Raw genomic sequence first — 144179 nt, 5'->3', positions numbered from 1 at the left:
ACTAGTGATGTAAATAAGCGCTTTACTAATTTAGGTTGCACCACTCTAATACAAGGAATGCTGTAGCTAGTAAAGCCTCACTAGTGCAGCACTACTGCTGTGCAAATTGGAAATGCACAGCAGCCTCAGAAGCGGATAACGGTGTTGCACCAAATTCTGCAACCATTGAAAATTGTGACCGTGATTCCGCACATGCTTGATTATTGCTCTCTCTCTCCACTTTCCTGTCTAAGAAAGCCGGAATTGCCCCTTGCCTGAAAGAGAAAGAAAGGAAGAGAGAGAGACAGAGACAGACGGGGAGAGAGACAGAGACAGACAGAGAGAGAGAACATTTACGCTGCCTAGTCCGAGTCACTGTCTCTCTCCTTACAGTAGAACTTTTGTCATGGTGAAGGTAGGGATTCCTCTCTTGGTGTGGTTGTAGACATGGATGCATGCAGGCCTATTCCTCCTCATTCACATCATTTATCACTTCATTTTACCCATCACAGCCCCTAGCTTGCAGTTCCCCATCACAAAATTTCTGGGAAAAATCTGTTTGTATTTCATATTTTGTACTCTTGCTTTTCTTTCAGTCACTGTTGCATTGCAGCTAAAGATATTATTTTCTAATAAATCTGTATTTTTAATAACATTTTTTTATGAAAGTAGCAAGCACTTTGTTTACAAAAGCAGATAACTTGAAACTCACACCAGTAATTAACAAGCAAAGAGAGATGAGGGGGGAGAGAGAAAGCGAGACAGAGAGAGAGCAAATGAGAGGGAAAAAATAAGAGGCAGAGAAAATGACCGAGGCTGAGAAGTTTTAATTGGAACATCTCACACTTATACAGAGGTGTCGTACCCAACTCAAACAGATCCCCCGTACCGTGTCCTTGCCTCCTTCTGTTCCTCCTCTTCCCCCCTCCCTCCCTCTCTCATTGCTCTTGTGTTTTCAATTAGCCTCGATCAGCCAATCAGTGGTCCAGTTTAGCATTTCTGTGCTTCCTGCTGATGAGTTTCCAGCCATCTCACAATTAAAAGGACATTAATTAGGAGTAACAAACAAGGGGGGTTGCCATCCGCACTCTCATCTGCATGTACAGTCTTTGAAACTATGCATGCGTGAACATAAATATAAAAGAAAAGGCCAGTGATTCACAAACATAAGTGATCATGTAGCCCTGTTAGGGTCCATTTAGAAACACACACACACACACACACACACACACACACACTACATGCCATGTGCAAACATGACGCGTGTCAAAATGATGACTCTTGATGACTCAAAGATTTCTCAGGTATCTCTCTTAGCCAATCAAAACCCCCGAAACCGTCACCACCACCACCACCCTTTATTTATTTATTTTTACTTCGCCTTCTGTCTGGTGTGTTCCCTCGCCACAAGCAGTCAAAGTATAAGCAATGAGTCAAAGCGGCCATGCGTGGCTCCTGTGTGTGTGGCTTTGTGAGCTTTGTTTGAGCTGGAGGATGCTCAATGAGACGCAGCGAGTGTCATCTCTCAGCTCTGTCCCACAGGCCCGCTAAGAGGGGTGGAGAGGGGAAAATGGAATGCAACAAACAGACTGTTCAATTAGAGGCGGAATGGTGTGAAATTGCCTCCAAATGATAAGCCTCTATTATGGCCGCAGAGGCTGTATACTTGCCTGGTAGGTGAGTAGTCATGTATCCCGGCAAAAAATAAATAAATAAAGACGAAAAACACACATTTCCCAGACAGTGCCCATGCATGCATCTTTATGATTGTGACAAAACAAACACTGTGGCTATAATGTGTTGTGCACGTCATGAAATGTACCAGACACAGGCATCATCTAGCCAGGGAGGGGGTGTTTTTATGGTACAAGAAGCTGTAATGTATCAGAATGTTAAAGTGCACTATTGCAAAGGGAGCAAGTGTTGTACTACACATTTTCTATGGTGATACAACCTTATGCAATTTAAACACCTTATCAAGTCCACCCATACTGTGTAGAGGTCTTTTTTTTTTTAAAGTGAAATGTTTTGATATATGCAGTACATACATATCTGGTAGTATATTTGGTGCATGTTTATATAAATATAAAGTGACAGCTGGTGCTGATATTGGATAGGTGGGCTAACAAATGCATTATGCTCATCAACAGTTCATGCTGCAGCAGCAGAAGCATCACATCCAAGATACCAAGTTACGGCAACAAAACTATATCTCTTGTTATAGCATGTGCTCTGCAACAACATTCTAGAGGAGTACCCACAAGAATGCCTGATGCCAAAATACTCTCTTTGTATATGCCCCCCCCCACACACACACACACACAAATCAGCATCGACAGTCACTTGGGGTCAAGTATGACTGTCCTCCTTCTAGGTCCTTGTGGGTCTTCAGGTGGGCATAGAAGCTGATCCTGGAGTTGCATATTTTGGGGCAATGTGGGCAAGGGTGTGAAGAAGTGGTTGAGGATGTGGTTTGGACCTTTCTGGTAACTCGCTCCTTTCTGAGTCTGTGCTTGTTTTCAGCAGCATGGTGGAGGTCATGGTTGTAACACCCAGCACCCTCATGGACAGCCAGTCTCCAGACCTCCCTGTTTTTTGCTGCTTGTTTTGAGGCGTTAAGGTCGATGCCAAACCTTTTGAGGTGGGCCTTGATGTTATCTGTTATCTGGTATCTAGCTTCTTTTGTTTTGCTGGGGCACAGCATCCTGTCATGAACTGAGAGTGAAGGATTTTTTTTACCCAGCCCTACTACAGTGTGATCTGTAGTTCCTCTTCTGCAAGGGACACTAAGGCGCTGTCATTGGTATACTGCAGATCAATGATGGATGTGGTGGTGGTTTTACCTTTAGCCCAAATCTGTTAATATTCAGAAGATTCCCATCAGTTCTGTACATGATTTTGACTCCCTGGGGCAGATTGGGACCCGTGAGGTTGAGGATGGTGGCAATGAAGACAAAGAACAGGGTTGGGGAAATGACACAGCCTTGTTTAACTCCTGTGTGGAACTTGAAGGACTCTGTCTCATCTCCATAACTGCTGAGTACTCTAGCTGACATATTGTCATGTAGTAGTCGTAGTACTCTGATGTATTTGTCAGGGCAGCCTATTTTTGACAGAACTACCCAGAGGGCCTGGTCGTTTACACACACACACACACCTTTCCTAATTCTGTCACATAAATATTTTAAATCCACAATTCTTTGTTGGGTCTAAGGTGTGTCTCCCCCAAAATCAAGCATGGGAAACAGAAAAGTTAATTCTTAGCTACACTTGCCATTAGCCAGTCCTTTCGTCGAAACTAAGTCACACAAATTTATTATTTTGTCATTTGTCCTTTTATTTTATTTGGATGGTGTGTCCCCAGTCTCTTCACTTCCAATTTTTCCTGCAAGGCATCGAAGAAAATGAATGATATAATGAATAATCCACCTCATTTATCCTAACACCCATGCTCACCTTCCCCTCCTCACTCTTGCACAAGTAGCACCTCAGGTATGTCTGCTGGGATTGGTCAAAAGTCAAAAGGCCTGAAGGCTGAATGAATTTGGCCCAAATGATCAGCAAATCAAGGGGGTGTGCCACGACGCCTGTCACACACTTAATACAAATGGAAGCTAATGCTAATGTGTTTGGGCTGTAAAAAATAACCCCATTTAGATATAGCCAGTGTTTTTCTAGTGACTATTTGGTGCTGTTGCTGCTCTAGGTTCCACCAAAATGTAAAACAATCTATTCTAAGTTTTTATTGTAAAAGTTAAGGGTTTAACCCTATTAGCCCATTTATACCAGCCATTCCTGAGTGTGTGTGTGTGTGTGTGTGTGTGTGTGTGTGTGTGTGTGTGTGTGTGTGTCAGTAGCTGGTAGTGTACGCCAGAGGATGAGCTGCACATAAAACACTTATGTCATGGGTCATGGCAGCAGCAGGAATTGAGGACCCAAATGCAGACGTTGTAATAGGTGAAACAAAAGGTTTACTGGTAGGAACACATATGACGAGTACATGTTAGAGACATTATAAAGACATGGTGACATGGTGGTAACATGTTGGTGACATGGTAGAGACATGGAACACTGACAATGAACAAACTAAACAGCCAAACTTAAATACACTGAAACCTAATTGAATAATCACAAACAGCTTTGGGGCAAATGGATAATGGGAAAACTGGACAGGACCCAGGACTAGGATGGTGTTGCCAGAACTGGACAAGACAGGAGACAACAAAACCAGAGCTGGAACAGCTGGAATCAGGAGTGACCATGACAGATCAGAATCAGATTTGTTGCCAAGTACAAGAACATACAAGGAATTTGTCTTGGTATGTTGGTGCAAGAAGAAACAACAGTAAATAGTAAAAAGTTGAAATAAATAAAATATATATAAAAGATAAAAATGAATGTAAGTTGCAATCAACACTGGTTCAGATCTGTATATGACCACATGGCAGCCCTTGATGCCTGGCACTGGGTGGCAGGCGCTGTATTTGCAAAAAGTTAAATTAGAATTTTAAGACATTATTTACACGATAGGAGTTAAATTTACAAGGTAGTTCAGGTTTTATGCAGGGTGGCCATATACGGAAAGGGTAGTAAGGAAGATAAAAGGGGGTGGGGGAGGGTGGATGACAATGGCAACATCTGTGGGTGTCTGGGGGCTTGTTACAAAGGCCTAATGCTGTAGGGAAGAAGTTGTTTCTGTGGTGTGAGGTTCTGGTTTGTATAGACCTTAGCCTCTTGCCAGAGGGCAGTGTTTTGAAGAGACCATGGTCTGGGTGGGAAGGGTCAGCCATGATCTTTCCTGCTCGCCTCAGTGTCCTGGAGGCATACAGGTCATGGAGGGACGGCACGTTGTAACTAATCACCCTCTCAGCAGGGTGAATGATATGCTGCAGTCTGCCCTTGTCCTTGGCAGCAACATACCAGATAGTGATAGAGGAGGTGAGGATGGACTCAAGGATGGCAATGTAAAAGTGCGCCGTCATTGGCTTTGGTAGGTTGAACTTTTTCAGCTGCCGCAGGCAGTACATATTCTTCTGTGCCTTCTTGGTGAGGGAACTGATGTTCACTTCCCACTTGAGGTCCTGGGTGATGATGGTGCCCAGGAAGCAGAATGATTCCACAGTGTCAACTAGGGCTGTGTATTGGTGAGAATCTGGTGATACAATACATATCACGATACAGGGGTTACAATTCAATATATCGTGATATATTGTGAGACTGTAAGAAAGGTGATATATTGCAATTTCATAGGCCCGAGTTCTTTGTGCTTATGCTTCTTCCTGTCTTAGTTTACGTTGTTGGGTTGGAGTGGATGAGTCAAATGGCTGAAGATAGATTACAACACTTATCTTGCGGGCATGGGGTTACACACAACACAAAATATTTGTCACGAACCTTTACATGTAAGCAATTAAAATCGATATAGTAGTTTTGAGAATTGATACAGTATCACGAAAGATAATATCGCGATATTCGAGTGTATTGATATTTTCCTACACCCCTAGTGTCAACTGGGGAGCCACACAGGGTGATGGGAGTGGGTGGGGCTGGGTACATTCTTAAGTCCACAACCATCTCAACTGTCTTTAGAGCATTCAGCTCCAAGTTGTTTGGCTGCACCAGGACACCAGATGGTCAGTCTCCCACCTGGAGGTGGACTCATCCTTACCAGAGATGAGCCTAATAAGGGTGGTGTCGTCAGCAAAATCCAGGAGCTTGACTGCCTTTAGTGATTGGCCTGTCATTTATGATGGCCTCCACTTCACAGAAAAGCGTGGTGAGCCCTTCCTCGCCAAGCCTTTGTTGCTGTATTAAGGTACTGAGAATACATTGGATGGTTCTTATTTGTCTTTCAACCCAGCCACTGAGGATGCACAAGCCAGTGCATCCTTAGTGCCGGTGCCAAGCCCGGACAAATGGGGAGGGTTGCGTCAGGAAGGGCATCCGGCGTACAATCTTTGCCAAATCAAATATGCGGATCATAAATAAGACTTACATACCGGATCGGTCGAGGCCCGGGTTACCAACGACCGCCACCGGTACTGTTAACCAGCAGGGTGTCGGTGGAAACTATGCTACTGTTGGGCGAAGGAGAAGGAGAGGGGGAAAGCATGTCCAGAGGCAGCTAGAGAGGAGGAAGGGTAGGCATGTGGAGGTGAGAGTTGGAACTTTGAATGTTGGCACTATGACTGGTAAAGGGAGAGAGCTGGCTGACATGATGGAAAGAAGAAAGGTAGGCATACTGTGTGTGCAAGAGACCAGGTGGAAGGGGAGTAAGGCCAGGAGTATCGGAGGTGGCTTCAAACTCTTCTACCATGGTGTGAATGGGAGGAGTAATGGGGTAGGGGTAATTCTGAAGGAAGAGTATGTCAAGAGCGTGTTGGAGGTGAAGAGAGTGTCAGACAGAGTGATGAGTATGAAGCTGGAAATTGAAGGTTTATTGCTGAATGTTATCAGTGCATATGCCCCGCAAGTTGGGTGTGAGATGGATGAAAAAGAAGAATTCTGGAGTGAGTTTGACGACATGGTGGAGAGGGTACCCAAGGAGGAGAGAGTGGTGATTGGAGCCGACTTCAATGGACATGTTGGTGAAGGGAACAGAGGTGATGAGGAGGTGATGGGAAGGTATGGAGTCAAGAAGAGAAATGTGGAAGGACAGATGGTGGTGGATTTTGCGAAAAGGATGGAAATGGCTGTGGTGAATACATATTTCAAGAAGAGGGAGGAACACAGGGTGACATACAAGAGTGGAGGAAAGTGCACACAGGTGGACTATATCTTATGTGGAAGGCGCCATCTAAAAGGGATTGGAGACTGCAAGGTGGTGACAGGGGAGAACGTAGCTAGGCAGCATCGGATGGTGGTCTGTAGGATGACTTTGGAGACCAAGAAGAGGAAGCGAGTGAAGACACAGCCGAAGATCAAATGGTGGAAGTTGAAAAAGGAAGACTGTTGTGTGGAGTTCAGGCAGGAGTTAAGACAGGCACTGGGTGGTAGTGAAGAGTTGCCAGATGGCTGGACAACCACTGCAGAAATAGTGAGGGAGACAGCTAGTCATCTTCTCCAATACTGGAAGATATGCTGGAGCTGGATACAGAAGTCTGTTGATGTTGAGATCTTGTATTTTGTGGTATGGATTGGATGCCATTTGTGGTAGTGGCAGCATTGGTAATACCGCTAACAGTTGGATTAACAGTTTGGGAGCTACATTCCTTTGAAGCAACAGCCTTAGCAGCATCTCTAGACAAATCTGCAGCAGGCTTATTCACCTTGATGTTTGGTCTTGGTTTTTGAAGTCCATCTTTGGATGAGAGTAATCAGGTTCCAGGGTTGTGCTCACAAGCAGTGCCTTTACCTGGGTGTACAGCTCGCTCATTTCATTATATGGGTCCCCAATTGATCCATTTTCAAAATATTCATTCATCCCATCTCTGGAATGGGGCAGGACAACATCTAGTTGTTCATATTCTTTAATGATGCTCAGTTTTGCAGTGTTAGCCGCCATTTCTGTTTCCAGCTCAAGCTGTTCCTTTTTAGCTTTAAGGATAGCATCTTCCTTTTCCAGAGCTTGTTTCCATGTCAACCTGGCCACTCGTGCCAACAATTCAGCCTTTTGACCTTCTAGCTTGAGCTTTGTGGATACAATAGAGGACCGTTAGGACCTCCTTGAACCTTGTGAATAAACACTTTATATTTAAGCACTATCTTGAGGCGTAACAATTTTTGATTTAACAACATTTTCTGCTCTGACACATTGTACACAGGAGCCTCAGCAATCCATTTTGACACTTCATCCGCAAATTCTTTTAAAGCAGCCAGTTTGGGGTTATACCAATCGACTTGATCAATTTTCCCCTTTTCATCCTCAGTGCACATTAAATCTTGAACAAAATAATTTAACTCTTCCATTTCTTTGTGTAGTTAAAGAAACTAAGTTTCCATTTTGGACTTCACAACTTCAACATTGCAAACATTTTCCATTAATTGTGTGATTTCATTCTTTCTTGATAATGCACCCAATTTTGCACTCCTTGATGCTTTCAGTTGCTTGAGCCTTTCCACAAACACATTCTCAATATTACTTCCCATACTCTCCAAGCCCTCCGTTTTGTCATTTGATTCCATTTTGTCTCTTGAGTCCATGGCACAAACACACATCCAGTCGATCGATGCTCAAAAGAAACGGGGTTTTTTCACGAATAAAAGGCACAACTTTCAAACAATGTGTTTGCTCCCTTCTGGTCCTTTTGCTTTGCGCCTTGGTCGATGTGCTTAAACCACTCTCAGAGTCCACAATTTCTTTCTTTTGTCATTTATTTTCCCGTTCTCATTCAGACACCACTGTGCTACATTTTTCTTCCTTTCCAAAAACAAATGTATTGCTCTTACCAGATGATGTAAAGAAGGGCAGACATCAAGACATCAACAAAACGACCTCAAAAAATGTACTGTATTTCAGCGGTCAAAAAACCGTGTGGCTACAAAACCAAAAGAGCACCACTTAACTGCCAGCTCTGCCCTTGTATGCCAGCTGATACCACCTGCAATTAGCTACCACATTAATCAGCTGGCTGATTGTCAAAGGGAGTGTCAGCCTCAATCACCTGATTGTCAAAGTGGCTGTCAAACGGGGAGTGTCCACCCTACACTTCACAACAGCAATTAACCACAACCCAACGAGTTTGTGAGTCCCCATATTTCGTTTTTTTTTTTTAATATGATACATCAAATTATCAAAATCATAAATTTGGCTCCAACAGTTCAGGAGTCAGAGACATGCTTCCCCAGCTGACACAGCTGATCAGCACAGTGCCCCAGAGTGGCGAGAGACAGAGTCAGGTCCAGCAGCTTTGCAGGGATTCTGTCTCTTGTACAGCCTGTTAATGTCCCTCTTCAGGTAGAGTCATCTTTGTGGTAGGGGAGGAGAGGGCCTCTAAGGTGGACAGTTGTGGAGAGGCCTGTGCCCCTTCTAAGGAGAGGGAGGAGGAGCTTGTGGTCAGGAACTGGTGGATGGTGTCACTGTGGATGATGACAGAACTGTCCCATTGTCTTTCAAGTTGGCAATAGAACTCATTCAGATCGTTGGCCAGGTGCAAATCATTTGTGGGGTGGGGGGCTTTCGGTTTGTAGTTGATGATCTGTCTGAGGCCCTTCCAGATAGAGGCTGAGTTGTTTTCTGAGAACTGCTGTTGAAGTCTCTGAGTACAGTCATTAAGCATCTCTCACTGCCTCACTAAACCAGTATTTAGACTCTGTTAAACTGGACCTTGTCCCCACTGCAATCACCAGAGACTGGACTCAACATTGAGGGTGTCATGTGTAATTCTACCCAAATCCTGACCTCTGGCATTCAGTGATATAAATAGAAACAAATTAAAGCAAGCAAGATGAACAGACGGCATTAGAAAGGTAGTGGATAACAACATGTTTGCCAACATCTTCCATTTTGGAACTCCCTCAGTAGATAACATCTGCTGCAAAACCTGTAGTTTCCTATGAGACCAACATCTTGTTTCAAGCGCCATCCAGCAACACTTGATGACATTTACTAGTCATATTTTGCTTCAGGAAATCCATACTATTACACACAGCTCCTTTATACTCTCTGATAGTTTTCAAGAACAAATATGGCAGTAAAAGCTTGTTCTTGAGTGGAGACACCCCGTGTTGCAGAGCAGTTTAGAATAATAGCACACTTACGTACAAACCCCAATTCCAATGAAGTTGGGACGTTGTAAAAAATGGGAATAAAAACAGAATACAATGATTTGAAATCCTTTTCGACCTATATTCAATTGAATACACTACAAAGACAAGTTATGTAATGTTCAAACTGATAAACTTTATTGTTTTTTGCAAATATTCACTCACTTTGAATTTGATGCCTACAACACGTTCCAAAAAAGCTGGGACAGGGGCAACAAAAGACTGGGAAAGTTGAGGAATGCTCAAAAAACCACCTGTTTGGAACATTTCACAGGTGAACAGGTTAACTGAAAACAGGTGAGTGTCATGATTGGGTATAAAAGGAGCATCCCAGAAAGGCTCAGTTGTTCACAAGCAAGGACGGGGTGAGGTTGACCACTTTGTGAATAACTGCGTGAGCAAATAGTCCAACAGTTTAAGAACAACATTTCTCAATGTACAATAGCAAGGAATTTAGGGATCATCTACAGTCCATAATATCATCAAAAGATTCAGAGAATCCGGAGAAATCTCTGCATGTAGGTGGCAAGGCCGAAAACCAACATTGAATGCCCATGACCTTCGATCCTTCAGGCGGCACTGCAGTAAAAACCGACATCATTCTGTAAAGGATATTACCACGTGGGCTCAGGAACACTTCGGAAAACCATCGTCAGTTAACACGGTTCGTCGCTACATCTACAAGTGCAAGTTAAAACTCTACCATGCAAAGCAAAAGCTATATATCAACAACACCCAGAAACACCGCCGGCTTCTCTGGGCCCGAGCTCATCTGAGATGGACTGACGCAAAGTGGAAAAGTGTGCTGTGGGCTGACGAGTCCACATTTCAAATTGTCTTTGGAAATCATGGATGTCATTTCCTCCGGGCTAAAGAGGAAAAGGACCATCGAGATTGTTATCAGCACAAAGTTCAAAAGCCAGCATCTGTGATGGTATGGGGGTGTGTTATTGCCCATGGCATGGGTAACTTGCACATCTGTGAAGGCACCATTAATGCTGAAAGGTACATGCAGGTTTTGGAGCAACATACGCTGCCATCCAAGCAACGTCTTTTTCAGGGACGTCCCTGTTTATTTCAGCAAGACAATGCCAAGCCACATTCTGCACATGTTACAACAGCTGGGCGTCGTAGTAAAAGAGTGCGGGGACTAGACTGGCCTGCCTGCAGTCCAGACCTGTCTCCCACTGAAAATGTGTGGCCCATTATGAAGCTCAAAATATGACAACAGACACCCCGGACTGTTGAGCAACTGAAGTCGTACATCAAGCAAGAATGGGAAAGAATTCCACCTACAAAAGCTTCAACAATTAGTGTCCTCAGTTCCCAAACGCTTATTGAGTGTTGTTAAAAGGAAAGGTGATGTAACACAGTGGTGAACATGCCCCTGTCCCAGCTTTTTTGGAACGTGTTGCAGGCATCAAATTCAAAATGAGTGAATATTTGCAAAAAAACAATAAAGTTTATCAGTTTGAACATTAAATATCTTGTCTTTGTAGTGTATTCAATTGAATATAAGTCGAAAAGGATTTGCAAATCATTGTATTCTGTTTTTATTTACGTTTTACACAACATCCCAAATTCATTGGAATTGGAGTTTGTAGTATGACTGTCAAATTCATCTCAACTCCCCTTCTCTATGACATTATGGATGTATGGTGCTGCAACCACTCCATCAGCTCCATATATGACTGCATAAAAGTTAATAAAGAAAACCCTGTTGACAATTGGCCCAGAGAAAGGGTACATGTAAGTACTGTAACATGCACAGATAAGTAGACTCGCTAGCCCTTGGCTAAGGGTCGGACCCCTTACTCGATTGGTTAACGTCATCTGTGGTGTGAGCAATCCGGGTTCACGTCCTGGTAGCGGCGGTTACCGACTACCCCCTGAGTTCATGACAGTATCAGAAGTGGGACAGTGAGACTGTGAGGCCATCAGAAGCTTGTGCGCCCAGAGGTGTGAGGTAGCTGATATGCTGAAGAGCGGGGACACGCTTCCCGAAGGAAGGGGGCAGTGTAACGATCACGGATGAAAACACTTGCTAGCCCTAGCCGTTGGCTAACGGGTCAGACCCTTTAGTCTACTGGTTAACGTTGTCGCCCGTGGAGCGGGAGATCCGGGCTCGCATCCCGGCTGCAGTGGTTCCCAGCTGCCCCCCAAATTCACTATATCGGTGTCAGAAGTGGGATGGTAAGACCGTGAGGCCATCGGAAGTGCGTGCGCGAGTTGATACGCTGAAGTGAGGGGACGCGCTTCCCGAAGGACGGGGGCTAGTGTAACGTGCATGGATGAGTAGACTCGCTAGCCCTTGGCTAAGGGTCCGACCCTTCAGGCGACTGGTTAATGTAGTCGCCCGTGGTGTGGGAGATCCGGGTTCACGTCCTTGATGCGACAGTTCTTGGACTGCCCCCCGAATTTGCTACATTGGTGTCGGAAGTGGGTTAGTGAGATCGTGCAGCCATCGGAAGCACATGCATCCAGAGGCGTGAGGGCGCTGATATGCTGAAGCACGGGGACACGCTTCCCGAAGGAGGGGGGGGGGGGGGGGTAGTGTAATGAGCAGACTCGCGAGCCCTTGTCTAAAGGTACTTTTGCAACATCTTTTCTTCACAAAAGGATACAAAACGGAACCATTTGTCAAGCTGTGTAGAAGTCAGCTCTTGATGGAATGATGAAAACTTATTGTATTTTTATTTTGAGAAGTAAAATTACAGATTACTGGGCACAAAATCATTGTTACGACCCTCGGTCTGGAGAGGGTGCAACACTGAGACAAACGTTTAAATTAGTGGTGGGACTTCATTAAAAAAAAATTAATCGCATAGCGATATTTGACACCAGAAGCAACATTTTTTCAATTCAAACAGGTCTTGGTAGATGACTAAATCAATGAATAGACACATACATAAGTTTAAACAACAAAATACTGTTTATTTTGTTACCCCTGAAAGTGGTTTACAGTCCACAGCAATCCATTTCGCCAGTGAGTTTATCAGACGTGGACTTATCTTGGCTTTGAAACCCGTCATCTGGTGGAGAGTCGGTTGGCGACTCTGCTTGGTTGTACTAGCAGCGCTAGCGTTAGCTCCGGTGTTCGTACTAGCTGCAACGTGTTTCGCATTTAGGTGGTACCGGAGGCTTGAGTAACTGCGGTGGAACGCAAACTCTTTGTTGCAGAGTATGCACACAACAGTGCTCTTATCTAGGCTTCCATCCGACCGTTTTTTAAACGTAAGTTTCCCATCCACAGAGCTAAGCAACGCTGTGTCTTCCATCACATCTGTTGTTAGCATACCAACTTGCTTGACTGACGTCACTCGGTGCATCGGTATAATCCGTATGCCAGAAACGAGTGCACTGAGAAGCGTTCCGTGTTGACTGGAGGGTAAAAATAAAATGCGTTAATTTTTTTTAACGCCGTTATTTTTCCTATAATTATCGAATTAACGCGTTAAAGTATAATAAAATATCAATATTTATTAACACAATGACAGGACAAGGGAACCGAACGGTTGCCAAAACAAAACTATTAACAAAAGTAACCCACCCTTGACAGTGCTGAAAAGCACCAAACCTAAAGACAAAAAGTGGCAACCGCTAATAACCTAGTGTGTCTAACAAAGGTAAGCTACGTGATGGGGTGTTTGCCCATAGGCATCTTACCTTGATCCCCTTGCCCAAAAGAGCTAAACAACTGAATATAACTCAAAATGCAAACTAACCAAAAATGGGCCAGACATTACAAACACAAAGTAGCTACAACACACAAACTAAACTAGCTGGCCGGTGAACTGAAGACATGTGGGGGTTTAAATGGGAGACTGCACAGCTGATGAAGATTGGATTCGTTGACCGGTTGATTAGGTGATGAGGAGCACCTGGCAGATACCTGAATGTAGAGTCAGAGTTAAATACAGGAGGCAACAAAAAACTATACGGACACACCCGTGGCCGTAACAATCATCGATGACCCTTGACTGGTTCTTCTGGCCTTTTCTTCAATACCATCTTGTGAGGGAGTGCTGTTTCTGTGTAACATTAATAACACTAGAATGTAGTCCTTTTCAGATTTCTGTATGATTACTAGCTCCTATAATTTTCAACATTCTTCAATAACATCTTAAATCACAGAATTGCAGATTTCTGGGGGTCTGAAAAAAGTCACCCCTTGTGGTGCTCCAAACATTAAAAAAAACGCTCAGAATTATTTGGTAAACTCTATCCGACTCTAGTCTTGATGCCAGACTAAGCTCACAATTCATTCATTTTGATCTCTCTTTGGCAAAAGGTTTTGCCCTCCTTTTCACTAACAGTCATTTCTAAGAATTGAACCATCCAATCATAGATTTGGAAAGCAATCCAGTTGAGACATGAATGAGAAAATTATACACAACAATGGCCACGGTGGTGAATGGTAGAGTTAATTGTGTCCGAGAAAACATGCCGTCACAAAAAGTCACATGACGCAGGCAAATATATATGAGTGTGTCAGCTGTTGTGGTGAAACTCTCTGCATTGTCAGATATATGGCAGATTTTTTTTCTAAATGTATTTCTTATTTTTTCCCTTTTTCGTGGCAAATCGCTCCCTATTTTAATTCAAACACCCACCCTCGTACTGCAGAGACACATTCATGTTGTGAACACAAGCTGACTCCGCCCCCCTCCTGAAGACAGCTTGCCAATAATTACTGCTTCATCGAGTCCGGCTATAGTCGGATCTGACGAGACCGAGGCGCGAACCCCGGTCACCAGTGGGCAATTTCATCGGCACAAAGCCGATGCTTAGGCCGCTACACCACCACGGACTAGATTTATGACAGTTTTAACTGCCATCTTTTTCTCACAACTCTGCTGGTATATGTCTCAACTACTTGGCCCGACTAGATCAGTGTCCCACAACTTTGATTGGACTGTTGCCCTTTCAGATGGGCCCACCTTTGACCGATTTTAACAAAAGAAAAAATTTATCAATTGCAATCGATGTGTTGGCGAGGCTAGTTTGACCCCGAGCAGATTTACACAAGTAAAAAGAGCAACATGCTCTCCCAACAGTCAGTTACAGCAGCTGGGGGGGTTATACTTCCTAATCCTATATTTTCACTGCTTCAATATTATGACAAGTACACCCCAGTAAAAGAACAATGATCACATTTTGGAAGATGACATTATCAAGCAAGATAAAGAATGTCTGGCTGGTAAAAATGCCATGCATGTAAGGTATTATCGTTTCCCTGCTGAGTCAGCACACCTCACATTGATGTTTCTTTACTGGGGCACATTCCTGACAATGAAAAATGTCCATATTCTCAGAGCCAGGGCTGAGAGAGAGAATGTGAAAGAGAGTAGGTGAGACAGAAAATGAAGAGGAGGTAGAGATGATAATGGATGAGGAGTGAGTCAGCCCAGAAAAAAGATACACGATTTGCAAATACACTGGGTTGTTTCATGATAATACATATATAAAATAAATAAAGTATTTCTTTTAACTGTGCTGTCGGCAGGCTTGGCATACAACACAGGGAATTTGCATGCCAATGTGTCCTAGACAGAGTTAATCTGCAAGGGGAGTTCAGGTTCTCCACATGCAAAGGCAGTCTTTATTAATTATCAAGAATCGCTTACAATAACTTTGTTCTTTGGATGATGTCTGGGATGACAAGGGCACAGGATTTTTTTTGTTTTGTTTTGTTTTGTTATAGATTTATAGCCACTGCCAGTCCCCTTCTTCCACATGTTTGATCAGCTAAACAGCCAATCAGCATCACTTTTCCAAGAAGAGAACAATATCATCACAAGTGAAACAAGGAAAATCAGAAACAAAAAAATGCAACATGTATCAGATAAGACATAGACATAGGAACAGACACTGGCATGAGTTTGACAAAACATAATTCAATCGAGCTTATCAATATTAGTTTAGGATAGCAGTTACAGCAAAAAAAGAGAAGACAGGGAAAAAAAGGACTAAGAATGATGTAACCCAGAGAATGTTCCAGGGAATATTCGAGGCAGATGCTGGTAGTGTGTATGTGCATGTGAAGTATCCACATGTGAGTGCATGGGATTAATCCCAATAAATTCTGATGTTTGATATCCATGAGTTATTGTAGTGCTTTGGTCAGACAGGCTCTGCAGCCACCCACGGGCCCCGCAGTCGTGCAGACAGCTAGGCATCTGTTACCCTGCATCCATTGTGCCCATCACAGAAAAGCAACGCACTAGGAACAAGTCTGACAGCCACCCCCCCGCTCTGCAGCCCACACCCACAATGACAAGCCCCCACCCAGGGGCCTCAGAAAGCACATGGCAGTACTCACCACAGCCCTGCCAGAACGTAGCAGGAAGAACACCACCCAGCACCGAAGACAGAGCAATCCACCTAGGCAAGGGGTCCTCCCGACCACCCCCCAGCCAATCACCCACCCATGCCGTCCTGCCGACTACCCACCCATCCCATTAGTCCCAGTGCTTATTATGCACTTGTGTCATGTATGGAGTTAAAATGTGGGGGTATGAGTTCTCAGGTCTGAACCAACCACACTCCTCTTGCCTAGCTGACACTGTTCTGGAAGTGGGTGTTATTTGGTATATGGTTTGTGTAAATGTGTGTGTGTGTGTGTGTGTGTGTGTACGAAGATGGTGTGATTGGGATTAAAATTTCAGGGCATTGTCAAGGTGCAAGCAGAGGTAGGAGCATTGCGGGAAAGATCTCAACCACCCACCTCACCTCCACCCAATGACTCGCACCTCACCTGTCCTGCAACCCCTAGGCCATTCATTTGGTGTGTGTCCTGCATATGCATTCGAGATCTGGCAGAGAAAGGCGTGGCAAAACAAGACCAATGCAGTACATGCAGTAGTGCAGCAGGCTGAAGAGCAGCCAAGCAGACGCCCTCCCCCCAGGACCAGCCCACGGCTCAGCCCTGGTACTGGAGGGCAAACCCACCTGCAGTGACCAGTCAGGGGCACTCGGCATCCCACCATGCACCTCCAGCATTGCAGGCTGTCCTGTGCCTCCAGCAGGCCCCTGACCAGGACCCTACTGCCACACATGCAGGCCACAGACATTGATTCTTTCAACATCCCCCCAACCGCCACCTGATCCCCAAGCGAGAAGCACCCCATGCACCAACAGCAGTGAGGAGACCACACCCAGGTGGCCCAGGATGACAACAGCCCCACCTCCCCCAAGGTCGAGCACCACCTGGGTAAACCCGCCCCAGGCACACCCAGCTAGGATCAAGTGCCCGCCCAGAGCCCACAACCAGATGGCACATCCCAGCAGCCCCGGCACGACCCTCCTCTGCCCCTCACAGTACACAGGCAGACATAAGAGCCCCTCACCCACCGCCAGGGTGGGCAGTCCCAGCGGTGTACCTGTCCACCAACCACAGAGCCCAACTCAGACCCAGTGATCCCTGCACTTCACCCTAAACCAATGAACGCACCCCATACACCCACCCTGGCTACAGGCGCACTCCGAAACCACAGATCCTTCTGCGCCGGGTTGGCCCAGCCACCGCCCTCCGCCCATAGGCCCAGGATACCCCTGTAGCCGAAGCACTGAGGACAACGCTGATAGCTGCAGGATACCCATCCAACCATAGGGACCTGGCATGGCCCGGAAGCCGTCCACATGCCCTAGACCAGGGGTCGGGAACCTTTTTGACTGGGAGAGCCATAAAAGCCAAATATTTCTAAATATATTTCATTGAGAGCCATATAGTATTTTTAACGTATAATAAATTAAATATGTCTTACTTTTAATGCGACTTCTGGTGCTGCATGGTTTTGCTGATGGCCTTGTAGTCTGGTTCATACGTGGTGAGGTTGAGCTTCATGCAGGCGTTGAGGCTTCCATCAGTTAAACGTGAGCGTAGGTTGGTCTTAATGTTCCTCATATGCGAGAAAGACTGTTCACATGCATATGTAGAGCCAAACATGGTCAATATGGCAATACTCACACGCTGCATTGTGTGGTATGTCACAGGAAGCTCGTTCCAAGTTTTAAGAATCAGCTGGTCTTCAGGTTGAAGATTTTTAATTTCTGTCCACTTGTGTTCCCTCGCCAGCTCTGCTCGCTGTCGCGCAAGACTTTCCAACTCTCCATTAAGTGACTTGAACTTACTCATCCACATGTCTGATGCCTTCAGGTCAGCAACTTCCAGCTCAAAGTCTCCGATAGAGACCCCGGGGATGCATGTCAGGTCGATTTTGTCCACTGCACACTCATGTGGATGAGTGATGAACTTGAAAAGACCAGTGCGCGCACGAAATTCTCCAAAACGTGCTTTGAATGACTGCAGGAGATTGAACGTAAAGCCAGCTAGCTGCTGGAGATCCAGATGTTGAGTGGAGTCACTTGCTAAGCATGCATCTCTAAATTGTTGCAGTCTTTCAAAGTGCAGAAGACGACCTGTTTCAATGTCCCTGAGAAAGACTTCCAGCTTGCTTTCAAATGCAAACACTGCTTGTTGAAGGGATGAGATTGTATTTCCAATACCTTGCATTTTCACATTGAGCTGGTTCAGATGGCCAGTTATGTCCACGAGATAGTGAAACTGCAGGAGCCAGTCAGTGTTGTCTTGCTCAGGATGCTTGACGCCTTTCATTTCAAGAAAAGTCCGGATTTCACTCAGGCAAGCTGCAAAACGGCTGAGCACCTTCCCCCTTGACAACCAACGCACGTTGCTGTGTAAAAGCAGACCGGGATAATGATTCCCAACTTCTTCTAACAGAGCTTTAAACTGGCGATCATTTAAAGCTCGGGCAACAATAAAGTTGACCACTCGAATGACCAGAGACATCACCTCGCCAAGCTCCTGGCCACACGTCTGAGCGCAAAGCGCCTCCTGGTGCAGGATGCAATGAAAACTTAGGATGGCTCTCTTTTCATGTTCACGGAGAAGCGCTACAAATCCTTTGTTCTTCCCCAACATACAGGGTGCGCCATCAGTACTGACAGAAATAAGTTTATCCATCGGTAGTTTTTTTTCTTTAGCAAACTCCATTAAAGACATGAATAAATCCTCTCCTCTTGTTGTCCCTTTCATTGGCAAAACAGCCAAGCTTTCCTCACGCAGTGTGTCACCTGCAGCATACCTGGCAATGATACTGCACTGAGATAGATGGCTAACGTCTGTTGACTCATCTAACGCGAGAGAAAAGTATGTCCCGGCGTTTATGTCCTTCATTTGTGTTTCCTCGACTTGATTTGCCATCATGATGCTACGATCGTGCACAGTTCTTGCTGACAGGGGCATGTCTTTTATTCGTTTGATTATCTTGTCTTTATTTGGGAAGTCATCAAACAGTTCATTGGCCACATCAAGCATGAATGTTTTGGCATACTCGCCATCTGTGAATGACTTTCCATTCCTTACTATTGCCAAAGCCCCCGCAAAGCTAGCGGAATTCCCGTCACCTTGCTTGGTCCACACACGTAGTTACTGCTGACTCGTCTGCACTCTCCGCTGTAGCTCCTTGCATGCCCTTTTCCTGCTGTCTGTCCCCCGCTGGATATTTCGATGCAAATGAAGCATGGTGCGTATCGAAGTGCCGCTTTATATTTGACCGTTTCATCGATGCAATTTTATCATTGCATATTAGACATACCGCAGATCCTGCTCTCTCCACAAATGCAAATTCCTCTGTCCACGCAGCCTGGAATGCACGGTAATCATCGTCTTTTTTTCTTTTCGCCATCTTTTCCGTTACAAGGGTTGAAGCGGATAAACTAGTTGGCTATCTGATAAAATTGATTTCTTCACCTTTACAATGACCCGGACATGCTCGCGAGCCATTGGTTCCCGACCCGACCCACGGGTGACCCGTGACCCGTGAAATTTATCTTCAAAACTAATTTCTGTTTACTTTAAAATGACACAGTATTATTAAGAAATATCACAAGTATTTTAAAATCAGTTCCAAACTGATTTTTTTGAAAAAAAAATAATTTTCAACTCAAAATTGTCTGGGAGCCATATGCCGTCACCGGAAGAGCCATATATGGCTCGCGAGCCATAGGTTCCCGACCGCTGCCCTAGACCCACACTATTGTCTTGGACCAGAAATACTTGTGTGTCAATGCATAGTACTAAGACATTGATAAAAGTAGCCCATATTTCATTAAATGAATCAACTTCATTTTTGGATAATACCACTGATCTTTTAATTGAGATACTATGTGTAACTATCATACAGGTCTTTGTATTCCTATACCTCTGGTGCTTCTTGTTGTTGGGTGTGGATGTTATGAGTCCCATGGCAACACTGTCTTGCAGTCACATCCCTATTGACCGCATGAAATTTGAACTGTCCCTGCAAACAGTGTAGTATTGCTGTGCCCTCTGTGTTAGTTGTCTCACCCCCATAGGCCACAAGACTGACTTTTTCATCTGCATTCACAGGGATTGTGCAGTTAACTGCATGCAACATGCGTTTGGACATCACATTGCATTTGGCACCAGTGTCCACTTTTACCTTCAGTTGCCCCTTTCCACTTTTCAGTTTCAGTGTTGTGAAGATTTCTCCTTTCTGAGTGGGTGAATCAACTGGGTCACAATAAAAAAGTATCATCCAAAGCACTGTCTGGTTGCATGGTCAGTTCGTTCACTCTATCTGGCTGTCTTTTTCTGTATTGACTGGGAGCTTTGCCTTCAACTATGGGCCATGCTGGTGTGGATCTGCAGCATTTAGCAAAATGATTGAGTTTGCCACAATTGTTGCATTGTTTATTGAATGCATAACATTTACTACGGTCAGGAGCATGTTGTCTATTGCAGTTGCCACAGTGAGTTTTCTGAATAGACACGGTGACATTTCTGGAGGGTCATTCAGATCAATGAAGGAAGTGTATCCTCTGCAAAAGAACTTGTTAAATGCTTTGTCTTTAAGAAGTGAGGTGGTAAACCGCCACCTACCAGGGGTTTTTGGGCTAGTTTCATTAATCAAGCTGAATCTAATCAGCCCATTTCACGATACTTTAAAGTTTTTTTTTCAAATTATTTTATTCCAACTGACAGTGTTGGTGCCTACACTGTAGGCAAGGCAAGACAATTTTATATGTACAGCACATTTCATACACGAGGGCAATTCAAAGTGCTTTACAGAGTGACAAAATTACAAAGGTAAAAGGTATACATTTTTTACAATTAAAAATCTTAATAAAGTTCAAAAGTACAGGCAAAAAATACAAAGGATAAATGACTTAAAATTAAACTAGTTAAGCTAAAGGCTATTTAGCTAAAAAGATGTTACAGGGCAAGGTAAGCAGTACAAAATAGGAACGTTTTTGTTAGAAGACTAGACTAATACTTTCATGTCTAGCTCTGCGCAGATGAAGTGGATTATTAAACCGTTATAAAGAATCGTACTGACTACCGAACTTTTGCTGGAGGGAAAACTGCAGCCTCCGTTTATTCGGTTGTTTTGGGAGAAGAAAAATGAACAGCGTCTCAGTGACGTAATCAATCCGCGCATGCAAGCGCAACACCGCCCACTTGTGGACAAATAAAGTCATCACTGACTGTAAACAAAATAATAGTACACAGTAACACAGTCATACAAATACATTGGTGTCATATTTCAACAGGTTTTGTACATTGTACCATGCTCACATGGTGCCATGTATGTCTGTTACTCCAACAGACGACATCATTTTAAATAGTATCATTGCCCTAACCATACAATTGTGTGTGCAGTTGAGTTGATTTTTTTCGATTATCTTTAATAGCAATGTTGCACCTTTGATACTTTGCCCCTGAACAATACAATATTTCCCAGCAATAAATTCAGTTTATCTCATCTTATCTCATAATTATCTCATGAGTCTGACCCCACTTACACAGTAAAACACTACTTTTTAATTTGCATCTTGTGTAAACAATTTTCTTTGGGAATATGTTAAGGTAATGTTATCTTATGCTATTTTATCTTTTCCTAGCTTATCTTATGCCATCTTATTTTAGCTTGTCTTCATCTCTTATCTGACCCTGCTCACAAAGTGAACTGCTATTTCCTGTATCTAACTGAATACTGTGATATGAGTGCCTCGCAGTGCATGTGTACAGTTAGTCTGCCTCCTGTCTCTGTTATCCTTAATCCATTGCATTAGGTGACAGGACGGGTCCCTGCACAGTGTGTTCGGGGGCCGGCTCACGTCCCTTAACCAGCTGGCTCTGGACAGATTGACACACACACGTACACACGTGCACATACACACACACACCTACCCACCAATGCAGGTTCAAATATGTACAGACTTACTCTTTCAAACAAACACACACTGCCACCCACACCCTTCCTCTCCACTATCTGAGACAGACTGCCAACAGATGGAGAGAAAAGGGTAAGGCCCCCTATACGCCGCTCGGCGATGACTTGAGTGGGAGACATGTAAGATTTATGGTAGACAGTCTCTTAGTCGGGGTTTTATGCATTTTTTCCTCTGCCCTTACCCTTGTCGTCCCCCGCCTCATTCGCTATATCTATGGTCTTGTGTGCTGACATAAGCTGAAAGGCCTCACTTTTTTTTCTGTTTATTTTCCTTCAATTTCTGTCGGTCAGCATGGAGTATCCTGATTAAACTCTCACCATAAGGAACTTGTGACCTTTACCAAAACCGCAACAGGAAGGATCTGGCTGCACTTGTTTTTTTGTTTTTTTTTTGAGTGGTTCCCCCAGGCATGTTGGTTATTAGATTGGAATTAAAATGGAAAAAAAAGGTCTGATGATTATCAATAATCTGCCCTCACATGTGTGTCTCATATGTTTGATGGGGAAAAACTGGTTTTGATAAATATGAGCTTGCTTTTGTTGTGTGTGTGTGTGTGTGTGTGTGTGTGTGTGTGTGTGTGTGTGTGTGTGTGTGTGTGTGTGTGTGTGTGTGTGTGTTCCTGCCGTCTATTCTTGGTTTGTGGTAATACTGTAGCACGCACCCAGGCATTTTCAAACTCTCAGTGGTGTGCACAGTTGGTGTGCTGGGTGGGAAAATCAACTCCTGTATGTTTACATTGCAAGACAACATGGGAAATGCAGGCCTTTGGTCATGAACAAATCATTGGTACGGGGAATGGGAAGTAAATCGGGTATGCTTTTTTAATCTTTTTCTTTTTTTCATTTCATTTGTGGAACCCTTTGACTTTTATCTTGATTTTGACAGTGAAGAAGAACGGTAAATGAAACAGATTTTGTAGCATTTTGTGGCATACAATGCCAACTTCTGAGTTATCGCCGATGTCCATGCAGAGCAAGCTTGGAAAAGTGTTATTTGAAGAACAACATGGCCAACAAATAATTTCAGAATCAGCGTGGGTGGTCTGTGAGGCAAGGCAGGTTTTGTTTCCTGGGAATAAACGGAAACAAATCCATTCTTCTCATGTCCACCCTTCCCTTTTTCTTTTTTTTTTTTAGAAAATTAACAAACTGGCCATTGACAGGAACCATCTTTTATATCTTTTTTTTTCTCCGACTCCTTATCTTCATCTGGCCTGTATTAAACCTATTTAATGGGGTGGGACAAAGTTGAAAAAAAAGTCAGCAAAATTAATTCTTGTTGTAAAAGTACTGTCATTTGACTAATGCAGAAGCAGTCTTTTGAATTGGCTTAATGGCTTGGTTGTAAATCATGCCTACAGCACTGCTAGGTTTAAGAGTGGTAATAGAGTCGCTCTGGGAGGATACATGTGCGACTCTTGTATCATTAATGGCTGAGCCCTAGGTTCATTAATTTACCTGCTTTTGTACAAGCAGCAAGGCCTTAAGTTCTTGTAAATACACCATGGATAGATTCAGGGTCAACGGACACACTTGATGATGTAATTTGTCACTGCTACGATTCTAGAGAGTGTATCATGTTGAGGTGCAACCTCAGTGAACGAGAATCAACTAAGAGCGAGTGAGACTACTGATTAATTAGAAATTAAGATAATTATTGGGGGGCCCATATTTCTTGGACAGATTAAGTCTAATTTGTATTGGTTTCATATCTAAAAGGTGAGCTGTTTTCGAAGTATAACGGCGATTGCTCTAATCCAATTAACTTTGAACCACTCAAGTACAGAAGGACCATTGTTTTGGAAAAAACATACTCTGTTAATTTATTAAAGAGGTGAAATGTCTCACATGAAACAAAATTATTGAGGGATCTAATAACTAAAAAAGTAAAAGTAAGAAAAAATATAAATGGATGAAAGCAATGGTTAGAAGGATGAACCAATGCAATGTCTAAACAAAGACGACATTAAGGCATATGATCAATATGTGACCAAAATTATAGACGTGGTAATTATTACTGAAGAATAATCTTTAGAACACTAATACGGTGTATGGAAGTATGATAGAAATAAGCACATTTGGCCAAAGCAGCAGCTGTGTATTTGCAGTCAATAAAGACAACCAACTTACATACCTTGAATGGAATTGGGAAGGTGGAAAAGAGAGAAGAACATATTTAGCTCACTTACAATCACTTACAATTATCTCCAGGCCATGGTCAAGCCCTACACCCTTGCCCGACCACTTCGCTCTGCTGCCTCGGGACGCCTGGTTGCCCCGTCGCTCAGAGGCCCCTGCTGCCGATTGGCTCGGTCATGGCTCTTTTCTGTCCTGGCCCCACAGTGGTGGAAGGAACTCCCCACTGATGTCAGGACAGCGGAGTCGCTGCCCATCTTTCGGCACAGGTTGAAAACTCACCTCTTCAAGAACTACTACCCTGTTACTTGCTCTTAGCATTTATTGTGTTCACTCATTTAAAAAAAAGAAATCTCTTTCTTGCGCCTTTACTTTAGCACTGGTTTTGCTCTTAGATGTTTGTTTAGAGAGAAGTTGCACTTATGTCCTCTGATGACTAGTAGTTCTCCTGATTTCCTACGTTAAATGCACTCATTGTAAGTCGCTTTGGATAAAAGCATCGGCTAAATGACTGTAATGTAAATGTAATGTAATCAAAACTTGAATGAAGTTTCAATGCCAGTTGCACATTCAGCAAGATTGCAATTAGTCATGTGTCCATTGGTTAGAACAGTTGCTCTCAATCTGGTCCTCGGGTACGACCCGGACTGCTGGTTTATTATTCTGCCAGGAAGTTAATTACATTCATCTGTTGTGATTACATGGCTCTAACAAAGGTACTTTAGCCTGAACGAAAGGTACGCCAATCTGAAAATGACCACTAGGAGCGCCTGAAGTGCAAAATTAATGAGGTTCAATGGGGAACTTCAACAGTTCACAAACCAAAGGAATTATCTTTATTATATTTACTAATTACTATAAAGGCTATCTTTACTAGAACATTACAACTGATATTGCTTACATTTTTAGAAAGTTGAGCTTTATTCTATGAGTGAGGTCATAGCATCATGCATGTACATGTTGATTGTTTTTGCATCCTGTTCAATCATCAGCATTGTTTAGCCCAACGGCTATAGTTGCTATAGTAGTGGCTATAGTAGTGGCTGTGGTAGTGAAGGAATAATGGAAGAGATAGTGAGTGACAAATCTCATACGGGTAAAAACATATTGGCTGGAATGCTTGACACAACAGGTGAACTTAATTAATCACTTGACATAATAGAAAACCAGCTGTACCGGGGGTCCTTGAGGACAGGATTGAACCACTGGGTTAAAAGGACATGATCTGGCAGCGGTGAGCTGACATCATTGTCGTTGTCCTGGACCGGTCATCTTACGGTGTTGATTGCTGCGGGGTTCTCTGTGATGGTCAGGGACAGTGTTTGGTCATGAACAGCTGGTGCAGATGGACATCTGATCCTGACAGCCAGGCAGCACTGGTGTCATTGAGGTCTAGTTGGGCTTTCTGTAGGAATGGAACCTGGAACAACAGCTGAATGCAATTAACTACATGGAGCAATAGAAAATCAGCTGTACTGGTGGTACTTGAGGACCTGATTGAGAACTACGTGCCCAGCCTAGCCTAGTTAAGGCATAAGTTTAAAATTGTACTTGTTAAGCTCGGGGGTGACTTTGACTTGAGAAAGAGAACCGGAGGCAGGAAGTGCCAGTGCAGGTTGGTCCTCTAGGGTGGTTCTTTGCTAACTTAATGCTGTTAGCTCTAAGCAAGTATCGGAGTGGCAAATTGTTCAAATTCTCAAAGCAGAAAACTGCCCTTTTTTAATTATTATTATTATTATTATTATTATTGTATTTTAGTGAGAATAGAATAAGGTGGATGGAATATAGTTATCAGATGAAGAAAGTTGGATAAGTGCTTTAGTTAAGAAGTGTTGGATAAGAGAGAGAGGCAGTTCTTGGACTTGCCAATTATACAGTTTTGGTCATTCTTTTTGGGTGGTGAGTTGTTCCAGCCCTAGGAAGATAAGATCACGCTGGAATTTCATTTCCATTATGGTGTAATGGATTTATTTTTTTGATTTAAGCTTTTAGCCTTATATCATCCCATTACTTGGTGGCACACTAACATTTTGTACAGTTGTACTTCACTAAATATCATTTCATGAAGTCTTATCATAGCTAGAATAGCGTTTTAAATGTCGTGGTAACAAAAACCACTTAATATTAGACCGTCACAGGATAAGTTAGAGGACTACATGCTATATATAACACATTGAACAGTATGCAGTACAACATTTAGACATTGGAAATAACAAAGAATTCATGATTTTGCACAATATTGCTTCGAGTATTTGAGTCACATTGTTCTTGTGTATTTATTGGGGGGGGGTGAATGATTTCTGTTCTTTTAGGCTAGATGAGAATGCTTATTATCTAAAGTTTATCTAGCTAATGCAGTTGATATTTGGCCAAGGCCAAGCTGAACTATAACTCCTTTGTGAAGTTTCAGTTCCCTTATCTGCAGGTATTCAGAGTAATTTCCTCAGCATGGAATACACACTGTGCATGTTCACAACACTGTTGGAGTGGTCACAGCTACAGAGAAACTAGATAAAGGGGTGAATGGAAATGGATGCAGATGTGGTTAGCACCTAAGCTGGTGAATAAAGATACCAATTTGACAACTCTTTTGTTTAAGTAGAAAAAAACATTCCCTCTCCAAACTCAGATTAACTCTTTTCTGAAGATTTTAAAATCTCAGATGTTAATATGAAAGAGCGAGAAGACAGATTCAGTCGAGATTACGTGTGCTGTCTTTTTATCAACCTCTGTTGAGTAAGATGAGGGTATACAGTATCATGGGTCCACGCTCTCCAGAACTGGAAGGGACAGAGGTGACTGAGCACTCCTATCTATCAATACCTACCTATTACTGCTGTTTCTGATTCACCTTGCAGGCCTCTCGTTTTCTCTCAGCCTCTGCTATGGCTGTAATAATGCCTCGGGCTCTACCAGGCAGCTTCCAGTATGCATACTCAAGCTAAGACAGAAAGACAGACGAACAGATGGGCAGACAAACAGAAAACACACACACACACACACACACACACACACACACACACACACACACACACACACACACACACACACACACACACACACACAGACATGCACACACACATTGAGAAGTAATATCTTCAGCACACATACACACACAAAACATAACAGCATCCCCAGAGCTGCACACTATCTCATGCAAAATGCAAGTCATTTGAATGGAACACAGGAACTGTCAGCGAAGGTCCCAAGGTTGCAGAATTTCACCGGTCTGCCAGTCATTTAGACATTGTCTGCAATCTACAGCCCCCCAGAATATAAAATGCTATTATAGCTGCTGTCTGTCTGCTTAACTCCCCATTACAACCCCTCCCGGGATGTATACATTGTACATATGTGTCTCGGTTCATATGGATCATTAACCGGGGAACAGGGATCATGTACTAGCAGTGTGTGTGATGGGCATTGTACATGGAACACAAAATCAACACAGCTGTGTGTTATGTAATAAATATTAGATAGCGGATAGAGAAATATCAAATCCCTGACTGACAAGCCGAGGGAAGCGTACACTGCACGGCTGCATTATAACACACACATACTACATATACACACGAACATACACATGACCCCCCCCCACACACACACACACAATACCCCCTCAGTCATATTTAGCTTCTGTTCCTACCACCTTCGGACCCAATCATTACCTATTCGAGGCCTCCTCCATCCAACTGTCATGGGACTCATTATTCCATCACTTTTTGAGACTGCAGACAGTCGCACGGCCGTGCTGTGGGTAAGGAGAGAAGAGGCACGCTGACCTGGTGCACGATAAGCTGCAATGGAGTGTCCATCAACACATGGTACGGGGGGGCTTGACAGCACTGAGGGAGGTATAGAGGTTATGTCGACCCACAGACTGTCCACCAAACTTTTGAGGGGGTCTGCTTGCATGTGTTTGAGTCCACCTGCTTGTAGTGATGATGTTAAATTGTAAGGGGAACAGAGAGGTTTTATGTTAAACATGTGTGACGGCGATTACAAATGGACCCCCTGTGGATAAACATGTAAGATAGACAAGTACCTTGTGTTAATGTGTGGGCCCAACACGTAACTCTATGTGTGCGCGTGTGTGTTTGTTTGTTTGTTTGTTTGTTTGTGTCTGTCTCTCCTTCTGTCTGTATGTGCTAAATGGTCTCTCTGTGTATAAACCAGAGGTACTGTGCCATGAAAACGTAAAAAGGACTAGGTCAAGAGCTAGTATATGACTGGACTGTGCATGATCAATATTTGAAGTTGTGGCTAGTTTGTTAGCAGGATAGTCAGTGGTAATGTCTGTAATGTGAATTCCTGGGTATTAAATGTTCATCTGCAATTTTCTGTAGTGGTCCCAATAATATTTGTTGTTAAAATGTACTGAAGTAGCATATCACATGACATGGTTAAGCTACATTCTTAGCACTTCAGTAGTATCCACGAGTAGCAATATATTCTGTTCGTTAGTGTGCAATAAATGTGGAATGAGCTGGAACAGCTGCGCTGATTCATTTGAAAGAACAACGGTGGTCAGCTGATCCAGCGGTCCAATCATGTAACTTGTTCACTCAGTCACTCTAACATGATCACTCACAGACATCCGCAGTTGTAGGGCTGGCCCCACTTGATGGTCCAGTCAAACAGATTCTCTTAAGGGGATAGTTGAGTTTCCAGAGTTTTTACTATGTTTGCTACTTTAATAGAGTTTAAAAAAAAAACAGCTCATGGATGTCTTCTTATGTCTAATGCAAGGCTTTACGTTAACTTTTTTTTTGTTTTGCACATAAGAACTGGTGCTATTGAGCTTGATCGTTTTGTCGTACAGGCCACAAAATTGTAGCACGCATGTAAAACGTCTGTTACCGTCTCTAAAAACATCCACAATTAGTGTAGTTCATCACTTAAATAGGTATGAGACTGCCGAATGACAATTATGTTGAAACAGGGCACACAAAATCCAAACCTTAACAAGAAATATTTTCAGACAAACATTTTCTTTATTTGCCCATTCCAGGGACATATAATAATTGTACACAAAACATCAATATTAAGCTTCAAATGAGTAGTGCAAATCTCAGTAAATGTATATCATCATACATCATCATACATATATATATAATATTTATAGCTATATATTTTCCCTTTTGTTTCGCCCTTAATTTCATTTGGCAATGTTTCTTCTTTCTTTTTTACCCTTCATTGGACAGTGACAGTGAGAGGCAGACAGGAAGTGGGGGAGAGAGACAGTGGTATGACATGCAACAAAGGTCAGCGGCTGGAATCTAACCAGCGACGGTTGCAAACATGTGGCCATGCGGTATGCACTGTAACCATTCGGCTACAGAGACATCCCTCCTCTTTCCCTTGACCTTGATGCAGCTGCACAGCCTCATGAATTCATTTTCATTGATGAAAAACTCCCCACTGTCAGGTCAAATTCCTCACGGGCTCATTTGGAGTTTTGGTTGAGCACTTGAAAATACCACTTCATTTCCTCTTGTCATCTAACTAGCTCGGCTCGCTGAGGAAATGGCATTGAGGCAACCACATAGGAATTATGGGATTGATCCCTAGGAATTGTGGGAATTGGGTTGAATGTACGCTACCGAGGACATATTATTATTATTATTATTATTATTATTCCCTTTTTCTCCCCAATTGTACCCGTCCAATTACCCCACTCTTCCAAGCCATCCTGGTTGCAGCTCCATCCCCTCTGCCGATTTGGTGAGGACTGCAAACTACAACATGCCTCCTCTGATGCATGTGGAGTCTCCAGCTGATTCTTTTCACCTGACAGTGGGGCATTTTGCCAGGGGGATGTATCGTGTCCCCCTCCCGCTAACAGGCGCCTGACTGACCTGACCAACCAGAGAAGGCAATAGTGCAGCGACCAGGACACATACCCACATCCAGCTTCCCACCCACAGACACGGTGTCTGTAGGGACGCCAAGCCGGAGGTAACACGGGGATTAAAACTGGCGATCCCCGTTTTGGTAGCCAATGGAATAGACTGCTACAGTACCCGGTCGCCAAGGACATGATTTTTAATCGTACGAGAGCCTACAACTGCCAAGTAGAATAGCGATGCACCATCGAGTCACCTCACACACAAACAAGTACACAAACTCTCACTTCACTCAAACAAGCGGCTCTGTCACACACACAAATGCAAAACTATCACATGGATGCTACTGCGGTAAATTCATTGATCGCACACACCAATTTTTTTTTTCATAGCACGTGCGACTATACAGCCAGCCCTGTAGTGTGCAATTTGAAGGTGTATTTAGCCTATCTTAGCTCGATTGCTGGATTCTACTGGGATCATTAGCAGCTCCTCTCACAAGAAGGAAACACACCTTCTCCAAAGCTGATTATCAATATTTTTGACTCATTAACCTATAGTGTCAATAATTTGTCTTAAAACCTTTACACAAGTACATGCAAAATCCTAAAAATTAGACAATAGTTTGAAATATTTTTACGTAATATGCATATCCATCGTCTTACTGGTCCATCTCCCTCAGCCATGAATAGGCTCGGCTCAGTCCAAATTGTGACACCCTCTCGACCTCCTTGTTGTTACTCACTATTTCTTGAAGAATTTGGAGAATTTGTCTCAGGTCTTGTTACTCACTCTGATGAGATTCTAATTCTTGGTGATTTCAATATTCATCTGAATATGGCTGTTGATCCTCTAAGTAATGCCTTTCTGGCACTAGTTGATATTTTTGGGTTCGCTCAGTTTGTTCAAGGGTCGACTCATTGCAGTGGTAACACCCTTGATTTGGTTTTAACTAAAGGGATAGCTGTTTCTGATATGAATGTCTTGCCAGCCACATCTGCTGTGTCAGATAATTTTCTCATCAAATTTGAAGCATTATTGCCTGTCCAGTTAATGTCAGCACAGATGTAACTTCCACTCACCACATTGGTCCCTCCACTGTAGCTGCATTTGGCCAGCAGCTGCCTGAAGTCTTGGCTCTTTTCACTGAAGAGACTGACTCTTTTGAAAATCTCAATAGTGACTTAAATGTGGCCCTCTCTAGTCTCCTCGATTCAGTTGCACCTCTCACTACCAGAGCTAGGCAACTAAAGAGGCCTACACCCTTGTTTAATGATGAGACACGTGCTCTTAAGAGGGCCTGCAGGAGACTGGAACGTAAATGGTGAAAATCAAAATTGGAACTTTATTGAAATACAAATGTGCTTTATCTGCTGCAAAGTAGCGTATCTCTCTCACTTAATTAATTTTAATAAACATAACCCCAGATTTCTTTTTGACACTGTATCTAAACTTACTAAAAAGCAGCTGTGTATTAGCTGCTCACCATTCATGACCCATGAGTTTCTAGACTTTTTCTGCAATAAGATAAACAAAATTAGTTCTTCAACTCCAGCTACTCCTTCAGATCCTGTCTTACCAAATTCATATCTATACAATGAGTCACTGATCTATCTCTGTTATTGCAGCTTTTGAAACTGTCTCTCGATACTTTGACTAAGCTCGTGTCAGCTTCTAAACCAACTACTTGCCTACTTGACCCCTTACCAGCAAAACTTTTTAAAGACCTCTGGCCTTTCCTGGGACCTACAACGCTAGACACTGTTAATTTGTCACTAACTACTAGCACTGTTTCCAGCAGTTTTAAGACATCCATCCATCCATTATCCAAATCGCTTATCCTGCTCTCAGGGTCACAGGGATGCTGGAGCCTATCCCAGCAGTCATTGTACGGCAGGTGTGGAGACACCCTGGACAGGCTTCCAGGCCATCACAGGGCCAGCTGTGGTTAAAACTCTACTTTTAAAAAAACCCCACCTCGATCCAGGGTCTCTTAATAACTATCGACCAGTCTCTAATCTTCCTTTCTTTTCTAAAGTACTAGAGAGAGTTGTATATCAACAACTTTCAATCCATATAGAAGAAAACCATCTATATGAACTTTTTCAATCGGCTTTCAGGGTGTCACTCCACTGAAAATGCTCTGACCAGAGTGGTGAACAATCTTTTACTATCTATGGATTGATTCAACTTCTCTGCTTCTACTTCTAGACTGGTGCAGCCTTTGACACCATCGATCACTGTATACTATAAAACAGATTAAATTGTAATTTTGGTGTCTCTGGCTTAGCTCTGTCTTGGCTTAAGTCCTACTTATCTGGAAGAACACATTGTGTCTGCTATAGTAATATTACATCAAAATTCTCTGTTGTTAAATATGGTGTACCTCAGGACTTAGTTCTTGACCCTCTACTTTTCTATATATATTTTACCTGTTGGCCAAATTATACGCAGTTATGGAATAAATTTCCATTGCTATGCTGATGACACTCAGCTGTATGTGCCTATAAGAGCTGATGATCATACTCAAATGATTAATTTAAAGGCCTGCTTGGCTGCTGTGAAAAACTGGATGTCACTAAAGTTTCTGCTTTTAAATTCAGATAAAACCCAAGATGCTGATCAGTGGCCCTGCTAGACAAAGACACCAATTTGATCAAGTAATGACAATCGACAACTCTGCAATTTCACAAAGTGTGGCAGACAAAAATCTTGGTGTTACGTTTGATCCCAGCCTTTCCTTTGATTAAGCACATTAAAGAAATCACCAAGACTGCCTTCTTTTCACTTACATAACATAGCTAAAATTCAGTCTTTCCTGTCCATTGCTGACACAGAGACTCTAATACATGCATTAGTTTCATCCAGTCTTGATTACTGTAATGTTCTGTTTTCAGGTCTGCCGCATGCTAGTGCTAAAAGTCTTCAGATGGTTCAGAATGCTGCAGCTAGAATCCTAACTAAATCTAGGAAATTTGACCATATTATACCAATTCTTGCCTCCCTTCATTGACTTCCTACCCATGTTAGATCAGACTTCACGGTGCTTCTGCTGACTTATAAAATCCTAAATGGGCTTGCCCCATCTTACCTGTCTGATTCCATTAAACTGTACATTCCATCTCAAGCTCTTTGCTCTCAGAATACAGGGCTCCTGTGCCTAACCAAATGTAAAAAGAAGTCAGCTGGTGGTGGGGCCTTTTCCTATCGGACCCCGTTCTTGTGGAATAACCTGCCTGCTGCCATCAGACAATCGGAGTCTGTTGAGTCCTTTAAATCCAAACTTAAAACTCATCTTTTTGGCTTAGCCTACAATTAGTTGCCTTTAAGTTGAGTGTTTCACAACTTGTACTGCATGGCAGGATGGTTTCTGTCTCAATGAATTTGCCAAGCACTCTTCTGCCGATGAGATTATAGTGTATAGATTATTGGCTATTGCAAACTGTTCTCTTCTCTCACATGTCTTTTCTCTCTCTGAATGATGTCTTCTCCTTTCTCTTTTTCTGTGTGTGAAAGGTGTGATGTGAGTCTCCCTTGTGTGCACGTCTCCATGGTGATGGTGGTCACCACCTGGACACTGCTTGGCATCCCCCTCATCACTTTTTCTTTATATATCAATACAGATGCAGGAAAAAAAGTTTAATACACAGCAGTAAAAGCCTGTTTCATGCATCGTGCACTCATCAGCTGCTAATGATGAGTTAGCAGCTGATGAGTGCGCGACACTGTTGTGTTGCTGGAAAGTCTCTTGAGACAAATTTGTAATTTGTGATATTGGGCTATAGAAATAAAATTTACTTGACTTGACTTACTAGGTAGAAGACTGATATGCATATTATGTGGGCTTCTCCATAGTTCAAAATCATGATGCAATTTCTAGGATTTCGCATGTAATTGAGAAAATGTTGGTGAAGAAAGATTCTTAACACTAGACTAACAAGTAAAATGTATTACCAATCGGCTTAAGGGAAGTCGTATTTCCCTTCTTTTGAGAGGAGGTGCTAATGATCCCGGTGAACATCCAGCAGTTGATGTAAGCTAGGCTAAACGCACTGTTCAACGTAGCATAACCTTCAAACTGCACATTAAGACAAAAAAAATAAATAAATAAAATAAAAGGTATTCACCAGCTTGTCTGACTATGTAAGTAGGACACTGTAAAAACCCTGGAAACTGAACTAGTATCCTTTCAATCTTCTTTTTAGCCCCCCGTCGCTGTTATCCTCTTCTCTCCTTCCCTCTTACCCTTTTAAAGACACTCGGGACATAGGCTGCTGTAACAAATTGATATTAAACATCTGCTTGTCATCGGCACCTGTCAGTGGAGCAAAGCAAATATTAACAGTAATAAAAACAAAACCGGAGGAGAGGATGACAGAAGGGGGTTGGACTGCAGGTGGACTTGATGAGATGGATACAAACACTGCTGTCTTTGTTCACATGTACACACACACACACACACACACACACACACACACACACACACACACACAGAGCCCTATGCTAGATGATCCAGAAACTGAAGGGTAATGGAAAAGCCTGAGGGTGTGAGAGGATTGTGTCTACAACTCTCCACTGTCCACTTCCTTCCATTGCTTCAGTCCACTGCACTGACATGTTTAAAGAAAAGCTTCAAAACACTTCACATTACCATAATGTTGCCATTTATCTGTGCAGCCATTCTCCCAAATCCCAAATATCCTCTTTGCTTAATCTCTTTTATATCAAACAAATTACTGCTCAGTAGAACATTACTGTAATCATTCTGGGGCAATGTCTGGCGCTGAATCAGAATGTCAAAGACATGATTGGGCATTTCATTCTGAATGACATATTTCTACATGTAAGTATCAAGATCTCAGAGAAGCTAAGGGGACGGTGCTATGGATGCACTTGTGTTTTTGATTTATTCAGAGCACTGATAATGGGGGGCAATCATAGGATATCCGCTTGATCCAACTGCATTTGCGTCTCATGGATCCAATTCTTTCAGTGCTGTATATTTAGAGTGCACAATAATATGAAATTATCCCACTTCAATTAGCATCACCATTAGTGCCTCATTAAACAGGTGCTCCTTCCTCTCTGCAGAGTCCACTTGGAGATGTCAGGGTATGTACACACAGACAGGAGATTGCACAATGCCCACACACACACTGTACACGCACACACACACAGATGGATACTTTATTATTGCCACACAACAATGTTGATGGTAATTGTTTTGGTACAGTATGGTAGCTCAGTTCCAGCGCAAAGACAAAGAGAAAAACAAGCAGCACCATAAACCATTACAGCAGCACACAAAAAGGAAACACGTGAATCTGGGAATATGTAGTGAATACATGTGATATGTACAGATCAGGTCCTCAGCATATCAAGTAGCCCAATAGGCAGAAAGTACAATGATTGATGTATATGTGTATACAAGTCCAGTCTGATTTTAGTCGACATTTTCCTTTTCCAATCTTAATGGCTTAATTTCCACTCTTAATTTCTAAATTGCATTAAAAATCTCTCTTAACCATTTCTCGCTTCTCCCATACTGTTCATTGTCTTTAATCCAAAATTTAACCTCAGTGAAGGACTCATGTTCAGAAATTACCGTCACACTAAGGCCAAGACGTTTGTTAATCAACTTCAATTGTTAATGCTAGTAGTGTTCATATATTATTGTTAACTGAGTAAATCAAACAAATGATCTGCAACATTGTTTTGAAGTGCCCTGCATGGTACAAAACCTTATGAGAATACAATGACCTAGATAACATTAAAGGAAAACGCCTGTATTTTTTAACCTAAGCCCTAGCTTCCTATCATTGGATAGCAATGGTGATATGAATCTTTAAAATGGATGAAGTATCAAGCAAGCTAGTGTTAGCCGACTGCTGGGCACAAAACTGCAGTGAATTTCTTCAGGGCAGTAGCACTCACAAAATAACATCCACTAAAAGAGCTGTTTATTGGCACTATCAGGCTGAGGATATAGTGAGAGGAGTCGAAAGAGCCTTGGCCACAATATCAGTGATGAACTGATATAGATATCAATTCGTGTCTAACCCGGAGCAGAAGTCTCACTCTTTAATTCTCTAAAGAGAGTTGTTGCAAGCGGGAAAACAGTGGACGCATGAGAGAGTTTGAGAGAAGCGCCAAAAAGAAAAGGTTTATCACTGTGCTTACTGAGTGTACTGGGATTGTCTTTTCATAATGAAAGGTATTTTACAATACTTTTCATAACAGATTTGTCAAAATTACTCCTTTAAACTTTCAAAAATATTATCCATGTAATTGTATTTTAGTTTTTTTTTCTTTGGTTGACCACCAGATGGTGATGAATTGGTACTGAATTCATGAGATTTGGTTTGCGTTTCTGTGATTGTTTGTGTTCCAAAATTTGATTATTTTTTTTCTGGGTAAGGGGTGGGGTCATTGCAAAGCTTTTCACTATTGTAGCTCTGCTACTTTTCTATATTTCAGATCACAGAGTGATTAATGTGCGAGTACAACTGGAAGTGTTTAGGTCATTCAGTGTGAGTGGCATGCACTGAAGTCCTGGCATCACAACCACTGCAGAGGAGATTCAGAAATCAGAAAATCAGAATGAGAATCAGAAACAATTTATTGTCCTCTCAGTCATGTACTTTCATACACAAAAGAGACGAAATTTCATTTCTCCCAGCCCACAGCAGTGCAAGACAAAAGACAAAAAACAAATATCCAAAAGAAAATGACACCACCAAAAACATACAAAAATGGAGAGAACAAAGCAAAAAAAAAAACCAGTCAACAACAAAGTCTATTCAGTACATTTGCAACACAGTCCAAAAATGTCACTGTCCAGAGCCGGTTAGATTAGTCATATAACAAAAGGATTACTCATTTGATTTACATGACCAGTATGTTCAGATGGTGAACTATATGTCAGAGCTGTTCTCTGTCAAACATTCATCTCAGTGTCTCACAACGATGAATGCTGTTTGCGTTATCCTCAGAAAATTCTACATCATTACCCCAGCCAGGATTGATGGGCAGTTGTGAGGCTTGCGATTGGGTGGTACTACTTGCCCCTACTTTAAAAGGGGCATCGCAGCATCCCTCATCATTCACTTTAATCAGAAAGCTACAACTCTCTCACTGCTGCCACAACCGTCACAAAAGCATGTTATGACGACAGTTACAGCTTTCAAAATTCAAGTTCCATAGTATAAACCTTGGCATATGAAGTTAATGGATAATGTGGCTGTCCACATCAGCTATAATGCTGTGTCGCTAAACAGCACAACTCTTTGGGGCTCAAAGGGGTGCTTGACAGGGATCAAGTCATATCAAATGTCTGGACTTTCTAGTGTTTAAGTGTGTTGGAGGAGGCTAGGGTGTGCTGGGTTTCACACACAGCACACCATGGTTTTCTTTATAGGGCAACATGGATGGATTAAATTATGCAAGTGGCTTGTGGCTTGACATATGCACTTTCATTAGTTAACTCTCTCCTATCTCCTCTCACTCATCACTCCCCTTCTCTTTCCTATTATTTTCCCTCCCTGTCTCTCTACTTGTACTCTTTATCACCCATTTTCCCTCATTGGTTTTCTCCTGAAACCCACTTACTACAATTTTTGCCGATTGCTTACACACTGAAAGTGAATCTTAAGACAAAAGCGTCGAAACCTTGACTTTTGTAATCCTGCCTTAAACAAAGGCACCAAAAGTACAAACACATTTTCTGCTTTGAACTTCGTTTGCAATTCTGCAGCACACTTCTTGCAAAACACTACCCACTATTTCTTACATTAGACACTCAGTTCAAGAATGAAATCCCTTGCAATCATTGGGAAAACACTTCTATTCAAAATGAAAAACATACCTGAAATTGGAAACACACACACACACACACACACACACACACACACACACACACACACACACACACACACACACACACACACACAGATGAACACATTTATACACTAATATAACACCAATCAGTCTGAGCCTTAGCAAAACAGATAGAGCTCAGGTAAGCTCACCTCTTTTTTGAGAACTTTGCAAACATGGAGGCAGTGAGAGCAAAAGGAAGCGGAAGAGAGAGAGGAGTAGGAGAATACAAACAAAGAAGGGAACCAGGCAATAGACGGAGATATATGTATTTCTGATGACATTCGGGCTACTTGTGGACCATGTTATAAATCATGACCTGACGATGAGGGAGGCTGGGCAGAGACTCCAGCCCAACCCGAGTCGCAACATTTAAACTGAAGAACAGGTATGTCTTCTACTTTCTACACTAGGCTGTACTTATGTAATTATTGCACATCACTCTGCATCACAGTACAATACAAAGAAGTCCTACAATATTAAGGCAAGGCAAATTCATTTGTATAGCACATCTTAGCATCTAGGCAATTCAAAATGATTAACATAAAATATAAAAGGCATTAAGAAAAACAACATAAGGCAAGAAAAAGACATTCAAAAACAAACAAAAAGAGTAAAAGTTACAGTGCAGTGAGAGATGGTAATCAAAATCTTCAGCCCAGATTTAAAAGAACTGAGAGCTGCAGCAGACCTGCAGTTTTCCGGGAGTTTGTTCCAGATATCTGGCGCATAAAATCTGAAAGCTGCCTCTCCATGTTTAGTTTTGACTTTGGGGACAGAAAGCAGACCTGTCCCAGATGATCTGAGAAGTCTGGATGGTTCATAGTGTAGCAGTAGATCAGAAATGTATTTTGGAGCATCCTGGTGGCGTGATGGTCTATTCCGTTGCCTACTAAATGGGGATCGCTGGTTCGAATCCCCGTGTTACCGCCAGCTTGGCCAGGTGTCCCTGCAGACACAACCAATTGTGTCTGCGGGTGGAAAGCCGGAAGTGGGTATGTGTCCTGGTCGTTGCACTAGCGCCTCCTCTGGTCAGTCAGGGCGCCTGTTTGGGGGGGGGGTGGGGACTGGAGGGAATAGTGTGATTCTCCCACGTGCTATGTCCCCCTGGCAAAACTCCCCACTATCCAGTGAAAAGAAACGGCTGGCGATTCCACATGGATGAGAGGAGCCATGAGGTAGTCTGCAGCCCTCCTTGGATCGGCAGAGGGGGTGGAGCAGTGACTGGGACAGCTTGGAAGAGTGTGATAGTTGGCCGGATGCAGTTGGGGAGAAAACGGGGGGGGGGGTGTATTTGGCCCAAACTATTCAATACTTTATAAACTAAGAGCAGAGTTTTAAAATCAATTATTTGATGCACAGGAAGCCAGTTTAATAACGTCAAAACTGGAGTGACGTGATCCACTTTTTTGGTCTTAGTAAGGACTCGAGCAGCAGCATTCTGAATCAGCTGCAGTTGATATTAAGTCTAAGCTCCTCAGTGAAGAAAAAAATAGGTATAGTGCTATGAAGTACATGTAATACAGTTTTGATGTTACTGTGTGCAGTATGACAGTACAGTATGTAAAAAAAGAACCTAACCAATGACATCATGTTCCAGCATTTTCTACAGAACTGCCAGACAACCTCCTAGGGGTGGAAGGCAGCATCTGTTCACCCATGAACAGGAACTGGCCATTGTCAATATAGTGTTGGCAAACATCACCTTCCGCCTACACCAACTACGAGAGCAAAGCCTTGCAGATCTCACAACATGCCATAATATCAACCGTGTCAGTGTATCGACCCTCTGCCGCATCTTACATCAACATCAACTTATACTGAAGCAGCTGCACAGGTTTCCATTGGAGAGGAACAGTGTTAGAGTCAAAGACCTTCAGTATGACTGTGCAAGTGTCACTGTACTATACTGTAATACAGTAATGGCAGTAGATTGTGTCCTATAGATTGTGTCCTATTGGCACTGCCTAGATACATTCAGACAAAGGAGTATGTGACCTAGGCAGGGGCCCCCATTCTGGGGGTGGGTGGTGGGTAGAGGGTTGTCTGTGGGAGCACCTGCCCTGCCTGTAGCTTGTAGTTTTGACTGAATGTGTCTGACCCGACCCACCCCCCACCCCTATCCTTGTGTGAAAATGTAGACATTTTAGTCATGTGTTTTGCGTTACACCATATTCACAGAACAGTGTATGCATTTTCTGTTACAGAGAGTCCCTGGACCTTGATGCAGCTGCACAGCCTCATGAATTCATTTTCATTGATGAAGCTGGATTCAGTCTAGCTAAAACCAGTCGTCGGGGGCGAAATGTTATAGGACAAATAGCTGTTGTGAATGTTCCTGGGCAGCGTGGGGGAAATATCACCTTTTGTGCTGCCATTAGTCTGCAAGGAATCCTCCATCACCATGCTACCCTAGGTCCCTACAATACTGCACACATAATCACATTTCTGGTTGCGCTACATAATGCAGTTTGTACAGGATGGACCAGAGGAGCCTAGGTTTGTTGTCATAGTCAATAATGTTAGTTTCCACTGTGCTGCTCTGGTCTGGGACTGGTTCACCAACCATAATAATTTCACAGTTGTATACTTGCCCCCTTACTCCCCATTGCGCAATCCGATTGAGGAATTCTTTTCAGCGTGCCGTTGGAAAGTGTATGACTGCCAACCACATGCCCGCTGGCCTCTTCTGCAAGCAATGGAAGAGGCATGCAGAGAAAGTGAGGTGGGGTCAGTCCAGGGTTGGATATGGCATGCAAGGTGATGTTTTCCCCGTTGCCTTGCCAGGGATGACATTGCTTGTGATGTGCATGAGGTGCTTTGGCCAGACCCTAACAGAAGGCAGGATCCATAAACCCAATCCCTTACAATACCTTTGTTTTGTTTTTTTTACCATTGCACTGTAATTGTACTTTTTTTTTGTAAAAATGTGCAATGGCAAAAAAAAGTAAACTATATACTTTTTCCCCCAAAGCTTTTCTATTTGTTTTTTTTTTTTGAGTTCATTGACATGTGACTACATGTACTGCACTGGAACAATCTTTCACAAAAGCCTGCGAGAAATTTAAAACTGTATACAAAGTACTAAAAAAGCAGTGTTTTTGTATAAAGTACATCGGTGGGCTGTTGCTGCTTTGAAAGAGTAAATCAGATGGTGCGTGTGTGTATCGTTTTGTTGCAAAAATGGCATTTTGAAAAAAAGGATTGTTAGGTTTTGATTGCAGTTTCATTTTGACATAGAAGAGCGATGCTTATCTCCAAGTGTCATGTATATTTGATTTGTGTGTAAGAGGTTTGACACAATGAGCCAAATTCCTTTCTTCACATTTGCATAGCTCTGTCTCTTGATGGCTGCCCCTTTCATCGTTCTCTCTCTCCTTTTCTTTGTCTCTTTTGTATCTTGCTTTCTGTCCTGTCTTGTGTTCAGACTTTTCATTCCTTCTGCCCCCCCCATCTCTTACCTTTCATGCTGTCTCGTAAGGATGCATGCAGTTAGTCTCTCTCTCTCACACACACACACACACACACACACACACACACACACACACACACACACACACACACACTTCTGGATGCCATTCAGCATTCACTCTTCTCTCCTCAATGTCATTCTGATCACTCTTCCTAAACCAGTCAGTCCCATGAATCCTCTCCCCCAGGGGATCCCACCACCACCATCATCACCATCATTTCACTCCGGGGAAATCTGAATAGACAAAAATGGGCGAATAACAAGCAATAGGGATGGATAGGTGGAGACTGAGTAGATAGGGGCTTAGGCATTGACATTGGTGTAGCTTTAGGTAGGCACAGTGAGGATATGAACCCACAAGTTGTTAAGATCCTGTCCCTGTACTGCCCACATACGCAACCAAATACATATGAGAACATGTAATGACGCACCCTAACCAGGGTTTGTATTTATCTTCATTATTCACCCTTTCTCCTCCAGACAGACGCCTTGCTTGACCCCTACTGCAAGGGGGTCCAGGGGCTCTGTTGTGCATTGTGTGTGTGTGTGGGGGGGCATTTTCTTGGCATGGTTTGGGTCCACTTGTCCCCTTAGAGGGAAGGGTCACTGCAAATCAGTACAGAGTTATTCTGAGTGATCACCTTTATCCTATGATGAAACATTTGTATCCTGATGGGAGTGGTCTCTTCCAGGACGACAATGCTCCCATCAACAGGACATGAGGGGTCACTGAATGTGAGGATGAAAATGATGTAAATCATATGCTATGGCCTTCACAGTCACCAAATCTCAACCCAAGTGAACACCTATGGGAGATTTTGGACTGATGTGTCAGACAGCGCTCTCCACCACCATCATCAAAAACACCAAATGAGGGAATATCTTTTGAAAGAATGGTGTTCATCCCTCTAGTAGAGTTCAGACACTTGTAGAATCTATGACAATGAGCACTGAAGATGTTCTGGAGGCTCGTGGTGGGCCAACACCTAACTAAGACACTTAATGTTGGTAATGTTGAATAAAGTTGGTATATACAGGGTGTGTATATATATATATATATATAGTCACTTCTGTATATTTTCTATAATGGGCTATACAAATAAAATTGACTTAAATTGACTTGACTATCCCTGTATCAGGATGCAAAAAAGGTCTTTTGTCCCTAGCTGATCATTCTTATAGCCTGTTTGAATAAGGCCTACAAATAACAATGAGCATAAACACCCAGCCCACCGTATGATCAAATGGATTTGACAGGTTTTCAAGTTCTACTTCATTCATACCATGTGTTGATAGCATGTCCACTGGATTAGCGCTTTAAAGCAACTTTTCAGAGCTTGGCTCTAGAGAAGACAAATTGGCTCATCTTTTTTCTCAAAGATTTGAGAGATGATGTCAACTGTGGAAATGTTTATCAAACGAGATGATCATGAATGTTTTTACATGCATAAGCAAGCATGTTCACAAAGAAGTGCATGTAATATGATTCCATGACATGAACAGTAAGAAAAAAATCTCTCCCTGCCTGTTTCCCAGCCAAACCTACACCCCTTGGGGGGGGGGGGGTCAGTGGGCAGTGAAAACACATATTGTGAGTGTGAGAATATAGTCACGTAGAGAGGGGAGGACTGTTAAGAAGTGAAAAAGAAACAAAGAATGCAGGAAGATTATTGTTTTAAAGGGGATGCTGACTAACAAGCTCCCAGGTTGGCAGGTGTTGGGAGCCCTGGGCTGGTAGCAAGGCACTGAGGAGCTCATTAAAAGCCACAGCCCAACCCCGCTAACCTGGCATCTCCGGCCCTGCCCTGCCCTTCCCTTGCTCACATCTCCAAATGAAGGACAGGACCTGAGTGTTGCTTTCGAATCTGGCCAATGCATGCTAATGAACTATGTGCATGCATTGACTGAGGGTTGACTATAGTAGTGTTATCAGTGGGGGGGAGTATGTTTGTTTTAATTGTTTTGTCTGTAACAAAGGCAGTGAGTGTGACAATAACATCTTCCTGTGTATAAATGAATGTATCACAAATGTGTGTGCCATATCTCATATGTAGCAAAGATCTCTCACCGATCTGTCATGAATGCATTTCTTTGTGGTGCCTGTTAATGGCAAGCGACTAACTGTTCAACAACCGATTTTCAAAAAGAAGACAAAAATACGATGAAAGAGAAAGAAAGCAAGCAAACAAGAAAGAATAATTCTTGCTTTCCTTCATCTATAGCATAGTTCACTGAGGGGGGGGGACTCTTCTCCAATTAAAGGCTATTTTTCCACCCATTGCTCACGAACACATTTAATCGCTTTTGCCATCTGATGTTGAGTGCTCAAAAATCTGTTACATTGTGAAGAGAAAAGAGCCTTCATTAGTTGTATTTTTCTTCTCTTGTGTGAGGTTTGTTTTTTTCTTCTTCTTCCCCATAATGAGAAGTCCTCTTACACATTATCACATAGTTGTCATCACTTGGTCCTTTCAGCCAGTGATGCAGAAGTCAAAGATGCTTTGCTCAACTTTCTGATTAGTTTTTCTAACAGATCGTTCCACCAACCACTAGAGTAACAACATATGAACTAAAATAACTTTTGAGGGAGGCGGGGATTTATTTACACAGTGATTTGCAGGCAGAGAGAACCAGAACCGAAAGTGGCTGATATGGTCAGCAAGGTGAACTGGTGTGAGAGTTACTTCTTGGCTGTAGCCAGCCTGCCTGTAGCAGCAGTCAGTCCACTCTGTAAAAGTGAACCTTTTTATTCTGAGTACAGAATATTTTAGGTAAGATTCTGTAATTCAAGTCACAATTCTGATTTTATTCTCTAAATTCTTTACCTGATATTGAGACTGAATGGCCTTTTCATTACAATGCCATTATTCAGTCTGAAATTGCCCTCCTTAACTATTTTCTGTCTGGGGGTGATTTCAACAAACCAATCACTAGTGACTGACATATCCAGGCACTCTGACATCATTTCAGTTGACATAAACTGCAGTAGCTTAAGCTAGTTTGTCAAGAATTTCAGTCAATTTTGATAAAACATGTTATTTATGCAAAGACATTTGTGGGTTAAAATTCAAGAATTCCATTAAGCCTCAATGCCAAAGTAAAACCATTGCAGGAATGGTGCCGAGATATCATAGTAATTCTCCCAAATAGATTGGGTTTCTTTTCCAGAAGGATGAGTGGTAAGCATTACCAAACTTTTGTGAGGTTTGGAGAAACTAGTTATTTCAAAGCCATGGAAAGCAGAACACCTTTTTGGGTGCCATGTTGTCTTTTAAGTCAAGTCAATTTTATCTGCATAGCCCAATATCACAAATGACAAATTTGCTTTAGTGGGATTTACAACAATACAACATCCTGTCCTTAGACCCTCACATCAGATAAGGAGTAACTCTCTGAAAAAAAACCCTCTTGAACAGGGAGAAAAAATAGGAAGAAACCTCAAGGAGAGCAACAGAGGAGGGATCTCTCTTCCAAGACGGACAACGTGCAATGGATGTTGTGTTTACACAATTTACAGAATACAACAATTGAAAGAGGATAACAGAATTATAATGGAATTATAAAATATATGAAGAATATGATGAGGAGGATGCCAAGCAGTGATTTCCATTGATGTGTGATGTCTACATCCTGGCACTTCTAACAATTGCGCTGCTGACTGTAAATTTAAAAGCCGTTTAGATCGATGGCTTGAATTACTGAGGACCCATGAAAATATTGTATTAACCATACTATCCTGTAAAACTAATCTCCTCTGAATGGGTGTGTAGTCAACCGGGACGGGATTAATATCATTTGGTATGTCTGTGATATACAAAATTACCTGATCTTAAACCTGATTACCTGATCTTAAACAGAAAATCCCATCCAAATAGGGCTCATGACCTTACTCTGTTTCTAAGGTTGGTTGTTTTGGGAGAACTATCATCAGTTATTAGTTATTCCCAGGTCTTGGTTTGTTACAAAGGGAGATTGGGCTTTTGCTGTTGAGCTAAGACAAACTAAGTCTCTAGCTTCTTTTAAATCTCATCTTAAAACTTGACTTTTTATGAAAGCTTTTACAAATATTTGATATTTGTTTTTATTTATACTGTTTTTATTTTTACTCTTATATTTGCCTTGTCTTGTTTTACCTTTTCTTCTTTTTCTTTTTTTTTGTGAAGCACTTTGTAACAAGTGCTATATAAATAAAATTATTATTATTATTATTAATATTATTATTATTATTATAGCTGTATACTGTTTTTTTGCAGTAGATATTTTATTGTGCTACGAGAGGATATTTGATTTCGTCTTTTGTACAGAGCCTCACATAAAATGAATACATGCGTTTAAGGGTTTTAGAAGTTCAGTGAGTTCAGAACTTCAATGGCAGAAAGAAGAAAGCTCATTTTAAAGCAGGCCCGTCTCCAGGTGAGGGACCTGTACCTGAGACCAGATGGGGGTGATTTGGATCCTGAGTTATGGTTAGTGCTCTACATATCATGGCTTTGCTATTGAGGTCTGATAGGTTTGGGGTAGGAAGTCCAATGCTTTTGGATACACTGTGCAAGATGCAGATGAACCAGTTCCTACTGGTGACTGTTAAAATGGTGAAGAAACAGGGGCAGCAGTAAAGTAGTATGGGCTGAATTATACTTTTGTACTGTAGCAAGAGAAGGTGAAGTTTGGCAGAAAGTGCCTTGGGTAGATTTTCTTCTCATGCCAAATTGTCTAAGCATTTACAGTGCATCCGCAAAGTATTCACACCACTTCACTTTCCCCACATTTTGTTATGTTACAGCCTTATTCCAAAATGGATTAAATTCCTTTTTTTTTCATCAATCTACATACAATTCCCTATAATGACAAAGGGAAAAAGGTTTTTTAGAAATTTTTGCACATTTATTAAAAATAAAAAACTGAAATATTGCATGTACATAAGTTTTCACACCCTTTAGTCAGTACTTGGTTGAGGCACCCTTGGCAGCGATTACAGCCTCAAGTCTTCTTGGGTATGAAGCTAAAAGTTTGACACACCTATATTTGGGGTATTTCTCCCATTCTTCTCTGCAGATCCACTCGAGCTCTGTAAGGTTAGATGGGGAGTGTAGCTGCACAGCTATTTTCAGGTCTTTCCAGAGATGTTCAATGGGGTTCAAGTCTGGGCTCTGGCTGGGCCACTCAAGGACATTCACAGACTTGTCCCGAAGCCACTCCTTCGTTGTCTTGGCTGTGTGCTTAGGGTCATTGTCGTGTTGAAAGGTAAAACTTCGCCCCAGTCTGAGGTCCTGAGCACTCTGGAGCAGGTTTTCATCAAGGACCTCTCTTTACTTTGCTCCATTCATCTTTCCCTCGATCCTGACTAGTCTCCCAGTTCCTGCCGCTGAAGAACATCCCCACAGCATGATGCTGCCACCACCATGCTTCACTGTAGGGATGGTATTAGCAAGATGATGAGAGGTGCCTGGTTTCCTCCAGATGTGACATTTGGCATTCAGGCCAAAGAGTTCAATCTTGGTTTCATCAGACCAGAGAATCTTGTTTCTCATGGTCTGAGAGTCCTTTAGGTGCTTTCTGGCAAACTCCAAGTGGGCTGTCATGTGCCTTTTACTGAGCTGAGGCTTCTGTCTGACCACGCTACCATAAAGGCCTGATTGGTGGAGTGCTGCAGAGATGGTTGCCCTTCTGGAAGGTTATCCCATCTCCACAGAGGAGTGCTGGAGCTCTGTCAGAGTGACCATCGGGTTCGTGGTCACCTCCCTGACCAAGGCCCTTCTCCCCCGATTGCTCAGTTTGGCTGGGCGGCCAGCTCTAGGGAGAGTCCTCATGGATCCAAACTTCTTCCATTTACAAATGATGGAGACCACTGTGCTCTTCGGGACCTTCAAAGCTGTAGAAATGTTTTTGTACCCTTCCCCAGATCTGTGCCTCGATACAATCCTGTCTCGGAGGTCCACAGACAATTCCTTTGACTTTATGGCTTGGTTTCTGCTCTGACATGCACTGTGAACAGTGGGACCTTATATAGACAGGTGTGTGCCTTTCCAAATCATGTCCAATCGATTGAATTTACCACAGGTGAACTCCAATCAAGGTGTAGAAACATCTCAAGGATGATCAGTGGAAACAGGATGAACCTGAGCTCAATTTTGAGTGTCATAGCAAAGGGTGTGAATATTTATGTACATGCAATATTTCAGTTTTTTATTTTCAATAAATTTGCAAAAAAGGAATTGAATCCATTTTGGAATAAGGCTGTAACATAACAAAATGTGGGGAAAGTGAAGGGGTGTGAATACTTTCCGGATGCACTGTACATTCATCGTGGATCCCGCCAGAGCTTCAATTTCAATGACATATAAAAACCAATATGCTCCTTCTGGTCTTCCATCCCTGGTCCCTCAAGAAAGTCCTGACAGACTATTTAGTCCATGGGCCAGACGATATTTCGGTACACTCAAGGTGGCAAAACTTACTTATAATTTTTGAAAGGATCCATGTCTGTAGATGATATTTTGGTATGATAACCATTCCTGAGTGGCAGCTGTATCACAGTTATCGGCTCATGAAGTTAACCACCCGCTAAACTAAATTGCATTTTAGACGCTGGTGCATATCCTGGTTTAGCCTCATGGTCAGGACATTTTTCAATGTTCTATAATATTGTCTTTGGTATCATTTTAAAGGGGACCTTCTTAGCTTTCATTCAAGCCCTGTTGTGGATATTTCTCACAAATATAGAGGTCACTTGAGCTCTTCAACCCGTCAATAACACACATCTTTCTGCAATTTTCGCCTAAACTATATACTTTCTTTTAGCCCTGTGGCATCTAGGAATATCAGGGACACAAAACACAAAAACTGGAATACTCACAGGACTGTAAAGATTCAGAAAATGTATAATATACCCATACTATTTCATTGTGTGAGGTGATTGTGAGCCTTAAATGAGAACTAGACCAAAGCCAGTTAGGTCACAAACTGGTCTCTATACATTTGTTTAAATACACAATCAAAATACATGATAAAAAGGAATACCATAGTGAGGTAATGAACTATTTTAATATTTTAAACAACATTGACATTTACATATACTTAGTCAATGATACATGTAATCCCATATCATTAGTGGGTATATGTAATGGTAATGGGTAGGGTAATGGGTATATGTGAATATGGTTACATTATTGTTATCAAGCTCTGGGTAACCAAGTCCAGAATCAACATCCTGTGCATCAATAGACTACTACCACAGTAGTACCATCAGAATCATCACACTGTCATTCATCAAACTGCTCGTTTCTCTCATCATCTGACTCCCCAAGTTCAAAGTCCAGTTCTGGACCATCCTGCTGTTTTTGGTTACTGCAGGTCTGTAACCTGCACATGTCTGTGCATGGAAGTCCATTTGACAGGCACATGCAGCTTGGCATTTTGCATGAATGCACACACTTGCATGTTAGCATTTCCAAGACCACATCTGGTGCAGGTGGGGAGCGCATCCAGTAAATGGCCAGCTTGCCTTCATCGTCTGTCCATCCATACTCAGTAGGGCTTGGCACCACAGGGTTAGCCTGCAGACAGCACTTCCATATTGCTGCCTGATAGTTGGCTCGTTGAACATGCATAAAGAGACAGTCTCTACATGGTGGCAGCTGGCTGGACTCAACCTCTCCCCTTTTGGTGCAGAAGAGCTGGTAACGCAGTTTGTTCACCTCAGCAGTGCTGCTATTAGCAACATACATCCGACAGGTGAACTGCTCAATTTTCTGGAACAGCTCATCACTCACATTCCATGTCTGTCCCAGTTGACTAAAAGTCTCTTGGCAGGAAGTGTGCATTCTCACTATCTTCAGGGCATTCAGCTTCCCTTGACCAGCGAATGCACTGACAGTGTCGCAGCCTGTGAAGGCATGTAAGCCAATTAGGCTGTCACAGATGCTGTCTCCAAGTGAACTTGCCAGTTTGGTGATGTCGACAAACCGTGTGCGGTTCTGAGTCCCACGCTTCTGGTAGATGGGACAGGTGATGTCGTTCTGGAAGCCAAGACAAAGCACCATGACATCAGTGTCCTCAGCTGTGATGATAACTGACTTTGAGCCCGCATTTGCTGCATGCAATGCATGCAGGAGCAGACGGGTGTCAGCTTCTTCATGTGTGGAGTGCAGTTCTGCTGCTTCCTCACACCCATCTTCTGTCAACTTGTAGCAGGTTTCCTCACAGGTCATGTACAACACCTTGCCATGCAGCATAGCTCTGTATTGTGGGAGTTTCCACTCTTCCACCAGAAACTTGATGAGACTGGTCTTGTTGGAGGAACTGCACAGAAATTTTCTCCACTGCTGGACGTGGTGTCCCCCCTGCAAGATTCTTGTACTGGAGAGTGATGTCTCCACCCCGGTTCAGTCGTTCAGCATCTTTGATCGATGTCTGGTGATAGACATCAAAAACAACATCAATCCTCCCACTCTGTGCTCCCTCATGGAGGACCTGGGTCAAGGCTGACTCTGCCACCTGTGCAAAGGTTTTGTTGTTGCCATTCATTTTTTGGACCAGGCTCATCCCATCAATGATGGAAGTAGATGGGATTGGGATGTCTTCTGCAGGAGATACATTCTTTTCAAGCTCTCTGGCAAGTGCAGCCTTGTTTGTTTTTCGTAAGGACCCATCAGCATTTGCCAGTGCCCATGGTAGTGGGCCCAATGGGTAGGCAAGGACATCCTTCGGATTCACCTTCCTGCTTTCAGCCACCAGGATCATGTGACTAAAAAGGTTTCTATCTGCCTTCAGAACCACATCCTGTGCTTTCTTTCCATGAGCTTGTTTTGTGCTGACATTGGAGAATGTTTTCAGACTTTGCTTGGTCATCTTGTCGTGGAATTTCACAGGTGGTGGGTCTGCATCTAACCTTGTTTGCTGGAATGCTTGGTAGGCCTCTTATCCTTTCTCAAGAGCTCTCAAGACAGCTATGGTCACATCAGGTGGAGCCATGTTGCCAGTGGACAGGCTAACCAAATCAATCTCATCAGGGGACATAGGATTGAGCCAGTTATTCTCCATAAGGTCCATGAGAGACTGGACATCTGCTTCATCTCTCTTGATCCTTGGACTCTGTAGATCTGGATGAGACCATTTGCACCTGCCTTGACCTGTCAGGTCTCTCAGCTGTCTGAGGTACATGCTTCTATACTCAGCTGTGAGATAATATTTGGTCACAGCTCCTGGCTTCAAGCTGAATCCCTTTGTCCCTCCAGCTGTTTGGGTGTCTTTGTTCACTGTTTCTTCTATAGCTTGGTCAACAGGGATTCGGCCAAAGGGATTGGTGGAGCCCAGTTGGACTGAGAAGCCTCCTTCCATGAATTCTGTGTACACATCTGGGTGTGTGATGGGCAGCTCAGACATCTGGGCGTAGTAGTAGGGGAGTTAGCGTGCATAATTCATCCTGTCATAAGCAAAGCACCATGGGATCATTGCTCGAATGCTAGCCAAGTGTAGCATCCAGTCTCCCTCTGTGGATGCTCGGATGAGCCCCAACAAGATTTCAACCATGTCCAAATAGGACATCCAGAAGTTCGAGAGGCTGCCGTTTCCACCTCTAAGGAACTCACGGTAGACTTCAAATAGATCCATGATGCGTGTACAAGAGCTGTTCTCGAGGACCTCCTTCAAAGCATGTTGTGAGACTTCTTTCCCAAGGCTGTCAATGGTCTTCAGTGTCTCATTCAGGTGAACCATGTCATTCCTGTGAGTTTCTTCCAACCAGGACAGGAAACCATTCAAGGTCAGTCGCATGAGAGCCTCATACAGGAGCTTGTGTAGTCGCACTGCCCTGTTGTACTTGCGGCCATCCATAACACCAGCAATTGAGCCTTCTGCAATCATGCCAGACTCAATGCAGAGGTCTTTGAGTCCAGCATCTTGGAAACGCTTTCCTATTATTGCCAGCAGTGTGCAGATGGTGTGGAATACCCCAAGCCTAACGATGATATCATGGAACTTGCCATGGTGTTTCCATGTGATCTCGACAGCCTTCGCATACAGGGCTTGGTCAAAGACACAGACAATCTTCCTCAGGCCTAAGCACTGCATGATGCTCAGTGACTGGTTAAGCACCTCGTTGACAGTAGACATTTGTGTCGCTGGAGCATTGATGGTAGGCAGATAGCCTATATTGTCGGGGATGACCATCATCTCTCCTCGAGTCAAGATGTTGAAGCCTGTCCAGCTGCTGACTGACTGTTCTTCTTGTTGTGACATGCGTGCTAGGACCCAAAGAAGGTTTTTCTCTCTGGCAAGCTTAGTATTGGCTGCAGTATCGGCATCTGACTTTTTGCTTTGTGGTGGCCCTACCCGTTGTCCAGCATTGTAAGTTGGTAACATTGGTGGGGGTCCATCAATGCTTCTCTTCTTTGTTTTGGGAACAGTGGGCATGGGTTGGACAGGAAGTGGGTTGACTGGCTTTGCTTGCACAGCAATCCCATTGACTCTGTGAGATGTTCCCTCACCACTGACAGTTTCTTCAAGACGGTCGATATTGTCCCAGGCTAAAGTTGTGAATATGCCAGGATGGATGTTAGCTGGAAGGGCAATGCCACTCCCTGATGATGAGAGTTTCTGGAGACACAGGGCAGTGTTGATCTCTTCCATCTGTGAATAGGACACACTGTGACCAAGTCGGTTGAGGATGTTTATCAACTCTACATTTCCTGTCAACGATTTGACACTGAATGGCAGAACAATGTGCTTGGAAGGCTTGGTATTTCCACATGTCACTGCATATACTATGTCATGGCCAAATGACTGCAGAAGGCACTGCACTCTCTGGGATGCATGATCAGGATCATTTGAGCCTGTGAGTAGAGAGTACAGGAAGATAATGAGCGACTCTGGAATGGTAGGACATTCTGCTTCTGGTTTGACTTCAGGCGACCAGGTTTGAGGAACATCTTGACTTTTAATGTCTGCTCTCAATTTGATGGCTGCTTTGGCTATAACATCTTGTGCACTGACACTTTTCAGGGTCTGCAGCTCCCTTTTGAGAGACTGATTTTCTTTGGCAAGTTCCCTCATGGACAAGTTATCGGGATAGAGGAGGAATTTTCCTTTCTCATCAGGGAATATCTGCAAGGCTCCAGCAAACTCACTCTCCAGGTTTCGCCTTATGTGCTTCTTGGTTGATTCCTTGACTTGGGCAATGCCTTGGGAGTTCATTGAAGCTACCAGTCTAGAAGAGAGATCAGTCACTGTCATCACTTGAGGAAGCTCCATCCTGATGAAGAGGAACAGCTCATTGTATGCCTTATTCACAGCAGCTTCATACTGGGCCGCAGCATCATCATCTTCATTGCTGGCAACCTCTCCTTTGGAAACCTCTTCTTTGGTGTAAAGTCTATAGCATGACCTGTGGTAGTGCCCTTCAGCTGCTACAAGGTCTCTACTCACAATGGCAAGGATTCTGCTGTCCCTTTTCTTTGTGGCTGCACTCCTGATCTTTGCATCAGCTCGCAGTTCTCGACACTGCACCAGTACTTCTCTCGTATTCTGTCTCTTGGAATATTTGCTGTTTTTCTGACAAAATATGCACTCTGCATCATAAGTCCTAGATGTACTTGGAGCATGTCGAGCTACTCTCTTAGATTGTTTCTCTTCAGCAGAGACACAACTTTTCTTTTCTTTTGCAAGGAGGCCATCAAGAATTTGCTTCATAGTGAAGATACTGCGACACTTTCTGTGGTAGTAGATTGCTGGAATCTGTCCCTCAGGAATGTCTTTTGCCAGTTTCAAAACTGGTGCATGATTTCGTATCTGAGCTGCCCTGAGCAGAGTTCTCCATGAGTCGACACTTTGTAGTGAAACCAGCTTATCTGTATCATCAGAACAGTGGATAATGCACTCCACCCGTGGGCGCTTTGGTATTGGGTAAAAACTTGCTTGTTCACCAGTGGCCATATTCAGTCAGTTTTCACCTGCCACATACAAACAAATACATGTAACTTAGGTGTATGAACACTACTAAAACAAAGTTTACTTTGCTTCACCAGCGTCATATTACCATTATTTATCTTACATAGCCACAAATAGATACATTACCTAGTTGCTATGCAACAGCTGTATTTTGTCCACATGAGGCCGCTAAAATCAACACAAGATGAAAGTTCCTCGTAGCCACTTTAACTAATCATATTAACATATACATTAAAAGAACATGCTAACATTATGGGAAATTAGCTTACAATCTTTTCCAGAGTGAGACAAGAAGATAGATACCAGTTTCCTCTATATGTGTTTAGTAGAAAGCTATCTGGCTGCACGTTAGCCTAGCTTAGCACAATGAATGGAAGTACACAGTACTGGTTATCCTTGGTTGTTGGCCAACTAAGAACTGTCCCAGAGTTTAAGCTAGGCTAATCAGTACCAGGGGTGTTGAAATGCTATATTTGTAAAAATCTGGGCAAATACACAATCGTGAGAGGCACAGAAACAGGTTTCCTGAAAGAAAAATGAAATAGCTGCTCATTTAGAAAGGTTATCATGTATTATTTTACTTCTGTTAGTGTACCAAATAAAATGGCACCAGTGAAGTTGTGTCACCTTGGGTGATATCGATATCTGGTCTGACCCATGGACTAACTTGCTTTGGTCTAGTTAGTTTCTTAGTAATAATGCCCTTCTAATTTAAGGTTCACAATCACCTCACACAATGAAATAGTATGGGTATATTATACATTTCCTGAATCTTTACAGTCCTGTGAGTATTCCAGTTTTTGTGTTTTGTGTCCCTGATATTCCTAGATGCCACAGGGCTAAAAGAAAGTATATAGTTTAGGCGAACATTGCAGAAAGATGTGTGTTATTGACGGGTTGAAGAGCTCAAGTGACCTCTATATTTGTGAGAAATATCCACAACAGGGCTTGAATGAAAGCTAAGAAGGTCCCCTTTAAAATGATACCAAAGACAATATTATAGAACATTGAAAAATGTCCTGACCATGAGGCTAAACCAGGATATGCACCAGCGTCTAAAATGCAATTTACTTTAGGGGGTGGTTAACTTCATGAGCTGATAACTGTGATACAGCTGCCACTCAGGAATGGTTATCATACCAAAATATCATCTACAGACATGGATCCTTTCAAAAATTATAAGTAAGTTTTGCCACCTTGAGTGTACCGAAATAGGAAATTTTGGGCTCTGGCCCATGGACTAATTGACTACACTGCACTAGCTAACCTAGCCAGGTTGGCTAGCATCAAAACCAAAAAAATAATCTCACCATTGGGTTATTTAACTTTTGCTCGCTAACCAACAAGGGACTCCTACTTCATGATCTACTGAATGATTGCAAGTTTGATCTCCTATGCGTAATTGAGACGTGGCAACAACCCAATGACTTTTCAGTTTAATCAAGCTATTCCTCCTGGGTTTGTGTACACCTGCAAATCTCGTGACACCGGTGGGTGGGTGGGTGGGGGGGTTGAGATACTTTACAGTGAAAAGTTGAAAGTGTCTTCCATAACTGTGCCTGTGCATGTTTCATTCCAGTCCATTGCCCTACAAATCAATGGGCCAAATCCTACTATACTAGCCACTGTTTATCGATCACCGAAGCCCTACAACGATTTCTTAAACAAACTTTCTGTTTTTCTATCCTTCTTACATTCTTTGTCCCCTAATGTAATATTGCTGGGTGATGTTAATATACACATGGACAATGTCCACAATACTCTCACAAGGGATTTTACATCATGCCTGGACAGTTTTGGATTACAGCAATATATTGATTTTCCTACACACTCCAAAGGACACATTCTTGATTTGCTGCTCTGGTGTTAACTCCTCTTAATTGCAATGCATCTGATTTGCCCATTTCCGACCACAAGCTAGTGTCTTGCGATGTTAACTTAACAGTATCCAAAACAAATTTGTCACACTCCATCTCATTCCGTAACATTGAGAATATTGATTTATCTGCTCTTACTAGTAGAACTGATAACCTCCCCAGCAAAGAAAATGTATCCACCCCAGACGAACTGGTCTCTCATTACAATGATGGCCTTTATTGTCTTTTAAATGATCTTGCTCCTTTAAAAACCCAGGCTGTTTCCTTTACCCAATCTGCCCCTTGGTTTACACCTGCACTATGCCAGTTTAAAGCTAAAGACCGTCGCCTGGAACGCCTTTACACGAAAACTGGTCTTGTTGTTCATAAAGACATGTATAACAACCACATACTTCATTATAAGGAGGCTCTGTCCACAGCTAGATCGTCTTATAATGCAAATTTATTTAGATTAGACGAAGGGAACACTAGAGCCCTGTTTACCATAGTAAACAATATTTTACGACCACCTGACACTCTTGCACCTCACCTGTATTCAGTTGCTCAATGTAACGCCTTCATGACCTTTTTAATGCCAAAATTGAAAACATTCATCAGCAATTGACCTCGTCGAACAATACTGCATATCTTATTCACCCTTCTATATCCCCCTCTCTTCTTCACTATCTAGTTTTAAACTCCTAACTGTTGCTGAAATATCTGATCTTGTTCACAAATCCAAATCATTCACCTGTCAGTTAGACCCCCTTCCCTACTCATTAAGTAAAAGCCTGTCTACCTTCTCTATCCTATTTAATAACTAATATCATACATTCCTTCCTTACCTCTGGTCTTGTGCCATCATCTCTCAAAACAGCTGCAATAACTCCAATACTCAAGAAACCTGGTGCAGACCCCGACAATTTGAATAATTTTTGCCCAATCTCAAATTTACCATTTCTTTCTAAAACACTTCGCATCTCAGTTACATGCTCACTTGACTAACAATAATTTGTTTGAACAATTCCAGTCTGGTTTTCACTCCATGCACAGTACGGAGACAGCCTTGATGAAAATCACTAATGATGTGTTGATGGCAGCTGACTCTGGGCTCTTAACCATACTTGTCCTTCTTGATCTGAGCGCAGCCTTTGATACCATCTCACATAACATCCTCCTAGAAAGATTAGCTTCCATTGGAATAACTGGCACCCCCCTTGACTGGTTTAGATCATATCTCTCGTCCAACTTAAAAAATTGAGATCACAGTCCTTCCCTGTTACTACCGGTGTTCCCCAGGGCTCTGTATTGGGACCCCTCCTATTTATCATTTATCTACTACTACTACCTCTTGGCCACATTTTCAGGAAATTTGGCATTCAATTTCACTGCTATGCGGATGACACCCAGCTTTATCCATCCACCAAGCCTACCTCCACTCTTCCACCCACTTCCCTTTCTGACTGCTTACTTGAAATTATATCCTGGTTGTCATACCACTTCCTCAAACTTAATAGTGATAAAACTGAGGTCCTCCTAGTAGGCACTAAATCTACTATGGCCAAACCTGATAGTTTTTCACTGACTATTCACAATTCTATAGTTCCTCCATTACCTCAGGTTTAAGAGTCTGGGTGTCAGTGAGGTCCGCGGTGGTGTAGCGATCTAAGCATCGGCTTTGTGTCGATGCAGTTGCCCACAGGGGACCAGGGTTCACGCCTCGGTCTTGCCAGATTCGACTATGGCTGGATTCGATGAAGCAGCAATAATTGGCAATGCTGTCTTCGGGAGGGGGGGCGGAGTCGGCTTGTGTTCGTCACATGAATGCGTCTCTGGATGTGTCAGAAAAAGCAGTGCTTCGGCCTGGATTCGCCTTGTCACGAAAGTGGTGAGCTATCTCCTTCGAGACTGCCGGCCGGAGAGATTCAGTTGGCAAATGCATACAGTATGAGGGTGGGAGTTTGAACTAAAATAGGGATCGATCGGCCACTAAATTGGGAGAAAATCAGAAATAAATTTATAAAAAAAAGTCTGGGTGTCATTCTGGACAGCACATTGTCTTTTGAAGCTCATATCAACAATGTTACTCGGTCTGCATACTTCCACCTACGCAATATTAATCGTCTTCCCCTGTCACTTACACCTAAAAGCACAGCCACTCACTCACACCCTGGTTACATCCCATATTGACTACTGTAATTCTGTCCTCTTTGGTCTTCCCCTCAAGTGTCTTCATAAACTTCAATTGGTCTAGAATTCAGCTGCCCGTATCATTACCAGAACTCCTTACATAGATTATATCACTCCTGTTCTTCAGCAACTCCATTGGCTCCCTGTTAAATACTGTATTGACTTCAAGATCCTGTTCCTCACCTTTAACGCCCTTAATAACCTAGCTCCTTTGTATCTTTCTAAACTCCTTCATATCCACACACCCTCCTGCACTCTCAGATCCTTTTCCGCTCTCCAACTCATTACACCATTGGCCCGCTTGACTACCATGGGGACTAGAGCCTTCAGTCATTCTGCCCCCTGCCTATGGAACTCTCTCCCAAAAGAAATTCGCAACATTGACTCGCTTTCAACCTTCAAATCCCATCTCAAAACGTACCTTTTCAAACTGGCATATTCAGTCGGATACACGCTTCATTGAGTTTTGTGTAGATGATGATTTTATACTTACCTGTTGTATTAACTTTTTTATTGTCTACCCTGCTTTGTTTTGATTTTATGCTTTCTGATACAGTGCAGCTTGTTTTTTACTGTGTTCTGTAAGGTGTCCTTGAGTGCTCTGAAAGGTGCCCACACATAAAATGTATTATTACTGCAACTATTAAGCAGACAAATAGACTAATATCTTGTCAAGTCAAGTCAATTCAAGTTTATTTATATAGCACATTTAAAACAACCACAGTTGAACCAAAGTGCTGCACAAGCTTAAAATACAACGAAAAATAAGTGACACATATGAATATAAAAATATATGTAAAGAAGACCTAATAAAATAAAGAATATAAAATGTAAACAATAAAACATAAGAGTAAAAGTATATTTCCACAATAAAATCACAGTGTCAAGCTGAACTTGAATTGAATGCCAGCGCGAAGAGGTAGGTCTTTAACCAAGATTTAAAAGTCTCTAGGGTCTGAGCAGCTCTTATGTGTACTGGTAAGTTGTTCCAGAGATCAGGGGCAGCTACTGCAAAGGCTCTGTCGCCCCTATTCTTAAACCTGGATCTTTGAACATGTGACAGCATCTGGTTTGTCGATTGGGGGCTCTGAATGGTGTATGATGATGTACTGGCTCAGATAGATAAGATGGTTCCAGCCCATTTAAAGACTTAAAAACAAGTAATAAATCTTAAACTGGATCCTAAAACAGACAGGAAGCCAATGAAGGGAGGCCAGTACAGGCGTTATGTGATCACCTCGTTTCTTTCCTGTCAGAAGGCGAGCAGCTGCATTTTGTACACGCTGCAGGTGACGAAGCGATGACTGAGCTACACCAACATACAATGACTTACAATAATCCAAACGCGAGGTAATAAATGCATGAATTACCCTTTCAAGATCATTTGGAGGGAGACAGACCTTTACTTTTCTCAGAAGTCGCAATTGAAAAAAAGTTGTTTTGACTACTGAGCTTATTTGTTTATCAAAGTTAAGAGCTGTCAAAAATCACACCAAGATTCCTAACTGAAGAGTGACTGTAGGAAGCTAAAGGGTCAAGAGTGCTATCATAACCATCCAAAAGATCAGGTTGTCCATAAACAATAATTTCAGTCTTATTTTGATTTAGTTTCAGGAAATTTAACTCCATCCATGTTTTGACATCCTTTAAACAACTCAGCAAAGCCTGTCCAGAATTGCTACCTCACCACTCTAAAGTGTCCATACTTGTGTATGCATCATTACAAATTTAACAGACTTAGGGCACTTTTTATCGAGCTGCCACTTAAATTTTTCTTTTCCCTTTCTTTAAATGCAGAAAAATCAAACCAAGTTAGCGATGATGTAACCAAAATATGAAGAAAAGCTTTGTAAATGAACAATCGTAGAATCGGGCTGTGGCTCAACTGTCACCTTATATTCACTCACAGAGTGTGAATTATACAATGAAAATCGGGGGAGGGGGGTGGGAGACTTTTTCTCTAGGGGGTAAAGGGAATCCAGTACAGCGTAGGTGTGTGCTTCAGAGAATTGAAGTCTTACAATCCTTACAGTATATTGCTTGTTTAATGTTGTCTGCAGTGTCTAGGTTATGATAAATCAAATCCATTGCACCAGCTCATGGACCATGTATCATACAACAACTTTTGTAGTCAGGAGTCACCAACAAAGTATTCTAGAGCAAAACTACCAGCAAGTCAGGACCCCCCCCCCCCACCCCCACCCACACACAGTAGACCATCATTTCCGCTCAAACACAGACCCACACAATGCTGTACTAGAACTTTTACTATCAGTAGCCAACACTTTATTAAAAGTCCTAGCATGACCATAAAGCACTTTGAGTGGCTGTTGCAACTAGAAAAGCACTATATAAATGCAATCCATCCACCATCCATATTCGTTAAGAACAGTAGGGTATGATTGTTGTGCATCCCATCAGTTTCTGAAAGTACTATTTGCCTAAATATCTGGTATGATGGCATACATCTTTAAGTGCAGTCTCCTTTGCAACTCACCTCTTTGCTACTAGGTCCTGCCTGCCCACTGTCCTCCTGACCTCCTCCTGCCTGTTGACTGTTATTCTGACCTCCCCCTGCTTCCTTAATACAACAGCACATAAAAGTAAAACTCACCATCACCCATACCATCCTGCTCAGTATTAAGCCTGCATGACAACCACAGAAAATACAGGCTGCATTATCATCGCTAAGTCCTAATTCTTACACGTTTCAACCTACTCTTTTATAGCACAAAAAGTGCCAGATATCTTCTCTCCTCTTACTCATGTTGACTCTATGAATGCAATCTAATCTTAGTTCAATAAAGTAGTTATACATTTGAACTAATACATTTAATTTAGTCTCAAGCACACATGGACTTTAATATTGTTCAATTACACAACCAGGTAAAACTCCTGCATTCCTGGGTGAAAACAAAGGGTGGTGCCTATTATAAAACAAGGCTGCCAAGTCTCACCCTTTGGGAGTGAGAGTCACGCAATTATGCCTCTTCACACGCTCACACGCCACACTTGCTATTTCACACGCTCATAAACGTTTTCCCTTCACTTCTATATAATATTTCCACAACTTGCTATGATGTGTTTGGAGTCAGTGGCGTGCTCAGTCCTCTCTGTAGTTAAGTAATATATTTTTGTTGGGTGCTCCTTGGTCCAAGGTTAGTAGTTTCAGATGAGAAAAAGAGAACAAATCTCTCTGACCAAGGCACTCCGTGTAATTAAAATGTCTTTATTGGAACTTGGACATATCCAAAAAGGACCTAAAAATGCCCACGCGGGGAGCCGCTGCCGAACTTGCTACCGAACTTGCTATGATGCTTGCCGTAGTTCGGGTCCGTCACTGGCTTTCCGGGGGTGAGCCCGCCCTATTCTGCCTCTGATTGGCTGACCCAGATATTCTTACCCTAATCTTAACCAATCATCAGTCCTCATGCCTAAACCTAACCAACCCAATCAATGAAAGGCAACCACGAGTATCAACCAGTCAGAGGCAGAGTAGGGCGGGTCATAGCGGCAAACACGAAATAAAATTAAATTAAATTAAAGAGCTCCACAAGAAGAAGACCCCACTGAAGAAGAAGAAGAAGAAGAAGAAGAAGAAGAAGAAGAAGAAGAAGAAGAAGAAGAAGAAGAAGAAAGAAAGAAAGAAAACGGTAGGTAACCGTTTCATTTTGATCATACGAAATAGTAAATACGTTAGTTTTATAGAATAAAATGCGTTATAGTCACTCAGTCTGAGCAGGAGTAACGTTACACCGGCTGCTGTGATATCTCGCAGTTAAAAAGGAAAATATTCGAACAGTCACTTGTCAGAAATCTGTAGAAGAACAATAGCTTTCCCTTTTGGTGAATGTCCTGTTTTTGGTTTCTATTATACTTGGTTCACCGATAAATGTCTGAATGTGTTATTGAATGAAATTGATCTAATAGTTCTTGACATGAGGTGATGATTTTTTTTATAAAAACCAGGATGTGATTTATTTTGCCACATAGTCTAAATCTAAAATTCTAAACTTTTAACTTTCCAGAGCAGAAGTTTAGCTCAGTGTCTGTGCCTGTTAGAACATTTGAGATCGGGTATGTCAATGTTTGTTGAAATGACTATTATGTCATTTGGTGGGTTTAACTAGGGTTGCCACTCACCCCCCAAAAAATTCCAGTTTGCAATTAGTATATGGAAAATATGTCATATTTCATGTTTTTCTCATTAAATAATTGTGGTTTTATGTTCCCAAAAAAGGCATTAAAGGGTTAAAATTACTTAAGAAATACATGTAAATTTAATAGTTATGATCAGTATTGAAGTTGGTCAAAAGATTTAATGCGTTGAAAGTGAAAAAAAATATTCATGTGTAATATTTTTATAGCACTTTTAAGGAACTGAACATTTTTTGCACCGAGGGTAAAACGTCATGATTTTCTGGAGGGGTGCCCAAGGGTTAAAGGAACTGCTTGAATTCATAGTTTGAGCCTTGTGCTCTGAACAAACAAAGAAATGCCCTTTATTTTATTTTTTTATATTATTGTTCTGGTTCTGTATTCATTGACATTTTATAAATAAATTTATTTTATCTGTCTAAATTCTTCTTGTTAAAATTGTTTTCATTTCTACTTGTGCTGGTCCATTATGAACACTATATAAAATAGCAGGAAACTGGTTTTTAAGTTGCACAAATAATTGGGTTGAGAGGAGCTCCCTGAATACAAATGACAGAATAAGACTGAATAATGACATCTGACAGTCTAATTCTAATGTAGGCTCGGACTCTGTGTATTCTATTCTTTCTAGCAATTGACAATATTTCTTATGTGTTCACTATTCCGAGTAAAGAGAGAGAGCATGAGGAGGAGGCCAACATCACATTACAACATCACAACAGTCTAATCCTAATGTTAATTTAAGTTCAGATATTCCTCTAAATCCACCTTAAAAAAGTCCCCTCGCCAGAGTCTCACTCTTAACTTTTGTTGAAACTTGGCAGCCCTGTATAAAAGCTAATATTAAAAAAGCAAAAGACTAACTAAACTACAGTAAAGCCGCACAAAAGACTATTAACATAAAACATATCTCTACAACAACTAACCGTCCACTGTCTCACTGCTCATGACTGACCACCAGTGTTAGCTAACATTTGATGATATATGACATTTTATATTGGTAATGAAATGCCATGTCATAGGCACAGCTAGCTAGATATTTAGCCAACATTGGATATGAAAGGGTGCGCTATCAGCCAGCTAACATAGTAAGGTAATGTTAGTTAGTTAGTTAGCTAAACTGTAACTTAAGGCGAAAGTTAGAAACTAGCTAACGTTAGCATTCATCGGTCGACAATCTAATTCAGAAACTCTGAAGGTCAGAAAAAAGTCCATCCATCCATTATCAAGTAAAGTGTATTAAACTAACTTGATAGCTAGCTACTTACATTAACCTACAGCATCTCCATTGGCTTGCATGATGCACGTGAGCATAGATTTTAATGAGGACGCAAGCCACTGCAATGATGGGAGTGATGAGACAGGCATAACAAGTCAGCGCCGGGCCTCAATGCAAGATGGTCAAAGCGGACCCTGACCTGCCCATCACAATCAGAAGTAACAACGTAATATCAGTAGCGAATGAAAGAAGTGAAAGCGTACAGCTTGGGGGGTCTGGGTGGTGTGGCGGTCTATTCCATTGCCTACTAATATGGGGATCGGCGGTTCGAATCCCTGTGTTACCTCCAGCTTGGTCGGGCGTCCCTACAGACACAATTGGCCGTGTCTGCGGGTGGGAAGCCAGATGCGGGTATGTGTCCTGGTTGCTGTACTAGCGCCTCCTCTGGTCAACTGGGGTGCCTGTTCAGGGTGGAGGGGTAACGGGGGAATAGCGTGTTCCTCCCACGCGCTACATCCCCCTGATGAAACTCCTCGCTGTCAGGTGAAAAGAAGTGGCTGGTGACTCCACATGTATCGGAGGTGGCATGTGGTAGTCTGCAGCCCTCTCTGGATCCGCAGAGGGGGTGGAGCAGTGACCGGTAGAGTTCGGAAGAGTGGGGTAATTGGCCGGATACAATTGGGGAGAAAAAGGGGGGAAAGAACCCCCCCCAAAAAAAGAAAGCATACAGCTTTAAAACGACCAGCAACAGGGAAATGCACTGCACAGATGACGCCTTAAAGAAATTATTTACTAGGAGACCGCCATGCCATAGAGAAGGAATATTAGTAGCAAGGCCAAGATAGTGATAGACTAGTGTAATGGATGTGGATAGGGCATGAAAAGTGACTACGCATGTATATGAAAATGTGTTCAATAAATAATGAGAAAAAAATTAATAACCGTAAATTAAAATAACTCAATAAGATAAAATTCACAAATATTTAACTGAATTATTAAATGATAAATAAATCAAAAATACTAATTGGAAATAAAGATATTAATTAAGTGCATTTTTTAAACTCCGTTACACTAGCCTACTTATCAAAAACTGGTGTCGGTGCACCATAACAGATGAAAACAATCAGTGACAGCACACCTTGACATATTTGAAAACATAATCGGTGACACCACACCTTGACACAGATGAATACATTATCGGTGACACCACACCTGCACATTGACAACATTATTCTTATCTGCAAATAGGTCTTAGAAACACAAAACACAAGTGTGTAGGTTGATTACTAGTCAAATAGATAATAAAACGTTTTACTTACATCATAGGCACACTCCAGGCTTTTCACTGCGCAAAGTCTTAACATTTCACTAGCTAGCTAACTCTTCTGTGTGGATTTTGCTACGCAGTAGTATGCATGTCCATAATTACGCGTGGGCACATTGCACATTTGTGAACCCTAGACTCAGTGCTTGAGATCTTTGATACAATAGTGGCGAGATAAAGAGGGGTCCATGTATGTAGGCCCTAAACTGTTGCCCAAGTGCAGCTGCATCCATCCATCCATTATCCAAACCGCTTATCCTGCTCTCAGGGTTGCAGGGATGCTGGAGCCTATCCCAGCAGTCATTGGGCAGCAGGTGGGGAGACACCTTGGACAGACCGCCAGGCCATCACAGGGCCAGGAATCTCATCATAAGACTAGTAAATATCATAGTATGACTAGTAAATATCAGTAGGTGTTCAAAGAAGTTTGAATTATTTCATCTGGATACATTTATTGACAGAAATGCTTCATCACTCACCCAAGCGACCTCCCCAGCCCAAACCAACCGCAGGCACCCCCACCCCCACAAACAACAAAGTTGCACTGCAGCTGGGTTGCAATGGAACCCAATGCAGCTGAATTACCTGCATATATGCTATTTTCGCCTCTTCAGGCAGATGCTAACGTCAAGGTTAAGAAATGGTATGGTCCACTTAAGGGTTGTCTGAAATCGTATTACAAGATTCTTCCAGGCATGAATATGGGAAATATCTTGTAATATTTGTGATTACAGGTAAGAAGGATATATAAATGTTTCGACCCCCCCTACCTGTTATTTTTACCTCTTTTTTTGAGGGGGGGTCCAAGTCTTAATTAGGGGGGTCAGACCCCCCCATCCATTCATCCATCCATCCACCCATTATCCAAACCACTTATCCTGCTCTCCCCCCCGTAATTCGAACTGTGTTTCCTCACCCAGGAAAAGTATGATACTAGCCTTGCTCTCACTGGGCCTTAATCACCAATATGTGTATAAACGATATTACTTTATGTCCACAAACATTGCACACGTAAAATTACACAGCCATGCAAACCAGCCAGTTTTGCTTTTACACACGTGTATGTTGGTGAATCCAGATAGTTTCTGATTTGATAAGCACATGATTACAATTTTCATTAAGCGTAGTACCACACCCCGATATTTCCTTATAAAGTGGGGTGTTGTTGCAGGCACAGAACATGGCACAGATGTAAAGAAGTGCAGGAGGTGACTCTTTTTGAAAAAGAGAAGCATGGCCCCTAAAGGTTAAAAAAAGGGAGAAAAACACTACAGTTGATGAAATAGAGGTGACTGTTTCAGAAGTTGACGCTAGAAAAGGTGTTGTTTTCTTCCATAGCACCTTCTCTGGAGTGAATGCTGCAACAAAAAAGTGAAGGCTTAGTTTTTCATGAAAATGAAAAAAATATGAATACATGAAAACCAATAGTCACAATAATTTGGGATGCTTCATTGGGGTTAAATTTATATTTGAAGTGTCACACTCTGATATAGAAATTAAAGAGTAACCTAATGCTGGCTAAGAGTGAAGGATGACAAATTTCTCCTCAAGTATTGTTTATTGTTATGCTTAATATTAAGTTATTATAACAAAACATAAGAGTAATAATTAATATGTTTATATATTCATGTGATTTTTTTTGCATTTGTTAATTTTGTTTATAATTTAAACATTGACTACCCACTAATATTTCAAGACTAAGTTTGTAATATTTCAAGAAATATATTCATAGTATTATGAGAAACAGGTCATAATTGTGGATATAGGCCTATGTGCATGAGAGAGCAGCCTGTTATCCTTCATGTCAAAATGATGGATGTAGAGGTTTTGGTTACGCTATACTTAAAGCACCCCTCCAGCCCTCCAGACATGTTTTAAAGTTTAAAAAGAGATTATTAAGATTATTAATAAATTGTTTAACAGGGTTGGCCCACATAAAACAAAAAAAAAACTCTGAAAAGGGGCTAGAAGTACATCTACTCTTTCTCCCTCATTGAGAAATTCAGGATCTATAAATACGCAAATAGCACAGGCCTCACGTCCCGGGCACAACCGCTGCTTGCTCTAGGACTAGGTGGACCGGTGAAAGAATGGTGTGCATCAAGATGGCTAGCGCTAGAACAAACATTGGAGAGATTCAGCCATATCAGATTGGTAGTGTAGTTAGCATCTTTTATTTGTTTATGTTGTTAGCTTGTAACAAGTAGTGGCTGACACGGCAGTGGTTGTGAAACATACAATGACATCTGCTGCGATGTTACTGTGTGTTCACATTGTCACATTGCTATTACTTACTTATCAAAAAAGACATCTGCCCCTGACCAAGGCAATAGGAAAAAGAACTAGAGTTGGTCCCCGAGTGCTGTGGCACAGCTGCCCACCGCTCCTATACAGTTGGATGGGTTAAATGCTGAAAACAAAATTTCATTCTAACCGTCCAAATATAAAATGACAAAATAAAGTGGCTGTCTTCTCCTTCTTCTGTAATTATATACCAGAGGGCTAATCAAATTTTGCAGAAAGTCATGTTCTGTCTGGCTGAGATTTGTATGTGACGTATAATATCTGTTTATCTTGATAGCCAACCAAGTTTGCCTGGGAACTGGCTTATTGGCAGTAGTCTAAAATTCAAAACCCCCGGGACGTCAGGGAAAGGTGACCTGCACCACACTTAAGTTTATGGTTCTGAGAGTTTTGTTTGAGACCAAGCAGGGAAAGCACCCCGAGGAGGGAACTCCCTCCCGCCAATGGCTCCTGACGCTGCTCCATTAGCCCTTGGGAGTGCACGATGACAAACACCTTGTAGCGAATTCGGGGGCAGCTGGGAACTGCCGCCGCAGTCGGGAAGCGAACCAGGTCGCCCGCACCACGGGCAACTGTGCTAACCAGTCAACTAGTCCAACCCAGTTGTTGTGTCTGTCTGTCTTAATACATTCAATTAGACCGATAGACATAGCGAATTAAATGATACTCGTGACTGTTGTATCTTCCTTAATTGCTCAACTTATACTGCTAGGTTTACAACATAAATCAGTCGGGAGACGGATTCGAAATTTGCCATCATGACAGCCGGTGGTTTTATTATACATCAACTGTCACATGACACTCCAAGTCACCCGTAATATCAACACCCTGGTCCGTCTATAGGTGGCAGCAACGGACCAGGTATAATCACAATATATAACATCTCCTCCCCACTTAATGAACATGTGGCATCACTTATATCAGAACACCTGTAACCAAATTAGCCACTATCATGACATGTAAACACTATGTTGTCCATGGTAACTAAAATGTCTCAAATCCCTGGAATCAAAACTGTTCAATTACAAATAACAATAAGAATTAACAGTCCCCCTTACTCCCAGTGACAAGCAACAATACCCCCCCCTTTTTTTTAACTAAAAAAATGAGGTGGACTACTCAGACCCTGCCATAACCCTGGGGATTATTTATGCCCCATTCTTCAGGATGTGGCTACTATAAATCTAGGCGTTTAGGAGACCGCCGTTCTCTCTGGGGATACCAGTGGTTAGCACCAGCCTCTGGCGGATCTACAAGGGGTGCAACAGGGACAGACGTCGGTGTGGAGCATGACGACAGTTCTGTCTCTGAAACTGCTGAAGAGGTGGGCCCAGAAGAAGCAGGTTCTGTGTGACCTGGTGCATTCTGGGTGAGTGTGGGTTGGGCTGGGTTGTCCTGCTCATATGGCTCAGCACAGACCACTGGTAGTGGTGGTGTAGTGTTCCCAGATGCTGTTTCTGCAGCAAGCAGTTGGTCTGTGTCTCCTCCAGACAGTGTCCTCAATAGTCTGGACTGTATAGGACACAGGCCCTGTCTGTGCTAGGATGGTGGCTGGCACCCATTTTGGTATGGTGTTACAGTTGCGTGCCAGTACACTGTCACCTGGGAAGAAAATCCTTTTTCTTTTGCTTTATGTGGGCATTGTTGAACCTGAGTTTGTTGTTTCAGATGAACAGTCTCTTTGGTCATTGGTGGTTTTAGGAGGTCGAGTTTGGTGCGGATCTCTCTTCATGAGCAGTACTGCAGGAGCAGCTCTTGTGGTTGCGTGGGGCACATTTCTGTAATACAGCAGGAAGCTGTTCAGCCTCTGGTGGAGAGAGCCTTGGCCCTGAGAAGCCTTCAAACTGTGTTTCATGCTCTGAACAAATCTCTCTGCTAATACATTAGTAGATTGGTGATAGGGAGCAGAGCGGATGTGTTGCACTCCATTTACCTCGAGGAATCGCTCGAACTCTTGTGAGACAAATTGGGGCCCGTTATCACTCACCAGCTGTTCCGGGAAGCCAAACCGACTGAACATTTCCCCAAGTTTCTCGATGGTTTTCTCAGCTGTTGTCGATCTCATTATGGCCACTTCCGGCCACTTGCTGTGAGCATCAACTGCCACCAGAAACATCCTCTCCTCGAACGGGCCAGCAAAATCAATGTGGACATGCTGCCAGGGTCCCTCTGGCCATTCCCATGGGTGGAGGGGGGCTGGCTGTGGCATGCCGCGCACCCGCTGACAAGATGGACATGTTCTCGTAGTCTTTTCTATTTGCCCATCCAGCCCAGGCCACCAGAAGTAGCTCCTGGCGAGTTCTTTCATGCGGACCATTCCGCTGTGGCTTGCATGTAGCTGCTGTAGTAGCCTTTTTTGCAGCATGGGTGGAATAATCACTCTGCATCCCCATAGGAGACATCCTGCCTGTACAGAGAGCTCATTCCTTCTTGCTAGGTACGGTTTAGCTCTGGAAGGTTCCCACTCCTTCCGCTGATCACGACATCTATCAGTTTGGAGAGCACAGGTTCGTTTCGGGTGTGTCGTTTCACTTGAGTAGAAGTGATGGGAGTCTCCTCCACTTGCCTTAAGTAGAAAATGCCAGCCTGCTGTGGCTCACCATGGTCAACCGGCAAGTGCAGCCTAGAGAGGCTGTCGGCATTTGCATGCAGCTCCGACTTACGGTATTTGATGTCGTAGTCGTGGGCGGACAACAATAAGGCCCATCTTTGCATCCGACTGGCTGCCAAGGAAGGAATACCAGTATGGGGCCCAAAAATTGTTTTCAGGGGACGGTGGTCTGTCAGAAGGACAAATTTCCTCCCAAAGAGATATTGGTGAAATTTTCTGACCCCAAACAAAATTCCCAGCGCTTCTTGCTCAATTTGCACAGAGTTGCGTTCGGATTGGTTGAGTGTGCGTGCAGTGAACACGACCGGCCGCTCTTCACCACTGGGCATGATGTGAGAAATGACTGCCCCCACTCCGTAAGGAGAAGCATCACATGCGAGTTGTAAGGGCAATGTGGGGTCAAAGTGTGTCAGCGTGTCAGACTCAAGCAGCGCCTTTTTTGTTTGCGCAAAGGCAGCCTCACACTGTTCAGTCCATTCCCATGCCTTGCCATGGCACAGCAGCTGGTGAAGCGGTCGCAGCAGAGAAGAGAGGCTTGATTTGAATTTCCCATAGTAGTTTACGAGCCCGAGATAAGAGCATAGTTGACGCACATTTTGAGGCATTGGTGCTTCCACGATTGCTTTGATTTTGGATGGAGCTTTGTGTAAGCCCTCTGAGTCTATTACATGACCCAAATACTCTACAGCAGACTGAAAAATTCACACTTTGATCTGCAGACGCTGAGTCTATATTCTTCCAATCGCTGCAGTGTGGCATCCAGATTTTCCAGATGCTCTTGCTCTGTCTTCACGTTGACCTTTATGTCGTCCAAGTAGCACTGGACACCAGCCAAGCCACTCAGTATCTGGTCCATTGCACGCTGGAAGAAAGCCAGGGCCAATGTTATTACAAAGGGTAGCCTGCAGTATTGGTAGAGGCCCTTGTGAGTGACTATTGTGAGCAGCTCTCTCGACTTCTCATCGACTTGCATCTGGAGGTAGGCTTGTGTGAGGTCAATTTTGCTGAATTTTTGTCCTCCAGCCAATCCAGTGAAAAGCTCCTCAATGTGGGGCAGTGGATATTGTTCAGCCTCAAGCACAGGGTTTATGGTGACTTTGAAGTCGCCGCAGATTCTCACCGAATTATCTTTTTTTATAACTGGCACGATTGGAGTGGCCCAGTCACTCCGGCTGACAGGCTCCAGCACTCCCCTCTTAACCAAGGATTCCAGCTCTGCTTCCACTTTTTGCTTTATTGCATAGGGAACTGGTCTGGCTTTCATGAACCTTGGTTTGCTATCCGGCTGAATGTTCAGTTTAACTGTTATGCCTTTCATCGTTCCCAGTTCCTCCTTGAACACATCTGCATGTTTGATCAGAACTGTTGTCAGACGTTTTTCACCTTTGCACACCATACGAATTGCAGGCCAGTCCAGTGTGAGCTCCTCTAGCTCACGAAACGAAAACGGAAACGGAAACGAAAACGAAAACGTTCTGCAATTACCAGTGTCTTGGGTGAGAAATGGGCCGTCAACGTAGCCACTATGCTAGCGTAGTTTTTAGTCCCAGGCTTGGCTGGCTGGACCAGTCGCAGTGCTCTCATTTACAATTTGGTTTTATTGACAATTTTAATCTGTTCTGGGAGCGCTCTTCTATTTTTAAACATGATGGACTCCACCCAAATCGAGTAGGCTCACGAAAGCTGGCTACAAACGTGTTTTATTCCATTGTCTCCAACTCGTGTTTGTGTTATGGACAATAACGTATGGTGCCTCACACAGGTGCGGACAGTTCCGTCACTAATTGACATCCACAGGGGCAGAGTGGTTTCAATTTTGGTTCCGTTGTAAACCATACTTATTCAGGTCCTTTGGTGAGTTTGGTCCATCATACCAATGACTGTCACTCTGCCATACTAATTCCTGTAATAATAAACCATAGACACAGACCCCGTAATCTCCCTGTAACATACAGGGAGCTAAACAATTTGTTGCTAGTTCGGACAGTCCCCCACAAAGCCATGCACCTCAGACAATAAAAATGGCTTTATTAAACATCAGGTCACTAACTAATAAGTCATTTTTAGTTAATGATCTTATAAGTACCTATAACCTGGACTTCACCCTACTGACCGAGACCTGGCTGGATAGAAATGGCGCAGTTGCGGTTATTGAGACTGCACCTCCTGGCTTCAAATTCATCCATACCACCAGATCTGATAAGAGAGGCGGTGGAATAGCTGCTGTCTTCTCTGATTCCTATAGCTGCAAGGAAATCCCCCTCGGGAAATTCATGTCTTTTGAATACCTTGCTCTTACTATACATTGTACTGCTACAATTTTAATAATTACTGCCTATCGACCACCAAAATCTAAACATGGTTTTCTTGATGAATTTTCAGAACTACTGTCTATGGTTTCCACTGATTATGATTGTTTCATCATCCTGGGTGATTTTAATGTTCATGCTGACAATCAAACAGACCCCGATGCTATAAACTTAATTGGCTTACTGGAGGCATTTGCTCTCACTCAACATGTTTCTGGACCCAACCACAATAAGGGGCATACTCTAGACTTAGTCATAACAAAAGAACTTAATATTACTGTACCCTGTGTTATGGATGTTGCTATCTCTGATCACTGTTGTATTTTTTTGATTGTGTCTGCTCTTCCTGTACAACAGAAGAGCACTTGAATGATCAAAAACACTTCATTGATAATAATACAATTGAAACCTTTCAGAAATTTTTAAATTAGTTGTTGCTGTTCATGTCATCACAAACTGAGGATCTTGTGAACAATTTCAACTCAAAAATACGAAATATCTTTGACAATATTGCACCTGTTAAAACTAAAAACATAGAAAAACAAAAAGCCCCCTGGAGAAATGGAGTGGTTGTTAGGCAGCTTAAGAGAGACTGTCACCAGGCAAAATGACTGGAGAAAGACTAAACTTCAGGTTCACCGTGAAATTTACAAGGACAGACTGAAAAAGTACAGCGAAGAAATTAAACAGGCAAGACAGTCTTTTCTCTCTAAAATCATTAATGAAATATTAACAATAGTAAAGTGCTTCTCTCCACTATCGACCAACTTATTAACCCACCATCTCCAAACCCATCAGAGGTGCTGTCCACTGAAAAATGTGAGCAATTCGCTACATTCTTCAATAACAAAATTATTGCCTTTAGAAAGAACATTAGTGCCTCAAGATGCAGTAATGAACCTACCCTGAAGTTCTCCAGAAATATCACTGGCGCCATGTGGAGAAAGACTTTGACACTCTAGACCTTCAAAGTCTAGACAATATTGTTAGGCAGCTAAGGTCGTCCACCTGCTGCTTGGATCCTCTCCCTACCAATTTTTTTAAAAATGTTTTTAATTGCTTAGCACATCATGTTTTGGAACTTATTAACTACTCTCTTCAGGCAGGTATATTTCCTGCAGCACTTAAGACACCTGTTGTTAAACCACTTCTGAAGAAGAGTAATCTTGATGCGACAGTTATTGCCAATTACAGGCCCATCTCCAACTTAACATTCCTCAGCAAAATCCTTGAAAAATTAGTTTATTCTCAAGTTAATAACTATTCAATATCTAACAACCTTCTAGGCATTTATCAATCAGGTTTTAGATCTCACCATAGCACAGAAACAGGACTTATCAAAGTTGTGAACAATCTGCATATGAACACAGATTCTAATAAATTGTCTGTTCTTGTGCTCCTGGATCTCAGTGCCGCCTTCGACACTGTTGAGCATGGTATTTTGCTAGAGAGATTGGAAAAATGGGTTGGCCTTTCTGGCCTGGTTCTCAACTGGTTTAGAACATACCTTCAGGACAGGCAGTTCTTTGTGTCTATTGGAGACTTTTCCTCAGACAAAGTGGGTATAATGTGTGGGCTACCCCAAGGTTTGATTCTTGGACCACTACTATTCAATCTCTATATGCTCCCACTTGCACGTGTTATACAGAAATGCAAAATAAATGACCATAATTATGCAGATGATTCACAACTGTACATATCCCTATCTCCTAATGACCTAGATCCCATACATTCCTTAATTCAATGTATTACAATATTAATCTATGGATGTCAGATAACTTTTTACAACTGAACAAAGACAAGACAGAAATGCTTATTTTTGGTGCAAAGACTCAAAGACAGAGTTGCAGCTCATCTCAGCTCTCTGTTTCTGGAGTGCAAAAGTGAAGCTAGAAATCTTGGTGTAATCATGGACAGTGGTCTAAATTTTAAGAGCCACATCAATCATCTCACAAGATCAGCGTTCTACCATCTTAAAAATATTTCAAAACTAAGGGGCTTTCTATCAATATCAGACTGTGAGAAATTAATCCATGCTTTTATAACAAGTAGACTAGACTACTGCAATGGACTATTCGCCGGCCACCCAAAATCAGTTGTGCACCAACTACAGTTAATTCAAAATGCGGCAGCACGTGTTCTCACCAGAACTAAAAAGTATGAGCACATTACACCTGTTCTTAGATCTCTGCATTGGCTCCCTGTCAAAACTAGAATTGATTTTAAAATTATTTTGATTGTATACAAAGCACTAAATGGCCTTGTACCACACCATATAAAAGACATGTTAATTCCTTACAAACCAGCAAGAACTCTCAAGTCCAATGGCAGTGGTCTTTTAACTATCCCTCGTGCTAGGTCTAGAGCAGGGGAAGCTGCATTTTCTATTTCTGCCCCAAGTAGATGGAATGCCCTGCCTGAGGACCTGAGATAGGCCCCCACACTGGACACATTTAAAAGCAGGTTGAAAACCTTACTTTTTCAGCAGCCTACAGCTAAATTCATAGTCTGTGTGAGTGTTTTATATAGTTTGCTATTTTTTTCTGCTCTGTTGTTACTTTTAATTGATCCGTGTTTATGGCACTTTTGTTTATTTTACTAGCTTAGTTTTAAACTCGTGCGTACTTTTACAAAATTTGCCCGTACTTTTACTTTTTGTGTGTGTGTGTGGGGGGGCGGGGGGTTTATGGTTTTATTGTGTGAAGCACTTTGTGTTAACATTTGTTTGTATAAAAAGTGCTATACAAATAAAATTTGATTGATTGATTGATTGATTGATCACTGACTGTCGTGCTCTTGTCAAGGAGGCTGATAATTTTTTCCTGGCTCGTCAACAGCATTGCGCGGCTGCGTTTTATGTAGTAGACTATATGGGCACCACAATTCACCATAATTGGTAAATACGGGCCCTTTAAGAAAGGGTTTCCAGGCTGAGAGGGTAGAGCGAGGACTAGAGTGGTTGGGACAGTTCCATGTTGCTCGGGCTATTGGTTTTGTATAAAGAAAATAAAAGACAATTAAAGAAGTTGTCTGTCTCTACTTCCATGCAATTCCTACATACTCTAAATATACAGCAATGAAAGAATTGTATCCATGAGACAGAAATGCAGTTGGATCAAGGAGATATCCTATGATTGCCCCCATATCTGTTCTCTGAATAAATCAAAAACACAAGTGGATCCACAGCACCATCCCCCTAGCTTCTCTGAGTTCTTGTTACTTCCATCCAGCCATTATCCAAACCGTTTATCCTGCTCTCAGGGTCGCGGGGATGCTGGAGCCTATCCCAGCAGTCATGGGCAGCAAGCGGGGAGACATCCTTGACAGGTCGCCAGGCCATCACAGATAACACACATAAGATAACATAAGATCTGTGATAAGATCACAGATTCTTGATACTTATATGTAAAAATATCAAATCTGGACATTGCATGATTCTTACAGAAGTGAAGACTTGAACATTTCATTTCAACATTGTTTCCTGTTGTTTAAAACATTGAATATGCATCTTATTTATACCATGTTTGCCATATAGCCCTCAGTACAGGCCTGACAGGCAAACTCCACACAAGTCAGACCCCATGATGATTCAGTATCAGTAGTCTTTCTAATAGTAAATATGGCATGCTGCAGGAGATATTAGGATGTTAGAAATGCTCCATTTTATTTTAATTTTTTTTAGATCCAATGGAGTTGTTGGTATTTCTTAGACTCAATTGCTTACAGTAAAATTAAAGTCACAACATGTAAGTTTTTTCTCATTATGGATTTCTGTGGCTGCAGCTATTGACTTGGTGGTATGGTCAACATGATAATATGGAGCACATATTCCAAAGTAGATAAATACAGCAGTATGATAAGAGTGTCTATGTTACTAAGAATGTCTATAAGGAAGTATTTGTGAACCCAATAATGTCTAAGTTTTCATATTAAGTAGAGTAATTTGTCTTTCTTTATGGAGTGCAAAAGGAACAAACGAATACCCCCAACAAAAAGGAAACATCTGCATGTAGTGAGTCTGGATCTCTTCCATAGTATTCTGATATTAAATGTTGCACTTACAGAAAAAAAAGGGTAGCACTTTACTATAAGGCAACCTCTATAAAGGGCTTCTAAGTAGTCACCAGCTACTCTATTAATGGTTGATAGCTCATTTGTTAATGCACCACAAATTAGTAATAGATGTTTTCACGCATTAATGAAAAAAGTTATTTCATTGCCGGACTGGGAGCCCACCAGGAGAGAGACTCCATAGACATTCTCTCGGAAGCCACTTGATTAGACAGTGATAGTCAAACCAGTAACTTCTACCTGCATTACACAACATTTTGAAGTTGTTTTATTTATATGCCACACACTAGAAATGTGAATCGTCAGTCTACACTGGTCACGTGGTTTCTGAGAGAATGTTTGTAAAGACTCCCTTCTATTGATAAATGTGGGTTCCCAACCTGGCAATCCAAAGGGTCTTTTTACTAATGTGTTATAAAATGTTGTGTGTGTTATACAATTTTATTGTTACCCATTAAGAAGGTAATTAATAACAATTAATAAACCATTTATAAAGTACCCCTAATGTAAAATGGTGCTGCAAAAGCAATAAAATAATAACAGAAAAATAAGAGCCATAATAGACAAGTAGTAGTAGTAGTAGTAGTAGTAGAGTAGTAGTAGTAGTAGTAGAGTAGCAGTAGTAGACATAGTAGTAAACTGTTTTGGTAGCAACTCTGTGTACTATATAAACTCAGTTGTGATTATATCAAGCAGAACATCTGTAATACATTTTAACACTAATGTGAATAAACCCAAAAATATCATCTCTTCTCCCGCTGGCTGGAATAATAACGAAGGTCAGGTTGGTAGCTGGCAGCCTAGCTGGCAGGTTCTCACTAATCAGCCTGGTGTGAGGGTATTAGCCTGCCTTGTCCGCCTCATTAAGTACCTCACCTGATGGGGGCCACCAGCCAGTCCCTTAGCCAAACTCCCTCCATTCAGTGCTGCTCTTCTTCAACTGTCAAGTCTCCAGACACTACCCAGAGGTGTCCAAGTCACCAGGAAACAGTGACTTTAGTGGTTGGATGCTCTCCCTTTGAAGTGCCCTCTTATGGCGCTATATATTGCTTACTTTTGTGGTTACATTCTTGCTCACTAAGTACAGTATTCTGAATCTGAATAATGTATTGTCGAGAACCACTATTCCATCTCTGTTGCTACTGAAAATTTGTAAAACTACTTCTGATTTACAAAGTATACATAAACAGAACATATTTCTGTTTATATACACTTGTCCTACACCTCATTCATACTCCTGTTACATACGTAGATGGGTATGCAACTTTCTTCTCAACAACAACCCTGTAATACAATATCTTGCCTAGATTAACCTTACTGACATTAAATACTAGCATTCATTTTATATACATAGAAACCAAATCTCCTTCCCTTAAATGGCAGCAGATATGTAAAGTACCATCTAACCTTGAAGCATTTTTCATATCAACAATAAAGGGAACAATAAAACATAATTTAATATCACATCAATAGGTAACACTCTGGATATTAAAGAAAAATTTGAGCTAGAAATTAATATTACAATTGAAGATTAAACCTGGGAAAATTCATGTAGAGATGGACACAAACTAAGAAATAGTCCAATATGAAAAGAGTTCGACTGTAAGGTCAAAATTAGGTTTTTAAAAACTCCCCTTGTTATAGCAAGATATAGTGGGGCATCAAACTTATGCTGGAGGGAGTGTGAATTTATTGGACACCACACGCACATTTTTTGGGACTGCCCTACACTATCAACACTGAAAAGATGTCCGGATGGAAATTCAAAGTATTATGGGATTTGATTTACCACTAAACCCAGCATGATGTATTTTAGGTGTGTTTCCAGATGACCTTGTAAGAAACCAAAAATATCTTCTTGGGGTACTACTGCTAATTGCAATAATAATAATAATAATAACTGGAAAAATACAAACCCTCCAAAAATACAAGATTGGAGGGTGAAAGTAAAAGAATTATTTAATATGGAAAGCATAACTGCAAAATTACAACTAAAAACAGATATATTTTAAGTTAAATGGGCCCCTGTCACATCCAAACTCCCAAGACTGTGTGAAAATATGTGATGTACATGAGTATGACCACCAACCTTACCTCTCCTGAAATAGATACAGCTCCATATAATGTTTGTTAACATGTCGACCTCTCTATCAATAGTGATGCCATGCTTGATTGACAATGAAGAAACTGTTAAATTTGAATATAATTTCTAAACTTTGTAATGACTCTCTATATACTATGTAATTATATCATAAACTGTAATTCTACTGTTTTGATTGTATAGATCGGAGTATTGATGATGTAAAAGATTGCTTAAACAATGAATAAAGACTGTTCCAGAAAAAACAAAACAAAACAAAACAGGAAATACACCTGTTCCAAAGCTGATTGTTCAAGAGTACAGTGCCTTGCAAAAGTATGCAACCCCCTTGACAGCCATCACTAATTTCTAGATTATAAAAGATACTCACACATCTGTTCCTGAACAATATTTTTGTGAACCCATAAGCTCTAACAGCATGTTCCCAAAGCCAAAATAAGTTATGTTTCATTGATTTTTTGTGTTGTGAAGCGTTTGCATGTTCCATGGAACACTGTTGGATCCAGTGTCAGAAAGTGGAAGCTGTATCACACCACCCAGACGCTTGGTAGGGCAGGCTGTCCCTCAAAGCTAAGTGTCCAAGCAAGATGTGGGCTGGTGAGGAAAGCCACAGATGATCCTGCAATCACTTTGAAGGAGCTCCAGAGGTCAGTGGCTGAAACTGGAGTAAATGTGCATGAGTCAACCATATCACAGGTTTTCCATCAATCTGGTCTGTATGGGAGGGTGGCAAGAAAGAAGCCATTGCTCAAAACTATGCATATAAAAGCACACTTGGAATTTGCTACCAAGCACGAGAGAGACCCATTTAGGATGTGGGTAAAGGTTTTGTGGTCAGATGAGATTAAAGCTGAGCTTTTTGGCCAAACCTCAATGCATTATGTGTGGCGCAAACCTAACATTGCTCCTGCCCTAAAAAATAACCTCCCCACAGTAAAGCATGGTGGCGGCAAAATAATGCTATGGGGTTGCTTTTCATCTGCAGGCACTGGGAACCTTGTTCAAATTGAGGGAAGAATGAATGGAGCTAAACACAGGGAAATATTAGAAGAAAACCTGTTGCAGTCAGCCATAAAACCGAAGCTTGGGAGAAGGTTCACCTTCCAGCAGGACATTCATCCTTAGCAAAAGGCTAAAGCAACAATGGCATGACTCAGCAACAAAAGGGTGAATGTTTTGGAATGGCCAAGTCAAAGTCTGGACCTCAACCCCATTGAAAATCTGTGGCACAGACTGAAAATCACAGTCCAGAGACACCATTCCACCAACCTGCAAGACCTGTAGAAATTCTGCCAATAAGAATGGGCAAAAATTACTCCAGAAGAATGTACATACGTATACAGAAGCTTGTACATACTTACCCCAAGAGAATAATGGCTGTTATGGCAGCAAAAGAGTACTCTACAAAGTATAGATATGTGAGTGCAGCGCTGTGATGGCCTGGTGGCCTGTTCTGGGTGTCTCCCTGCCTGCTGCCCAATGACTGCTGGGATAGGCTCCAGCATCCCTGTGACCCTGAGAGCAAGATAAGCAGTTTTGATAATGGATGGATGGATGGATGGATGGATGGATGGATGGATGGATGGAATACTCATGCAAGCACTATATTTTAGTTTTTAATTTATTTTTAAAAAAAGTCAGTGAAACATAACTTATTTTGGCTTTGGGAACATTCCTTTAGAGCTTATGGGTTCACCAAAATAATATTGTTCAGGAACAAATATATGAGTATCTTTTATAATCCAGAAAATAGTGATGGACTTTCAAAGGGGTTGAATAATTTTGCAAGGCACTGTACTGTAACTAAATCCTAGACCATTTTAGTGAGTTTGCTGACATTAACAGGTTACTTACTTATTGCACAGGAAAATATTAAAAGTAACAATTATACTAAAATGTGTTACATTTAAACTGCAGCAGCAGATGGGTACCACGAGGCCAGAAGGGCTGCTGCTTCAGTGGTCGCGGAAGCAAAAACATGGGTGTAGGAGGAGTTCGGCGATGCTATGGAGGAGGACTTTTGGTTGGCCTCAAGGAAGTTCTGGCAAACCATCCGGCGACTCAGGAAGGGGAAGCAGGGTTTGACTCAGGCTGTGTTCAGCCGGGGAGGGGAACTGTTGACTCAGACTGGGGATGTTGCCGAGCGGTGGAAAGAATACTTTGAGGAGCTCCTGAACCCGACTAACACGTCCTCAGTGGAGGAGGTAGAGTCTGAAGACTCAGGGGAAGCTCCACCCATATCCTTGGCAGAGGTCTCTGAGGTAGTTAAAAATCTCCTCGGTGGCAAAGTGCCAGGTGTGGATGAGATTCGCCCTGAGATGCTAAAGACTCTGGACGTTGTTGGGCTGTCTTGGTTGACACGCCTCTTCAGTGTCGTGTGGAGGTCGGGGACAGTACCTGTGGAGTGGCAGATTGGGGTGGTGGTTCCCATATTCAAAAAGGGGGACCGGAGGGTCTACTCCAATTTTCGGGGCATCACATTGCTCAGCCTCCCTGGGAAAGTCTACTCTAGGGTGCTCGAAAGGGGGCTCCGACTGATTGTCGAACCTCGGATCCAGGAGGAACAATGCAGATTCCCTCCTGGCCGTGGAACAACGGACCAACTCTTTACCCTTGCGGAAGTGCTGAGGGGGGCATGAGAGTTTGACCAGCCAGTCTACATGTGTTTTGTGGACTTGGAGAAGGCTTACGGCTGTGTACCCCGGGGCACTCTGTGGGGGGTACTGCGGGAGTATGAGGTACCATACTACAAACCAACTGGTCCTTGTATAATCAAAGTGAGAGCTGTGTCTGCATTCTTGGCACAAAGTTAAATACGTTTTTGGTGGGTGTTGGACTCCGCCAAGGTTGTCCCTTGTCTCCGATTCTGTTTGTTATATTCATGGACAGGATCTCAAGGCACAGCCAAGATGAGGAGTGTGTCCATTTTTCGAACCTCAGAATTGCATCTCTGCTCTTTGCAGATGATGTGGTTTTGTTGGCTTCATCAGAATGCGCTCTCCAGCGTGCACTGGGGTGGTTTGCAGCTGAGTGTGAAATGGTTGGGATGAGAGTCAGCACCTCCAAGTCTGAGGCCATGGTTCCCTACCAGAAAATGGTGGACTGCTCCCTCCGGGTTGGGGATGCGTTGTTGCCTCAAGCGAAGGAGTTCAAGTATCTCGGGGTTTTGTTCAGGCGGATTGGTGCAGCATCAGCAGTAATGCGGACGTTGTATCAGACCGTTGTGGTGAAGAAGGAGCTGAGCCGGAAGGCAAAGCTCTCAATTTACCACTCAATCTTTATTCCAACCCTCACCTATGGTCATGAGCTTTGGGTAGTGACCAAAAGGGTGAGATCGTGGATACAAGCGGCTGAAATGAGTTTCCTGCATGGGGTGCCTGGGCTCAGCCTTAGAGATTGGGTGAGGAGATCAGACATCCGGAGGGAGCTTGGAGTAAAGCCGCTGCTCCTTCGCATCTAAAGGAGCCAGTTGAGATGGTTCGGGCATCTGATTAGGATGCCTCCTGTGCGACCTTCCTTTGGCACAGGCAAAAGTATTAACCGTAACATGTGTGTCTTTTTTGATGGTGTGAGGAAACGGGTACCCGGAGGAAACCTACGCATAAACGGGGAGAAAAAGCAAATTCCACACAGAAAGGACCTGGGACGGCCTGGCGTTCGAACCCAGGACATTCTTGCTGTGAGGCAACAGCGCTAACCACTGGGCCATCGTGACCCTCCCCCCATTCCAGATTTTGGTGTATTTGTAAAAAAAAAAAAAAATCTCTGGCCATAGTTTGGTTTTGTATGGTGGTACTGTAATAAGGGTGGCACAGTGGTGCAGTGGTTAGTGCAGTCGCCTCACAGCAATAAGGTCCTGAATTCGATCCCTGGGGTAGTCCAACCTTGGTGGATCATCCCGGGTCGTCCTCTGTGTGGAGTTTGCATGTTCTACCTGTGTCTGCGTGGGTTTCCTCCCACAGTCCAAAGAGACATGTAAATTAGGTGAATCGGCCATACTAAATTGTCCCTAGGTATGAATATGTGTGTGTGTGTGTGTGGGGGGGGGGGTCTGTGATGGCCTGGTGGCCTGTCCAGGGTGTCTGCCCACCTGCTGCCCAATGACAGCTGGAATAGGCTCCAGCATCCCCATGACCCTGAGAGCAAGATAAGCGGTTCAGATAATGGATGGATGGATGGTACTGTAAAAGTGCATGTGAAATTGATCTAGTGATGCTTTCTTGTGTTGTGTTGTGTCTTTTAAATAGAGCACTAAGTGTTGTAGGGGAGTTATTTTTTTTGGATCTGAAAGTAAATTTTAATGGCCAGGTTATTCATGTAGTTCTGAAAAGTCAGGGTGTTAGAACGGGAAAGTGCAGTGCTGTGGTGAGTCCAAGGGGGAAGGTTGTCATGGATCTTATAAGCTTTGTTGTAGATTCAATGGTTTCTTTTATCATAAGGGATCAGATTGGGAGACAGTTGGAAATTGTTGAAAGAATGATTGTGTGTCGATGCTATATGTCAGACAGTATGGGTGAGATATTTTCTGATTTTGTTATAAACATACAATTTCTGGTTGAGCTTCTTCATTTCAATAAGTGAGATGGGAATCGAAGGATATTCCAAGATATTTGGAGGTTTTTGTGATGGATAGTGTTTGATTCACAGAATGAATGGGGTCAGACATAGATGTAGATCTTAGGGGAACTGAAACAGACATTCTGTTTTGTTGACATTGATAGTTAAAAGATTAGATTTCAACCACTCATGTAAGTAGTGAAGGTCAGAAGAGAGTTTTGAGTTTATGACATCAGGGTTTGGATCAGAAAGAAAAATTAGTGTCATCGACATACAGTACAATTACAATATTTACATACATTGGGAATGTCATTGATATACAGAAGAAAAAGTAAAGGACCCAGAATGCTGCCGTGTGGCACTCCCATACTGCAAGTTATAGGGGGAGATGCTACATGACTGATTTTAATCACTTGGGACCTGTTTGATAAGTATGAGAGCATCATAACCACTGTGAAGGAAAGTTGAAATGAGCCGAATTTGTTCAGTAGAACTTTGGGTTCGCGTAGCGAACCCTAGTTATATGAACAACGACAAAATGGCTGAGAGGGTTATTGCATTGTGACATCATCCACAATAGCTCGCTGGAAAAAAGAAAAACGATGGAGGTGCATTCCCCGTGCCAATCCCGGACAATATGACCCCCTGTGGTCATATGTCCTCCCACCGACCCCGTATTGGCACGCCCACCGGAAGCGCTATTCCTCTTTGTAAGTCGAACCATCTCCAACTAAATGAGCACCACACCTGTGGCCCGGGTAGGAGGAGAACGGCTCTATTCTCAGCCATTTTGTCGTTGTTCATATAACTAGGGTTCGCTTCGCGAACCCAAAGTTACATTTCACGTACTCCAAAATGGCTGAGAGGGTTATTGCATTGAACAACGACAGGATTCGTGCCTCCGTTCCCTAGCCGTCCAATGAACCCTTCAAACCCCTGGTGGGAAGGGGTACGCGTTCTGATGAGAGCATCCTAAGAGGCCTGCTCCAGAACAGCGTCGGCAACCGACCGCACCTTAACGTGCCGGTAATAATGCCGTAAGAAAGTGGTCTCACCACTCCAAACTGCCGCCTGGCGGATGACCTCCCAGTCGATACCTGACAACACAGCTATCGACGTAGCAGTCCCTCGGGTAGAATGCGCCTTCAGCTTAGGAGCTGTTTTACCCGCTTTGGTATACGCCTCCGTAATACCATCCACCAGCCAGTGTGCTAGCCTCTGGGTGGAAAGGGCATAACCTGGTTTGCTCACTCTGTAGGTCAACAGCAGCCTGTCAGACCTACGAATATCTGCTGTGCGCCGCATGTAAATGCGTAAAGCCCGTACAGGACACGAGAGGTGCAAGCGTTTCTCATCCCTAGTCACCGGTGACGGATGAAACGCGTGTATCACCACCGGGGCCCTACTCGTCAGCACAGACAGTTTTGGGCACGAAGCTGGGGTCTGTAAAGAGCGTGGCCATCAGATCACCAGAAAACACCATCCCCTTGATGGTGAGTGCAGTGAGCTCACAACCCCTCGCTGCGGTGGTAAGTGCCAAGAGCACAGCCAGCTTAGCCGAGACATAACGCATGTCTGCCGTAGACATGGGTTCAAAGGGATCTTTCTCTAGTGCGCGCAGAACAAGGGAAGCATCCCAAGTTTCAGCTCTCGTAAGCTCCTTAGCTGAGAGCTTCTTAGCACCCAACAGGTACTGCGTCATGAGCGGGTGCATGAAAACCGTGCTACCCTCGATCTTCCCCCGGAAGAACGTGAGAGCCGATACACAGACTTTGACCGAGGAGAAAGACCATAGTCTATCACTCCTACAGACCTCCACAAAAGTCAGTATAGGGCCAGTCCCTACTGACAAAGGGTCCATGTCGCGTTCAGCGCAAAATTGGTCAAATCGATTCCAGTACCCCTGGTACCTGGAATACGTGGAGTCTTTACGCCCCGTTAAGATGACACGAATCACTTGCGCACTAAGTCCCATAGCTAAGAGCCTGGCTTTGTAAGCATTCACGCCGCTAATCGGGAGCCTCCTATCCAGGGGCCCTCCCGTAGCAGCCCTCCTGCTTGCGTGAGCGCATCCGCCCACTCCGGGACGTCGAACCGCTCACCTACTATCCAGGGCACTATTCGCGGAAACCACGGGGTGCTCGGTTCGTACGGGGCCACGAGAACTAACCGACCCCCTGTGCGCTCGAACTTGACCACCAGGTCTAGGAGGCACCTGTGCGGGGGGAATGCGTAAAGCATCTCCTCGGGCCATGGATCTAGTCCAAGCGCGTTGACCCCCAACGGCGCTAGGTCGGACGGGAGCATCGAGTACCAACGAGGGCACTTGTAATTGAGTTTCGATGCGAACAGATCCACTTGAGCTACCCCGAACCTCTCCCAGATCATAGCCACTATGGCTGGGTTGAGGCTCCAATTGTCCGCATGCGGGCCGCCTCTCGAGAGGATGTCCGCTGCTTCGTTGTCCTTCCCAGGAACATGAAGCGCCCTGACTGATAGCGCGTTGCTGTTGACCCAAATCCAAATTTGCATGGCCAACTCTCTGCAACGCTTGGACTTCATACCGCCTTGGCGGTTGATGTAGGCCTTGGCCGTCATGCTGTCTGTCATTATCAGTATGTGACGGCCTACGAGATCCTGAGCAAAATGCTGGATAGCCAGCCTTCTCTTTCTAGGGGAGGAACCACCGTGATTGCCCCTTTCGAGAGTAACTCTGTGAGTTCGTTCTCTAGGATTTGTGCTTCGGCCACCGACCCCGGTTCCGTATGCACTATTCCCAAGTACGGGGGTACAATACCGTTCTCGAAAAGGATTTGGTGTCCGTGGGCTATCTGATCCAAAACAGAAGCCGACGGGACCAATTCCTTCCACCTGTGTAACATGCTTGACTGAGGTCTCGTTGCCTCCTGTACCTTGCTGTTCAGGTAGCGCGCGTAAGTTGCGCGTAAAGGGTCTGGGGAAGCCCCGCCCGCCATGCCCTGCATCCATGGGGGGGGCTTCGTCCTTGTAAAGGAGACCCAGATGGGGGAATTGGCGTTTTGAACCTTTCCAAATTACCATTTGACCCATCAGAGAGACTAAACATTGTCGCATCATAGTCCCCTCCCAGGGGCTCATTTGCGCCCATGTCATTATTATCCAATATTTCCAGCAGGGATGTTATTACATTGTTATCATCATCTTTACCTAAAGATTCAGACAGACAATCAGACTTGCGTTTCAAACCTTTTAAAACGCAATCACCATCATCACCAACATAAAAACTTGTATTCACATTCACAACCTTTGGAATAGAACAAGTAGACTGTGCATCAGAAGCCAAAATAAAAGGCGCAGTGTTTAGCCCTGCGCACGCTGTGTCCCCTGAACAAGCGTCTATATCGCCGGAGACGGCTCTGGAATCAGTCTGTTGGTGTGGGTCGTAACATCCTGCCGAAACACGTCACTTGGCAGCTCCCTTCTTGGAAGTGTCTGTGCTGTCCGGCTTGGCCGCCTTGGCCGCTGGATCTGTGGAAGACTGGGAGTTTGGACGTGAGCCCTGTCCATGCCCGTGCCCCACTTTACCACCTCTTTTTGGATAAGTCTCTCTCCATTTCTGCTTGCGCGCAGGCTTGTCCCCCTGCCCTGTGCCCACCGCGGGCTTAGGGGTAGGCGGGTTCTTCATCATCGGGAGAAGCTCCTTGTGCAAGGTTTTCGCGCTCGGCCTGGGCGGCCTTGTATTTGCTGATAATGTCCGGGGTCGTTCCAAACAGGCCCTGGTTCCCTGCGCAGGAGTGGGCCATCCACTCCTTGCAGAATTCCTCTTTTACCCCGGCTGTCTCTAGCCAGAGACGTCTGCGCGAAAGGGTGGAGGCAGCTGCGCTAGAACCGCACTCTAGAGCGATGGAATACAGCAGCGATCCCAGGGAGTCAGCTATGCGTTCCATTTCCAAGATGTACTCACGACGTGCTTCGCTGGCCACTACGTCACCGAACTCGGCCCCGTCGATACCTGCTGTAGCGATGGCGGCTTTGCTTTGCTCGACGTTTGATAGGCTGCAGAGCTTGCGCATGTACGCCGTTATCATCCCAGCCGTTGAGACGAGTCCAGCTGCGCGTGTACTGGCGTGCCATGCATCACACGCGTAACGATCCACCTGTTGGCCCCACTGCGAAGGGTGTTTGGGAGTATCGCGAGACCCCACCTTGGTGTTAGGGTTGAACGATAAAACGTCCCTCTCTGGTTGCGGAATTTTCCAGTCTTTGTAGTTGAGGTTCCTAACCTCGACTGCTAAGACGTCAACCCCCTTCTGACTGAACTTTGAGGACGATTTAAGTAGCGGATCCGCCTCCGCCCGCTTAAACGCTCGTTCGATGTGAGGATAAGGGGGTAGAGTGGAGTCCCTGACCCTCTCTGCCATTCGTGGAAAATCGGCTACCACCGGATCTTGAGGATTGCCCGGCTCGGTAACGATGTCGGCAGACTTGACCGCTCGCGCGAACAGATCGCGGAAACTGGCGAGGAATGTTTCGGACCCACGTTGCATGGCGTCGCCATCTTTGTTTGGTTGAGACGAACTTGGCTGGTCGTCTTCCACGCCCTGATCGTCTACTTCCTCAGGCAGTGAATCCTCGGGTTCCGCACCCGCCGAATAACATGCCACGGATTCACCAGGGAGAGATAGGATCTCATTGATCCAGTCCTCTCTAACTATCCCGGATGGTGGGATAGCCTCTGGCTCCGGAGGGATGCTAATGCTAGCCGCCGTCCCGTGACTGTAGCTAGGAAGCATCGGAGGGATGTTGCTAGCCTCCGCCCCATGGCTATAGCTAGGTAGCACCATGCTAGCCGCCTCGTTAGCAGGTGCGAAGGGATCTGCAAGTCCCCATCTTTGACGGTACAGGGCAGCCCACCTTTGGCGCCCCGATCCTCTGATGGTTTTACAGAAATTGCAGTCGATCTCATTACGGTCTACATCCCTCAAGTAGCCCGTGTAGTGAACATGCGGGATATGGGAGACACAGTCCGGATGGGGGTCCCATCGGAGCGTCGCCGGTTTAACACACCCGCACCAAGCGTAGAATCCGGCCACATCGACCGGATTAACGAACATCTTGGCGATAAAAGGTAAGCTAACTATAAGTTAGTATCTAATATACCAGTATATCACTAGATTACTTGCGTATTTGCAGTTTTCCTCTTAGTCCCAGCGCGAGAGAAACAGCCATCGACCGATCTCATTTAGTTGGAGATGGAAAGAGGAATAGCGCTTCCGGTGGGCGTGCCAATACGGGGTCGGTGGGAGGACATATGACCACAGGGGGTCATATTGTCCGGGATTGGCACGAGGAATGCACCTCCATCGTTTTTCTTTTTTCCAGCGAGCTATTGTGGATGATGTCACAATGCAATAACCCTCTCAGCCATTTTGGAGTACGTGAAATGTAACCTGATGATTCACTGTATCAAAGGCTTTGTGAAAAATCAATAGAAATGGCTCATGTGACATGACCTTTGTTGAGTGAAGTATGTATTTGTTCAGTAAAAAAATAGTAATGCAGACTTGGTTGATCAGGTAGAGCGGAAACCATGTTGGAAATCACCGAGGACGTTATTGCTTTCAAGATGGTTGTTTAATTGGTTAGAAGAACTTTTTATTCAATAATGTAGATATTACTGGGAGAATGGATATTGGCCTGTAATTCGAAGCAAGTTGGATCCTCAAATTTAAAAATGGGGGTGATTTGAGCAGTTTTCCAGCCAGAAAGAAAGAAAGAATGCCTGATACAAAGACTGATCAGATGATGGAGGAAAGGCATAAAGCTGTCAGCATAAGTCTTAAAAAAATCCTATTGAAAACAGAAATATTACAAGCATGAGAATTTTTCAGAGTTCAAAATATCAGAGAGCTCATTCTGTGTAATCACAGAAAGAACTGGTGGGATGTAGAAGAAAAACAGGTGGGGGATAAGAGGGAGTATCAAAGTTGGATGCTAGTTTTTAACAGATGGCACAAAATAATCATTGAAAGAGCTTGCAACTTTTACATCTTCAGTGATGAGTGTCTTGTAGAGAAATTTGAATATCATCATTCTTTTTCCTATCATTTTCACTAGTGATGATTTTAAGTGTCTGCCATAACGCTTTAGGTTTAGAAGCAGTTTGAATAATTTGCTTTTGGAAGTAGACAGCCTTAGCGTTGTGTAGTAGTATACATGTGTTTCTGATCTCTATTAAATGTGTTTTACTCGTTAATTTTTTTGTTAGGCTCTATACTTTTTAAGGAACAGAGAGCCTTCTGTTCGAATAATTGCAGAATTTCAGAGTTTTTGCATGGTAATCTATTCTACCGAGATTGTACCTTGTAGGCAGTGGTATATACAGATATATATATATATATATACGCACACACATATATATATATATATATATATATATACACTACCGTTCAAAAGTTTGGGATCACCCAAACAATTTTGTGTTTTCCATGAAAAGTCACACTTATTCACCACCATATGTTGTGAAATGAATAGAAAATAGAGTCAAGACATTGACAAGGTTAGAAATAATGATTTGTATTTGAAATAAGATTTTTTTTACATCAAACTTTGCTTTCGTCAAAGAATCCTCCATTTGCAGCAATTACAGCATTGCAGACCTTTGGCATTCTAGCTGTTAATTTGTTGAGGTAATCTGGAGAAATTGCACCCCACGCTTCCAGAAGCAGCTCCCACAAGTTGGATTGGTTGGATGGGCACTTCTTTGAGCAGATTGAGTTTCTGGAGCATCACATTTGTGGGGTCAATTAAACGCTCAAAATGGCCAGAAAAAGAGAACTTTCATCTGAAACTCGACAGTCTATTCTTGTTCTTAGAAATGAAGGCTATTCCATGCGAGAAATTGCTAAGAAATTGAAGATTTCCTACACCGGTGTGTACTACTCCCTTCAGAGGACAGCACAAACAGGCTCTAACCAGAGTAGAAAAAGAAGTGGGAGGCCGCGTTGCACAACTGAGCAAGAAGATAAGTACATTAGAGTCTCTAGTTTGAGAAACAGACGCCTCACAGGTCCCCAACTGGCATCTTCATTAAATAGTACCTGTTAGAGCCTGTTTGTGCAGCGGGATAGATAGCGGGACCGAAAACTAAAGCACTTATGATCCTAATTCTTTTTGGAGGTGGTAGGTATTGTCTCAGAGAGTAAGGGAAAAATCCCAGAAAATTAAAATTATGCATAATTATGCATAAATATGCAAAATATGTATTTTTCTAAAAATGGCTAAAAACCACTTTTCTCGGCATTTCAGATGATTTTGAGCATCTTTGGTTTTTTCACCTATATAAAAAAAAATTCTGGGACTTAGAAATGTTTTGGCATTATGCAAAATATATGCATTTTTGCAAAAATGCACCTATGATCCTCATTTTTTTGGAGGTGGTAGGTATTGTTCCAGAGAGGAACAGAAAAATATCAGAAAATTAAAATAATTATGCAAAATATGCATTTTCTAAAATGTTAGGGTTTGTGGAAGACCCCAAGCGCGCGACACCAGACAGAGATGGGGTTAGCCGAAAACTGGCGTACTTTATTCCTTACGCGTACAAGTAGTCAAACATAGGAAGGCAATGAGCGACAAGGAAAAAAACGGAAAGTCCAAGGGGAAAAAGGCTCGCGGGTAATCCAAACGGGAACACGGCAGGATACTTCCACGGGGAAACTTTGCAAGGGAAAAACATGAACCAAGGGCTGGGATGAGTTCGTAGAGAAAAGGACCGTGAGAGGAGAGTGGCTGCTACTGCGGGTGCGGGGAGGTTACAACACGAACTGACAACGGGCACGTGGGAGGCCACCAAACTTGAGCCCAGCCCTGATGACTAAGCCCGGCCCTGACGAGCCGATTGGCTGCCGGCGCGGGGTGGGCGGGCCACAGCGCGGGGTGAGTGAGCCATAACAGTACCCCCCCCCCTCCACGGGAGCCACCAGGCGACTTGCCCGGCTTGTCGGGATGGGAACGATAGAACTCAGTGAGCAGCCCAGGGTCCAGGATGAGCTGGCGGGAGACCCAGCTGCGTTCCTCCGGACCGTAGCCCTCCCAGTCCACCAAATACTGGAACCCCCGTCCTTGGCGCCGGACGTCCAGCAGCCGGCAGACCTTCCACTGGGGGTGCCCATCCACGATCTCAGGGGGAGGCGGAGCCGGGGCCGGGGCCGGAGGCATCAGAGGACTGTGGGAGACAGGCTTAACCCGAGACACATGAAACACGGGATGGGTCTTCAAGGAAGCCGGAAGCTTAAGACTCATCGCTGCGGGGCTGAGAACCTTCCTGATCTCAAAGGGCCCGACAAACCGGGGGTTCAGCTTCTTCACGGTGGACTGAAGCGGGAGATCCTTCGAGGACAGCCACACCCTTTGGCCTGGTTGGTACGTAGGTGCTGGGGACCGGCGTCGGTTGGCTCCCCGGCTGGCGCGCTCAGCTGCCCAGAGCAGAGCAGCTCTGGTCACCTCCCAGACTCAACGACACCGGTTCAGATGGGCCTGCACGGAGGGAACCGCCACTTCCGACTCCTGCGCAGCAAAGAGAGGCGGCTGGTAGCCCAGGGACACCTCAAAAGGTGAGAGGCCGGTGGCAGAGCTGACCAGGGAGTTGATGGCATACTCGACCCAGGGGAGGAACCGGCTCCAGGAGCTGGGCTTCTTGGCAGCCACGCACCAGAGGGCAGACTCCACGCTCTGGTTCATCCTCTCTGTCTGTCCGTTAGTCTGTGGGTGATAGCCAGAGGAGAGACTAACAGAGGCACCCAACCCCTTACAAAAGGCCCGCCATACCTGGGAGACGAACTGGGGCCCTCGGTCCAAGACGACGTCCAGGGGAAGGCCGTGGAGACGGAACACATGGCTCGTCAGGAGGTCCGCCGTCTCAGAAGCCGATGGGAGTCTGGGGAGGGCCACCAGGTGCAATTCCTTACCGAAGCGGTCCACCACTGTCAGGATCACAGTGTTACCCTGGGAGGGAGGCAGTCCGGAGACAAAATCCAACGCTACATGGGACCAGGGCCGGCTTGGAGTTGGGAGGGGCTGCAGCATGGCCCCACTGGAGAACCCGGGGCCGGACTGCGTCCGGGACGAATAGGCGGCGTGGAGGGACGTGGCTCGGGGCGGGATGGGAGCGCAACGCCTGCCTGACCACGGTCTCGATGCCCCAGGTAACCACGCCAACCACCCTGGGCTCAGGAAGGATGGGAGTTGGCTCCTCTGTAGCTGGCTCCCTCCTTGGGTGTTGTCGGGACAGGGAGTCTGCCTTCGTGTTGCGGGACCCGGGGCGATAAGTCAGCGTGAAGTCAAACCGACTGAGGAAGCTGGCCCACCGTGCCTGCCGACCATTGAGGCGCTTGGTTGCCTGGATGAACGTCAAGTTCTTATGATCCGTCCAGATGGTGAACGGCTGTTCCGCCCCCTCCAGCCAATGGCGCCACTCCTCCAGAGCAGCCACCACTGCCAGCAGCTCCCGGTTCCTGACGTCGTAGTTCTCCTCGGCGGGGAGGAACCGGCGTGAGAAGAAGGCGCATGGGTGGACCTTCTGGTCAGACGCTGACCGCTGGGAGAGGACAGCCCCCAACCCGGGCCACGGCGCGGGGTGAGTGAGCCATAACATAAAAATGGCTAAAAACCACTTTTCTCGGCATTTCAGATGATTCTGAACATTTGGGGGGGGGGAGTTGGAGTGGGGGGGGGGGTTAGGGGCAGGGGGAAGGCGGTTAGCTGGCAGGATGAAGAGGAGGGAGATTTAGACGGGTGGATAACCAAACCGCTACATTGTAGCGGGGTTCTTCTAGTATAGGCGCAATGTTCTAGTGGAAATGTTTTGTTTGTTTTGTTTTTTTTGGGGGGGGGGTTTTCTTACACTTAGTTTTCTTGGGTGATAATTACACAGTTTTGTTATTCCAGTTGGAGGCACCGTGTCATTTAGCCAGTATAAGGTCATGTAAAGTAACCCTAGTCGACTACACCATCTGCCACACTTAAGAATTTAGGCTCCTAGAGACACAATAGGAAATACACTATAGTGCCTAAGAAAGGGTTACACTTTCAATAGTTTTGATGAGCTGTCATTCCAGTCCAGATTGATATCACCCAATATAACAAGCTACTTAGCTTTTACTGATTTTATGACATCGTGAGCTGTGATAAATAAACACTTGCACTGACATTCGGGGGCTTATAGGTGACAATAATTGTAATTGCATATTCACGTGTAAAATTTACAGCCAGTTGCAACGTCTCAGTTCAATTTGTGTTATTGAATTTACATATTTCTAAGTAACATAAAAGGCAACTCCATCGCCAGTTTTATCAGTGTGGTCTGTATAGGCGATTTTCCATAGGAAGAACTACACGAATTCCCAGGCCAGCGCGAACTACAAGTGGAACTACCCCGTAGTCGGCCCTCCCGTGTTTCGTGTTTCCATAGCGATTTTTTTTTTTATTGACAAGAATACAAACGATACAGGAACATTGTACAAATATATCATCAGACCAATCAACTATAAACAACCTTACACCTTTACATTCGATGGTCATAACAAAAGTAAATAAAGAAAGTGAATGAACTGTAGTACTAACAATAATAATGATGACAATGTTGAACAAAAACAAGGCACTTTTGCCAGGGGGTAAATTTACAGTGTACATTAAGTGAAAATTTTATAATGTAAATAACCATTATATGTTTTGACTGCGGATTGTGCTTCTGGAAATGGTAAAGATATATTTCTCAATTTCTATAATTAAAGAAGGAAAGAATGGTTTATTGTTTAAGAATTTATTTTTATGGCTGTGAAATTTTGCAAAAAACCGAAGAAAAAAAACAAGATGTATTAAGTAAAACGTGTTGTTACTTTCACTATTTGTGTCATGGAAACCAAACAATACCTATTCCCATTTAAGGGAAAAATTATTACAGACTTTAGATAAAATAAAAGCATTTAGTTCCTTCCAAAGTTTTCTGGAAAAGGTGCAGTCCCAAAATAAATGTATGATTGACTCAATTTGAGTTTTGCACAAAGAACAACAGGGGTTCATTGTTTTTACAAATCTTCTCAGGTACTGACTCGTTGGGTAAAACCTGTGTAATAATTTAAAGGAAACCTTTTATTTTGTTATTTATCAAAAATTTATGTGGTAGCATCCAAACCTTTTTCCAACAGATATTAGTAAAAATTTACTCCAATAAGAAATGACATATGGTACAGAGAGTATATCTTGTTGGAACAAAGCACAAATGGCTCTGTTATTATTTTTATGAGATGCAGCAAAACAGATTTTGCCAACTGGAGTGTTAGCTGCATTCAACAATGAAGAGTCATCTAAAGCCACAGAGGAAGAATTTTTAAAGAGCATACAAACTTCAGCAGAAACAGCATCAAAAACAACAGCATATTCTTTAGGTGAGGCAGCAAGGTTAAATTTAAAGTTGAACTCTTCATAATTCAGTAAAAGACCCTCCTTGTTGAAGAGCTGACCCACCAACACTATTTTGTTGTCATACCAGTTCTGCAAAAACAAAGATGTTTTTATAAAGTATATATTTGTTGTTCCAAATGAAAGATTTGTGGGGTGAAAAATTGTGTTTGTAGATTAATGCCCACGAGAGAAGTATCTGTGTATGGAATGCCGAAAGTTTCACAGGGATTTTATCAACATTATAATTACAAAGAAGAATAAAATCAAGACCACCAAGTTTTGAAAATATACAATGTGGAAATATATTCCAAATAGAGGTAGGATTCTTTAAATAGGACTTGATCCAATTTATTTTTAATGTGTGATTAAGGGTTGTAAAATCTAAGAAATTTAAGCCTCCCTTTTCATAAGAATTCATCACTACTGGTATCCTTAGGTAGTGTGTTCGATTCCTCCAAACAAAGTTAAATAGCAATTGGTCAATGGATTTGAGTGTCTGACTGTCTTAATACAAAGATAGGGCAGTGTATGTTAGTCGAGATATTCCTTCTGCCTTTGATAGCAAAACTCTACCCTTCAAGCTCAGGTCCCTTCGCAGCCACTGATTGAGACGTTTTTTAGTTTTGTCAATTATGGGGTCGAAGTTCAGTGGACATCTTGCTATTTGATCTTTTGCAGTAGTTATGCCTAAATATGTCACACTGTTTTTGACTGGAATGTCACAGATAGATACGACTGAACAATCTTTGACAGGTAGGAGTTCACATTTAGTGATGTAACCCATGTATTTTTCCCCTACATAGAAAGGGTTAATATCCCCTTGTATTATTTCCCATGATTTTACTTATTTGACTGTAATACCGCCTATCGCCAATAGAGGGCGCAGCAGACCACATATGTCGGTCACTTTTCCTATGATTACATCAGTCTGGAGTTGATCAGTAAAGCAGAGCTCTGTAGAGGACGTCATTCCAGACATCGACAAAGATTTAAGATAAAGATAACCCTTTAACTTCGAGTTTGTTTCATAAAACCTGTTGTATTAACACAGGAGAAGTGTCCGACTGTGAACAGTCCACCCTTTATTGTTTTCTTTCTGAATTTAATCGAGCGAAAGCTCCGGTGAGTTACATTTTTTCTCATGTCACGAGTCATGCTAGCTAAACTATTGGGTGCTTCATGTATTGCTAGCTCATGAAACGGCAGCGCCGTTACTGTTTTCTTTTACTGATTTCGTGATATATATTTCATTTTCACGATAGTAAAGTTCATATTTCATATAGATATTTAAAAACCAATCGGAGACCAAGTTACATATTTGATATGAGTCTCTTGAATGATGTTTAGCTCACGATGCTGATAGCTAAGCTGTAGCTATGTAACGTTAGTGAACGAGTCATTTGATTCCTTTGAGCGTTCGGTTCATGTGTGTTCATGTGAGGTAACGTGAGTTGATGCTGAATTGATTTATAATTGATATAGAAGTTATACTGTACAGTCGATATTTAGATAAGACTCCTAACTGAACCCCTGCTATATGCAGGTTGGTATTTTTTGTGGACTTGAAAAGTGTTGAACGGCGAGCCTGGACCCCCAAGCCGAGCGCCCTTGCTCGAGTGTGCATGCACGCGCTCCACCCTGCATGCTCTCTTCAGACAGCAAGTTCTAAATTCTGCACGCGCCAGGAGCAGTACCATCATTCGCGCCAGGCTGCAACAACGTGCAGGATACAGCTAAGCAAACTTGAACTCTTTTCCAAAATCACACTACCCGGGTAGATGGGGCATTTATTGACTTTTATTTTATTTTCAAGGTTGCAACCGATTTAGTCATAGGAATTATAATGTGTACTATATATATGTTTGATATGTTTGACCTTATTGACAAGGGATTTGAATACTGATCATATTGATAATAAAAGACCGGCATTTAATACTTTTTTCTAAAACCTCGTCGGTGTGCCTTTTATACTCCTAGAGTCAACCTAGAGTCTTAAACCCTTTACTAGACAGTTTAACCGATTGAGTCCTGATAAGAATTACTTGGTTAGATATCTTGGCCCAAATAGAACTTGTTACAGTAATATTAAGGTAAAGTCCTGAAGCTTTGGAGAAGGATTGAATTAGGTGAAGGGCATAAGATATTTAACTGCTGCCTTTCAGAAAAATAGTAGTGTCACTAGCTGGCTAATTACAATCTCTCTTCCTGCAGCAGATTCCTTTTAATTATTCATAGGGATGTGATCAGCAAGGATTTGAGTAGCTAAAAGGAACAAATAAGGCGAGATTGGACAACCTTGTTTAAGACCTCTCTTGAGGTCAAATCTTTGCACGCACGCACGCCAGTTAAAAGGCTATCTAAAGCTCCAAAATATACCAGGCTAGTCTTAGTAATCTGTGATTGAAGCATAATGCGATAAACACAGCTGCATCTAATAACATTAATAATGGGTCTGTTGGATGTAGATGTACCAAAGAACCAGCATTGACAGTACTATGGACAATTGTTACTGCTGGCTCTGTCTGTCTGTCAATGCTGATAGTTTTGTTGATACACCTAAATCCAACAGACTCGTTAATGGTATTGGCTGCCACTGTGTTTATCCTGATATGCTTGCAACACAGAGTATCAAGACCAGTCTGGCATGTTTTTTAATCTTTGGTTTTTAACCTGTAGATATCAGCAAACTCACTAAACTCTATCGATCTAGCGTTTAGTTACTCTTCAACACTTTGTTAGCCCAAAGTTAACAAATTTTCTTCACAAATGCATGCAAAATCCTAAAAAAAAAGTGATTATAGTTTTGAACTATGTCTCTGTAATAGGCATAGCCATCCTCTTCTATCATAGAAGAAGACAAATAGTTCAAAACTATAAACTTTTTTTAGGATTTTGCAAGTTCTTATGAAAATGACTTAAAATGGCGTTGAGGTCTTTGAGATGATTGCTAGCCAGACCAATTTGTATGCCTGTCAGCTCATCGGATGCAGCATCGATACCACCAGCACCGAAATAAAAGCTTTTATAAATGAATTTTGTGAATAGGGTGGAGAATATCAGGTCTCAAATCCAGCCTGGCCCTTGCATTGGTTCCATTCCCCATGTTAATTCTGGCTCTTTTCACCCAGTTCCAATAGATTACAATTTCAGTGTTAGATAGTACAATCTCCAATATGAACTCCTCCATCTGCATCTTAGAAACCATTTCCACAAAGCTGCTCAAGGAGGCATTTTCAACTGTTAGCCCCATTATTCTGCAAATTCTTAATAATTATCTGGCCTCTGGTTCTTTTCTAGACAGTTTAAGCATGCCATTGTTCACCCGTTGCTGAAAAAAACTAATTTGATCCCCTGTCCTTAAGTAACTGCAGATCAATCTCCAAATTGTCTTTTTTTTATCTAAGGTTCTGGAGAGAGTAATTTCATCTCAGTTGATTTCTTTTATGAACACTAATAGTGTTTTTTAACAGTTTCCAGTCTTGTTGTAGAGCATTTTCCTTACGCCAACTACCATCTTACAGGTTATACAAACCTTGGTTTTGTCACACCTTGACTACTGCCCAGCAATCTGGTCAAGTGTAGCAAAACAGGAGCTAAACAAGCTTCAGATAGTGCAGAATAGAGCAGCATGTCTTACACTCAGGTGTTCAATGAGAAAAGGTAGAGACCAAATGCACTGTGATCTCGCGTGGTTGAAAGTAGAAGACAGATTAACATGCAGTCTTCTTATATTATTCAGGAATATAGTTGTGTCAAAACAACCCTACTGCCTTTACTCAAGAATAACTTTTTCCCAGGACAGACATGAACATGGAACAAGACAAGTTAGGTCATGTTACAATTCCTCAACCCAGAACAAATGCAATGAAAAGAACTGCTATGTATAGGGCCATTTCACAGTGGAATAGGTTGCCATACGTTATTACTCAAGCAACAAGTAAAGAAAGTTTTAAAAAGCAACTTAAGAGGTTATTTTTGTGTACAGACATACACAATGTCTAAAATGTCTAATACATAACTTTTTTTGTATTTTTATTCTGAAATATGTAGCTCAAAGCAGTTGGTAGGAGTAGTCTGTGATAGATGCTACTGTAAGTGTGTGTGGGGGAGGGTTATGTGTTTGGCTTCTCTAGTAATGCTGGTTTTATTGGGGTGGGGGATGAATTTAATTTAATGATGCAACTGTTTATTTATGCATGCATACATGTGAAAGCATGTGTATACATGGATGTTGTAGGAAGTTTTTAATGTGGACCCCAGGAAGAGCAGCTGTTGCCTTGTGTAACAGCTAATGTGGATCTAAATAAACATAAACATAAACTTAATAGTACTGAGACAGCTCTAGTTAAGGTCACTAATGACTTACTGCTGACTGCAGACAGAGGTGACTGCTCGATTTTAGTTCTTTTAGACTTAAGTGCTGCCTTTGACAGTCAATCACAGCGTCCTCTTGCATCACTTAGAGATTGGGTTGGCATCAAGCCCTGGCTCTTAGTTTATTATGCGCTTACCTCACCAACAGAACTTTTTTTGTTGTTGTTCCTAGATGGCTCAGCCGAGTTGTGGTGTTCCTCAAGGCCAATTTCTTGCCCCCCTTCTGTTTTCTATATATACGCTTCCCCTTGGCCAGGTCATTCAAAAACACAATGTGTTTTACTATTTTTATGCTGATGACACTCAAAGCAAGAGAGACAAGATTGAGGTGGCTTGGACGTGTGGAGGAGAGATGCTGGGTATTTTGGGGGAAGGATGCTGAATATGGAGCTGCCAAGGAAGAGGAAAAGAGGAAGGCCAAAGAGGACGTTTATGAATGTGATGAGGGAAGACATGCAGGTAACTGGTGTGACAGAGGAAGATTCAGAACACAGGAAGAAATGGAAATGGATTATCCACTGTGGCGACCCCTAACGGGAGCAGCCGAAAGTAGTAGTAGATGCTGATGACACTCAGTTATAAATCCACAGAATCAGAATACTTTATTAATCCCTGAGGAGAAATTGGGTCTTATAACAGACACTCATGCTCTAGTAAAGAAAAAAATAACAAGATACAAGATAAGAAGATAGAAATAAATAGAAATAAGAAAAAAGAAATAAATAGGAACCTAAGATAAAATATGAAATGGAAATATGAATAAAATATGTAAACATATGTACACCATGCTCCAGCATATCACACCCTATTTATACTGTATTACTGGAGCATGAAACAAACAGCATAAACAAACACCCAACAGGGTAAAATAAGTCAAAGGACTGTTGATTCAGATTGTCTGACACTCTGAGGGAGGAGTTGTAAAGTTTGATGGCCACAGACAGGTACGACCTCCTGTGGTGCTCTGTAGTGCATTCTGGCAGAGTGAGTCAATCACTAAAAGTACTCCTGTGCCTGACTAGCATGTCATGGAGTGGGTGTGAGACATTGTCTATGATGGCATATAACTTCAACAGCATCCTCCTCTCAGAAACTGCTGCCAGAGAGTACAGCTTCACCCCCACAATGTCACCGGCCTTGCAGATCAGTTTATTGAGCCTGTTTGCATCTTTTACCAGGCTCAGATCCTAGCGCCCTAGCAAATCTCACAACTTGACTCTGACATTAAATCTTGGATGTTCAAAAGGTTTCTTAAATATAATGATGATCAGTCTGAGGTCATTCTGTTCAGTCCCCTGAATTCCATCAGCCCTTTCGTACTAATCTTAGTGGTCTGTCAGGTAGACTTAAGCAGGCTACTCGGAATCTTGGGGTAATATTCAATGCTAACCTTGGTTTTGATAATCAAACATGTTGTTCAGTTATGCTTTCTCCAGCTCAAGGTCATCTCTAAAATTAGGTAATTTTAATCAATTGCTGATCTGCAAAAAGTTTTTTTCAGGCTTTTATCTATTCTCGGCTTGATTACTGCAATGCACTTTACTCAGGTATCAGCCACCATCTGCAGTTGGTACAAAAGACCGCTGCTTGGCTCATTACTGGGACAAAGGCATGACCAGATCAGTCCTTTGATTGCCTCCCTACACTGGCTCCCTGTTATATTTTGTATTGATTTAAAAATTTTATGGCTCACTTTGAAGGCCTTAAATGGTCTTGCTCGTACATTTGTCATTTATTGACCTGTGTTACGGCCCTAGTGCCGACCCGTGGCCGTAACAACCTGGTATACACCCTCTTGACCATTAAGATCCACAGATGGAGCCCTACTGGTTATTTCCAGGTCTCGGTTTGTCACAAAAGGTGATTGGGCCTTTGCTGTTAGAGCCCCCATACTATGGAACTCTCTTCCTGTTGAATTAAGACTAACTAAGTCTCTAGCTTCTTTTAAATCTTGTCTTAAAACTTTTCTTTTTGTGAAAGCTTTTACAAATGTTTGATATTTGTTTTTATTTATTCATACTGTTTTTATTTTTACTTACTTATTTGGTCTGAATTTTGTTTTTGCCTTGTCTGGTTTAATTTCTTTGTAACTTTTTTATAAAAGTGCTATATAAATAAAGTTATTATTATAAATATTATCCATCCATTATCTGAACCTCTTATCCTGCTCTCAGGGTCGCGGGGATGCTGGAGCCTAATTCAGCAGTCATTGGGCGGCAGGCAGGGAGACACCCTGGACAGGCTGCCAGGCCATCACAGGGCTGACACACACACACACACACACACACACCCACAATCATTCATACCTAGGGACAATTTAGTATGGCCGATTCGCCTGACCTACATGTCTTTGGACTGTGGGAGGAAACTGGAGCCCCTGGAGGAAACTCACGCAGACACGGGGAGAACATGCAAACTCCACACAGAGGACAACCTGGGACGACCCCCGAGGTTGGACTACCCCAGGGCTCAAACCCAGGGCCTTCTTGCTGTGAAGCGACCACGCTAACCACTGCACCACCGTGCCGCCCACTATTATTATCAGTATTATTATTATTATTATTATTATTATTATTATATGTGATATGTGACAAGTGCAAAGTCAGGCTTTGCATTTTCACTGGACAGAATGCTCGTGACTGCTTCCTTCCATTGCCATTAATATGTTGGCATTGTTTCCCTTTTGTGTTTCCGCTGTTAAACCAGATACACTGTTCTATTTTTTAAATGGAACATTTTTTGAAAATGGCTTAGAAGAGACTGGTGTTTACAAATCAAAATTAGCACTACCAAACATAGTTTTACTTGATTGTTTAAACTTTTATGACTGGATGACTTGTTTTGTTTTTAACTTTTTATGCCAGTTTTAATTTTTAAATGGTTGATCACAAAAAAAATCAGACAAATGTTGACAAATGCAATTACAAATGTTTTATAATGTTTGTAAAAGTTGTTGCAATTTTACGAGTGTATACCCTAAATAAGCAATGTATATCAGCAGATACAAATTGTAAAATTTAAAATAAAAGTCATATTTAAAAAAAATAATGAAATTGGTTTTTTTTAACCCTCAAATCTTAGAAAATAGCAATGAAATAATGTTCACAAATGTTTATAAGCGTTTGCCCATTTAAAGGGTTAACTGTTCTAAGGAGTACAATGCATTAAACTTCTGAGAAGGTGTATTTCACTTCTTTTAAGAGACCTGCTAATGATCCTGGTAGACATCCAGCAGTTGTGCAAAGCTAGGCTAAGCTGGCTGTTCAACATACCTTCAGACTATGCACCATGTGATGCCCCTAAATTGAAAGGGAGTCCAGATGAAGCGGATCAAACACAGAGGTAACCAGGCCACCCCACACCCCAAGAGAGACCAAACGCTGAGAGAACTTTCAACCTCTTATAAATGACTACAATCTGAAGGGAACAAGAAGAAGTACAAACACCAGTCCACCCCCACACAGATGCTATGGGGAGCTGGGTATTTGCTTTACCAGCATGCTGGATCAGGAGTCAAGTGGCTTCTTTTTTTTCCCTTCTTTTTGAGTGGGCGTTATCCTGGGTAAGAAGTGAGAGGATGGATGGGAGAGTGTGTGTGTCAGAAGATTGCAAAGTGAATTGCAAAAAATTGCAAAGTGTATGGGAGAGGAAGACAAACCTGAGAGGGAACGACAGATAGACAGAGAGAGAGAGAGAAATATGGCTTTGCTCCCAGCACCCAGACAGACTCATCCCCGGAGACTTCCTCTCTGTGGTGGGGATGGGGGGGGGGGTCTTTGACTTGATAATCCTCCTGATCACCTGTACTACCACGCTAAACCCCCCCCCCATCACTACTACTATCGCCGCCCACATATACCCTTCTGCCTTTCTCTCATTTTTCATCCTTTCCCTCTCTCCTCATTTCTTCCTCTCAACTAGAAACCCACCCCACCCTCCTTCCCTCCACCCCTGCGACCCTGCCCTGGGGCCCAGGGGAGAGAACAGCTACCTGTCACAGCTTATGCCCCCAGGCAGCTTGTGGGGGGAGAAGGGGGAGGGAAGGGTGAAGGGGTAGGGTGGTGAGGTAGGGAGGGGAGGGAAGGACTTGTCACTGTGCCCGCCTGAGAAGTCACCTTTCAGGGATATGAATCTTAATAAGTTGGGGGGAGGTGGGGGGTAGAAGCGGCTGCGTCATGCTGTTACTGTGTGGATGTGCAAGCATGTGGGTTTGTGTATGTGTGGGTATGTAAATGTATGCAAGTGTGTGTGTTTGTGTATGTGAGAAACTCCGTGTGTGTGTGTGTTTGTGTGTGGTGTGTGTGTGCGCGCTAGTCTGTGTGACAGATGGGGAGATGTGGAGCGCTGACAGGCCCTCCATGCTTCCCGGCTGCCAGATTATTTTTGGTAATTTATAACCATTGTTGCTTAAAGGGACCTTTATCTCCAACGGTTACTGACACAACTGCACACAAACAACAGCAACACAACACTGGCTGCAGAGCTGGCTGCCCACCGCTCTGGTTTCTCCGTGCTGTATGTGTATTAAGGCATGTGTGTATCTGTGACAGAAAAAGAGAGAGAGAGAGAATATCTGTATGCTGCAAGGTATGGGGGTGAAGGTGGTTAAGAAATGTATGTCATTCCAAGAGTTAACAACAACCAACACAAAAAGGACAGCGAATCATGCCACATATGCAACATTTGTAAACAGAATATTTGAGGTGAACATTGTGAGTGTCATAACTACTGACCATGACCGTAAACTGTATTGGTTGGCTAAAATAACCGTAAATGACTCAACGCAGAAGAGCCGTTTAACATGCTTTATTTGTGCTCTGCGAGGCACTGCCGTAAATCAGGATATGGTAACTCCGCCGGGGGGGGGTCACTGTCGTAATAATGTAAACTAACCTACGACACATCAGTACATCCCCCTTCCTTCAAAACATTCAGTTTTCAGATATAAACATTGATGACAACATGATGAACAGGTTAACTTTTTTTTTCTTGGAATCATAAAAAACACAATGCATCCCACTTGCTCTCTCTTTTTTTGTTGTTGTATTTTTGTAACAAAAATCCATAGCCCCCCCCCCCAATGTCCTGGGCTCCCCAAAGTCCTTATAACGCAAAGGCATGGCCTGTAAAACACAGCTACAAGTCAAGCCGCTCAGGAGGCCTAGCAGTCCACTTAGACCGCCGCAAGGCTGGAGGCTCCAACTCAGGCCCCCACAATGCCACAGGAGAGGAGGCAAGTGACAGTTCCTGACGACCTGGAGATGGACCTTCTAACTTGGGTGTCGTTAAGAAATTCTGAATGCCATCACTCCAGTCCAGCTGAAAGGTCTCTCCTGTCTTCAAGAGGCTTCTCCTGTTTCTCCAGTAAGTGTGGCCAGTTTCGATTCTCACAGCATATGACCGTGGTGCCACCTGTTCCAGGACCATCGCTTTGTGCTCCATGCAGCAGGCTCCTCTATGCGCTCTACGTCATGCCTCACCAGTTCTGGTAGAGGGTTGGATCCCTTGTCATAGCTGAGTTTTTGTTTGTGTTTTAGGCTCCTTATGTGAGCCCGGACTGCTGCCTTACAGTTGTTAGTGTCCAGCTTTAGAAGTCTAGTGCACAACTTCTGTCCCATAAGGCTCTCAGCCGGAGAATAGCCACTTTCGAGAGGTGAGGATCTGTAAGCTAAGAAGGCCAGGTATGGATCTGTATCACTCTGCACATTTCTTCAGGAGTCTTTTTATGATCTGGACCCCCTTTTCAGCCTTCCCATTTGCTTGTGGATGCAGTGGACTGGAAGTTGTATGGCTAAACCTATAATGTTTTGCAAACTGCTTAAATTCATGACAAGAAAACTGTGGGCCATTGTCTGTAACCACCTCTTGAGGAATGCTGTGTCTAGTAAAAATTGACTTCAGATGAACTATGACACTTTGTGCTGAAGTCGTTGACAATAGAGCTATTTCTGGGTAATTTGAGAGGTAGTCAATTGCTAACAAATATTCATTTCCATTGCTGTAGAAGAGAACAGCCCCAACCTTCTCCCATGGTTTTGAGGGGATCTCAGACAGAATCATTGGCTCTTTGGTTTGCTTGTAATGAAACTGAAGGCATGTGACACAGTTACCAACCATTGTGTCTATGTCTTCATTCATGTTTGGCCAATAGATAGCCTCTCACGCCCTGTGTTTACACTTCTCTGCACCTATATGCCCCTCATGCACCCTGGTCAGCTTCTCTTTACGCATTGAGGTAGGAATCACAAGCCTATTACCTTTGAGCATCACGTCATCCACCAGTGACTGCTCAGACCTGAGTGGGTGATACTGCTTGCATGAGCCCCTTTGCGAGCCATGCTCCATGTTTTCCATTACTTTGGAGAGAATCAGGTCTTTGGAAGTCTCCTCTGCCATTTTCCTGAGCTGCTGATCAGAGGCAGGGAGTGTGTCCTTCACCATGTGAACATGTAGAGCAACATCCATCTCAGTGCTGCTACAGCACACCTGAGACACGACTGGAATGGCACGAGCGAGCACATCAGCAATCACCAAACAAGGCCATGGCACATATGTAAGGACAGCATCATACCTTTGTAGCTTCATTAACAATCGCTGGATGCGAGGGGACATGTCATTCAAGCTTTTTTGGGCAATGGCTATCAAGGGCTTATGGTCTGTCTCAAGAATTACTTTAGCAAATCCATATATGTATCCATGGAATGTCTCACAGCCAAAAACCAGTCCAAGGCACTCTTTTTCATTTTTTGCATTATGACACTCCACCTTTGTCATAGAGCATGATGCATAGGCGACCGGCTCCCAGGAACCTTCATGCTGTTGCAACAATACGGCACCAATTCCGTCTTTCGATGCATCAGTTGACACTTTAGTTGGCCTGTCAGCTTGAAAAAATGTCAGCACAGGCTCCCCCCATTCTGCGTTATGAACAGCTGTCCACTCAAAGTCAGTCTTGGCCTGAAGGAGCTTTTGCAAGTGTGCTGTTCTGCCTGCTAAGTTAGGGATAAACTTCCCAATATAGTTTACCATTCCAAGCACCCACTGAAGGCCTTTTTTGTCAGTTGGTGTCGGCATGGCTTTGATTGCCTGAACTTTTGACTCATCAGGCTGAACACCACTTGGAGATAACTTATCCCCAAGAAATGTCAGTTCCCTCACACCAAACTGACACTTCTGCCTATTGAGTTTAAGACCATGCTGCTGTACTTGTTGCAGCAACTGTTCAAGTCTCTGATTGTGCTCCTGTATTGTAGAGCCCCAAGCCACCAAATCATCCACATAGACTCGAACCCCCTCCAAGCCCTTGGTGATGCACTCCATTGCCTTATGGAGCAATTCTGGAGCCAAACTAATCCCAAAGGGTAGTTTCTGGAAGGAGTATCTCCCAAAAGGAGTATTGAATCTACAAAGTTTTACACTTGGCTCATCCAGTTTCACTTGCCAGAACCCATTTGATGCATCCAGTTTAGAGACGTAATGAGTACCAGCAATTTCACTGGCTATTTCTTCCCGTTTTGGAAATTGGAAATGTTCCCGTTTGATGCAGGCATTGAGGTCTTTTGGGTCCATGCATATACGCAGCTCACCACTCTTTTTTCTCACGCACACCATTGAATTGACCCAGTCAGTTGGCTCATCGGTTTTCTTTATTACCCCCAAAGCGACCATTCTTTCCAACTCCTTTTGGAGGCCGTCACGTAGGGGAACAGGAACCCATCTTGGGGCATGAAGCACAGGTCGTGCATTATCAGTGAGTGTAATTGAGTGAACAAATGGCAAGGTACCAAATCCAGTAAAGACATCGCCATATAGGCTAACAATCTCCTCAGAAACACTGCTTGGGTCCGTTAGAGCATACACACACTTAACCAGGCCCAGGTCCTCACATGCTTTGTGTCCAAGCAATGAATCATGATCCTCTGGAACAATAATAAATGGGAGTGATTTGCATTTGTCTTTCACCTTGACAGTGAGTTTGCAGGTGCCATGTGTTTGAATGGCCTGTCCATTGTATGCTTTTAAAGCAATTTCAGTCTTTGCTACAAGCGGGTCTCCAGCCCAAACTATCAGTCCACAAAGTTAATTGAGTTGGCTTTAGCACCCGTGTCGAGTTTTAAGAAGACATGAGCACCATTTATTTCCAAAGATGCCACCAAGTTATCACTTGTCACTGCATTAACTGTAGGTGTATTCAACTCAGTTGTCGCTGTGCCAACAAAACAAAAAACAAACAAAAAACGCAACAACCAGCTTCTTCCACAACGTTAATGTTGCTCCTCACTGGCTTTCCTTTTGTAACACACATCCTTGCAAAATGACTTTTCCCATTGCATTTGACATATTTTGCCATAAGCTGGACACTTTCGAGCCTGATGACGTGTGCCACATCTAATGCGATCAAAGAGCTTTTGACTGCACTCCACTGAAAATGTGTTCTCGGGACGCTCGCTCTCTTGTGTATTTGTTAATCACATCGACAGAGGCACTTTCCATATCCAAGGACGATTGAAGAGTGTTTGTGCTGAACGTTTTCATGTGAAACTGGGCTAACATCCGAATAGCACCATCCAAAGTGAGCGCAAATTCCCTCAACAAGCGCTCTCTGATTCTTTGGTCGTTTATTCCAAAAGCACTTTGATCCTTTATCATAGATGGAGTCAGGTCAGCAAAATTGCACGTTTGCGCTTTCAATTTTAAATCCGTTAGGAACACGTCGAACTTCTCCCCTTGCTGCTGCACACGGCAACGGAGCACATAGCCTTCATAAGCCTCGTTTTTTTTTATTTTATTTTTTGGTTTTTTGGCGAACAATGGGCATCAAACTGCCGCAACACCACATGACACTGTTCCTGTCGTCCTCTGAAGCAAATATGAACGTGTTGTGCATCGATGGCTTGTGGACCCTCAAGTCAAAGAGCAATCTTACGTTCTTCATCTGCCTTGTCGTGGGCGCCAATGGCGCACAAGTATAGCATGAACCGCTGTCTAAACTCTCTCCGATTTGCGTCGACATCGCCTTCCAACTGCAAACCTTCAGGTGGTTTTAAACAATCCATTGTTGTTATTGCCATTGCCAAGACAGTTTACTCCTGGTACCATGTATTGGTTGGCTAGAATAACCATAAATGACTCCACGCAGAGGTGCCGTTTAACATGCTTTATTCGTGCTCTGCTAGGCACTGCCGTAAATCAGGATATGGTAACTCCGCCGGGGGGGGGGGGTCGTCACCATCGTAATAATGTAAACTAACCTACGACACACCAGTACACAAACTGTGGATTTTATTTATTGATTTATTTTCATTCTCGAAAACAATTTTCCAAGAGACCTATAATTTCATCATCGCTGTATTTAGCATCAGAGTTTCCAGAAGTTATTGTATGTATATATGTTCATGTTGTGTAGGAGAAAAGTTGAATGGACACCATTGTAGACTTGTGATCACTTAAAACCTGGTAATTGAAATGCATCTGAATCTTTAAAGTTTGCTTAAAATCCACAGACGTTTAACATTTAGATGAAAGCTAGTGGTACCTACTGAAAATAACTTCTATATTTAGATGTTGTTTTTTTCTGTGCAGACTTCTTGCAGGGCGAGTTATTTTTATTGACATGTTGGTGGTAAAGGTTGCAGAAAATGTGGATGTGGCACATCGAATTGGACCCAAGAAGGATAAGAGCAACAGAAGTGGTACTAACACGCATCCACGACGCATTATTGTACACTTTCTGTCTCACACACACCATGATTGTGTATGGGCAGATGCTAAACACTCAGAAGTTTTGAAGCAAAAGAAAGTCAAGATCACAGAGGACTTAACACAACACGTAAAAGATGCAGGAGCCAAGCTGTAGCTCAGCCACACAGACGCATCCTGTTCCACATGAGGAAGCTAGTCAAACAACAGTTGGAGAAACTAGAGACGATGGACATCATTGAACGTGTTGAGGGCCCGACACCCTGGGTCTCACCTGTGGTAGTAGCCCCTAAGCCTAAACAACCAGGAAAAATCAGACTGTGTATCGACATGAGATGCCCAAACGAGGCCATCAAGCGCGAAAGACACCTCACTCCCACTGTGAATGATACCCTAGCAGACCTAAATGGTGCAAAAGTGTTCTCCAAACTCGATCTAACGGCTGGCTACCACCAACTTGAACTCCACCCTGACTACCACTACATAACGACCTTCACTACACACGTGGGCCTGCGATGCTACAAGTGTCTCAACTTTGGGATATCTTCAGCTGCAGAGATTTTCCAAAACACCATCAGAGAGGCACTATCTAGCATCCCAAGTGTTTTGAATGTCAGTGACGACATGCTGGTGTACGGTGCCAGCCAACAAGAGCACGGCGAGAACCTGGAGAAGGACCTCACATGCCTCAGACTGCAACCTGACACTAAATGCTGACAAGTATGAATTCAACAAAACCAAGCTGGAGTTCTTTGGCTATGTGTTCTCAGACCAAGGCATTTCAGTGGACCCCAAGAAAGCTGCAGCAGTCAAGGAGACCACAGCCCCACAGAATCCTGGAGAGGTGCGCAGTTCCCTGGGCCTTTTCACATACTGTGGTCACTTCATTCCAGATCTAGCTACCCTGAAACAGCCCCTGAGAGAGCTCACAAAGAAGGACCAACTGTGGGACTGGTCTCCTGCACACCAGGCCACATTCGACACACTCAAAAGTACCCTGAGCAGTGACACAGTCAAGGCCTACTTTGACCAATCCAAACACACAGAGGTTGTCGGGGACGCACGCCCTATAGGCCTTGAAGCTGTTCTAACCCAAACTGACTCTGATGGTAGACTACACACACTCGCCTACGCCAGCAAAACGTTGTCACCTGTGGAACAGAGATACTCACAGACTGAGAGGGAGGCCCTAGCTGTGATTTGGGGTTGCTGTCACTTCCAACTCTATCTACTTGGATGCACTTTCACAGTCGTTACAGACCACAAGCCACTCGTGCCCATGTTCAACAAGCCATTGTCCTCCCCTCCTCCCAGAATCGAACGCTGGTTGCTGAAACTGCAAAACTTCAGCTTCTCTGTGGTCTACAGGGCAGGTGCCAGTAACCCAGCAGACTATTTCTCCAGGCACCCTGTTTCCACACCTGAGTCCAAGGACACACATGCCACTGAGCTAGCTGAAGCCCATGTGTGCTTCATCGTCAACCACAATGTGCCCCATGCCATGACACTACAGGAGATTCATGCTGCCACACAATCTGACCCATGCCTCCAAAGGGTTATGACTGCTGTCAGGACTGGACAGTGGCACACTCTTCTGGAACAGACAGCGGACATATCTCCAGCCCAGCAATCAGTTCTCTGGTGTTTTCACACCAAGAAATCAGAGCTAATGATGTCTGCATCTGATCTCTTGCTGAGAGGGAATAAACTTGTAATACCTTCCTCACTGCACAACCGAGTGATAGACATCGCCCATGAAGGCCACCAGGGGAGGGTGAAAACAAAGAAACTACTCCGGGAGAAAGTGTGGTAGCCAGGAATCGCCCAAAAGGCAGAGGACTGCATCGAAACCTGTCTTGCCTGCCGGGCAGTAACAAACACGACACAGTCTCACGCACCACTTCAAATGACTCCTCTGCCAGCTGCACCTTGGACTGAAGTGAGTATTGACTTTTGCTTCTTGCCAAATGAAGAGTACCTACTTGTAGTGATGGATGATTACTCAAGGTTCCCTGAGGTGGAGACAGTATCCACCACATCCGCCAAAGCTGTAATACCAAAGCTAGACAAAATCTTCTCAGCATATGGCATTCCAGAAGTCGTCAAGAGTGACAATGGTCCACCGTTCAACTCTGAAGAGTTCTCCAGGTTTGCTATGTACCTGGGATTCAACCACAGAAAGATAACTCCATACAGGCCCCAAGCAAATGGCGAAGTGGAAAGATTCAAGAAGACCCTGAAAAAAACACTCAGGATTGCAACACTGGGGCACAAAAACACTCAACAAGAACTGAATCGCTTCCTGAGAGCATACAGAACCACACCGCACTGCTCCACTGGGACGCCCCCTGCCACAGCAATGTTCGGTAGGCAAGTGCGCACAACACGGCCCAGTGTCCAGTCCACAGTCCCGGACGAGCTCATGAGAGCCAAAGACACACAAGCAAAAGAGAAGATGAAAGGGCACCACGACAGATGCTTCTGTCGTCCCTCCTCTGCTCTGAAAGTGGGAGACCATGTGTTGGTCAAAAGACTGCAACAAGACAACAAGTTCCAATACCCTTTCCATCCTGATCCGTTCCAAGTCGTTGCCATCAAAGGAACAATGGTCACTGCACAACGTGAGCAGCGAGTGGTGACAAGGAACACATCCCACTTCAAGCAAGTGCCCCCCTCACTAGCTCGACCTACACCCGCCGCTACAGTACACGACAGCATCATGCCTCAACAGACTGAACCCATAGGTGGTCCTAGCGGGTTTGCCCACACTGACACGGACAGGGCACCCCCAATGGCATCATCGGGCTCAGAGACCCCTGGCATCCCTCGCTACCCACAGAGGGTAGTTCAGAAGCAGCCAGAGTACCTTAAAGACTTTATACTAAGTTAAAAGAAAGAAATAAAATAAAACAAAACACTGTTTGCAGTCACAGAAAACCATTTGTTTCTGCTGTTGCATACTAAAAGAAAAGAAAAAAAGAAACACTGTTTTGTTTATTTTGATATCTTCCCCTTTTGCCAAGTATGTTTTGTCATTTTGTTTGGGAATGTTGGAGGGATGTGATGTTCAGACTTTAATCGAGAATACCTCTTTAAGAGAAGCAAGGGGTTATGGGGCGAGTACGGAAGTAGGAAGGAGAACGAGCATGTATGCGGGACACAGCATGGATGTATGAACGACAGAACGAGAGTGATAAAAATAAAGCCCCAGTTATTCGCTCACACAGTCGTCCTGTGTATTTGTGGACATTACGGATGCTTCTGCTCCAACCTTGACTTTAAGTTTCCTGCCTGTTAAAAAGTCCATAATCCAATTATATATCCTCCCTCCAATACCCATTTTACTTAATTCGATAAGCAACCCTTCCCTCCACATAGAATCGTATGCCTTTTTGATGTCAAAATAGGCTATTGCCATCAATTATTTCATCTTCATTGTCTTTTCCACCTCATTACGTACTCTAACTAGAGCATCTATTGTGGATTGTCCTTTTCGAAATCCTCTCTGAAAATTACTCAGTAACCCTCTTTTATTCCAGTACATGTGATAGCCTACAAGCCTACAAACTATTATCTTCTCCATCCATTTACATAAGTAAGACGTCAACGTTATAGGCCTATAGTTACCAGAATTAGCAGAATCTTTCTCTGGCTTGATGAATGGTAATATGACTGTCCTTTTCCAACAACTTGGCAGCATCCCCTCCCTCCATATTTTATTAAAAATTCTCAGCACTAATTTCAATGTTTCCACTGGCAGCTGCTGGAACATGGCATAACATAACTGGTCTTGTCCTGGGGCTGTATATCCAGTATATTGTAAGGCTATTTTAAGTTCTGACATTGTAAAGTCTACATCCAGAGTTGACATCTCATCCTCTCTTCTCCCTCACATCACATTCTCATTCTCTCTGAGTACACGTTCTTTCTGCTGCCTATGGAAATCATCAAGGTGCTCACCACTATGTACTGAAGAAAATGCCTTACCTAACACATCTGCCTCCTCTTTCTCAGACACTGCCAGCCTCTCCCCATCAACCAATGCTGGGGTTTTAACTGACTTCCTTTTCCCGCTCATTTGCTTGAACATGGACCAGACATCCCCTAACTTTACTCCTCTGCCAATGGTGGAACAGAATTCTCTCCATGTCATCTTTTTTGTGGGTTTAATTGTCCGATGAGCCACTGCCCTTTTCCTTTGGTAATCTATAACATTCTCTTGCGAAGTGTTTTTCTTCAAAGCTCTGAATGCCTGGTTTCATTCTTTTACAGCTCTGCTGCATTCCTAGTTCCACCAAGGCACCACTTTCTTCTTACCCTGTGTTGTTCTCTGTGATATACTGAAATTTGCGGCATTAGAATATGTTCCGTAACTTGAGTTGAACATTCCTCTATGCTTCCTTCTAGTGTTACCAAGTGTGCTGACTCCTCGCAACATATCCCTAAATTTCTCCCAGTCAGCTTTACCAAAGCACCACCTGGTAAATGTACTTCCTTCTTGTATACATACATTTGTGTTTACTATCGTGAGAACTGGGAAATGATCACCTCCTATAGTTGAATCATTATTGACATACCATTCGCAGAAATTCACCAAATTATCTGATACCGTTTTAAGAGCCAAGCATGATGCCGTAGCCCTTTTCACATCTACTCTTGTACCTTGTCCATTGTTATGGCAGAATTATCTTTCATCCAACATTTCTTCCACTCTATTTCCATTACTGTCTGTGTGATTGCTACCCCATAAGCTGTTGTGTGCGTTAAAATCTCCACACCATAGTTCCTTTCTTTAAGCAGTCCCTGCTATTTCCTTGAGCATTTCACTGGTTAGATTTCTACATGGATTTTAAAAATTAATTAATTTAATATTTCGTTCTTTCCTTGGGCTGCAAATTTCCACTATGATACATTCCATATCCTCAGGCAAGGAATACCTCCCTATAGGCCAACCCATCTTTGAAAAAAGTAGCACACCCTCCACCATTTTGATTGTTAGCTCTGTCATGTCTTATAGAACTGAACCCTGGGATCACAAAATCTAACTGAGGCCGTAATCAAGGTTCTTGTACACATACTACATCTGGAACTATTTTTAATTCATATAAATACTTTTTAAAATCTTGCCCAGTGGCTATTAGGCTTCTCGCATTTCATTGTAGTACGTGGAGTATATTTTCTCCATTTTTAGTTTCTGTCAACAATGCATGTATCTGGTCTGCTTCTACATCTTTCATATCAAGGAATCTTTCTGCTGCCTCCACAATGTTCCTGATTTTGTCACTTTTCTTTTTCATCTGTGATGCAACATTCATGGTGTGGCAGATGAAGGCCACAAAGTTCACTTTGTTCACCACTAGTGTTTCCTCATTAACTTTACATTTATGATCATAAACACTTTGCATAGTTATTGAGGCATGGGTTTGGGCCTGGTTTTCATGTGTGTTACTGTCAATTTGCACTGCATTTCTTTGAGCCATTCCACTAACATTCCTGTTGTTTGTTCCTACCCCCCTTACTTTCTTTAGTGTTTCTGCATATGAAACTTTGTCCATATCTTAACTTTTTGGACTTCTCTGGCTTCTCTCTGCACTACACAGCCTCCATACGCAGCACTGTGCTCTCCTCCGCAGTTACAACATTTAACCTTGAGATCCGTTTCACATTTTCCATACCTGTGTTGGCCTCCACATTGCACGCACCTTAGCTTCCCTTTACACTGCTGTGCTGTGTGCCCCATTCTTTGGCATGCATAACACCTGAGTGGTTTGGGAATGTATTCCCTCACACTGTAGTCCATATAACCCATTGGCACTGATTTAGGGAGAGTTTTCTCAAACTGAAGAACAACTGATAGGGTTTCCTTCAGTGATCCATCCCTTTTCTTTTAAGCCTTGTGGCATCAATTACTTTTCCTCCTAGCATCTAATTTTTTTTTTAAATTTATTTCTGATTTTTCCCTTTTTTCTCCCAATTTAGTGGCCAATTGATCCCTATTTTAATTCAAACACCCACCCTCGTATTGCATGCGTTCGCCAACTGCATCTCTCCGGCCGGCAGTCTCAAAGGAAAGCGCCTCCCCACTTTCGTGACAAGGTGAATCCAAGCCGAACCACTGTTTTTCCGACACACACAGAGACGCATTCACATGACGAACACAAGCCGACTCCGCCCCCCTCCCGAAGACAGCGTTGCCAATGATTGCTGCTTCATCGAGTCCGGCCATAGTCGGATCTGACGAGACCGGGGCGCGAACCCCAGTCCCCAGTGGGCAACTGCATCGACACCAAGCCGATGCTTAGACCGCTACGCCACCGCGGACTATCCTAGCATCTAATTTTAACATCTTCCATAGACATACTTAGTGGGACTCCTGAGCTAACTCCTCTCAACTTTGCCATTGCTCCAGGGATATGAGCCTTCATCCTTTCCCCTTTTAGTGATGATATTCTCAGTATCTTTTCTCGCTGTTGTTTGCTAGATGCATGTATCAACACTTGTTTGTTATTCATAAACCTAGCATATTTGATTCTACCGAGGTCTTCCTCGATCGCTCTGGTAAGTTTAATCGGGTGATAGTGCCCATCATCCTGATTGAATTCGATTATTACTTTCCACTCAGTTTCTTGTGCTGTGGGTTATGTGTCCTGGTTGCTGCACTAGCGCATCCTCTGGTCACTCGGGGCGCCTGTTTGGAGGGGAGGGGGAACTGGGGAGAATAGCGTGACCCCCCCACACGCCACGTCCCCCTGGTGAAACTCCTCACTTTCAGGTGAAAAGAAGCGGCTGGCAACTCCACATGTATCAGAGGAGGCATGTGGTAGTCTGCAGCCTTCCCTGCATTGGCAGAGGGGGTGACCGGGACGGCTCAGAAGAGTGGGGTAACTGACTGGATACTATTGGGGGGGGAAAAAGAGACTGAAATCAAATGTTGTGAGGCTCTTATTCTAAGTCAGTCTCCCTCAGTCATGAACAGACTCTGCTCAGTCCACATTGTGATACTCTATTGACCTGGCTGTTACTCACTATTTCTTGAAGAATTTGGAGAATTCAAATCAGGTCTTGTTGCTCATTCTGATGAGATTCTAATTCTTGGCGATTTCAATATACATCTGAATAAGGCTACTGATCCCCTGAGTAAAGCCTTGTTGATAATTTTGGGTTTGCTCAGTTTCGTCAAGAGTCGACTCATTGCAGTGGTAACACCCTTGATTTGGTTTTATCTGAAGGGATAGCTGTTTCTGATCTGACTGTCTTGCCAACCACATCTGCTGTGTCAGATCATTTTCTCATTAAATTTGAAGCATCATTGGCCTGTCCTGTTAATGTTGGCACAGATGTAATAGCCACTCACCACATTGGTCTGTCCACTGTAGCTGCATTTGGCCACCAGCTGCCTGAAGTCTTGGCTCCTTTCACTGTAGAGACTGACTGTTGAAAATCTCACTAGTGACTTAAATGTGCCCCTCTCTAGTCTCCTCGATTCAGTTGCATCTCTCACTACCAGAGCTAGAAACTAAAGAGGCCTTCACCCTAGTTTAAGGAAGTGACACATGCTCTTAAGTGGGCCTGCAGGAGACTTGAACATAAATGGTGGAAATCAAAATTAGAAGTTTTTTTTACCTATCTTGGTATGAGTGCTTATTGAAATAAAAGTGTGCTTTATCTTCTGTAAAAGCAGTGTATCTCTTTCACTTAATATTGATAAACATAATCCCAAATTTCTCTTGGATGACTACTACTACTACTTTTGGCTGCTCCCATTAGGGTTGCCACAGCAGATCATCTGTTTCCATCTCTTTCTGTCCTCTACATCTTCCTCTGTCATGCCAGCCATCTGCATGTTCTCCTTCACCACATCCATAAATCTCCTCTTTTGCCTTCCTCTTTTCCTTTTGCCTGGCAGCTCCATGTTCAACATCCTTCTTCAAATATACCCTGCATTTCTCTTCCGCATACTATGTCCAAGCCATCTCAACCTTGCCTCTCTTGCTTTGTCTCCAAACCATCCAACTTGAGAAGTCCCTCTGATATACTCATTCCTAATCCTGACCTTTGTCACTCCTAATGAAAATCTTAGCATCTTAAATTCTGCCAGCTCCACCTCCTGTCCCTTCATCAGTGCCACTGTCCCCATACTATGCAACATAGCTGGTCTCACTACCATCTTATAAACCTTACCTTTAACTTTTGCTGGTAACCTTCTGTCTCAAATAACTCCTGACATTCTGCTCCACCCACTCCACCCTGCCTGCACTCTTCTTCACCTCTCTTCCACACTCCTTGTTACTTTGAAGAGTTGACTCAAATTATTTAAAGTCATCCACCTTCATCACCTCTACTCCTTGCATCCTCACTATTCCGCTGTCCTCCCTCTCGTTCATGCATATGTATTTTGTCTTGCTCCTACTGACTTTCATTCCTTTTCTCTCCAGTAAAAAAACCTCCACTTCTGCATGCTCTCCTCAACCTGCTCCCTACTCTCGCTACAGATCATAATGCCATCCGCGAACATCATAGTCCATGGAGACTCCTGCCTGATCTTGTCTGACAACCTGTCCATCACCATTGCAAACAAGAAAGGGTTCAGAGCCGATCCTTGATGTAATCCCACCTCCACCTCTACCACACATCTCACCACTGTCACACTGCCCTCTTACATATCCTGCAGTGCTCTTACATACTTCTCTGCCACTCCTGACTTCCTCATACAATACTACACCTCCTCTCTCGGGACCCTGTCATATGCTTTCTCTAAATCCACAAAGACACAATGTAACTCCTTCTGGCCTTCTCTATTCTTCTTCATCAACATTCTCAAAGCAAACAATCACATCTGTAGTGCTCTTTTGTGGCATGAAACCATACTGCTGCTTGCCAATCAACACCTCACCTCTTAACCTAGTTTCTACTACTCTTTCCCATTTGCTGATGAATTTTATACCTCTGTAGTTATTACAGCTCTGCACATCACCCTTGTTCTTGAAAATGGGTACCAATATGCTTCTTCTCCACTCCTCAGGCATCCTCTCCCTTTCCAAGATTGTGTTAAACAAAACCTCACTGCCATCTCTCCTAAACATCTCCATGCCTCCACAGGAATGTCATCTGTACCAACTGCCTTTCCACTCTTCATCCTCTTCATAGCTGTCCTCACTTACTCATTGCTAATCCGCTGAACTTCCTGATTCACTATCCCCACATCATCCAACCCCCTCTCTCTCTCTTTTTCTTCAGTCATCAGCCCCTCAAAGTACTCCTTTCACCTTCTCAGCACACTCTCCTCGCTTGTCAGCACATTTCCATCTCTATCCTTCATCGCCCTAACCTGCTGCACATCATTTCCCTCTGTCTAGCCAATCAGTACTAGTCCTTTTCTCCTTTCATAGTGTCCAACCTCTCATGTAACTTGCCATATGCCTTTTCCTTTGCCTTTACCACCTCTCTCTGCTTTACGCCACATCTCTTTGTACTCCTGTCTACTTTCTTTATCTCTCTGACTATCCCACTTCTTCTTAGCCAACCTCTTCTTCTGTAAACTTTCCTGTACTCCCTCATTCCACCACCACCAAGTCTCCTTGTCTTCCTTCCTCTGTCCAGATGACACACCAAGTACCTTCCTAGCTGTCTCCGTTACTATTTCTGCAGTGGTTGCACAGCCACCCCGCAACTATTCACTCAGATTGAGATGGTTTGGACATGTGTGGAGGGGAAATGCTGGGTATATTGGGGGAAGGCTGCTGAATATGGAGCTACCAGGCAAGAGGAAGAGGAAGGCCAAAGAGGAGGTTTATGGATGTGGTGAAGGAGGACATGCAGGTGGCTGGCATGACAGTAGAAGATGCAGAGAACAGGAAGAGATGGAAATGGATGATCCACTGTGGCGACCCCTAACGGGAGCAGCCAGAAGTAGTAGTAGATTTTTTTTGTGAGTGATATATGCAAGTACTAGAAGCTGCTGTAAACTGGAGTCAAATTCCTCATATGCATAAGCACACTTGGCCTATAAAGTTGATTGTGATTGGGATTCTGATTCTGAAGCGATAACGGTGGAATTAAGTTTTGTATTGAAACGCCAGAGGTCTTAATTTGTTGTGTTTGCACACCAGATCTTAATAGGTTGAAAAATTACACAGTGTTCTCTAAAAGAGATTTTCAGGTTTATTTACACATGGTAGATGTTACACCTACACCCTAGATGACAACAGACCTACAAAGAATATCATACCAGTATGCATGTGCATGATGACAGTTGCATTTGAACCTATTGAGATCTAATGCTCCTGCAGATCATTAGGGAGTTACATAAGATCAGTTGGTGTTAAGAATTTTTTCTTCATAGCTATAAACTATATTTTAAGAATTTATTTCTTTGCCTCATTAGATCGAATAGTGTAGGCAGACAGGAAGTATAGGTTAGCGAGAAAGGCAAAGATAAAGGTCCTGAATCAGATTTAAACTCCAGACACACCAGTTAGTGCATGAGTCCACATGGCCTGCGCTTATTGTACCATGCTGACCAACCTGGACAATTGTGTTTAGGAAATTTCAGCATCAGACACACTCACAAAGGTAGCCTAAATGGAGATCATAATTTTCCAGCTTTCATCCAAGTTGTATCAATGTCACAGAAAGGGTCTTTTTTTAAAAATGACTACAAAAATATGACATTCAATTTCCAAAGGTCTTGGTCATAACTAGACGTATACTGAGGGAGACATTTCTGTTGCCTGAGATATCTTGCCACCCAAAGTTTGGAAGTTCTTCACTTTGGACCAGCTTTACAAAGAGAATCATAAAAACTGTGTGACTGTCAAAATCGTTTCTGCTGCAGTTTATGTGTCGCTTTGTTCTGAAAGACAGACATAATCAAATCCAATATTACACTCCTCCCTTTGCTCCCTGTTAGTGCTCACCTCCCATTCTCCTCTCCAATTCCCTTCCCGCCCCAAAACATTTGAATGACAGTAGCTTAATTCCAACACCCGCAACAGGCACACTGCTCACTCTCTTCTCCTCTGCCTCTTCCTTGCCCTCTCTCTCTCCTATCTGAAAAAATCGATCAAAAGCAAAACAAATGACGGGGTTTCATATCAGCACCAAGTTAGCTCTAGACTACAGAGGGAAATGACTATTTCCACAGACAAAAGGCTCCATTACTGCCAGGTGACCCCATGCCATTTTTTCCGTTAGCCCCCCAATTGGGACACTCCAAGATGGGTACTCTGTGTGTTTGTGTGTGTGTGTGTGTGTGTATGTATGTATGTAACTGGAAACTGCAGTTGTTTCATGTACCTAAGCAAAAAGACAATGTCTTCCCCTCAATTTTCTCTTCAGTTTTTTTCTTACTGTTAGATATTCCATATGAAAAAAATCTATCCTTTGTATTATAAGCATATTATAAAAGCAAAAGATGGATTTTTGCACATTTGTATTTTTATGTAATTATATTACACACAAAGGTTTAACTTTTTTTTTTTTTGTGTGTTTGCAATTTCACACCCTGTCATAAATTATCTTGGGTAAATCTTTCCCCTTGTTGACCACATTAGACAGACTGACTTGAAGTGGATGTTAAATTGATGTTTGTTTCATCAAAATTGCTATTCTGTTCATCTTTTATGGGACACTCGTACCTGTGACCACATGGTAACGCATTGTGGGCTCCCAGTCTGGGAAAAATGCTAGATGGGGACAAACTAGTGTTGCAGAACTCATACACGTATTAATTAAACAGTGGAGTAGGGATTGGGGCTGAATCAAACTGAAGTTCTTCCTAGTTGGGGTCCTTCTTGTCGGTGTGCTGGGAGACTTAACAGAAGTTGCTCTGGAAGACAAAGGAGAGGGAATGAGACACAAGAGGTTATAACAAGGTACCAAGCCGTTTTTGCCATTCCATCAGTTGTCTGTTGTCATTTCTCACTCCGCTGTCTGGTTGCCGGGGGCCACTTTCTCTAATGCTTCTGTCACAGAATATGGTCAAAACCCACAGTTCCTTTTTCAACAAGCTGTACTCACATTACTCCCATCCACTCTACTCCGCCTCTCCCCAAAGACTTGGTCTTTTTGGCTTGTGTAGTGATTGCAGACTAGCTGCAGCCGGTTGTTAATTGGATATGGCCATTAGCTGCTCCCTTTTCAGGTCTGCCAGAGGTAGGTTTGGTTGTATTGGGAGTTCAGAACTACTCCCAATGGCTTCATTTTAGGTGAGCCCTCACATATCCCTCACCATAGTTTTATGCCGGTGCAGGGAGCAACAGCCCAGAGGCACTCATCCCTGCTCGAGAAGGCATCTGCATTGCCATGGTCCTTCCCAGCTCGGTGCTGTACCTTGAAAGCAAAGTCCTGCAACTCTAGAAACCAGTGTATAAAAATTTGCGATTTCCCGCTTTGTTTAGGTAGGGGGTGCTCCCTATAGTCCCCGGGTCCTGTAGTCCCCGGGTCCTATGTTCCCCGCTTTGTATGAGACCGGGGAATAGCGGACCTTTTTGTTTTCAGAGGGCCCTATATTCCCCACTTTTCCCCAAAAGGGTCCTATGTTCCCCGTTTTGTATGTGCAGGGAAACATGGGACCTTTCCCCTAGGGCACCCGGGGAACATAGGACCCTATTTATAAAGAAAGGTCCTATGTTCCCCGGTCAGCAGGTTTGATGCTGTTTGGCGCAAAAAGTGCATTTTCAATAATGCATTATTTAGGGCAGATTATTAAGAAGACAATGAATCATACAATTTCTATTTTTATATCACAAAAACGAATTCACAAAGTCCAGGTTGGCTAAAGTATGTGGAAACTTTCGACACTAAACCAATTTCAACTTATTGGGCTATAGCCTATATTTGGGCGCATAACCCACCCCGATATTTATGCGTGAAATGTGTCACTTATCGAGGAAAATGCGCCTCGCCGAGTAGGTGAGCTGGCTCGTCTGTGTCTGAATGTAATATAGTAAGCCTATGTTCCTTGGGCAATTGTACCCGGGCATAGCTCAGTCGGTAGAGCTCTCGCCTATGGATTGCAAGGTCGTGAGTTCGATCCCGGGTGCCGCCAACTCAGCGTATGAGTAGCACATAGTGCGAGAAGTGCTGGGAACTGAGGATAGGTGTTGTGTTCCGTCCTCAGCAGTCCATCTCCCAGAGGTCTAGCGCATTGTACCAGGGATAGACTCCTGCGTAAGCTGGCTGATACCGACAATAGGCCAATTCCGACCCACTTCTTCTATGTTCCCTAGAAAGCCGTCGTTCCCATCATAACCACACCAGCTTATTGGGAAAAGCATCTGACAGATATTAGATAGAAACCATCTGCTCAGTAAGGCCCGTTAAGCATCATAATTGTAATGATAATAATAATAATAATAACATAATAATAATGACAATAATAATAATAATAATAGCCTAATAATGATGATGATGATGATGATGATGATGATGATGATAATAACAATATAGCCTTATATTAGAAATGCTAAAAATTGGATAATTGAAATATTTATAATTATAAAGTAGGCTAATATAGCATGGCAATAACAATAAAATAATAACAATATCTGCCTGGTCTCTTAAGATTCTAAGATGCTGTATGCTACAGAAATAACGGGACATAGGCCTAGGCTAATGAATACGCCTTTTTGACAAAATATGAATGAAAGGCTAATCAACAACGCTAAAGCTGAATCACAAAACACATATTGCTCGAAAAATAATTTATAAATAGCCAAATGCACACATGATTTCGAGTTTGGAAATATTTAAAACTTGTCGTGGATGTGTGGTCATCTGCACGCAAGTTTCCTGGCGTTCTAAACCACATGATCAAAATTCACCAATGTCAGTCATTAACTTGGCCGGGTGGTCTTCTTCAGAAACCTTAATGACTGATGCCAAACAATAAAATGGTGAAATAGAGGACTGCTTCTGTTATTTTTTTACCATTTGGTGAGTGTTACCTTACATCCTTTGATGTTCGTCTTTGATTCATGTTTTTGGTTTAGCACCTCCACAAGCCTTTAGTTTTTTGAGAAGCACATATTATTATTATTAGGCAATTAGCCTATTGTGTAAGGTAGGCGGCCCCCGTTGATAGATACTTTGTGCTGGTCCTAAATTCCAAGTCCTGGTCTAAGTTCTCTGCCTAAAAAGTTAATCATTAAAGTCTTTTTGAAAGAAAGTCTGCCAAGTGATTTAATATGGAAAACGAACTGCAAAGTAACAAGAAAGTGGCTGAAGTGTCCAGTGCTGTGCAAATTGAACTTTGAGCGAAGGTGGAAATGGCTAGGTTATACTGGTAGGCGGGCCTACTGCAAGACAAACTTGCGTTGATTGCCGACTCTCCATGCTGAGCCGGAGAGCCAACTAACTAGGCCTACTGCAGTAAATATTGGTAAGAAATAACAATAAAGCAAATTACAGCCTCCTCTAGGCCGAATTTGGATACGCACTCAAGGTGGCCTGCGATATACAACAGCCAACAATGGTAATACGGCCTAATTTAATCAGCGGAGGAATAGATTGTCGTAGCCTACAACTCAGCCATGTCCCCAATTTTTATTATTTTGGACCCGTTAAGGAAATAATTTGCAAAAAGGGTTCTAAGTTCCCTGGTATGTTCCTCGATTGGCAATAGCGGGGAATATAGGACCCTTTATTTGGAAAAAGGTCCTATGTTCCCCTGGAAACAGCGGGGAATATAGGACCCTTTTTCCAAAAGAGGGTTCTATGTTCCCCGGTGTCTATTGCAACCGGGATTATAGGACCTTTTTAGGGGAAAACGGGGAATATGGGACCCTTTTTTTTCGAAAGGGTCCTATAGGACCCGGGGACTATAGGCACGGCCCCTTAGGTAGAGCTGTTTCAATGGAGCATGATCTGACAATAGGGTAAACTTCCTGCCTAATAGGTAATATTGCAGTCTCTGCATTGCCCATTTCAATGTCAAGGATTCTTTTTCTATAGTAGCATAATTATTGTCATGCTTTAGCAGTCTATCGCTGATGTAGACACAATGGGGTGCTCTTCCCCATTCATCACCTGTGACAGGACTGCTCCAAGGCCGTACTCCGAGGAATCTGCCTGTAAGATGAAGGGGCACTCGGAAGTATGGGGTAGCCAAGACTGGTTCTCTGCAGGGGGCCTCTCATTGTCAACGAAGGCCACTTCGGCTTCCTCGGTCCACTGGATCTGGTGCGCCCTCCCGAGTTGGGTGAGATCATAGAGCAGGGTGGTGACCACTGCATAATGTGGGACAAACTCCACCACCCCCAAACACCTTTTTCCAGAGTCAGGAGAAAAGAGGGCATTCTCTACCAATTAATATAGCAAACTGGGAGGTTGTTGACCTCTCCAGCTGGCAAGGTTATCTGTCCTTGGGTGATCTGAAGGTACACATAGACTAGGGGGGGCAAGTCTTAACATTACCATTTACACAGGATACATCATCCTCACCTGTGACAGGTTCTCCTGCATTCTGTAGTCTGACAAGGGTCACTTTACTGCTGCAGTCTAGTAAGCCCTCCGTGACTCTTCCCTGTGCCCGTACAGGGATGTGCGTGGCCTTCACGTCTTCATGCTCCCAACAGGAGGTGACAAAGGCAGGTTTGGGTGGCTGAGTCAGCAGACGGCATGGTTACATCTCTGTCTGGACAATTCCACGCTATGTGGCCCTCTTTTCTATATGTATAACACCATCTCATCCCTCTCACTTGCTGGTCTTTGGGTGGGACTCTCCCTGGCCTGTGTCCTCTGGAACCTCCCTCTTTCACATCTGTCTGTTTGGTACTAGCCTATGCTGTCCCTCCCTTTCATCCATTCTCTAGTGGGCCGCATCATCTCCATGGTTACCTGATCCAGAAAGCTCACCAGGTTATAAACCCCCTGGGGGCTGGTCTGGGCAGCATACTTCTTGGCATCGGGTGATAGGGCTCCAATGCATTGCTCCAACACTACTCGCTCCACCACTGAAGGCCCATCCCCCTCCATCAGCCAGCTTTCCATTAGGCAGCAAAGGGGTGCTATCTGAAGATGGGCAGCCTAGGTGGGGTCATATACCTCCACGAATGAAACCTTTGTGCCCGACCTGGCAGACTGTATCCATACCTGGAGAGGATAGCGGTCCTCATGGTGTGGTAAGATATGGCCTACATGGAGGTCAGGTCCTGACAGGCTTGTTGAGCTTCTCCACTCAAGAAAAGGGCCAAGATCCCTCCCCACTCTACCTGTGGCCACCCTGCACAGTCTGCAGTCCTCTCAAATATCTCCAGGTAGACCTCTACATCATCCTCAGCTGTTAATTTAGTCAGTACCTCTCTGGGTGTGGGGGTTCTATCCTGGGAGCATTGGCCCTGCTGGGATAGTTGTTGCATGGCCATGGCGGCTTGGCTCTTTAAAAATTATGCAAGGGCTGCTTCCATTTCTCTTTTGGGTAATTGCAACAATCACAGTGCCCACATTCTCCACCATATGTGGGCTCTCGGTCTGGGGAAAAAGGCTAGATGGGGACAAACTAGTGTTGCAGAACTCAAATACACTTTATTAATTTTTTTTAAAATTTATTTCCGATTTTTCCCTTTTTTCTCCCAATTTAGTGGCCAATTGATCCCTATTTTAATTCAAACACCCACCCTCGTATTGCATGCGTTCGCCAACTGCATCTCTCCGGCCGGCAGTCTCGAAGGAGACGCCTCCCCACTTTCGTGACAAGGTGAATCCAAGCCGAACCACTGTTTTTCCGACACACACAGAGACGCATTCACATGACGAACACAAGCCGACTCCGCCCCCCTCCCGAAGACAGCGTTGCCAATGATTGCTGCTTCATCGAGTCCGGCCATAGTCGGATCTGACGAGACCGGGGCGCGAACCCCAGTCCCCAGTGGGCAACTGCATCGACACGAAGCCGATGCTTAGACCGCTACGCCACCGCGGACGCTACACTTTATTAATTAAACGGTGGGGTAGGGAGTCGGGCTGAATCAAATTGAGGTTCTTCCTGTTTGGGGTCCTTCTTTACGGTGCGCTGGGAGACTTTACAGGGGTTGGTCTGGGAGACAGAAAGAAGAGGAAGTGAGACACGAGGGAAACAAGGCACCAAGCTGTCTTTGCCGTTCATCCGTTGTCTGTGACCGTCTGATTGCCGGGGTTACTCTTCCTCCAATGCGTCGGTCACAGAATATGGTCAAAAACCGACATCTCTTTTTTTCAACAAGCTGTACTCACTTTTCTCCCATTCACTCTTCTCTCCCTCTCCCCAAAGTCTTGGTCTTTTTGGCTTGTGTAGAGTGGTTGCAGACTAGCTGCAATTCGTGTTGGATGTTGCCATCAGCTGCTCTCTCTCCAGGTCTGCCAGAGGTAGGCGTGGTAGTATTGGGAGTTCAGGACTACTCCCAATAGCTTCCTTCTAGGTGAGCCCTCACAGCATGCATGTTTGTAAGTGTGAGTGCATACACACATGTGTTGGAGTATCAATTGGTGCAGTGGCTTTCCTGGCCATTCTGATGCCCAAGGTGAGATCTCCAACCCCCACCCAAAAAAAAACTGGGTCTTCAGGGGAAATAACACTTTTTTAAAAAAATTTATTTCTGATTTTTCCCTTTTTTCTCCCAATTTAGTGGCCAATTGATACCTATTTTAATTCAAACACCCACCCTCGTATTGCATGCGTTCGCCAACTGCATCTCTCCGGCCGGCAGTCTCGAAGGAGACTGCCTCCCCATTTTGGGACAAGGCGAATCCAAGCCGAACCACTGTTTTTCCGACACACACAGAGATGCATTCACATGACGAACACAAGCCGACTCCGCCCCCCTCCCGAAGACAGCGTTGCCAATGATTGCTGCTTCATCGAGTCCGGCCATAGTCGGATCTGACGAGACCGGGGCGCGAACCCCAGTCCCCAGTGGGCAACTGCATCGACACGAAGCCGATGCTTAGACCGCTACGCCACCGCGGACTACGAAATGACACTTTTTAATTGTACTATTATAAACACCAAAAAATAAATAAATAAAACAGCATGTGTGCAAAAAAGGTAAAGAAAAAGGGGACTGAACATTCAATTTAATTCAATTTATTGTCATTAAAAACAATGTGCAGGCACATGTTAAAAATGAAATGAGGGCTGTGGCTTCACCAAACAGTGCAAGACAGACTCAGACAAACACAGCAAACACAATATAAGATATACACACATGAAGACCAAAAGCTAAAAATAAGTTAAAAAAAAGAGCTGGAGTACAAAATATTTAAAAATATCTACAGACATTCAGTGGGTAGCCAGGTTCAGGTGGGCAACAGCTTGTGGAAAGAAGCTGTTTTTGAGCCTGGTAGTGCGGGCTCTGAGGCTCCTGTAGCGCCTCCCAGAGCACAGGGGGGAGAACAGTCCATGGTTGGGGTGGGTGAGATCTCTGCTGATGCTCAGACCCCTTCGAAGGCAGCGTTTGTGATAATTGTCTTTTATGGCTGGGAGCTGGGTACCGGTGATATGCTGGGCCGCCTTGACGATCCGCTGCAGAGCTTTCTGGTCTACTGAGGTGCAGTTGCCATACCACATTGAGATGCAGATGGTCAGGATGCTCTCTATGGTGCAATGGTAGAAGTTGGTGAGAATTTTGGGGGGTAGACGGGTGCTCCTCAGCCTCCTCAGGAAATGCAGGCGTTGTTGGGCCTTTTTCACAAGGGCCTGAGTGTTTAATGTCCACGAAAGGTCCTCGCTGATGTGGACTCCAAGAAATTTAAAGCTGGAAACATGCTCCACTTCCACCCCATCGATGTGTATGCGGGAGTGGCTGCAGCTTCTAGACCTCCTGAAGTCCACAATCAGCTCCTTTGTCTTCTGCACATTAAGGACAAGATTGTTGGTAGTACACCATGATGTGAGGTGCTCAATCTCGTCTCTGTAGGCCGTCTCGTCATTGTTGGTGATACGGCCAATGTCTGTGGTGTCATCTGCAAACTTAACTATAACATCTGAGGGGTGAGTTGGCAGGCAGTCATGGGTAAAGAGGGAGAAAAGGAGGGGGCTCAGAACACAGCCTTGAGGGGCACCTGTGCTGAGGGTCAGGGTGGAGGAGGTGTGGTCACATAACCTAACAGACTGAGGTCTGTTGGTCAGGAAGTCCAAGATCCAGGATCCAAACATAGTGTGTATTTATAAAATAGATATTTAAAATATATATGATATAAGATAAAGAAAGTAAATATGTACTAATGTGCAATCAAATATTTAACAACAGGTGCATCGCTCATCGTCTAAGTCATAAGAAATAAATTGGTCTTAATATGTGTTATTCATTTTATTTTTCTAATCATTAAAAATGCAAATGGATTGAATTGCCCTATATATATATATATATATATATATATATATATATATATATATATATATATATTTTTTTTTTTTAAGGGTGGGAGGCAGGAGGGGATCCCTAGGTTGCCTATGCTTAGAAACATCCCTGCATGTGTGCACAAACAAAGGTTTACAAGAGCATACGCGTGTTTGTGTGAGTACATATCTGTTTACGTGTTACCTCATGCACATATGTGTACAAGTGTACACATATGTGCATGAGGTAACATATATGTGTGTGTGTGTGTGTGTGTGTGTGTGTGTGTCTGTCAGATTGGGTTGGTGCAATTAGGGGTGTTCCAGGTTGACCTTGTCAGGGTGATTTACTGTTACTCTATTCATCCTCCGCCTTCTGTGCCTCCTCTATTCCCCGCCTTCCCCCCACACCCCCCACACTATCCAACTCTATTGCCACCCCCTCTTCCTGTATCTAACCCTCCTATTCGTCCCACAATTCCTCTTTCTCCACCTCCCATGCTTTCTCTCCATCATCCTGTCCTCCTACTCCACCACTGCTTTATCCGGCCTGCACGCCTCGCCTGCAGTTCGTCCTCTTCATCTCAAACCAGCCCTTCTTCCTCATAATTTTCATCTTCTGTTTAACTATTTTTTCATCCTTCATATATTCGGGATGTCATCTTGAGATTACATATGACATATGTAACATTTAAAGCATGTTATGACAGGTAAATATCAACAGGGGTTGCTGAATGGCACTGATTGAAACAAGGTAAGCAACTCACACACACTCCAACTCTCCACATTTCTGCCCATGAAAACAAAAAAAAGTCATGTGACATCCTGCCACCCAAAAGAGTTGCTTTGTGCTCGCGGTCCTCGGTGAACTACTATATCTAGTAAATGTATTCAAAACTGGCAGGTGATTGAAAACGTGATGTGTATGCACTAGCTGTCTGTTTGAATGTGCCTGCCTTGCCTGTTTACACTACCGTTCAAAAGTTTGGGATCACATTGAAATGTCCATATTTTTGAAGGAAAAGCACTGTACTTTTCAATGAAGATAACTTTAAACTAGTCTTAACTTTAAAGAAATACACTCTATACATTGCTAATGTGGTAAATGACTATTCTAGCTGCAAATGTCTGGTTTTTGGTGCAATATCTACATAGGTGTATAGAGGCCCATTTCAAGCAACTATCCCTCCAGTGTTCTAATGGTACAATGTGTTTGCTCATTGGCTCAGAAGGCTAATTGATGATTAGAAAACCCTTGTGCAATCATGTTCACACATCTGAAAACAGTTTAGCTCGTTACAGAAGCTACAAAACTGACCTTCCTTTGAGCAGATTGAGTTTCTGGAGCATCACATTTGTGGGGTCAATTAAACGCTCAAAATGGCCAGAAAAAGAGAACTTTCATCTGAAACTCGACAGTCTATTCTTGTTCTTAGAAATGAAGGCTATTCCATGCGAGAAATTGCTAAGAAATTGAAGATTTCCTACACCGGTGTGTACTACTCCCTTCAGAGGACAGCACAAACAGGCTCTAACCAGAGTAGAAAAAGAAGTGGGAGGCCGCGTTGCACAACTGAGCAAGAAGATAAGTACATTAGAGTCTCTAGTTTGAGAAACAGACGCCTCACAGGTCCCCAACTGGCATCTTCATTAAATAGTACCCGCAAAACACCAGTGTCAACATCTACAGTGAAGAGGCGGCTGCGGGATTCTGGGCTTCAGGGCAGAGTGGCAAAGAAAAAGCCATATCTGAGACTGACCAATAAAAGAAAAAGATTAAGATGGGCAAAAGAACACAGACATTGGACAGAGGAAGACTGGAAAAAAGTGTTGTGGACGGATGAATCCAAGTTTGAGGTGTTTGGATCACAAAGAAGAACGTTTGTGAGACGCAGAACAAATGAAAAGATGCTGGAAGAATGCCTGACGCCATCTGTTAAGCATGGTGGAGGTAATGTGATGGTCTGGGGTTGCTTTGGTGCTGGTAAGGTGGGAGATTTGTACAGGGTAAAAGGGATTCTGAATAAGGAAGGCTATCACTCCATTTTGCAACGCCATGCCATACCCAGTGGACAGCGCTTGATTGGAGCCAATTTCATCCTACAACAGGACAATGACCCTAAACACACCTCCAAATTGTGCAAGAACTATTTAGAGCAGAAGCAGGCAGCTGGTATTCTATCGGTAATGGAGTGGCCAGCGCAGTCACCAGATCTGAACCCCATTGAGCTGTTGTGGGAGCAGCTTGACCGTATGGTACGCAAGAAGTGCCCATCCAACCAATCCAACTTGTGGGAGCTGCTTCTGGAAGCGTGGGGTGCAATTTCTCCAGATTACCTCAACAAATTAACAGCTAGAATGCCAAAGGTCTGCAATGCTGTAATTGCTGCAAATGGAGGATTCTTTGACGAAAGCAAAGTTTGATGTAAAAAAAAATCTTATTTCAAATACAAATCATTATTTCTAACCTTGTCAATGTCTTGACTCTATTTTCTATTCATTTCACAACATATGGTGGTGAATAAGTGTGACTTTTCATGGAAAACACAAAATTGTTTGGGTGATCCCAAACTTTTGAACGGTAGTGTATATTCGTTGCTGTTTTTCATATTGCTGAGCAAAAGAGATAAGCACTCGGATAGAAATTATATACAGCCTGTTGTGAGAGCTGAATTGCTCAGCGATTCTGGCGTGCATACCCAGTGCTACACCGAAATAAATGCTAACTTTATTGAGGAATAAATACACAGTGGGGCATCAGTTCCTCTCCAACCGGAATCAACGTAGAAAGAGAAACTTCACTGACAGAGGCACACTGTTGTATACGCACAGATGTCAATCTCAGCACATTTCATTGGCTGTTATCATTGTCCATCATACAGTACCCGTATGTACTCAGGTTTGCCTATGTGTTAATACAAAAATATAGATTTACTTCTAGAATTGAGAGCACACTTATTTCATATATGTCAACACCGCCTCTTTAAGCGTCTCTCTTTCAAGGGACAACTGGCCATGGACATTTCACCACCAAACAAGAGACGCCATTAAAAAAACAAAACAAAAACCTTCACATGTGTTTTTGCCCAAGGCCTAGCCAGTCCTGGCAAGCCTTCTGTAAGACTATGTCGGAGGTTTTGGGAATTGAAATTGAACCTTGTGCACTTTTTCGGGTCCCTGTTGAAAATGTAATTGATATCATTGCTTTCGCCTCATTGTTGGCCCGTCGGAGAATCCTCTTGCTCTGGAAATCTGCCACGTGCCCCTCCGTCTCCTCCTGGCTTGGTGACCTTACGCTTTATCTTAAGCTCGAAACAAATCCAATACTCAATCAGGGGCTCTGCAGACAAATGTTTCTCTGTCTTCATAACCCTTCATAACTTATTTTGACAAGCTTACAAATGTATCTCCAGACCATGCCACGTAATTGTATTATTTCCTTATATGCATTGCCTCTACCTAGGCATCAAGATCATCATTTTGGTGACCTCCATTTGAGGACTGTAATCATGTATGCCAAGGCTGAGATGTGACTCTACCACAGGCAAGGGTCGGGCGGTGGGGATGGCAGGTTTAAAATAAAAAGAAGAATCATTGTACAACTGTTTTTTTATTTTGTATGTATCTGAACCTCTTAATTTCACTAAAAAGACGTTGGGGGAAAAAAGGCTTTCCTTACCGCTTTATTTCCTTCTCTACTCCTCAGCCTGCCTACTTTCAATCTACTTTTCTTTTTTTTAAAGTATTTTTTCTTTATCCCCCCCCCCCTTTTCTCCCCAGTTGTATTCAGCAAATAACTCCACTCTTCCGAGCCGTCCCAGTCGCTGCTCCACCCCCTCTGCCGATCCGGGGAGGGCTGCAGACTACCACATGCCTCCTCCCATACATGTGGAGTCACCAGCCATTCCATTTAACCTGACAGTGAGGAGTTTCACCAGGGAGAATCATGCTATACCCCCCCCCCCAACAGGAACCCCAACCGACGAGAGGAGGCGCTAGTGCAGCAACCAGGACACAGCCACATCCGACTGCCCACCCGCAGACATGACCAATTGTGTCTGTAGGGACACCCGACCAAGCCGGAGGTAACACAGGGATTCAAATCGGCGATCCCCGTGTTGGTAGGCAACGTGATAGACCACTACGCTACCCGGACGCCCGTTCAACCTACTTTTCTATTTCCTTCCTCACCACCCGTTCTTCCTCTGCTCTCTATTGCTTTCTCCTCTTTCACCTCCTCCCTGCAGCCCCCAAATCCCGCCAACCCTCCTTGCCCTTCTCTTGACATAACCCACCCTGGGTTCAGCACAACAACAGCTATCTGCAACAACTACAGAAAGACCTAATGAGGAGCCTGCAGTGAAATGTTAATTCAGTATGAAATAGAAAAAGCCTTTTTAAGGCACTCTCGCCCTTGATTCTCATCTCTTCAGCATTTTCATGATTCATACTCCCCACCCACCCCATTTGTTTTCCTGTAAACACCCTGCCAGTAGGTGGTAAAAAAAAGTGTCTTAGACGTCCAATTTCACCACCACTTAAACAACCAATTCTCATTTGAGTGAGAGGTGCCACAGGGATGACGGGGGTGAGTGAGGAGAGGAAGAAATAGAGAATGGAGAACTAAATGATATGAGGTTGATATTTGTGTGGGGGGGAAAATGCCCACATTTGGCCCTCTCAAGGAGCATGTTCATTCATTTAGTAGAACCATTTCGGCGACGGGGCGACTCAGAGCAGCAGCGCCGATGCTAAGTGGAACAGGGGGGAAAAGCAGCTGTGTGAAAATTCACCTGCCACTTTCAATGTGGATCAGAAATTGCACACACACACACAAACACGCACACGCACACACACACACCAGGAACACCTCTCTCACTTTGAGCATGTGTGCAGAATTCGGGAGGGAGAAGGGGATTTTTTTTTACCGTACAAATCATTGACACTAGGTGGATTGGATGGCTGTGATGGAAATAGGAAACGGGCACATCCTATATCATACCTGCTGTGTTTGATAGACAAGAGTTGCAGGGTGTGGTGAAGATGAGGCGGCGGCTCAAACGGGGTTGGGGACACCAAAGTTGGTGTCTGATAGGGGCCAGAAAGTGTGGCTTCCCCTTATGATAGGTCTGAGCAGGTCAAAATGTAGTGTAGTTCACCTTACCAGGCAAGGAATAAAGTGTCGGCTTCTATTTTAACCAGAGGAGGAGTTGCAGTTGATCTTTCAGTCCCAGACAAGGTCAGTACTCTTTCAATTTCAGTACACTTTTTACTGTATATAGATAGACCCTTTGTTGGGCACTGGTTGGTCAGAATACAGTTACCCTTCAAATGTAAAAGTGACATATCGCTTTACTTTCATTTTCAAGTGCGCTTACCTTGGCATGCATGGCTCCATCTAGAGTCAAACTCTCATTTCATTTATTGTCAGATGGGATTATACCATAAAACTGCTGGTCGACTGCAATGTTTGTTGTGACAGGCAACCTCAGTAAATGATGATTCTCTAAACCCTTTTTTATTCCAATGCAGGAGAATTGGATAAATTTTGTTTCTTGTTGTACCTCTGTATCATTGCAGCGATTCAGCACTCTCAGCATTTGCATATCCATCACCTTAAACAGTCAATATTCTTTTAGTCAATAATCATTTTCAAAATATTTTGAATTTCCTTCTCATCCTGTTCTCTCTATTGTCAACAAACTCCTACAGAGGCAGCATCAAGTACCCATGTTCTCTCCTGTCTTGAGAAGCTGGTCCTGAAAACCCGTATACCCCCGACTCTGGATCTTTACCAGTTTTCTTACTGCCCCAACTGGTCAATAGAGGATGCCATCTGCCTGGCACTACTTTGCTCTGACTCACCTGGACAGTAGTAACACATGCGTAAGGATGTTGTTCACTGACTTCAGCTCAGCATTCAACATCATCATCCATTCCAAGCTGGTCACCAAACTCCATGACCTTGGAATTGGCACTGCAACTGGACCCTGGATTTCCTGACTAACAGACCACACAGTCTGTCAGGTGAGACTGGCACACCTCCTCGACCCTGACAGGGCCACCCTGACCCCCCCTCTTCTCCTCTGCTCCCTTTTCACCTACAACAGCGTTCCTATGCATGGCTCCAATACCATAATCAAGTCTCTCATATGCCATATTCATATATGCATGTATTTTTGCACTGCCCATCTGTTGTCTGTTACACTGGACACCCTTCACTTTGCACACTATAATGCACATGCACTGTATAATGTTCTTATATTTATACTTTGTTTCTATTTATTCATTCCCACTCCCATATCATTACCTTATTTCTATACACAACTGCACTACTGTATAGCGTTAACTACTGTATACATACAGTACATTTTTCATTACATAGATATTAATTGACATTCCATATTACCTCTGTATATTCACATTTATCATACCTTGCACGTTACTGTACTTTTTTGCACTTTCTGGTTAGATGCCAATCTGTATTTCGTTGTCTTAGTGCTTGTATTCTGTGCAGTGACATTAAAGCTGAATCTGATAATCTAATCTAATCTTTATGTGTAGCAGTTTTGTGCCGGCATGCAGTGACACAGCCTCACAGGGGGCAGTGCTGTGCCATTCTCACATCCACTAATGAGAATCAGCGACAGGCTGGAAAAAAAAGTCCAAATTCCATTGAGCCACAACAAACAGTCGATGTATATTATGCTCCTCATATAAATATTAATAAGGTTTTTTTTTACACAGGCACGCCCCTCCATCTGTGGCTCTTTCACACTTGCACTTCACTGTGTCCCACCCGATAGTGAAGTGCATGTTAGTCTGCATACCCTGTTGAGTGGATTAGATGATGATGTCTTCATCACAGCTCCCATGTGCAAAAGAGGTGATGAGGTAATTAGTGCCCATAGATTTCCTTAGATGGTTGTCTTTCCGTTGTGTCAAAAAATAACATGTTGGTCCACTCGATGCTTCATAGTCAGGGAATGTTGGTCATTGATGCGAGATGGCAGCCTTTGATATGGTGGCCTGCCTCAGTGTGGGTCAGGTATGTATGCCGTGGAATGGGTTCTCATTAGCAGAAATCCAAAGCAGGTCTTTTGGGTCAGAGCTGTGAATGCAGATAGAGGCTGTGAAAGTGGTTTGTGGAAAGGAATGTTGGTAGGCAGACAGAGATACTGTTAAACAGATGCAGTTTACAAATCCATAGACTTCCTGCAGTCACACAGAGTCAGGCAGACATTTCAGTGAGAAGTCGGACAAACGGAGACAGAGATTATTCTCTGAAACTGAATGTTTGTTACACAAACTGGCAAATTGACGCAGACGGAAAGATAGTTGGGTGACGGTCAGAAAGACAGATGGTGAAAAAAGACAGGAAGACAGGCAGCTGCTCAGATAGAAATACAGAAGAAAAAAAACAGCCAAGCACGTGGAGAAGAGGACAGAGAGTCAGAGAGAGCGAGAGAGAGAGAGACTGTCAGGAAGACAGTATATCAGTAAATAGACAAGCAATATACCCTGCAAACAGATGAGATGTATGTTCAGGGAGACCCATAAACAGCCATGAAGGCAGACGGTCAAAAATAGACTCAGTGTTTCCTGCCATCCAGTCAGACGCTGTGAATCCCAGATCAGATCATATACGAAGGTGGCACAATCAAACAGGTGGCAGCTGGGACAGGCCAACAGGGAGAGCTGTGCCCCCCCTTCCCCCACTCCTCCGCCCCAATATATCCACGCAACATTAATATTTCACGTATTTCTCTGGGAAGTTATCCTGTAGTCAGGCTTGCTTCCAGTGCTGGTTCAGTCACATCATTTTAAAGAGGCAGTGTTTGTGGAAAAAAAACAAAAACAAAAACAAAAAAAAACGTAATAACAGAAATCATTTCTCGCTTTTTGTTTCCATTTCATGGTATACTGTTTGTGGTAGATAAATTAGTATCGTGCAGGATAACAGCATGGTGAGTAATGAAGCAGTTGATTTCCTAAATTTCTGTATATGACATGTTGATTTGCATATATTACGCATATCGGGGAGTTTTGACGTATCTGTAAATTGGGGAAAATAATATCTTGTTAATTACACGAGTTGGACTGAAAGGGTTTCCCCCCCACTTCTCTCTCTCCCCCAAGTGTTACATTGTAACACATAGCTGATGTAAAGCAGACGGAGTAGAGGCCAAGTCTGTTTCTTTTTTTCTTCTAAATATATTTTTAGGATGAAATGACCAGTTTCGTTGCATTAGCTGTGACTTCTGATGTGTAAAAATGCAGCTGTTGTGTAAATTTAAGAAAACTGGTTTGGTTCGGCGGCGAGAGCTTGGAAAGCACTGAGAGCACCTTTATCCGTGCACTCAAGGAGGAGAGAGAGAGACGAGGGGGAGAGAGAGAGCAGAGGAGGAGAGGAAGAGAGAGAGGGGGAGATACATGGGGAAGAGGGAGGGAGAGAGAGGTGGATGGGGAGAGGGTGAGAGAGGGGGGAGAGAGAGAAGGGGGGAGAGAGAGAGAGCAGAGGAGGAGAGGAAGAGAGAGGGGGGGGGAGAGAGAGAATATCAAGCAACCCCTAACTGACTTAGAGAGAGAGCGGGGGAGAGGGAGAAAGAGGTTGGAGAGAGAGAGAGAGAGAGAGAGAGAGAGAGAGAGAGAGAGAGAGAGAGAGAGAGAGAGAGAGAGAGAGAGAGAGAGAGAGAGAGAGAGAGAGAGAGAGAGAGAGAGGGAGAGGGAGAGGGAGGGAGGGAGAGAGAGAGAGAACTACTCATCTTCTAGACCAACCAAACAACTAACCTCTCAGTGAGCGCGTACGGCAGAAGATCAGCTGGTAATCTTCAATGAGATCGCTTTTGCTCCGCACCTGCGAAGGTGACTTTTGTCCTTGCGCAAACTTCCATTCATCCAGAATGAGCGGGGGAAAGGATGGATATGCCACATGAGGCGGACCGGACAAACTGACTCCACTGCTCAAAGTTTGTCTAGACACATCGTGACATTGACAGAGAAATTTCAAAAAACTTTCCCAAAGGTGTAATAGTTGTAATTAGAAGAAGAAGAAGAAGAAGAAGAAGAAGAAGAAGAAGAAGAAGAAGAAGAAGAAGAAGAAGAAGAAGAAGAAGAAGAAGAAGAAGAAACGTCTCGTCGCCTGCCGCTTGGATTGTGTTGGATTCCGCGCAGCGCCGCTCGGTCCGTCTTTATATGTTCAGCCTGGGCGACTCGTAGTTTCAGGGTGGTCCGCTCGCAGCAAGGTGAAATGAAGGTGCTCGGCTGGACTATTGTCGTCCTCTGCCAGTGGATCCAACGGAAGGTACGTTTCCTTTTCTTTTTTTTCTTTCTTTTTTTTTTACCTCCCTGATGAAGTTTGTCTGTCTAAATGATTGACAGTTTGGTGTGCCCGTCATTGGAGAGAAGGCGCGCGGGTCTCCGTCTAATAAGAGGATGTAGGCTATCGCCTCCTTGAACTAACGCGCGCGCAATAACGTTTTTTTGGTATCAACCCCATAAAATGTTTCATTAGATCCCAATTTAGAAAGATACTGCAATTACAGCGGGCTTTTGACATGCGGCTTATCCTGTTTTTTGCTCGTCTCACCGGAATCCTCACGGAAACGTTCAAGTCGCAACTTGAGTCAAAGTTGTTCAGATATCAGCGGTCAACACCGTGACTAAGTCAGCAGAAGCGTGACGTTAACTGACCCGGTTGGGTTATTTACAGGGGGGGTAATATTTGCAAGAGGCTGGGGGGGTAAACGCGCAGGTCGTGGTTTGGTTTGTGACTTTCCAGAGCCAGCTCGCTGACTCAGTGATGCTGTTTGAGCGGTTCCCCCTCTTACCCCAGTTAAGCAGCCTCTTATCTATTTATCTATTTGCGCTCGCAGCAACTTCCTCTCGTTTTTCATCAGAAGTTAAACACGCCCGTGGCTTGTTCTATTATCTCGGCAAAGAGTTGGTGAGCCTCGTTTGGCTCCGTCGCTGCTGCTGTTTCTTCTTTTTAGTGCGCGTATGCGCGCGCGTTTTTAGTGTGTTGCGCGTGCGTAATTGAGAGCGTGTGTTCTTGTTCAGCTATGTTCGTGAGGACCAAGTGGAGTTTTTAACCATAAGAGTTAAGACTTTTTTGTTGTTGTTTAACGGTCTAGTTTAGGGTTAGCACTTGGCTTTAGGTTTAAGGTTACAATCAGGATTGGGTTAAGGTTAGGGTAAGGGTTAAAGTTGGATATGTGGTGCATATGGTTAAGGTTAGGGGGCCGGAGATGTAAAAGCGCGTGCGCGTGCGCGCCTGTGTCCGAGTGTCTATCCATCTCCGTGTGAGTATGCTCATGATAAAGATTGCTTCACACAAATGTCTACTCTCACCTCCTTGGTTGTGTGTTTGGGTTCACCAGTTTACCTATGTAAGAGATGCCGGTCTTTAGCCTGTGTGTGAGCTGCATCTCATGCCACCGTGAAATCCAACTTCTGTCACTCGGGGGATTCATGGTCCGCTGAGAGAGACTTACAATTCATTCATCTGCTCACATCATGCATAGCTGCAGACCGAATATATTCCTGCAACACATTTGGAAGAAAAGATGTGTTTAAAACCTGCTGTGCAACATCCCCAATGACTTCCCTCTTAAATTCCCACAACCTGGTCATTCCCTTGTTCTTTACCATACATGGGTTAAGTAATGAAGTATAACAGGGGATTTGATGTTAGATATATATATATGTATGTATGTATGTATATTTAGACTACAATAGAATAGAATGGAATCTGCTTCATGTCTTTTCATGACCGCTAATAAAAACGAATTAAGTGTAAGAACCTTGACCATAAACACTCCTTTTTTTCTCCTCATCCTTCTGTTACCACCCCGGCATCTTCTCCCACATCTTGCACAGACTTCGGTCCCCCTCTTTTATCACGTGTTACTGTACTTCATCTCTTCATTCCCCGACAATTCACAAGGGCTTCTTATCTGCAAATATGTTTATCAAAACAAATCTGACACTGTCAGGCCTCGTGGGAGTTTTGACAGGAATGTAGTCACTCGTATTGTTTGCTATTTTTACACATCTTAAAAAAAAGCAGCCCTGAAGTGCAGAACAAGTCTTATTTTAGCAGAAGAACATGGCTTGATTGAAGTGACAGACTCTTATGCTACGGTGTGTGTGTGTATGTGTGTGTGCGTGCGTGCGTGTGTGTGTGTGTGCGTGCATGTGCGCGCGGTGGGGGGTTTGGTCGGGGAACCTTTCTACTAACAGATTCACTCAGTGGCCCTACAGTAGCCAATGATCTTTCCACATAGGAAGTGTGAAGGCTGTGTTCAGCATGTGATTTTTTAAAAAAAACAAAAAAAACCAAACAAACACCCCGCTGGCTGCTGGCAGATTGGGGTTAGGCTCTATTGTGACAGGTAATATAACACCTACGCGTCCTTCTGAAGATTGAATGCAAATCATTTTACTGCTAAACTGGAACTGCTATGCTGCGCTTGCAGGAGAGCGCAGCCCAGTTCAAGTGCTGAGATTGACTTGGCATTAGATCATATCAATGATTCTTTTCAATAACATGCTATCTGATGAGATGTTGGATTTCAGTTTTGTGTGTGCATGTGTGTGCATGTGAGTGCGTGTGTGTGTGTGCATGTGTGGGGGGGGGGTCGTAGTTTGACTTTAAAGACTGTGGTATTAATGCCGCAGAGAATGTGTTGCAAGTTGGGCGAGACCACATGGATAGTTGTGTTGTCGTGAGCAATAGCAGTCCAGGCCATTAAAAGCTGAGGAAATATGGTGATGGGAAATATGATGATGATCGTGAAATAAGTGAACGTAAATGAGAAAGTCCTTGCAGCACGCTAAGCTTAAAGGAAAGGGACGAGAAGGGAATGGACACGGGGAATGTGAAGGAAATTCGACTACATGTGGTTGTCTTCATCAACCAAACCAAAATCATCTGTTGCTGCTGTTTACAGTAGCAGGGAGGTCCATTTAGTAAACTGTGCACATTAATATAAAGATATGTATTCAATGATGGATGAAGTTGTAGGGGAAGAGAGAACGAGCTAGAGAGAGAAAGAGAGCTAGAGAGAGAGGGAGAGAGAGAGAGAGAGAGCTAGAGAGAGAGAGGGAGTCCTCTCAAGCTAATAGATGGTTGTGGGGGTGTAAGATGGTTTTACCAAGTGAAGCCTCCAATTAAAGTCTTACACCAGTGATTTGATTGGAATGCATTTCTATAAATGTTATTTATAAATATTTTAGGTGCTGTTTTGGAAAGCTCGGCTCTGACGTGTGTGTTGCCATTGCATTTTAAAATAACATATATCAACTGCAGTATGCAGTATGCTGCAGAGTACTTTCTCCACCTTTTAGTGTGTAGTGATATGCACAGAAAACAGCAGCACAAAAGAAAGAAAGACATGTGAAAAGCTGCTTTTTTCTGTTTTGTGCTCCCAGTACGAACAATAGTATTAGCCTGCATCTCAACCTGACAAAATCCTCTTATCTCCCTCTCATAAAACAACTAGCTGTGCACCCCGTGAGGTATTAGAGGAACTGACTCACTTTAATATCATTAAACATATAGGAACCTTTTGCATTTGTGCGTCACGTACTCTGCTCAGCATTGCGTGTCGGTGTCCAACATGGTCGCTTTGACACTGGTAGACTGGATGTGCGTGAGAGATAGGATTGTGTGTTTGCAGGTTTTGTGCTTGAGCCTTTGAGAATCATGCGCCTATTCATGTCATTGTGGGGAAAAGCCTGAGCAATTAGAACAACAGGGTCGGTTGTTTTTTTTTTTTTTTTTTGTTTATGGACACGGATTTGGTCAGGTGGCTCCCACTTTGCATGACTGTCTGTCCATCTGGCCTTGCTGTCTGTTTATCTATCTATCTATCTATCTATCTATCTATCTATCTATCTATCTATCTATCTATCTATCTATCTATCTATCTATCTATCTATCTATCTATCTATCTATCTATCTATCTATCTATCTGTCTGTCTGTCTGTCTGTCTGTCTGTCTGTCTGTCTGTCTGTCTGTCTGTCTGTCTGTCTGTCTGTCTGTCTGTCTGTCTGTCTGTCTGTCTGTCTGTCTGTCTGTCTGTCTGTCTGTCTGTCTGTCTGTCTGTCTGTCTGTCTGTCTGTCTGTCTGTCTGTCTGTCTGTCTGTCTGTCTGTCACCTAACTGACAAGCAGCCCAGTTTCAACAAGCAAAAGGCACAATTGGTCTGTAATCTGTGCAAATTATATTTTCTGTTCACAAAGCGATTAGATGTGTAATCTGTTGAATCATGATGACAGAAGCAATCACATTACTGCTATCTATTGTGTCTGAAATGTTCCCACAGCTCAAAGCAGACTTTAACCTAAAAAATGGCAGTTTTTTTTAATTTACAGTATTTCAATGGATTTTTTTTACACGGTGTCTTAAAAGGTCGAACAAGGATTCATTTTTATTTAATTTGTTGAGTTTTTTTTTTCTTTCTCCCCTTCCGTAATTTTACACCCCATTTTTGATAACCCATTACTTTAAAATGGAGTCATTGCTCCCTGAGTGTGGTGACTACTGACACCCCAGGCTTTGCATCAGTCTGTTGGAAAAGGAAAATCACATTCAAAAGTTATGGGGCTGTCATATATCTTTGATTAATGAAAAATAAGTCCCAGTTTTAGAAACATACTGTATGTAGGTCCTGGGGTATGCGAGAGTTTAGCGAAATTGTCAACGCCGTTCTGACGACAAGGATCAGCTTCAGACATAAACATATTTGCACGTTTCGGTTGTTCGGTTAAGACGTTCTTTTTTATTTCAGGTGACACGAGGTATGTTTTATAGCTGCCTCCGGTAGAGAGTCTTCATAATAACCCTAACAGTATCCTCTTTATCGGCTTAAAATCAGATACTGCCTTCAAACGGGGGACACACAGCAGGCACTAACGCTGGAAACTATGGTGCCAAAATACATTTCAGCTCTGAATAAAGTGGGAGCCTTCGGTTTGACTGACAGGCCAAGCACACCTGAAATTCCAAGCAGGGGAACAGTATGTCTGAAATTATTGATAAGGCCCTGGTATTGTTTTGTTTTGTTTTTGTTTTTTTGTTTTTTTTAAGGCACACAGAGAGAAAGAGCAAGAAAAATATTCAGGGCCACGAACAGAGCTGCCGCTCCTCTGGCTGCTGAAATGATTCGTTTACTAAGTGACTATGAGGCAGAAAGTGTGTTTGGCTCTTCCTCCACTGAAGCCACCTGTTCCTGTTTGACATGCCGATGTCTACGATGGTCTTGCGTCAGAGATTTCACCACTACTGATACATAATAAATGAGTTTTTCTCCCTCTGTTTCTTCTTGTGTGTGTGTGGGCGTCTGTGTTTTCCCTCCTTGTGAAGCTCAGTCATGGTTGAAGATTATATTTATTTAGGAGATATGTGCTTTGTTTAGGTTGAACTGTTGCAGCTGTTCGTGTTGTTTTTGAACGTGTTCCCTTTCCGAACATTTCCATGCTGTAGAAAAATATATTCAAATCGTGTAGATAGTCCATACTTCCATTATGTTCATGTTTTTTGTTTAGCTCCCCCCCCCCCCAAAGCAGAGGAAAAAGATAAACATGGCCTGGCTAGCTAGCACGTACCATGGCAGATAAATCTATTGTGCCAGGCCTCTGGTCAACCAGTCTTTTCATTTCCAGGCGAGACCGTTCGTCCTTTCATCCTGTGCTCCTATGGAGCCTCACTGAAAATCACCTGGAGTCTGGTGCTCCTGGAGTCAGACGGAGAAAGGGAGAATGGGTGAAGAGAAGTGGTATGGCGGCAAATGCCAGGCAGGTAACGTGTGATTTGGAGAAGGGAACCGTGAAGATTACAGAGGAGTTGAAGTCCATGTCAAGCTGTTTGGAAGATGGATATCTCTCACACATCACCTCATTTACCAAAGTCCAGAAGCCTTCATGTTTCACAAGCTACCTCCTGCCCAGACAGTAACAGAGAAGCGTTGCCTCTTCTTTCTTTCTTTTTTTTTCAATAGCAGAAGGCAGACAAGACAAGCAGCCGGAAACAGTGGTTGCAGCGTCTGCACTGTGACACCAGCAAGGGACTTTGGAACCAGCTGAAGAATTTAGATCCTCACAACTTTCAGCCAAGGCCTATAATGTGTTTGAATCAGCCCCAGTTCAGAATCTGGCATTGTAATATATGAAAAATGATTGTGGGTGCTCATCAAAAAGGACAGACAAAACTGCATGTTACGTGGGGCTACAGAACAGGTGAACCCAGGTGCAGACAGATGTGGAGACCGGAATAAGGTATAAATATTTATTGCAAGGCTTGGGGAAGCTCAAACTGGTAGCACAGAACCAGGAACAGAGGCTGGGGCATTGGCAGTTAGGGCCCGAGGTGGGATCCGAGGGGGCTGAGTAGTGCAGGGGACCAGACGAGGGGCCGGAGACAGGACTGCAAGAGAAATGGGAGAACAGGATGATAACCGGAGGAACGGGCAACAAGAACTGAATACTGAATAACAAAACTGGTACCCAAATTGGCTCAAAGCTTCGCAACACTCACAGGTCGCAGAGTCTATGATCTGGCAGAGTGGAAGTGGCAGGGCTGAGTATTTATAGAGGTCTTGATTATGGAACTGATTGCAACTGGTGGGGCTTTGCTCTGACTCCAGCACACCTGTCTCCATTCACTCACTCACACACACACACACACACACACACACACACACACACACACACACACACACACACACCCATTATCCAAACCACTTATCCTGCTTTCAGGGTCGCGGGGATGCTGGAGCCTATCCCAGCAGTCATTGGCCGGCAGGCGGAGAGACACCCTGGACAGGCCGCCAGGCCATCACAGGGCCGACATATTCACACGTAGGGACAAATTAGTATAGCTGATTCACCTGACCTACATGTCTTTGGACTGTGGGAGGAAACCGGAGCACCCGGAGGGAACCCATGCAGACACGGGGAGAACATGCAAACGCCGCACAGGACAACCCGGGATGACACACACACACACACACACACACACACACACACACACACACACACATACACACACATAAAACACCAAGGTTCTTATAGCTAACTAAACCTAAACCAAAAACTAAAACTAGGTGTGAAAAAATCATTTTAGTTAACTGAAATAAAAATAAAAACTAGACTTTAGAAAAAAATGAAAAATAACTGAAACGATATTGTGTACTTATCAAACTAAAATGAAATAGAAATATATAGAAAACGTCTTTAGTTTTAGCCTTTTGTCAATTTGGTCAAAGTTGTCAACACAACAAGCATGAGGAGGCATTTGTGCATGGGTCATTCTTACTATTCAGTGCCATTTCAGCCTGGTTTACTTTAAATTAAAATATATTTGTTTTAAATTGCATTAGAAGGAGGGCTTGTTAAACTATAAGAAAAAATATGTTGCTCCAGCTCAGGATGTTATGGTTGCATAATTTTGACCAATTTGACTATAAGCCAAATGTCTACCCTGTTACAGAACAGTCTCATCTCTATCGACTTTTTTTACATGCACTGTTATTGTAATATTTTTACATTTTCTAAGAGCTAAAATATTCCTTACTTTACCCTTCAAATATCTTTGAACAACATATTCATAAACAAGCATTATCTTGAAAGAAGACTTGTGCTATTTTATGGCACAATATAATTTCAACACATTTCTTTTGGAATAAAAAGGGATTTCAAAGGAATTTAGCCCAGTTTTGAAGTAATTTCATTTTGCCAATTCATTCCCTGCAAGTAACCACAAAGGCATGCTTAATATTTGTTAATTTTATTTAATTATTATCAAAAAAACACACAGATAACAGGGTGGAGAGAAGGAACACGAGTTGTACAGGACGTAACAAGGCGGACCTCACACCAATGAACAACAACACATTTCATTAAAGAAGGCAATTCATTCAACATTTATATGAACATTAATAATTAATTCCATTAATAAAAATTAACCATTACCATTAATATTACCATTAAGCCCCCCCCCAAACACACACACACACGCACACACAAAAAGACATATACCCACACCAAACGTCAACCATCAAATGTACTGCACACACAAAAGAAACATCAGGAACATTTTCAGTCTCTGACCTCACAAATGTTTCAGCAACAGTAAACCAAAACAACAACCCAAATAACACCCCCCCTTTTTTTTCTCCCCAGTTGTACTTGGCCAATTACCCCCCCCAGACCTCTTATTGTGGACTTGGGTTGTAGAAATTGTTGGTCCAAATTTTGTGCTTGCACTTTACTCTCATATCATCTTCAACCTCCAGGATGATTCTTGGGTACGGTTCAACATCTGGCTCTGGGGATTGTCCCGACTTGGAGGCAGAGTGGTCCTTGCTCTGGTGCTATCCCTAAGCTTATCCTCCCTTTCTTGCCATT

The sequence above is a fragment of the Lampris incognitus genome, chromosome 2, assembly GCF_029633865.1.
Source record: "Lampris incognitus isolate fLamInc1 chromosome 2, fLamInc1.hap2, whole genome shotgun sequence".
Classification (NCBI taxonomy): Eukaryota; Metazoa; Chordata; class Actinopteri; order Lampriformes; family Lampridae; genus Lampris; species Lampris incognitus.
The sequence above is the reverse complement of the archived record's forward strand: the minus strand, read 5'-3'. Positions refer to the sequence as shown.